The 144,179-nt window shown below is 35.2% G+C and overlaps 2 protein-coding genes and 1 long non-coding RNA gene across 3 annotated transcripts; 1 reads left to right on the forward strand and 2 right to left on the reverse strand.

The window, feature by feature from the left end:
- Positions 1–9,613: 9,613 nt before the first annotated feature.
- On the reverse strand, positions 9,614–78,838 carry LOC145660735 (uncharacterized). Its single transcript, XM_081726142.1, has 2 exons — positions 70,114–78,838; positions 9,614–12,577 (listed from the first exon to the last, which is right to left on the reverse strand). Exon 1 carries the CDS (start codon positions 76,671–76,673, stop codon positions 74,628–74,630), a length of 2,046 nt encoding a protein of 681 aa, XP_081582268.1. The 5' UTR covers positions 76,674–78,838; the 3' UTR covers positions 9,614–12,577; positions 70,114–74,627.
- Positions 78,839–89,705: 10,867 nt separating this feature from the next.
- Positions 89,706–100,396, reverse strand: LOC145661231 (uncharacterized). Its single transcript, XM_081726688.1, has 8 exons — positions 100,366–100,396; positions 99,963–100,069; positions 99,228–99,364; positions 98,214–98,280; positions 97,091–97,277; positions 96,141–96,331; positions 94,885–95,024; positions 89,706–92,020 (listed from the first exon to the last, which is right to left on the reverse strand). The coding sequence occupies exons 1-7, from the start codon at positions 100,394–100,396 to the stop codon at positions 95,010–95,012; spliced, it is 735 nt and encodes a 244-aa protein (XP_081582814.1). The 3' UTR covers positions 89,706–92,020; positions 94,885–95,009.
- Positions 100,397–124,117: 23,721 nt separating this feature from the next.
- On the forward strand, positions 124,118–139,270 carry LOC145660736 (uncharacterized). Its single transcript, XR_014126870.1, has 3 exons — positions 124,118–124,840; positions 132,011–132,122; positions 135,391–139,270. It is a non-coding gene; the product is annotated as an uncharacterized LOC145660736 (long non-coding RNA).
- The last annotated feature ends 4,909 nt before the right edge of the window (positions 139,271–144,179 follow it).

Here is a 144,179-nt window from a genome sequence, read left to right on the forward strand (position 1 = left end):
AACCGTGGTCTCGCGATTAACTTGTCTGCAGGTTAAAGCCAAACCTTGCCTAACTACTAGAGACAATTCCTCCCTTTACCTGCATACAAATCAATCACAAGCACACTTTGACGGGATAGTCGTTCCCCGATTCTTGTTTTGGCATGCAGAGTAAATTCACTGAAAAATAAAATCCCTTGTTTTTCCTCGTAGCGATTAGGCTTAAGTTTGGAACCAGGAAATACAGGTAAAACTCTCAAATTTCAACTTGGAACAATTTATTACAAACCAAATATATATCCAACAATAACAATAAATATCCAAAACCCGAAGTAATTCGATTAAATTTCCCAACTTCTTCAAAAACTTTTAAACAAGTAATAACTCGAAAGATTAACATTAATTTTCCAAATATTCAAGAAATCTCCAAAATAGTAAAACATTAATTTACCCGAAAAGATAAGATAAGATAAGATATGCTTTATTGTCATTAAACAACATTTGTTGTAATAGACATTGTCAAATATAACATATATATATATATTTACAAGTTTTATCACACTATCAGGCAAGTTTTATCTAGTTCTTGCTTTCAACTCTTGATAACAGATTTTTTCAAATTCAGAGATACTATATACAGAATTGCTTATAAGGAAGGATTTACAAAAGTTTTTGAAGTTGTCGTGAGGCATTGTGCGTACATTTTGTGGTAATACATTAAATAATTTCATACCTGTATACTTATAACTCTTTTGAGTAGTGGTTAACCTAACTTGTGACATATTAAGGTCGCCTTTATGCCTAGTATTGTAGGAATGAACATCACTTCGGTGATTAAAATTATCTAAATTTTCTTTTATATACATGAGACATCGATAAATAAATAAAGAAGGCACTGTCATAATTTGAATTTCCTTAAACACTTCCTTGCATGATGCTGTTTTAGGCAATCCCTTAATTATTCTTACTGCTTTCTTTTGCCATTTGAAGACATTTTGTGCACCAAAAGAATTACCCCAGAATATTATTCCATACTCCAAATGTGAATGAGAAAAGGCATTGTACGATGTTATAAGAGATTTCTCACTAATTACAGTTTTTAATTTACGCAATAAAAACAATACTCTGGATAACTTTCTACATAAATTTTCTGTATGTTCATTCCAATTTAACTTTGAATCGACGTACATTCCTAACAGTTTTACAGATTTACGTGTATCTGAATGACTCGTAGAATTACTAAGATTAATGTACATAGTTTCTGTTTTATCCTGATTTACTGTAAGTCCGTTACATTTAAACCATATAGAAGATAACTCTAACATTTCGCTATTCCTACTTTGAATATCAATTATATTTTTGTCTGAATTTACAACAGTAATATCGTAAGCATATAAAACACAACTATTGGGCAAAAAACTTGGAAAATCGTTTATATATACAAGAAAAAGAAAGGGGCCCAATACACTACCTTGTGGAACACCATTTGTTATACACATGAAACTTGACTTTTCATTTCCAATGCGAGCAGCTTGTTTTCTATCGCTAAGATACGATGCAATTAAAGATAATTGCAAGCCAGTAATACCATAATAGTGTAACTTCGCAATTAATATATTATGTGACACGGTATCGAATGCCTTACTCAAATCTAATAATGTAACCCCAACATGAAGATTGTTCTCCAAATTATCTAACACTTCTGATACTATATTTTCCACGGCTTTAGTCGTGGAACACCCAGGTCTAAATCCAAATTGCATATTATGAAATAATTTGTTTTCCTCAAAGTATCTTGACAATTGATTCTTAATACATTGCTCAAAAACCTTAGATATTATTGGTACCAAAGATATTGGCCGATAGTTATTAAGCTCCGTTTTATCATTTTTCTTGTAAATCGGAACTGTAACAGTGAATTTAAGGCACTCTGGAAATTCACCTTCGAGAAGTACGCAATTGAATAAATAGGTCAAAGGTTCAACTATTATGTCTATTATCTTCTTTAGCATGTTGTTAGAAAACCCATATATATCCTCACTATTCGAACCTTTTAATTTGTTGACCACTGACAGTACAGTTCTAATATTTATAGGGGTCCATAGAAAATGAGTACTATGTTGATTAATATTTGTCTGTGTCAATAAGCAAGCGAAATCTACTTGTGAACTAATGCCATTTTTGTGCCTACCAGTTAGTTTGTTAGCACTATTTACAAAATATTCATTGAATTTATTTGGGGATATCTTTATCGAGTCTTCAACAACCTGTTTCCCTAGCTCCCTGTTAATAATAGACCAGGCCGCAGAGCACTTATTTTTTGAATTATTTATGAAATTCTCATTCGCAGCAATTTTCGCCATTTTAATTTCTTTTCTGTACAATTTTCTTGATATTTTATATTTCTCTTTGTCACTGGCTGACCCTGTCGCATTTGCTGTTATAAAGAGCCATTACTTTATTCCGGAGCAGTTGAAGGCGAGGTTTAAACCATTTGGGATTTCCTCTGGTCAATTTGTTAACGCGCTTGTAGGAAGTAGTTCTTTCTTTTACAGGACAACATTCCTCTAGATATTTAGTCAAAGTCCACATGAAATTATGAAAGACTTCAGAAATATTTTTACCGTTTAAAACTATGTTTTCCCAGTTAGTTTCCCTTAGATTACTTCGTAATGTTTCTATGTTAGCTTCCCCCATTATTCTAAACTTTTTAGTTCTAGCATAGTTAGAATCCATGCATACTGTCACAGTAATCAGAAGCCACAAACCTTCATGATCAGATAGCAAAGGCTGTATGACACCACACGTCATTCTGGTCTTATCTTCGTTAGTAAGTACATTATCTAGGCATGCAGATTTTCTAGTTGGTTGATCATTAACGTAATAATAGTTGTGAGATCTGAGGATATCACAGAATAGACTTCGTACCGGTGAATTAGTTAGAACGTCAATGTTCACGTCACCAACAAAGAATATTTTGTAATTTTTGTATTTATTAAGATAAATATTTAACTCTTCCCAATTAGCAATGAAAATATTGATATCTGAGTTTGGGGTTCGGTATATGGAAACAATTATTACTTTTATGCTTTTTAGCAATAACCCAACTACTTCAAAACTCTGTTCAATACAAAAACATTCTAAATTCAAAACAGTGTATTCAATATTAAACGTATTTTTGAGATATATACCTACACCACCATGGAGTATTGAATCTCTACAGAATATAGCGGCTAACCTATATCCAGTTGGAACATACAAATGTATTTCTTCATTTGCAAGCCAGTGTTCATTAATGCATAAGATATCACAGGGAAATGTATCTAAGAAAATTTCAAGTTCAGTCAACTTGTTTCTTATCGATTGTAAATTTAAGTGGAGTATTAGTACATTCTGCAGAGCTGTGTTAGTACCATAGTTCTTAGAAAAGCTATTATTATTATTCCTTGCCTCTATTATGCCACTTATATTACTAAAATGAAGAGACGTCGTCAGACTTGAAGTTTTCACCCGGCCCCATGCAATTTTATTCATGGAGTCGGGTGAATTTGGTTTTCCTGTGCTACCCATGGCATCGCTATTGCTTCCTTACTTTCAAATTTATTGGCTACGTCCTTATCAACTATTTCGCAGATCTTGGTACTTAATTCATCCTTACCCTTTTGATTGAGATGCATACCGTGCTGAGTGTACATTTCTCTACCTAACTTACTGATATCCACCATTACAACATTCTTAAAGTGATTGCACATTGTTTTCAATTTTAAGTTAGTACTTTGTACAGCTTTATTAACACACGAGTCTTCAGTAAGATCATGGCGATAAGGGACATTTACCACAATTGTTTTACAGTTATTCAACATACAGAGTTGTTTTGCAATTCTACTAACAGCCTCATTACCTTCATTCTTGGCCACATCATTTGTTCCACTTAATATTACTACATAATTGCCATCCTTATTTACAATGTTGGGATTAATACCAGACAACACATCAACGCTTTTAGCTCCAGGCTTGATATTTCCTTGCACTGCCAACTTGTGTTTAGAATTACTACTCACTTTTTCGGACAGTCCACGACCGTGACTATCACCATATATATACACTTGCGCGTCTGTCTTAGGCTTTCTTCTTGTATTAGATTTATCGTTTGTAACTTACGGCACGTTTGGTTGCATAGTAGTTTTTCCCTTGTACATGGGTATCCTTGCACTATTTTTCGTTTGTGAGTTTCCTATCGGTTTTTCATTTGAATTCACGTCTTTTTCACTTCCGACGTTTTCCAACACACTGTATCTGTTTTCGCATACAATTGTTTTACCTGATACCACATTAGAATATTTGGGTCTGGGCCTACTGTAACTTATTTTTGTCCACTGGTTGGAGATGTTTTGAGTTTCAACAAACGATTCTACTGACTTCACTTTTTGTTGCAATACTTCACTTTCTGATTTTAGTGTCCTCATGTCCTCCTGTAACACATTTATTATTTGTAAAACGCTGTCAATGTTTTCATTAACATCACAATGGTTTATGCTTACCATGTTTGACTGCATGTTTCCCCCTTGCACTTGCACTTCACTGCTATTAATCACGTTGCCTTGTTGCTGTTGTTTAAGATCATCAACCATACTGCTTAGTGACTTCACATCACTAAACAAATTCTGTATGATTTCTTTTAGGGACGAAACTTCTTGTTCTGTCCGGATGCAGCTAGAACACTTTTCTTTTATTATTTCATCTTCCACTATGGCGAGGTCATTAACCATGATATTTTGTTTCCTTGTTTTGGATCTTGTAACATGTTCTGACGTATTTCTAACTCTCACAACACACGATTCACATAACTCGCGTATATTTTCATTGTTCTTACGACATTTTTTACATAAAGTTGTAGCTTTATTTACTATTTCCGCACTAACTGAAACACCGACACTACCGTGATCCGCCATCTTGACTACTGACTAGTCTACTACTGACTAGTCTACTAAAAGTATTATTACTTCCAAAGATCCAATTTTTTCCGTACACATTGACTTACTGATCCCAAATACTGAAATTAACCTCTTTACGGTACTCATTGACGAACTGTTTCCAAGTATTGAAAATTAACTTCTTTATGGTACTCATTGACGAACTGTTTCCAAATATTGAAAATTAACTTTTTTCTTTCCCAAAACTTACAATATTTCTCTGGTAGGTTAGGAATTACCAGTAATACGTCCACTCTTGTTTTAACTCAAATATTCATTTCTGTTAAATCCCAACAATATTAATGCGCTCTGAAAAAGGTTAAGCTCTACCATACTCAATGATTATTGGGATTCGAACCCACATGGGAAATCCGAACCAATATGATGTGATCCAAAGCAAGGAATTGGGGATCTTATGCACTATAATGGAAAATAATGAAAGGGCGAATAAATTTCAAATCTCCTTCCACTGCCAAAAGAGGTTAAATAATTCGTCCTCCCTTCATTCCCAACACAGTACCAAGTTCAAGCCCAATTCTTCAAAACGGTAGGATATAGCGCTCTACTTACCAAACGAGCATAAAAAAGATCACACATAATATATTCTTCAAAATATACGGTTAACACTATATTCAAAGCAACTAAATTCATATAACATTATGTCAATCATCAGATAATTCCAAAACGCGTTTTCCAAATAGAATTTCAATGTTAAACCCACGAAACAAAATTTAGATTAATTTCCATACTACTCTCTTATAATTATCCCTTACCCTTTCGAATCTTCAAGTGGCCGAGTCACCATCCGCTTCTACCTAGCAAGCTGCCGCTGGCTGCCATCTCTTGACATTCGAGGGAACTCCTCGTAACTAGCACTTATAACTGAAGTGGAAGGGCATCTAGCGAGTAGAAGCCGTATTACTTAACTCCTACCTTTACATTCAATATACAATATGTCAGTTCCATCATAAATCTTTTTTTTCTTCGACGAAAACGCTAATATACGTTACAATGTTAACTTTGGCAGTAATAAATCATTGTATGTACTTAGGATCGTCTATGCATAAAGTTCAAAAAGAAGGCATCAAACCGTAGAAAAGTTAAAGTTCGTGCTCCTGCTTCGGGAAAAATATTTGTGCTATCTCTGTGCTTTATCATTTCCATTGTGAACCCAGTAGTAAGGTTGCGGCTAGAGTCTGCGTTCGATAGTATCTCCAGTTGGAAATGGAGTGAAATATCGTTATCATTTATTGCTACAGAACACTCAATTAATATAATTTCAATGTTCAACACAGATGGCAAGAAGTGAGTAAGAGTGATCCCACGCTAGAAAAGTGTGCCAAATCAGGTGCTCCATACCGTACTCTGCGTTTAATGTGGTGATGTACAGAAGAATGCTGCTCAAAAGTGCAGTGAACAGAAAACCTCCTTTAAACTATACTACCAAAATATGCAAAGCATTAAAAACAATTTTACGGACTGTGCCGTAATTATGCCTGTTTAGTGGTGAGTGAAACATGTCTCAAAGTATCGGTAAGGAGCAGTGGAATGCCGTTTTCTCAACCAATTCTCTACATAGAAAAACGACCGCAAGACAATAGATGCGGATTGATTGTAGTATTAAAATAAATAGAGGAGCAGAGCACAGAATGATCTCGTACGTGACTGTGAAAGTATTTGAGCAGAGGTAAGTCTGTCCAAAAACAAGCTTCGTCGGATGTTTCTGCAGACCATATAAGAACATTCCTCAAAGTTTACTTGAAACGTGCCACAAATTATTTCCAGATGATGTCACAAGATGACAAAGTTGCTCATTTTGGTGACTATAACTTGGGCTTAGATATGGATCTACAGTAAACATGGGATAACATCAGACGCAAATGACATCCCTTTGTCGAATATTCTACTCAAGCACTCGATGTGGGATAGTACAATTTTAATAACTCGCGTAAAAATAATAGCTTAGATTATGTCATCTCTATTTTTCCGACAGAATGCGTCATCTCATATAAAGTTCCTTCTCCCAGACAGCGAGTTCACCGTTCCCTATCTTACTCCCAATCACAGAAGCAAGCAATGCAACTCAAAAAGAAAGTTTGTACCTGACTGAAGGAAAGCCGCCTTGGGTAAAATTTGTAAAATACAACAGGTGTTGCAATGGACACTTTTACTAGATGGAACAATAGACGAGGCACTGGATTCTTTCGCTCATGTTTTTAATGCAACAATAAATATTTTGTACTGTTCAAAAAAGAGAAACAATGAAATTTAAAACAAGTCGCCACACATTACGAAATAATAATAATAAAAAAAAAAGCTTTGTGAACTGTGGTGTGCATTTTCAAATGAATACATATCTTAAAAGAATTTCTGATGTAGGACTTAATATTAAAAAAGCTATTGAGATGCAGCAAATACCTAGACTAAATTTTAAAAAAAACTCAGACACCAGCATCAACAACACAAATTAATTTTACTATATTATCAGATCTAAGTGTAAAACTTTTAGCATACCTCTTGTAAAGTACAATGATGTATCAGGTGCACAAGTTGAGGAAAGAACAGAAAATTTTCATGAATTCTTTTGTAATAAATTATCACCAACATAATCAACGTACTTCCCTGTTCAATGCGTTTACTGGTCCACTATATCTCATTTATCTATTACTCTTCGAGAGGATGAGTTACTCTTACTTTCTCTCCGGCCTGAGAGCCTCTGGCCAGGACAAAATAAACTAGACCTTTCTGCGTTCGACATCATACATTATTTCTTTTCCACTTTCGCTCATTTTTAATAGATGTTTCACGAAAACCTGTTTTCCTTGTTCTTAGAAAACAGCCCGTTTATCTCCCGCTTCTAAATGTGGATTAGAAAGTTATGTGTCATTTTAGAGCAACATCTCGCTACTCTGAAACATATCAATCCTCTGCGAGAAAATTATCAAAGACATTACTTCCCGTTCAGTACAATCCCAAAGTTGGTAGTGTTGGGTGGAAGGCCAATCTGCCGATAGAGGAAGCCAAAACGTGATTTTTTTCTTGTTTCCCCTTTACATAAAAATGTAAATAAAAGCTTCATTATTTTTCAGCCGCTGTTTCGTTTTTAACTGCCCTAACATCAAAAATAATACAAGAAGATCATATGTGTCCGAGTTAGCATTAGAACTATTAAATGAAAACCTGAAAGCTCCTCCTAAAATATCAACTTTGCAAAAAAATTGCTAGTGTGCTTGGCACAATACACAAAACAAACTACCGATGATGAACCAGTCTAACCAATCTGAGGATATATATGCTACATCTGCGGGTAAAGAGAAAACAACAGAACTCGAATTCAATGTAATGATTGTGGAAAAAACGTGTTCAAAAAGCAGTCAACAATTACCACTACTTGCAATACATGCCAGCAATCTCGGAAAGAGGACAGTGACGTGGATGTTGATTAACTTTGAACCCACCTTGAGTCTACATATTGTGGAAAAACATATGCAAAAAGCACTCAATCATTACTGCCCTCTGCAATAAGTATCAGCATTATCACAAGCTCAGTGTCATGGATGTTGATTAGGTTAGATGCTGTTTTTTTGTGTTTTGTTCAGTGTGTTCACTCATACTTAGCAGTGTTGTAATTTAATTTAAACGTATACTTTTGGTCAACAATGATTTGTCTTTACTAAACCTAAATGCTTCAAAACATACAATTTGCATCATGCACAATGCTGAAAAATGTGAATAATCGATCACGGCCGAATTGCCGTCGTCGCGAGCGGAAACGTGAATTGGCAGTACGTGAGATTGATAGAAGATATTGAACGAATTATATCGCACTTTTGACAACTAAGATTTTTAGCATTTGTATATTTTATCACGTGTGTAACTTGAATATAACTTTTTATGTACAAACATGAATTTTCAGTAACTAGTTTCACATATCTTACAATGTCTTTCCACTAACAAAGTATTGACTTCATGTAAACGCTTTTCACAATTATGCACAGCCATCTTTTACCTGTATGAGATAGCATGTTTCCTCAAAATTGAACTTCGATTATACCTGTTGCGAAATATAAACTTTAATTAAGTCCTTTCTACACACTTAGAACGCTTTAGTTTGTTCCTTAGTATTTAATTATATTTTTTTCTCTTGTGTGTTTTAACATGTGCATTGCAAAACGTGAGCTCCATATAAATCTTCTTTTCACCTGTGTGTTTTCATATGTGTGAGAGTTTCATCTGTGTATTAAAATGTCCTGCCAAACTTGAACATAGACCAAATACTTTTCCACAATCGTCGTATGTGTGAAGTTTTCCACTTGTGTATATTAAAATTTGTCTTGCCAAGCTTGAAAGCGAATCAAATGACACACTAGAATCAGAAGTTGCTAACTCATTATTGCTAGATTTTACAGGATCGCGCTTTTAATTTTATAGAAGTGTTGAAATACCGATATATTAGTACAATTTTCTAAAATTTTGTATGTTGGTTCGTTTTCGACAGGTGTGACGTTTTCTTACAGTACCAGATACTTATAACGTAAACAGTAGGTTTTTGAATAAAACTTAAAACCTGATTTAACAACTTTTCTTATAAAACGAGTGAAAAGTTGGTAAGTCAGTATACTCAACAACTTCTGAGCACATAATAAAGAATAGGTAACGAATACGAAACATAAGTACGAACTTTATTTTTAACAACCCACATGCACATTCAATTTACATCATCATCCCGCGCTTCAGTAACGACTGTGAGCGAGAAGGAATAGAAGATAGTGTGTGACGAACTTTTGGTACACACCCTCTTTCCGAACATACAGCACGAATTCCGGTGAAGTCACTAACACTTTGGATAAGAGTGCCAGTAATGTCGCTTTGAAATCAAAGACGTCAACAACTGGAGCGCAATCATGTTCGCTATTATTAGTGAGTCATTTTTTGACACATACACCCTTAATACAATTTTTACCTAAAGTTTGTCTGACCAGTTTAACCGATTTGGAGGAGACGAGGACTTGATTTTTTGATCGGTTCTTATCTTCAATTTGTCCACAGTTCCTGTGAGTGAGCATGAAAGAATGTCCTGGAAACGGGTAATATAAATATATAAGATGAAAACAGAACTCCGCAACCATGTATCGGCCAGCAAGATGCAGCCAAAACGCAGATGGTCCAGAAAGTCCTAGTGTTGGAATAGACATGGAACATGTTTTCCGCTGGATATACACTTGTAGATCATGAGGAAGGTGCAACCTCATTCTCGATGTCCCTAACTCCCTTCCATAGAAATCTCAGGAAGGGGTATATTCGGAGATTTTATCTTTAGATAAACATTCACTTGTGAAATCGTCATTGGAATCTTCCTGGGCGTCAGCCATCTTTTCACTATGCAGCAAACCCTGTGGAGGAAAGCAGAAGCGCCGTTCGTAGGGTACATGCGGAACCAATTTCCCGTAACACCTGCCCCAAAAATACAAACTTAATAACTTGTCTTCCAAAACTCACATTCCATTACAAAGGGCAGGTAGGACATTTCAAGGAGTTAATGTAGTCTGATTCCTTTAACATTTAATTCTATTTTAGACGTCTTTAATAAGGGTATTTATAGTGCACTTAACATTCGTTCCAAAAGTTGACTTAACAAGTTGTGAGTGCGTCAAATTCTTTTGTATTTACTATGACTACTTACGTCTCTTACCAAAGCTGAATCGAAACTAAATCCTATTGAACACCCTACGCTTCTCTTTGGTTATTGAACTGTGCTTCAACATGCGATTTGCCAAATGTGAACTACCAGTAAATGTATTTGTACACTCTCCGCACGTGAGATTTTTGTCCTCTGTAGATTAGCATTTAATTTGCTATATGTGAACCTTGAGTAAATACCTTGCTACGCTCTTTGGTTTTTCACTTGTGTATTGAAATGCCTTGCAAGGTTTGAGCGTAGACTATATCTTTTCCACATCATTCACGTGTGAGATTTTGGTCCTGTGTGGATCAACACGTATAAACGTTGAATAAATTCCATTCCACGTTCTTTTCACGTGTGACATTTTCTCCTCTGGATGTATCGAGCCAAACTTGAACGACGATTAAACGCCTTACCGCACTCTTGGCATGTGCGGTTTTTTTCCTGCGTGGATTAACATGTGTGTAGCCAAAGTTGAACGTGGATTAAATGCCCTACGACACTCTTGGCAAATCAGAAGTTTTTGTTTTGTCGGGATTATCATGTGTCCAGCCGAATTAGAACGGTGATTAAATGCCTTACCACACTCTTGGCAAATGTGAGGTTTCTCCCCTGAGTGGATCAACATGTGAGTGGCCAAATTTGAACGTCGATTAAATGCTTTACCACACTCTTGGCATGTGTAACCTTTTTCTCCTGTGTGAATTAACATGTGTGTAGCCAAAATTGAACGTCGATTAAATGCCTTACCACACTCTTGGCAAGTGTGAGGTTTTTCTCCTGTGTGTATTAACATGTGTCGAGCCAAACTAGAACGGTGATTTAATGCCTTACCACACTCTTGGCAAGTGTGAGGTTTCTCCCCTGAGTGAATTAACATGTGTGCAGCCAAATTTGAACGTCGATTAAATGCTTTACCACACTCTTGGCAAGTGTGAGGTTTCTCTCCTGAGTGGATTAACATGTGTGTAGCCAAAGTTGAACGTTGGTTAAATGCCTCACCACACTCTTGGCAGGTGTAAGTTTTTCTCCTGTGTGGATTAGCATGTGTCGAGCCAAATTTGAACGGTGACTAAATGCCTTACCACACTCTTGGCAAGTGTGAGATTTCTCTCCTGAGTGGATTAACATGTGTGTAGCCAAAATTGAACGTTGATTAAATGCCCTACCACACTCTTGGCATGTGTAACCTTTTTCTCCTGTGTGGATTAACATGTGTGTATCCAAATGTGAACGTTGATTAAATGACCAACCACACTCTTGGTACGTGTGAGCTTTCTCTCCTGAGTGGATTAAGATGTGTTTAGCCAAATTTGAACGTTGATTAAATGCCTTACCACACTCGTGGCAAATGTGAGATTTCTCTCCTGTGTGGACTAACATGTGTCTAGCCAAATGTGAACGTTGATTAAATGCCTAACCACACTCTTGGCACGTGTGAGATTTCTCTCCTGAGTGGATTAAAATGTGTCTAGCCAAATTTGAACGTTGATTAAATGCCCTACCACACTCATGGCAAATGTGAGGTTTCTCTCCTGTGTGGATTATCATGTGTTTAGCCAAATTTGAATGTTGATTAAATGCCTTACCACACTCTTGGCATGAGTGTAGTTTTCCTCCTGTATGGATTAACATGTGCGTAGCCAATCTTGAAAATACACTAAATTCCATTCCACATACTCCGCAGATGTGGGATTTTTCAAATATATGCACTAACTTACCGCTTGACAAAGTTGAACTTTGACTAAAGCGTTTATCACTCTTTTGGTATGTATCACGCTTTTCACTTTCCTGTGGCAGCATATGTCTTGACAAACGTGATCGATGAAATCCTTTGCCAAACTGCATCGAAGTATGTGATTCCATATCTGAATGAGAAATTGTTTCCTTTAATGTAATAAACGTATCCTCTTCTCCGTGGAAAGCTAATACGTTAGAGTGCCTGTAACAAGTTCAACCAAAAAGGAAATGTGAATGGAGATTATGATTAAGTAGCAACAAAAAAATATAATCATTCGCTATATTTCATGATAAGATATACTTAATTTGTTTTATTACATAAAATATTGTAGAAATATGAAATGGAGTACCACAGAGAAGTCTCCATATCTCTCTATTCCCAAAATAACAGGCTGTAGTTTGTTTCATTATATCAAATTGAACCATCATTTATATCGTGCCGGTCATAAGTCTTTGACCAGGTAATGGCACCTGCTTTTAAACAATTGCGCAGTATGAGAAATAAATCTCTGTTATCTGTGTTTCACTTGGAGAAAATATAAACTTGCGATCCAAAGGTTTAAGAGCAAGTCAACTTACTAATATAAAGTACACCGAAGATATTTACTTATATCATCATAAGAGGAACATGAAAAGCTTTTTGAATCGAAGAAAAAAATAACATACAACATTCCAAGCTGAGACAGAGAAACTTAAAGTAAGCAGACTAAAGACGAAACATTTACAGCGTATTGATCATGGTTAAATGTACTAGGCGGTTGACAAGCAATCTGGAGAATCTTCGACCGAATACACCTCGAGCATTTTTTTTTTTTTTTTTTTTTACTTTAGGAATTTTGATGGCGATTGATCGGAGATAACACACGCTTTATTACATTGAAATATCTGTATACTTGTTTGTTTCAACACTTGAACTATCAAATTTTCAGGAATAATACTAGTAATAATAACAATTATCTCGAAGAATTAAAAACTTATTATCGCTCAGGTCATACCATTACAAGCAGAAACGTGATATTAGGCAAAATAGATTTCGGTTTAGTGTAATGTTGCCCACGAAAAGACGATTTTCTCATCTCGATTCTAAAACAAACAAAACAAAGTCGGGATGAGACGTAACATTTTAATGCTAGACGGGACAAGGTTAACTCACACTATCGACACGCTTTGGAGTTGAGAACCGAGACGTGACGAAAAGTATCGTAAACATTTCTCGTCTTATCTCGATTCTCGAAATTGTGCTTCTTTAAGCAAAAATTGCTATGTAGACTGAATCTTATATATTATTTTGTTACTTTGTATTTCAGAGCTCACTGAATTATGGTCTGTTTGTATATTTTTGTAGCAAAGCTTTTATAATTACATCTGCAAACTCCACAAGTTAGTTTATTACAAGCTTAAGTGTTCAATTATATTCAGTTATTTTTATTACAGTTAATTTCCTGAAAACGTACAGTAGAGTATTTTCTACACGAAATATTAGAGGAAAATTTTGTTTAAATTTGAGTAGCTGTAGAGGTGTCTCAGGAAGGTACAGAACCCATTCCACGAAGACCCTACGTTTAAGTAAGTTTTGACAAATTTTAGGGCAAATTAAAAACTTTTAATATCATTATTATTATTACTGAAGTGTTTTAAATTTAATGGTACAACATGTTCCACCCTACTCCCACCTAGTGGGCATTGTGCTGAAAAAATAACGTGTTCATAGTCTTTCTCAGTGTTGTGCCTCCTCCCACTTTTTTATTCCAATATTTCTTTCATTCTCATCATCGACGTCTTCTGTAGCTTAGCCGCCAATACCATTACTTAAAAACAAATTTTCTTAAGGCTTTTGTGAGTTCAGAATCCGTACTTTCTACACGAAATTTGCCTCGAAATGTTCAGTTATAACATTTAACTAGTTGTAGGGAAACTTTCAGTTATAGCATTTAGCTATTTGTAGGGAAACTTTCCGTTATAACATTTAGCTAGTTGTAGAAACGTATGGAGAGGGTATGTGCTTTTGGTCCTGACACTCCTCTCCAATTCCGATTATTTTGTAACTTCTGGCTTACGCTACGGGCGATTTTTCAGGCTTTAATACAATGTGTCCTCATACGGAATTTGTTATCTATATTATTATTATTATTATTATTATTATTATTGCTATTACTGAATATTTGAGACCTCAATATTACGTCCTACTGCAATGCAACAAACATACTGAAGTTACGAAAATGAAAATAAATTCTTTGGACCCTATATAAGGATGGATTGAGTTATGAGAGATACTTTGCAAAGAAAAGATAGGTTAAAGGTGTCAGCTACTCCATAATGTGAAAATCGAACCTTCGGATGCCTTAACAGAAGGTAAGTAGGATTTGTCTTCATCACAATACCCTTTCTTTGGGTAAAAGGCATTGGACTATGTATGCGTTATATTGATATATTCTCAAAATATAAAAAAAGAATAATTATTATTTATCATTTTTTCTTGAACGAATATATGGAACGTGTTGTAAATGCCGAACGAAAACACTATTATTATTTCTAGTAAGAGTGAAAGGACACTTAGCAACAATTACACAATGACGTTTCAGGCAAATTTATGGCTCATACTAGGCCTGAAGAATGACCCGTTCGTATTCATAAATTGTTTGCGAAACAAGCCAAGTTTTCAGGCAGTAGAAATCGAGATTGTAGACTGTGAAGTCATGTAATTACTTTTTGAAGGAAGTCGTTTCAACTCTAACTTCTAAGAACTAGAGAAATTGACATTTCTTCATTTTATTATACACCAGAAATAAGAGAATTCCAAAATATATTTTTTTCTGAATATACTCGGAGAATCGAACCGTGAACCCCTAACACACGAAGCGAATGCTCAAGCCACTACCCTAAGACCGCTCTTTTAAGTAAAAGTCAAGAATCACTCGTCTATATAGGAAATTGCAAAACGTTTACGATTCCAATATTTTATTAACCATGAATCACTGATTTTGGTCATGAAAAAATAGTGCAATCCAGAGAATTTAAGATTAAATTTTAAAAAGACGGAAAGTATATCTGTAACTTATCTCTATTAAATTTGGTTATTCTCGTTTTACAGGTAATTTAAATAACCTTGAACAACAGGGACACGAACAAAGATTCATCGAGGGCATTTTATATTTCAAAGGCTTTTCCATCGGGAATCGAAAGTGAGACCCCGCCTACTAAACAATCTGATGGGTGTGGTGCCTGGTTCGTTCAAAAGGCAATTAAGGTTGAGACGGACAACATAGTGCTCGTGGGTTTTCTCGGGACACTTCCAATTCCTCATTCCACCAATTCGTCCATCATAATTCACTTCCTTCTATCATAGTCTTCCTTAACCTAACAGGTTGGACATTAAGGGATTTCATTATCAAGCTGTTAACCCAAAATAATCCGAATCGAAAAACAGTTGTATATTCTATTGATCATTAACGTTTTCTCACAAAACAATATGTAGAAAAAGTCATGGCCAATCATAATTGCATTCAGGAATGAAACAGTACACTAGAAATACCTTAACCTAGAATGTAACCATTACATATCATTTGGTACTCTGTATGGATATTCTGAAAGGTGCCACAATTAGAATCAGTCATTGAGTTGGTGGGTCAGTCGATCGTAAGTCAACAGCACGCGACCCACTGCGACCCACCACCACCATGACCCACTACGACTCACCACTCACCATGACCCACTGCGATCATGACCCAGAAGTATGTATCTTCTGCACACGAATCTACATATATGACAGATTTAATTATCATACTCTGCATTTGTTTCAAAGCAGTCGCCATTAGCTGGTCAAAGACTTATGTCCGTCACGATAAATACGATATCAAAGTTAACTCAGGTACATACAAAAATACTTATATTGTGCTATGTGGAATAAACATTTCATTATTATAAATGAAAATAGAGACCCGTTGTCACTAACATTGTTTATATATCGTTACTTTTTGTGTCAGAAAATTTAAAAATCGGAAGAACATTTTGCAACTGCAGCTACAACAAACTGTTACTATGATTACAAAGAAACAAAGGGATGATACAACATCTTTTAAAATTTTGCAGAAGATACGTGATTTCATTAAGTATACCAATTACTAGTTGCGATTTTATATAGTATGATACCTTGAGATAGTAAAATTTACGTACATTGATATGCAGGAACCTAGTGACATTTGATACATTCTAATAAAATAATAACTTTTGAGAAGCATAGAGTTTTCAATTTCTTGTAATCTTTATGTACTTATTTGAAATACATGATATAATGATTCCAGAATTTCACGTTAAGGTAATATGAACAGCCATTAGCACCCTCGTTACTTTTAGATTATTACTAGTGCTTTTATATTTGTGCTCTCAAAATAAAATTTATCATAACCTACTGTAATGCTCTCCGCAAAAATCGAAATATATACTAGGTTTGGAATCCTGCTATTACAGGATTTTTGCAAACAATGCCCCGCGAGTGTTATTAGCATCGTGAAACACTCTAGACATTATTGTTCTTTTACGCTAAAAGTAAAAAAGGCGGAAGATAAATGCTACACTCTGCATACCGAAAAACTGTTATGCATCATCTGAAGAAATATGTTATGCATCACATTAGAAAATACAGGGAGCTGAACTGTTTGAAATATATAATTTAATATGTTGAGCGTGTTTAATTAAGGGGCATTTTATTACGTTACGTTCATTCAAATGGGTATCATAAAGACGGGAAGAGGATTAAAATTGTACGTCAAATATTATAATCTGAGTGCTCTCTTTTGTTAGAGAAAGGACAGCTGGAACACTAGCTTTTTTACTTTTAAAAAAGTCGCGTACAGCAGAGTTTTCGGAAATAAACATTCAAGGGAGAGAAGACGAACAATCTGCATACAATACCACAGTACAAAAAAATTTGACATCAACCTAATCTTGTATCAGCTACATAAATAGCTGAAACGATTGAAATTAAATTTTACCTGTCTGCAATTGGCCAGGCATGTATCTCATTTAGAAAACTTTTTATCTTTTATTACGTTACTGTCATTAAAATGAAGATCCTACGAGTAAGAGAACAGATTTAAATTTTACGCTAAAAGTTGTGAGTGGATTATCCTTAGCAGGTGTCTTTACGCTATACCAGTGAGCAAGTGATCTACGACTTACGAGATGAAAACGGGCATATTCCGCAGATTTCATAATACATAAATTTACCATATGATATAAAATTAATAGGCAATGTACAGAGCTTCATCACGCATTGCCTGATGCATTCAAGTGATCACAATTTTGCTAGCATAAAAAGAATTATAGAAAACTACGTTTACAAGGGGATATTGTAAAATTAAGCTGTAAACTTCAAATCAACTTATAGACTCTTTTAGATCTTTTATCAATAGCTACGTCAAAAACAGCAATAGGCTTGTAGTATACGACTTAAAAAATTATTTGCTGGGAAACAGTATTTTCATCATTTCTCTTTCAAACAACGCCATTATCCGTTCCGAACGTGCTTCTACTTATATGGAAAAATATATCTACGTACTTCTTGGGAAAAATATCGAAGAATCAGTTTTTCTTCCTCCGTAATTCACATTAATATTACCTGATTTATTCCCGCGATACTACAATACAATACGCACGGAAGAACACTTACGGACACTCTTCACGAAGTATATCTACGTACCTTTAACGGAGGAATAAAATCACGTAATACTATATATCTAATGTTGTAATGAACACTGGACACTTATAAACACTTACAACGTAAAAACTAGAAAATAATAATAATAATAATAATAATAATAATAATAATAATAATAATAATAATAATAATAATAATAATACACACTTAAAATAAATTTTGAAGAAAATCTTTTTTACGATTTTACCATCGAATTTCGAAGAAAGGATACATTTTATTTATACTATTTCTGACAAAGTGTATTTTCTTCGCATAGTTACGTCTTGAAACTAGTCCACATTTCATTAAAGTACGATCAAGATCCTGCACAAATTCTGAACCAGGGACAAGAAGCATAAGCTTCGTCCTGGTTGTATTTACTGTACCATCTGTGAAATTTAAAAGTTGAAGTTAAGCATTGGTTTTCTGCACAATCCTTTGCACAGGTAGCACCCTCGTATTCAGATGTTTGTTTCGCTGGTTACAAGGAAGTACAACATACTGAGCATACGTTCGGAAAATTGTAAATGAAGGCCGAAAATGTCAATTAATTGCAATTAACGTGACATTCATTTGAAGTTTTCATAGTAATTTTCACTGTGTAATTTTAGCAGCAAATATTAAAAGCTTAAAAACTAACATATATATACTTTACTTTAAACCTTAGAATACATTCAAGAATATACGAAACTCATTCACCCAGTGATTAACAAATCCCAAATCCGACACCTCATAAATTTAACTTCTCAACAAGATATCATCCTACGCTAAACCATGCCAACTTGGATTATTATAGCCCATTCTTAGAGTATTGTATTGTATAATATTATCTTATCGCTTTTGACACACCAACCTCTCACAAAAGTTTTACAGTTCACATGCATATTACTGACGCAAGCGACGTGAGCCGCCTATGGTAGACATATCGATGTCATTATTTGTGTAAAAATATGTGATGTCTTCCTAATGTAAATGCTAACTATATATATATATATATATATATATATATATATATATATATATATATATATATATATATATCGCACGTAAACTTTCTTTCGTTCATCTCACGCTAAGTAAGACATTCAAAATTTAACGTCTTTTTGCTGATTGTTAGGCATTTTTAACCTTTTCAGCACCCTTTCAGCCATGACTTAAAAAATTGTGCAGGTAGATAGAATCACCAATATATACAAAAAAGGCCGAACATGCACCTTTCTAAGTTGGCCACCTGCTTATCTTGGCCTAGTTCGTCTTGAACCTCCATTTTCCCACAAGACATTCGTTACTTACTACTCTGTAAGTTGGCCACCTGTCTATCTTGGAAGTTGGCCACACTGAAGCAATGTTTACCCTATGATGATAATGATAAATTTACCTGAGTATCTTGGCCACGCAAAATACAGTTTTATTTTTCTTAACTCTTTCGAATTCCCATATGAGAAACAGATGTTCTGTATTTGTGACTGGACACAAAGAAGCATAGGTTCGCACGATTTGTTCTTCGAGGTCATTGGCCAGAACACTGCCCTCATAAAGGGGTGGTGAAGGAAGGTGTGAATAAGAAAAAGCACGTACAGGAATTCAGGAAATGGTTGTACGTATTTGTTTACCCTGTCTCTTTTGGTAAAACCATTAGCTATATCAACTCCTCTCGTCAGTGGAGAGCTTTAGTAATTCCGGAAAATTCTCAAGGTTAAAACTAACCATCTCAATTGTCAACTATTGGCACCTGTCGGCTTGTCAAAAAAAGAGCGGAGTGTTTGAGATATCAATTCCCTGACGATTTTCTTAAAACATCTCTTGTTCCGAGGGAAACACTTCTAGCTCATTAGGAAAAGGTAGTTAACTACAATATTAGAAATGAAATGAAATCTTTGAGTGTTACGTCCCACGGTTATGCCGGTTAGGCTAAAGGAGACGCTGATGATGAATAATGAATGACATGGTGGAATGAAGAAAGTGGGAGGAAACGGGAGAACCCCGAGAAAACCCACGCACACGTACAATATTAGAATGTGCATATCTGCCAAAAAGAATAAAACAAATACGTCTAGAATGAACCACCATTCAGTAACTACTAAAAAGATGTCATAAATTGCATGTGAATTTCTCAATTTATAACTTAGCTCTTCTTGTTTTCAATCAGTGTGCTATATCAATTTCAATAAACTGCGTACATACGCTTCTATTTCATGGTTATTTGTGTTACTGTGTTTTCAATCCGAATAGTCCAATGTACCAGACTAGTTTTCAGGAAGAGAAAGGTATGCACATATATTAAACATACTATAGTAATATTTTCTAGTACTGTATATTTTTATGATTGCTCTATATACATTATTTATAAGTAGCTGTCGTGCCACTGCTTATTAAAATTTTACGATCAAAAATACTAGAAATCCTATTCTAAACATACACAAATCACACTTATTTTCTGTAAGTTGGCCACCTGTGTAAGTTGGCCACTTTTCGATGAAACCGAAGGTGGCCAATATAGACAGATTTCACTTATCCGTTACTCTTTCACTTCTATAGAGATCAATGTTGAAAAAATTGTTAATTTGAAGCATTTCTAATTTGAATAGAAAGTTAAGGAAGAAGGTGGAAGGTATCGTTGGGACGCTGATCCGATCGCAGAAGAGCTGCTCGACATCTTATACACTTTTTCTCTATGAAAATTAAATAGCAGGATTATTAATCACTTACTAAACAACAGCTGCTACATACCTGTTACCATTTTCGTTTTGTAGCGATAAATGTTGAAACCGGAGACGGATAATTTTAACCACGTGCAGCTTGAATTTAATTTCAACGGAAAAAATAAACATACTATTTGAATGCAGAATCGATTACAGGAAACTACAACGTGATAGATTTTAGCATTCTACCTCTACGAAAATAAGTATTGAAATTGGAAGTAATAGTAAATTTGAAGTACTTCCGTATTTGACGGTGTCCTGAATAGTCATTATATATTGTATACAGACGCTGAGTTGCGTGCAGAAAACTGATTCTGGTTAACCGCTTGTTCTATGGCAACGGAAGTTGAAAACTATATCGAATCGGATATAACAGTAAATTTGAAAACCGTTCGTTTTTGGGAGAGCTCTGTGGTAATCACGATATGTATAATTTAAAAATTGAAATGTATTCAGAAAGCCGCACTTCGCTGTCTGTTACCTTTTCAGTTCTGTAGGGATAAATGCTGAAATCAGAAATGGCTAATTTGAAACGCTCACGGTTTGAATAGAGGGTGGACGCAAGAGATGGACGTATTATTGAGAAGCTGAATCGATTGTACGAAACCGTATCTTGATATTTCTAATCGTCTTTACTCTACAGAAATCAGTATTGAAATTACCAGTTTAGAAAATTTCAGTAACTTCCGATTTCGTAACGTACTGTTGGTTATGATATGCCCCCTACATACCCTCAATCAGTTGCACAAACCATTTGTTAATGTCTACGGTTTTCATCCTACAATGACAAATATCAAGACCACAAATGGTTAATTTAAATCGCTCCGCCTTGAATAGGGCTTAGTGGAAAATGTGGAACCTTATCTTAGAACGCTCAGCTGATTGTAAAAACGCACCTCCATAACTCTTACCGCGATTTTCATATAGAAATAATTATTGAAACCAAAATTAATGTTGAATTTGAGCTATATCTTCTTTTGGTAGAGTGTTGTAGTCATTTTATGCTCAAAGCTCAATTGTTTTTTGAAAGACGTCTCCTTGCTATGTTTCCGTACTCTGGCGATAAAATCTAAAATTGGAAGTGGCTAGTATAACCTGGTTTGGTTTAATTAAGAATTCAACGCAGAAGATGGAACGTATGCTTGTGATGCATCATCCCATGCAAAAAGTCGCTTCCTGATAGCTTTTACAGTGTTCTTTCTACGGAAATCAATTTTGAAACCAGTAGTACTAGTAATATCCAGGATAATAGCGATATGTTGTTTTGAGACGCTGAATTCTTGGCAGCAAACCGCTTACACTTTCCTTTTACCGTCTTCGTTCTACAGCAATAAACGATGACACCGGTACTGAAACTGGCAGCAATACAGAATTTGGAAAATAGCCCATTTTGGCAGAGGGTCTACTCAGTCATTATGTGTTGTGTATAGACACAGGATCATTTGGAAGAATCACTTCTCGTTTTCGTTTACCGTTCCGTTCTACGGTTTCGTTAGCTAAGTATGAAACTAATGGCTAGTCTGAAGAAAATTCGGTTTGAGTATACGGTTAACCGAGGAAATTGAATCTACTCGAGGGACGCTGAAATATTTATAAGAAACTGCATCATGAAAGCATTTACCGTTTATTCTACACAAAAATTACTTTTGAAATTGGATGCAATAGTAAATTTGCACCATGTTCGTTCTCGAAAAGGTACATTGGATAGTAGTGAAATTGTGTTAAGACGCTGAATCGTTAGCAAACAAATTATTCTCGCTATATTGCAATATTCACTGTACAGCGATAAACGCTGAAATTCGAAATGGTTAACTTGAACCAATTCAGGTTTGAATAGAGAGTTAAATAAGAAGGAACCTATTCTTTGGAGGCTGAACCAATTGCAAGAAACGTTTCTCTATATTTTCTAACCATTTTGCTCTGATATTCGTTGACAGACGCATGGACGAGCAAATTCGTTCTAGAAGACTGCCGTCACACAGCATAGTTTCAGTCTAAAAACCTTTGTTTGTATTCATGTACATTATGAACAATAGCACACAACTGAGATTTATGTATATAGCTAAAAAATAGTCGTGATATTACGCCAGACTCGAAACCACTTTTGGAATGAATGTTCTAAAATGTAGTATAAAAATGTGTGCGTGTTCAAATAAAACCAATACAATTTTAACACATATACTTTATATTTTTTATCAGAATAATAATCTATGGGTCATTATTGAAGAAAAAGAACTATTTGACAATGCGTGTACGTCCGGAAAACTGATGCCACCGGCACTAACAGTGAGTGGAAGGCATAGCACACACTCGCAGTAACTTTCTGAATAAAGGAAAAATAACGCATAGCTGTGTAAAAAAAATGTGCTTTGGCATCGTTCTATATTTTCTGCAAACATATCCTTACCTAATCACCGCTAACCTATGAACACTAAAATTGAAATATATAAATAACTATTAACAAATGTGAACATATAGAAATCCATTTTGAAGAAAAGATAGAAAACTGTAAGTATATATAACGAAACCTGAACGCAAGACCTAAGATAACATACATGAAACGGAAGGAAAGAAATATTAATATTATATGTGAATACATGAAAACATATTTAGAATGAAAAATGTTAAAACTGCTCTGACTTGAACCCCCGACCAGTTATTCCAGAGATCAACGCGTTAACAATCTGACTACCGAATCAACCTTGGAAGTATTGGTTTGTCCGTTTTATTTACTGTGCAAAAATGCGAAATTACATCAAAATGTAAATTGTTTTGTACAAAATTTAAATACTATACACAGCATAACCCCTTAAGGACAACGTTTCGGCTATCACCGACATGAGGCTCGTTTTTTTTTTTTTTTTTTTTTTTGAATTTAAAAATAGGACAATTTTAATTTTAAACTTTATTAACCAAGCCTCGTATAGGGGAAGCAATCTTGAATCTTTTTCCAGCAGTTTGGTTTTTTGTATACACGACTCCAAAAGTGCATTACCACCTGCAATTCTCCGTTTCCTGCAATAGCAGGCGACCCAAAAAGCTCGGCGCTTCGGTTGGCTGCGAATTCGAAAGGCGTTGGACCAAACCTCAATTTTGTAACAATTATATCAGTGTAGCAAACTCCAAATAAGAGAATAAAACAAATTGTTAAAAATGACAAATTTATTATTGTGACGGAGTTGTATGACATCAAAAGTTACAAAATGATCTTACTTAAGCAGTTCGAAGAAGATGAACGACAAGAAACAGATATCAGAGGAAACCATTTCTCTCCTTCCATCCTGGAAGATGAATTTCATAAAAAAAGGAAAAAATACATAATGTAAAGGTTTAATATTAAAGCCAATCCCAAAATTTTCAAAGCTGACACCCGAAAGGCAAGAAAAACTGAACAAAAGTAAATGAAACTGTGCAGAGATATTGCAGACGTAAAATGAGGGAATCCGGGTTTCGAATTTTAACGGAGAAAACGGTTGGGTGGGGCACGGACTCCTCTAAACATTTCATCACGAAATATCAAACATGCGAGTAACAGTATGTAAGATGTGTGTAAAGAACATGAAGAATTGCAACGAAACTTTATGTATGGACAATACGCAAAAAATAAACGAATACGTTTTTTTATTTTCTCCGGAAAAACAGTTTTAGGGGCAAAAGGCCCAACCAAAATTTTGAAAGTTGACGCCCGAAAGGCGAATACAAGTGAATCGAAATCAATGAAATTGTGCACAGATATTGTCGACGTAAAATGAGGCAATACGGGTTTCGAATATTCCTGAAAAAACCGTTGGGTGGGGAAAGGACCCGTCCAAAACTTTGATAACGAAATATCAAAAGTGCTAGTAACAGTATATGAGATGCGTGAACAGAACATAAAGATTGCAACATGACTTTGTGTATGGACAATACGCAAAAAATAAAAGAAAACGGGTTTCTTATGTTTTGCGGAGGCACGGTTTTAGGGGGCAAAAGCCCCAACCCAAAGTTTTGAAAGTTGACGCTCGAAAGGCAAGAAGTGAACCGAAGTAATGAAATTGTGCACAGATATTTTAGACATAAAATGAGGATACAGGTTTCGTATTTTCCTGAAAAAAGGGTTGGGTGGGGCAGGGACCCCTCCAAACCTTTGATCAAGGAATATCAAAAGTGCTAGTAACATTATGTCATATGTGTGTAAAGGACATGAAGAGTTGCAACATAGCTTTGTGTATGAACAAGACGCCAAAAAAATAAACGAATACTGGTTTTTTATGTTCTGCGGAAAAACTGTTTTAGATGGCAAAATCCCACTCCCAAAAATTTTGAAAATTGGTGACCGAAATGCAAAAGGAAATGACCCGAAGTGAGTGAAATTGTGCACAGATACTGTAGACAAAAAGGAAGGAATGCGGGTTTCTTATTTTAATGAAAAAACAGTTAGGTGGTCCACCGACCCCTCAAAACCTTTGATTACGAAAAATCAAAAGTGCTGGTAACATTATGTCACATGTGAGTAAAGGACATGAAGAATTGCAACGAAACTTTGTGTATGGGCAATGCGCAAAAAATTAACAAATACGGTTTTTTTATTTTCTGCGGAAAAAACGGTTTAGGAGCAAAAGCTCCTATCCAAAATTTTGAAAAATGACGCCCGAAAGGCAAAATGAAGTGAACCGAAGTGAATAAATTTCAGCGCAGATATTGTAGAGATAAAATGAGGGATTAAGGGTTTCGTATTTTCCTGAAAAAAAAATGGTTGGGTGGGCCTCGGACCTCTCCAAACCTTTGATCACGAAAAATCAAACGGGCCAGTAACAGTATTTCAGATGTGTGTAAAGCACATGAAGAATTGCAACATAACTTTGTGTATGGACAACACGCAAAAAATAAAAGAATACGGGATTTTTGTTCTACGGAGAAACGGTTTTAGGGGGGAAAAGGCCCACACCCGAAATTTTGAATGTTGACGTCCGAAAGGCAAGAAGTGAACCGGAGTGAATGAAAGTATGCACAGATATTGACGGCGTAGAAGGAGGATACGGGTTTCCTATGTTTTCGGAAAAACGGTTCGGTGGGGCACGGACCCCTCCAAACATTTGATCACGAAAAACCTAAAGTGCTAGTAACAGTATGTCAGATGCGTGTAAAGGGCATGATGAATTGCAACATAACTTTGCGTATGGACAATACGAAAAGATATAAACAAATACGGGTTTTTTATGTTCTGCATAAGAACGGTTTTAGGTTTCAAAAGCCCCCACCCAAAATTTTGAAATTTGACGCCCGAAAGGCAAGAAGAAATGAACCCAAGTGGATGAAATTGTCTACAGATACTGCAGACGTAAAATGAGGATTCCGGTTTCATGTTTTCCTGGAGAAAACGGCTGGGTGAGGCACCGACCTCTCCAAACCTTTGATCACGAAAAATTAAAAGTGCTAGTAACAGTATGTCAGATGTGTGTAAAGGACATGTAGAATTGCAACATAACTTTGTGTATTAACAATAGGCAAAAAAACGAATAGGCGTTTTTTATTCTCGGGGGGAAAACGCTTTTTAGGGAAAAAGCCCCCGTCCAAAATATTGGAATTTGACCCCGAAAGGCAAAATGAAGTGGACCGAAGTGGATGAAATGTGCACAAATATTGTAGAGGTAAGATGAGGGAATACGTGTTTCGTATTTTCCTCAAAGAAAAAAAAACTTGAGTGGACAGAGGCGTTGAGTGGTTGAGAAGTAAACCGAAGCGAATGAAGTTGTATGTAGATATTGGATGTCATATGAACATTGGGTGAATGGGGCTTTGTTTGGACACTAGAGGCGTCTGAAATGTCGCCTTCCGAGGCGGCAATTTGCAATATCACAAGAAATTCAATAGAGAAAAATACGAATGTCAGGTCAAAAGATATCAAAGGAAACCCTATCCAAAGAATCCAATTATGCACAAATGATAGCGAAAGAGTGGCGGCGCTAGAGGGGGCACAAAGAAAGTGAATGTAACATGGAGAAAAGTGAACAATTTACACTGAAAAATTGTAGGAGGGAATGTTACTTGAAACATGCAGCAACAAATGTTAGTGAACAAAGGCAACAATTTCTACGCTGTAGGGACACTATGGGAGGCGGAATGTAGGAATAAAGTATCTTTGTAACGGAGAGAAATAAGAATGTCGGGTCAAAAGATATCAAAGGAAACCCCATCCGAAGAATCCAATTATGCGCACGTACTGCAGAACAGTACTACAAAGAAACTGTTAAACACTCTTAGTGTTGATACGTGCAAATCGTACAAAACTCGTACGGAAGATGAGGCCCAGTGTACTGTAAAAACAAGAGGTATTGTACTTACCGTGGTCAACATAATGCTGTCTTAAAGAAGGTGTTCAATATGTCCTCCTTGTTCTTCGAGACAGACAGTTACACGATTGCGTAAGGATTCTCTGACTTTTGGCAATAACGCTGGAGTTTTCCGTAATGTAGCAAATGCAGTTCATACGCGCTAGCAAAGATTTTCAATGCCAAGCACGAGCCATGTATACACAAGACTCTTCATGTAACCCCACAGGAAAAAAGTCTAGGGTAATCAGGTCGGGTGAACGTGGGGGTCATACTCCTTTGCTTCCACGATCTACCTACCTGCGTTGAATTTTTTCGTTCAGATATGCACGAATAGTGGGACATGAATGGAAAGAACGCCATCATGCATAAACTACATATACTGCCCTGTCCTCAGTGGCACATCTTTAACTAGAATAGTTAGGCCATAGGTTAAAAACTGGATACACGATATTGCACGCGTTCAATCGCTGTGGTAAGAAGTGTTGTTTCACAACGTCGTCATCAATAATACCAACCAAAACACGGAATTGGAAACGCTGATGATGCTTCGTTTCTGCAATTGCATGCGGGTTGTTGGATGTCCATCGATGGTCATGGCGGACATTTGTGATGCCACCCCATATGAATGCCTCATTCGAGAACATCTGTGGTAGAACTTTTCTCAGCGTTTCATTCACTTTCTTTGTGCTCCTTGGGCCACCACTGCTTTGCCATTACTTATGCATAATTGGATTCTTCGGATAGGTATTCCTTTGTAATCTTCTTACCCGACATTCCTATTTCTCTCCGTTGTACAGATACTGCATTCCTACATTCCGCCTCCCATAGTGTCCCTACAGCGTACCATTGTTGCCTTTGTTCACTAACATTTGTTGCTGCATGTTCCACCTAATATCCCCTCCTACAGTTTGTCAGTGTAAATTGTTCAGTTTTCTCCGCGTTGCATTCACTTCGTTTGTGCCCCCTGGCGCCGCCACTGTTCCGCCATAACTTACGCATAACTGAATTGTTTGAACTGGGTTTCCTTTGCCAACTTTTGACCCGACATTCCTATTTCTTTCCGTTACAAAGATACTGTATTTCTACATTCTGCCTCCCATAGTGTCCCTACAGCGTAGCCATTGTTGCCCTCGTTCATTAACATTTGTTGTTGCATGTTGCAAGTAACATCCCCTCCTACAATTTGTCAGTGTAAATTGTGCACATTTCTCCATGTTACATTCACTTTCTTTGTGCCCCGTCTAACGCCGCCACTCTTTCGCCATCACTTATGCATAATTGGATTCATCGGATGGGTTTCCTTTGATATCTTTTGACTCGACATTCGTATTTCTTTCCGTTCTTGTGATATTGCAAATTGCCGCCTTGGAAGGTGACATTTCAGACGCCTCTAGCGTCCAAACGAAGCCGCATTTACCCAATGTTCATATGACATTTTTTGCTTGCTTTTCCCTGTAGATTCATCTCCCGAATTTTCCGTCATTGATGCACGACCACCCTGCATAATATCTACACAAAATCATTTCCTTCGGTCCACTCCTTCCTTCGCTATTACGGTATTATTAATTCTTTTTTCGGATGGGGCTAGACCCCAACATTGTTTTTCCGCAAAAATTAAAACATGATTCATTTATTGTTTTGCAAATAGTCCCAATACGAAGTTTCGTTGCAATTTTCCATATTGTTTAGGGACTTCTGACGTATGCGTATTTTTATCCTCGTCACCAAAAGTACCGTTACATCGCCGTGACGGGTATATTACCTCGCGGTACTACAAGGAAGGGATAGTTGTATAAGAATTTGTGATTAATTATGAAGAGTTTTTATTTTGACTAGTGAATTACCATAGGTATAGGGAGTAAAGACACAAATTTGAAGCATCAGTGCACTGTCATCTCTGTAAAGATTCGTATTCCCAGCTTTTCTATTTATTGTTTTATATGATAAGTTAAACACCACAACATGTATCACTGATATCGTAGATCGTATTGTTTTTTTTTTTTTTTTTTTTGTAAATCGTGTCTGTAACGTGTTGTCAAAACTTTTATCTCCAGACATGATGTAGAGAGAAGAGAAAGAGATACATCTGCAATATATGTATATGTGACTTATTAAATAAGTGTAGGAATTACGTAGTTAAAGGACACGTAAGACAGCGAAAAGGAGATATAGAAGTCTGAACTTTTCGAAACGTTCTAGATAGGTGAAAATATTGTTAACAATTGCAAAAGATATCACGTAATTTATCTTTCTTTTCTTATATTCTAGTATCTTTTTTCACATCCAAATATCTCTGTCCAGAATTACGGGATAAAAGTGAATAGAGAAACATTTCCATCTGAAGGATTAAATCAGAAAAAAATCCTTTCACTCGGAATAGTTTCGAACTCACAACCCTTGAATATATGAGTCAGCGCTCTAGCGATTGAGCTAACAACTGTTGTAAAAGACTCATTTCTACAACTACCCGTTGATGAATGGTGTGTATTAACGAAATTGACCGAAATGAAATCTTTGAGTTTTACGTCCCGCGAATATGCCGGTTAGGCTAAAGGAGACGGAGATGATGATGAGTAATGAATGAAATGGTGGAATGAAGAAAGTAGAAGGAAACGGGAGAACCCCGAGAAAACCCACGCACACGGTGTTTGTCCACCACAAAGTTCACTTGGCGGGATTGGGATCGAAGCCGGGACCCCAAGCACCAGAAGTGAACGCTCTACCACTCAGCCACCGCGGCCAAACCAAGTTGGCCGAGATAATTGCTTCATATAGCTATTGCTATAATAATTATAATAATAATAATAATAATAAGAAGAAGAAGAAGAAGTACAGAATTTTAAAAGGCGCATTTGTTAAAAGTTTGTATTGCGGAGTAAGTCCTAATATGAGATTTTAATAAATATAAATGTAAGTGTGGTTTATCCGTGCGTATTGCTCAAACTGCGCAACTCACTACCATAGTCCCATAAGGGTTGTGCGCGTATGATACAGCAGCCTTGCATATTCCTCCATTTGGAGGGAAAAGTATTGCTATCTGAGAGCATCACTTAGAGAAACAACCACGAGATAAATCTGGAGAAATTTCATTCATGTTAAGTTCTAAGAGAGAAATTAATGCAAAGAAAACGAAAATAATAATACGCATCATGCAGAGACCGAAAAAGTATACAAAGCTAAACAAAATTGGAAAAAAGGAAAGAAGGAAAAGAAAGAGAAAAAGACATGGGAATAAATTAAATTTTAACACACAGTCTGCGTCTTTCCCCCTGCCCCTGGACCTGTCTTGGGTTTTCTTCCTTCATAGGATAAATCTCTTTCAGCACCGAACGCGAACATCATTTATAGTGTTTGATTCCCTGAAAGAAAATGTAATTCAGTCTAGGGTGCGACTCGAACACAGAATTTTTACAACAACTGTTACACACGCTACCCACTTATCAACAGGTATACACGCTATATCAACTCCGTATAAATCAGCTATTACACGCGCTGTTATCAAACGTGTTAAATCAGTCATTGTCAGTGAGTTGGTGGGGTATGGCACACGCTTCTTCTCCACCACAAAGTTCACTTCAAGGGGGCTGGGATCGAACCAGGGACCCCAAGCACCAGAGGTGAACGCTCTACCACTGAACCACCGCGGCTCAAGCTGTATTTAGAGGCTAACGCCTTTGAAAGAATCACCATTGATTTCAGCGATCGTGAAAACTAGGGATTTGACACGAATATAGGTCATTTTGGATTATTTTTACGTGTTCCGAGACAACGAGTCAGTTTTTGACGTGGAGCCGTTTCATAAATGGCTCGCTCGTTCCGCTCGTTTTAGAAAGACTTCCAGATTTTTACACAGCATAGGTTGGAAGGTCATTTCTATATCAACTTCATGAATTAAAGGGAACTTGTGTTCCTCGAAAGGCATTTGTTTTGTCCTTCAAGGTCAATAAAAGAATGAAAACGCTGACACTAGGAGTATTTTAAAATGCGACTCCCTACAACGATCTAACAGAATGCTGCCTCCGGCTGTTAATAAAAGGCTAACTAGCTGGAACTCGCTAGTATAGTAGCAACGTTCTATGCCAAACAACCATGTGTTGTGTAAGAAATGCTAGGGGTTGTTCTGTCCATGCGAGCCGACTACGTGGAGCTCTCTGGCTCCAGCACTCACACAAATAATCTTGTCTGGGCGCTGCAGGCAAGGTTTTTAGGTTCATAGAAACATAATAAAATAAATATTTCTCACTTGCCACTATCAAAAAATAAACAATTAGAACATCCAGATGGAAGTTAAAATTTCTAACCTCTAAAGCATAATTGTTTGTTTCAAGTTTGTTTCTGCAAAGGCGACCAAGAAACACATTAAATTAGTCACTTTATACTTTATGTCCGCAACAAAATCCTTGCAATTTCTTTCTGCAATAACAATAAAAGTTTTTTCTTTTATGATGATTTTTTCATTTTAATTTGTATGAACGTAGTATTTTCTTTTAGTAACGTATTGATAATATCACTGCTTCTTGCACTTATTGTGCATCATGTAAGTTGTTGAAAATATACACTAAATATCACGATTGTATATGCTAGGAATATGCATTACAGTAATTAAACTTGATCACGGGTTTAAACCTGTTTCTTTACGTTTAAGTCAGCTGTGTTACCGACTGAGGTAGGACAGCCCCAACCTATATTACCGGTATATTATACTTTATCACAGCACAGCCCTTTATGACAGCGTTCATAAAAGATTTTAACTGAAAAGAACTCAATCAAATATATATATATATATATCGAGACTCCCCTAAAAACATATAACACGCCCCGCCATTGATATGCACCTACATACATTTTGGAAAGTTGGCACCGTTGGTTCTATCTGTTGTGTTTGAAATCAGTGTTTCTTTCAGAAACTATGTTCCCTAAAAACACTTCTGGAAGAAAACTGTTTGAAATACAATTAATCTAATATAAATAAAATAAAAAGTTTGTTTATGTATCTGTCTGTCTGCCTGTATGTATCTAGGCATGAGCACGAGACAAGATTTGTGGCTGTCTGGTCTCGAAAATGTGCTGTAAAAGTGATGTCTCCACTCGAAAAATATATATTTCACTATTGGAAGAGCCGTGTCTCGACTCGAATTTTGTCAGGAAAATCCTGTCTCGACTCGTCTCGTGAGCATCCCTATATGTATCTGTGTGCTGCCTGGAGACCAGACGAGAGGACCGAGAGTTACCAAATTTTGATGTCGGGTACCTTCATCAAGGCCCCAGATCAAGATGAAGCGTTCTTTAAAAAAAAAAATCGAACCAAGGGGTTTCAAGAGACATTTACAGCGACATGTAAAAGTAGTAGAAAATGAGCGATATTACTGTAAAATTCATAGTTTTGGCGGTCTCTGAGATCAATGGTGAAACTCCGATTGCATTAACTTCCAAATTCACAGCATTTGGTTGCGGGTCGGGATACCGGAGGCGATACCCACACTTGTAAAAGTAATCCAAATTGACCAATATTAATGTCAAATCCATAGTTTTCGCACTCGCTGAAATCAACGGTGATACTACTACAGGCGTTGACTTCCAAATACAGCCACCATGCGAATAATGGGTTTTTCAGATAGTTATTAATATATGCAAGAAATAAATTATTAATAATAAATGGGAATAGATAGGAATACATTTTGAAAGAAAGAAACGAAAGTGTAAATATATATAACCATATCTGACTTTAGATAGTCTATCCTAAACAATAATCACTAATCTAATAAGAAGAAAGTAGACTTTGGTAAATTAACTTCGGTGTCATTTTTCGCGGGGTAGTATTGCACATTTAAAATATGAATATTTAGAGATGCGCACGAGTCGACATGTCTCGAATCTCCACTGGAATTCGAGTTGACACATTTCGAACCCCTTAAATCTTCCACTGATTACGGTTCAAATGATAAATTTGGACAAAAGGAATCACCAAATCAAATCAATTCACGAGGATCACTTTTCCTGTCCGTGAGTTGGCACTTTTGTGGGACATATGCTAAACTATTAGAATGTGGTTCCTGAGTCGGTACCAGAAAATACATAATTTTCTTTACAAATATCGATAATTCAAACTAAGTACTGATACCGGTACCATCATTCTAATATCAATATTAATAAAATGAATGCAGTTCTGTGTAGAAAGTAAAATGTTTAAATACTGAAGGGAAAACATTGCACAGAAACGTATATTCAACATACTTTTTTGTATATTGTCCAAAGTAACCCCACCATTGAAACATAACAATTTCAACAATTACATCAAAGTCCCATTATGCACACTAGTAGTCTACGAAACTGACTTAACATTGACGGAAATTCTTTTAAAATTTAGCGGTCTTTACAGTGACTGCTTTCCATACCAGTTCAACAACAAACCCTCCCGGTAATTAGAACTGATGCTGAAACCCAACATTAACGCCAAAACACAGTTACAGGTTCTATCTTACGGGGTAGTTGAAACTTCATGTTTACAGTTCATGGTTTTACCGACAGAGGACTGTGAAACTCTTTTCATATTTTGTAGGTAGTAATGCCCAATGTGCAAAGTAACCCCTTGTCACGGTAGCTAGTAACAACTAGTGATGGGTAAATTCCCGGGAAGATATTTTTAGAGAATATTCCCGAGAAGATTCCCAAAATGGGAATTTATCCGAGAATTTATGTACAATCAGAAAGAAAATTGTATTCTATTACTATAGGCTATATTATGATTTCAAAGTTGAATTAATTTTTATATCACAGCATATTATGACTGTTGTCCACAGAGGATTCTTTAAAATATATATTCTGAACGGTACTATGTTACTTTATTAACAGTTTATTATATTTAGAGAGTAGGCATAAATGCATATTTATTTACAATGTGTTCTATCAATTAAATATGTGTGAAAAAATTATATAGTAAATTATATAGTAATAATTTAAATTTATATGTAAGTGGATTTGCTCAACTTGACTCTATTACTGATATTATAACACTTTAAATTTATAAATGTTATAAACCAATTAGGTTGGGTAAATGCCAGAAGATACATGTCTCACCAATTTACCAACATTTGCGCATACATATTTATGTTTACAAAATTTGCAAGATACTTACTTATCTTTATATTTTAACACGTCATTGCCTTACACGACCTTTGATTCTACCTATTTCTCGAAATTCCATACGTTAATTCACATGTAAAAGAAGTCCGAGTACCTCATCAGAAATTCGAGTCAGAGAGAGAAGACAGACCGACGTCTATTACTAATGGTGGTTCAGGGTTTATTAATAGTACTTCATCTCTATTTCTACATAATTCTAATTACTTTAGAAAGATGGTTCCTTTCCATCATTTGTAAATAGGTACTTTGCTAATTTTGGCTGTTCTTTAGCATTAGGGGCCAGCTTTTGCACCTACTTTTTTGCGATACTCTATTCCGAAGCGGTTGTTTTATGGTTTCATACGTTAAATTACGTTACCAACATTAAATTCAGACATCATTGCAGAGCGAGCGTTAGCGAATGAAGGCGGGTTAGAGTCCCGCATGGCACGTTGTTTTCTGTCTTCGTTATCAACAATTCACTTTCTTTTCTCTCACAAATCACTTTCACTTACCTTTCCGTTTTGTATAAATTCCCTACTGCCCTAAAAAAATGCGTTTGATGTCTCTTGACTACTTGAACATCACTATCAACTCATTTCTTCCGTAAATCATCCTACATTTTGCTAGTTTTGGCGCCCCAATACTAAACAATTACCTTACATTTTGGTGGAAATGGAAATGGAACTTAAAAATCATATTATTAGTTATATAAGGTACCGTCAAATAATTTTAAATTTTTTTAACCTCCATATTCTTTAAAACCTAGAAGTAAATCATAATATATTAAAATGAAGTAATTAGTCATATGGTTCTTATAATTTGGAAGAGAAAGTAAAGAAATGGAAATAAATTCCTTCCCGGGAATTTGTAGGCCAGGGAAAAAACCCGGGAATATTCCCATTTTTAAATTCCTTCCCACCGGGAATATTCCCACTGCCCATCACTAGTTGTTGCATATTCCATGATTTATCGAAAGAAATATAACTCGACCGATGATGCTATTTGAAAGTTTGAAGTTGGCCCCTGGGACCCTATGATGGGGGACTTGGGGGCACTCGCGTCTCACAGAAGTTTCTCGCCCGCTAACATGGGTACATTCCTGCACAACTGGATGTGTCACATTTTTTTTTGCTTTGAAACTATTTCAGTCGCAGAGTTAGATGGGACACTCTGGATACATCATATAGGCGGTGATAGTACTGCAGGCAGCAACACACAGCAGATCAAGCCTTTGATTATGTTTGCTTTCTACTGGTGTGGATATGTGATAGAAAGACCACCAAAGGTTCCGACACCTCTAGAGTACTGTTTCGAGACATTCACAGGCGATCGTTGTACCATGTATGACGGATTGGTAGTATTCCGCTGTGCTCACTGCAAATGTATCTTCTGTTTGGACCATTGTCTCATCGAACAATTCAACGTACAATGTGGACGAGCATGTACAAGTGATGCGAAGGCTAATGCCTCTTGCCGGAATTTTCTTTTTGTGAAGCGAGTGGCCTAACTATATTAGAATTGTCTGGATTTTCATGGCCAGTGCTGCGAACTTTGGAACTAGTTCTTCTTTTCGACTTTAGGTTCGTCGGTTTCCTGCATAGTTGGTGCTTCTTGTTTTGTTCATTCTAATATGCACAGCTCGTGATCAAATGTGGCGCATTATGGCCAACTTCGTCTTTTCCGTATTTTTCGTACTACTGTTTTTTTTCTATTCTCTTTTGTTAGATTGTACCACTGATTATACACGCCATATCTTATATTCTACATGACACTGAATATTGCACTCACTACATATAGTGCTCTTTGCAAAACATATACTTTTCATTGCAGTTGGCAACACTGTTAACTCCACTGGTGGCCTTCATTTGTTCCCTATTGTGGCAAGTCTCTTTCTATACATCACTTGCCAGCATTGTATTTTGCCGTGCCCCCCCTTTTTTTTTTGCGGAATTGGCACTTTTCCCCCTTGTCCAACCTTGCTGTTTCCCGAACTTCCACCCCTTATATTTCTTGAACCTATTGCTATGGGCAGCTAATTTTTTGGGAATGCTCATCTCTGTTACGGCTTTTTCAATTGGCATAGGCCATATCTTTCACTGCAACTATCATTTTCGGAAGGTTCCCTTGTTAGCAGCAAATTTTGAAACTTCCAAAAGTAATTAAATTCCAATTGTATATACTAGATTTATGTCAGTTGATGTAGTTTTATGTATAGTTAAGATGGCAAATACAAATATACAGTAATTAAATTAATAATTAAGTTCATATATATTTATTTATTTATTATTGTTATATAGGTTGTAGAATAGGTTTAGCTTATATCTATTTTCACAAGTTGTTGAACACAAGAGCATTGTATTTGTTTTAAATATTGTATCGAAATTTTGTTCTGACGAGTTCTATACCATTTTGTACAAATGTACATGTAGCATGGTCCAGAGAATGATTAATAAATCTAATCTAATATAATATAATATAAGGTGATAAGTGTTAATAAACATTTGTTAATAGAACCCCAAGTAACGTATGATAATGTTGTTAATAATAGCTTTTTAAGGTATGCATATTATAAAAGAGATCAATATGATCGGGTAGCGAACTTTAGTGAGAGAGATACTGTAAGATTTCATAGGCCGGATGATATTGATATTTCCTCCTGTATCGCTGACAAAAGAATGGTGTATAATCGGAAACGGAGAAAAGGGATAGAGAAACCCTACAGAATACTGAGTATGAATTTTAAGCTAAGGTAAATCAAGAATATTTATGTAGTTAGTAGGAACTTGCTCAAGTCAGGGAAGGCAGCATATGCTAATAGAGAAATACTGTTGGAAATAGATTGAAGCGCTTTACCGCCGTAGACAGGCGAAAGTATCACCGCCTGTACCAGCTCCTCCTATAATTGAAATTCTAAGCCTGAAATTTGTTTGCTTCTTCTTCTTGCGGTTATATTAGTTTATTAAGTTGTGTTTTATTATGTTATGTAAATAGTGCCGGATGTGAGTGACTAGGTTTACAAACGAAATTTATACATTTCTTTTCTGGTGGCCTTATGTAAACTAAAACTTTTGGGTTAAAGAAGCAGATAAATATCTTTTTTCTTTCTTTCGTTCTTTTCTTTCTCGTAATAAGTAAATGAACAATATATAAAATGTATTTGATCCAACTGGCTTAAAAAGCACGTTACAAAATTGACGATCAAAGCCTGGATACATTTCCATGAAAATGAGACTAAGTATGAAATTCGATTATTAAATCTCAAAGCTACAATAAGTATGTATCAAATTGGCGTCTCCAACCATGATGAGATTATTAAATTTTATTTAACAATTGAAAATTAGTATGTTTCAACATGTTTGATCAAATTAATATAATTATTTTCAAAAAAACCTTAAAGTGGGTACTAACCATCCTCCAAAAGTTATTTTAAACGGGTCAGCCATTTTCCCAACTCCAAAAACTGATTCCACAGAAACGTAATTTTTGATATTTTATTTTTTACCTCCTCCACCCTCTGCCGATAGGAATGCACTTGGACTTAAAAGGCGTTGAAACTGTCACCATGCTTTTCAGCTACCCCGGAAAATATGGATGGCACATTATTATCAGTCGTTTTGGATTAGCTTTACATGTAACCCCTTCCAACTCCCTTTGGGATTTCTGACTCTTTTTTTTAAAAAAAAAGAAAAAAAGAAGATTGAAAGTCATATGTCTACCAAGTTCGGTTAAAATTCTCTAGACATTCGAAGCTATGCAGGAATATACATTCATACACATCTTCAAATATATATAGATATGCAAATAACGCATTTGGCGTTGCTCCACTAAATTTCCAATCCAGCTAACATGCCCGTCCATGCCGAAACTTCTAATTAAATGTTATCGCAATTCTAATCTAATAGTTTGATGAACCCAAATTTTGGATTCGAGAATAATCTCAATCGTTTCAGACGTCTTATTTTTCACTCCTTACCCCCCCCTGCCTATATGGATTGAACTTGGATTTTAAGGCTTTCCGGAGTGTAATTATTAAACTCAGCGGTATCGGAAACAATGAATTCGACACTAATATCGGTCGTATTAGGTTATTTTTACGTATCAACCTGTTCCCACTCCTAGGGTGCTAGAGGGAGTTAAACGTAAACTTAAATGGTATATGGGGTGTCACCAATCAAGTCAGGGACCTCGAAAACTACTAATATCGGCCGTTCTTGATTATATTTTATTATTTTTTTCATATCACATTCCCCCTTCCAATCGTAGTCATTGGAGCTGAGCTTAGATTTAAACACACATTCATACGTATATATATATATTAAAGATTATTTAATATGGAAGTACATATGTTAATGCAATACGGTTAAATTACATCCAGAGTAAAAATGTGGTTTCGACAGGTGAGTTAAAGTGCTGTTCAATGAGTGAAATATTGAAGTGAGCTCCATCCATATTACTAGTTTGTGATCTTAAGCCATCATCCACGATCACATTGTAGGGTAAGGTATTAATGGTAGAAAACAAAACATACGCATTATGCTTACGTCTATTAGAAGATTTAGATTTTTTAATTCCAAATAATAGCAGATTCACAAGGAAAAAATATTCTGTCGTATATAAATATAGAGTATACTCAGAGGTGATCTCAATGAGCATTATGAAAAAGCGAATCAATGTAATAACCAGGTTTTCTTATACGAGAAACTTTTCGTGGCAAAAGAGTGATATATTGAAACAGAATGAATAAGAGCCGCTTGAGCAGTGTGTTTAACATGCAGATTACTTGTCTTCTTGTTTAATACTCGTTTCAATAGTTATCTAGAATTCTTGGACATGATATGATTCATAGATTTAAGTGCAAAAGTATGGTTATAATATTACAGTGATCTAAATTACTAAGATAGCTACTACGTTATCACCAAGACTTTATACTGCACAGAAACTTACACATAATTGCAGTTCGGGTGAGATCGATACAGTTTCTTATGCATGAAATAGTGTAAACAGTGTAAATAGAATTAGTATTTAAGTGTTAAAGTGGTTTATCTCTTGTGAGATTTTTAGCGTATCTTTTGGGTTTAAATTTTGCAATAATTACATTCTTTATGGAGATGGGGGAAAGCCTTCACCTTAGCAACCAAACTATAGAAATAAATAACATACAAATAGGAAAGGATACAAATCAAACAAATGAGATGGACATCAAACAGATAAAAACATAGGAGATAATATGTCCAAGGTATCAGACACCAACATAAATGAACAAATAGAAACAAATCCGTCATTAGAAAATCGCTTTACTGAATTACATAAGGCACCATATTTTGTGTTTTTAAAATCAAACAAAGAAGAACAAGACACAAAACATTCGATGTCCGTAAATCGAAAATTATATTTAGCAGACATAGCAGGAATTAGCAATTTTAAAACAATCGGTAAAATATTTATAAAATTTTATTTCAATACTGGCAAAGCAGCAAACGTTTTCTTAAGCCATCCAATTCTTAAGGATCAAAACTGGACTGCCCTTATTCCCTACTTTGCCATCTATACACCTGGAATTTTTAAAAATGATAACCCAGATAGAACTGTAGAAGAATTAATGCAAGAAATAGATACTGATGTCCCAATCGTATCAATCTAAAGGATATTTGGGTTCAACGAAGGGAAGAAAATACCTACTTCTACTATTATCGTAACATTTAGTGTCCAACATTTACCGGTACATGTCAATTTTTTTTATTTAACATTACCGGTATAAACACACATTCCCGCTATAACGCAATGCAATTTATGCCTACGATATGGTCACATCTCGCACTTGTAAAATTAAAACATCTGTTCGCAAAAAATGCGCAATATCGCATCCCAGTTCCTCATGCTCTGAAAATATTAAATGCTTTAATTGTGGCATGGGCCATAAGGCAGATTTTCGAGGGTGTCCCGAAAGAGCTCGGCAAAGAAAAATCATGGCTATTATGGCAAAAGATCACATACCCTTTAATGAAGCGAATATGCAAGTGGGCAAATTACAAAATTCAAATAATAAATGGGAAGTATTTAATAGTAATACAACAATAGAAGATAACAACCTTCCTAAGACACAAAGCAAGACAACACCTGCATTACATACATTTACATTATCTGAGCCTACTCCAAATGTAAATTCCAGGGAAAAAAAAACGATCCAAAGATTCACTTTCTTGGAAAAGAAGGCGTAATACAGAAAGTACTCACTTTAACTCATGGAAAAATAAAAATTCGAACAGTAATAGATTTAATCTTAACTTTCCTAGTAGGCCTACTAGTTTCCAAAACTCTCCAATTCGAAACACAAATCCAGTAATGTTACTAGAGAAAAATGTGAAATATAATAATTTCAATACAGTTTCTTCAAACAATACATTACTTTCTTCTCAGGAAAGAAAAAAGCATACTTATTTAAAAAACAAAATCAACAAAAAGGTGCAGCGATAGATAATTATACCACCGTTTCAAAAAATCCTGAAATAGATACTAATAATACTGAAAGTAAAATACTAACATCCCCATCCAGAACTAAGTTTGCAATCAAACAATTACTAGGTAGTATTTTATCATCTTTAAATTGCAGCATTTCAACTCAACATAGGAACAGCTCTCCAAACAATTCTATATCCTATTCACTTCCACATATTTTATCCATCATTAAAATAACATAAATCAATATAGAATTTATTTTATTTTATTGCTTATTTCATGATGGATAAAAAGATTAGTTTAAAAATTATGCAGTGGAACTGCCAAAGCTGGTATACAAAAAAATATGCTATTTTACATTTAATTAACATTTATTCAGCAGATGTCATTTTTATTACAAGAAGCGTGGGGTAGAGCCAAAATACCGTTAAAGTTAAAAAACTATAGCATTACATAACATTTAAGAGAGAATGGATATGGAAGGTTAGCTACTTATATTTAAAAAATATATATCTTACCGACTATTGAATATAAATATTACTCATAATTATAAAGATATTCAACTTTCCAGTTTCAAAATCAATAATATCAAATTTGTTAATATAGGGGAGAGGGGGGGTACATTGATACACGGGGAACATATGTACAAGGACAACAGTTTGTTGTTGGCAACATTGGTCACAAACGAACACCGTGAGACAGTTGATGAGTGAACGCAGAGTTATTTTCTCCGTGCAGAAATAAAACATGATTTCTTGGAGCAAAAGTCAGTTTTCACTTATATCTTCGTAAGCTTATATTTGTAATGTGCACTGGATTTTTGAAAACTATTGTATGTTGCTTGGAAATGTAATTCTTTACAAATAATTTCATTTATGTTCAATTGCCCTGCGTGGAGTAATTTTTCACTTATAAGAATTAATGATCCTGAAGTTCGGTTGGGGCACATCAGTACACATGCATGTGGCGCAGATTGGTACGGACCTATGTGCCCCCACTGCTCTGTAACAATCTACCCTTTCCGTTTGTAATTATAAAGGCAGACTACTCTTTGTGCATTTCCCATGTATCACAGTTTTCATTATGATTAACATCAAGTAGAAAAAGTTACTAATAAATAGGCTACCTCTTGTGCGATCGCTTGATTTCCGTAATCAAAGCATAAAAATAAACTAACCAAAATAATATGAAAAATTTTCTTTTATTACACTATATTTCCGATTTTCCGGAACTATAAGTATAGTCGATAGGTACACATAAACTTTCGAATGTAAAATGGTTTAACCGTTTAGGAGCCAAGACAGCAAAAATGGGAAGATTCTTCCTCCAGGTCGTAACCTCGTAACATGCGAGTGATTGCAATAGGCACAATGTCTAACAAAATTAATCTCAAATATATATTTGTACATAGACGCTAAAACCTAGCGTATAGTTAACGTCATATTTATTGGACTTTCAGCAACCTATCTGAAAATTATTCAGCTAAGTTCTTGAAACTTTAATATTATAAAGGTAACCAAGAATGTTCTGTAGCGTTTTGTGTAGGTCTGTGTTCAATTGGCCCTCACACCATGATTTGATTGGAGATAGAGATAAGGCAAAGGTCAGTTGTTGGTGTGGGTATATCCAAAATACTGTCTAGTTGTGGCAGTTCAGTTACACAGTGAACTTGCGTAAGGACAGAGTGAACCTGGGACCTCCACAGAGCGTCATAAGGGCGTGTATGCTGTACGAGTTCAAACTGAAGTCAAACGCCGTTGCAACGAGGCAGAAGATATGCCAGGCCTTTAGTGAGGGTGTCATGACTACGAGGACAGTGCAACCGCAGTTTAACAAGTTTAAAGTCGGTGACAAAAAACTGGAAGATGCACCAATTGTCGGAAGACCAACACATGTCAAAATGAAGATATTCAGTTAGCAATTGAGGCGAACAGTGATGAAACATGTTTTTATTTTGCATTTTTGCTGCTATAGGTCCTTAAATGTATTGTTAAATTACTTGAGTTCGTGGAAATTTAGTAAAATTTTATATCTCAAAACACTTCATGGAAAAATAGAACAAAAAAGTACTTTATTATCAAAAAGTCTGTGTGATATTTCACTTTGCTTGTACGAATCTGCCCCAAGCCAGTAACAATCTGCTCCTACATGGAGAAGATTGGTACAGATTGCTGACCTTTCGTAAAATGTAATTTACTCCAAGTAGGACATTAGTAGAAACAATATTGTACATTGTAAATGTAGCTGAAGGATCAATGTTTAAGTGGGAAGTAAATCATGTTTCTCAAGCTGACGATATGTTCTAAAATCTCGGATAAGTAAAAACCGTACCAATGTCCTCCTCTCTCCTATATGTTCCGCCTAATATTGTGCCAGACAGAAATCTTTGGTCTAAATTAATAGCAATGAACGATATAGGCCTATACTATATTATGGGCGATTGCAATACCAAGTCTGTAGCCTGGTTGAACCGCTATAATTATACGGCTGGTAATATCCTAAATCAAGTATTAATAGTTTCATCTTATTTAACATTGAATGAGGGAATGGCTACTAGAGTAACATCAAACGGCAATAGTGCACTTGATATCACACTATGTAAAATACAACATTTCATTGAAGCGGATTGGACAGTTTGTTTCGACCCATTTGGCAGTGACCATAGATCTATTTTAATTACAATGCATCCTATTAAATTTAAGGAATCTTTACAACATATTAAATTATCACAAGAATTCTCATCTAGAACAACAAAACTCTGTTATAATCTAAATTGACACGATTATCAAAATTAAATTTCGAAACATACCTATATGTTAACAACTAGTTTGATAACTTTTCAAAATTCAAGTAAAACATAAAAGGCAACAGAACTGTTACCTTTCATTTTAAACAAATTTTCAAATAAATTCACTTTAATAAAATAAATCCCTGTTCATATTAATAGCTTTTTTAAAACATAAATGTTTATTTCTTCTTATGATGAATAAAAAATAATTTTCTCGGAGCTGGTGTAGTTTTAACACACAGTTTGGAAGATTTACAGGTAAAATGGAACATTTTGCATAGAAAGACATGGAAAGAAATATTTTTAAGGAACAAATTTCTGCAAGCAACAAAATTTGCAATACATAGTCAGTTTAAACCTGTGACAAAAAAGAAGTATTTGCAATACATTTACGATTTTTTGCAAAACATCCTTTAAATTATAGTTACATAAGATACTATAAATAGTTTGAAGTATGAGTTCATTTACTGTGTTAAGCCGCAAACTTATCTGACTTCCCTCGTACATAGAGAAGATAGAAAAGTCTTCAGTAATATCAGCTTCAACGACCGCCCTCAGAATGACACGATGATGATAAAAGCACGTTTCCTATTAAAATTTAAAAAGTACGTTCTGGAGCATTCTCAAATTGTTAATTTTTGTGTTACTATAACGTTTTTAGTTTGTAATATTAAATAATAAGTTTCGTTTTACTAGTAGATTTGATGTTTGTAATAACGTGACTTAATGCTGTTAAAAAAAAATAGAACTCAATGTTGGGTTGGCAACATTTTTCTGTTAGTGGTATCGCAAAGTATGTCAAACAGTATCTTACTGTCGATATTTGAATAAGTATACGAAACTGTCAAACAGTATACGAAACTCCAATGCTTTTTATTGATTAGTTTAAAAGGTATAAGGAGATATAAAGATAAATAATGCACCCATATATAAATAAAGACGAGGCTTTCTATCAAAATGTGTGTTGTTAAAAGTTGCCAGTGCACCAGAACAGATGTTGGAGAAACAAACACGTCCGTTTATAGTTGTAACAATGAGCCGCTGGCCCATCCACCATATTTATTTGACATCACCTACCTACTTCCATCTATTTGCATCAAAACTCAAAGGAACGTTTACAGGAAACATTTCCGCAATCATAGTAAGCTCATTACTAAATTGAAAAACTTATTTTCCGTCAAATCATCAAATTCGTATGCGCTCGATATTCACGGATTTTTCCATAGATGTGACAATCTGTTGCTTAGATGTGAGAGAAGAGACGGATCCTTAGCACATCCTGATTATAATTGGGGAAAGAAGGATATACTAAGATTCTCTAGTATATAGTCGTGGGCTTGCTGCCTCAATAACTGATTAGAAATTCGTGTTTGTGTGTGAGCACCTAATTTATTATGATGGTGTAAAAAATATATTGAGAATTACTTGTTTTCAATTTTCCAAAATAATGTATTTTACGGTTGCTTTGTTAATAAATTGTTTTTCCTTTCAGGTCGTGTGTATCAGGGATGAATGTTGTTAAGAGGATAGGCTTAGTTGAAACTGATATTAATGACAAACCAGTTGATGACGTCAAAATAACAAGAGGGTATACGCGACCTTATTAATCATTTATATCAAGGTAACGGAAGAATGGGCAACAATATAATAATTGAGAATCTACTTTTGTACATAGACATTTTGTTTTTACGGAAAAATAAAAGAATCGATTATAGTTGTGTTTTTGTTACTAATTGACTTTAATTATTTGGAATGTGTTCAATTATTTCATATGAATTGTATTTTAAACCTTTACCGTGTAAAGTAGAAGAGGAGGTAGTAGTACTAGTAGTACATTATGATTATTATTATTATTATTATTATTATTATTATTATTATTATTATTATTATTATTTCTATTATTATTTTTATTGTAATGTCTGGTTCGGTGTTGATGATTTATAATCAAGGTTAATCATTGGCTGCTAATATTATCATAATTTGTCAATCTGCGTTCGATGATAGCGAACCAGACAACCAGCTAAATAACTACACTTAACGTATGTCATTAAATAGTTTATTCTTTATTCTTATAACAGTTAAATTAATAATGGCTTAGGGCTTTGCATGGGCAGTGTGGCTACTAGTTATTTTCCTATTTCTTTCATAAAGGTTTAAATTTACAGTTTGAACTCAAGTTAATTTAATTGGTTTTAGTTGAAGCTAATGATCGTTTGGTTTTGTTAATAATCGCTTAACTTAGATATCTCAAGAGAAAATACTAACCTGGTTGCTGTTGATGTACTCCAGTCCTGGTATGGAAGTGTTGAGATTACAATCACTAGAAATATAAACTTAGAGGCCGAATCGCGGGATCTTTCCGAAACGAGAGTTCAATTGGGACTGCTCTCCTTGAGTTCTAGATGCGGGTCGAAAACTACCCTCCGTGTTTCTTGCAATATTTTAAATTCCTACCGTTACAATTACCTCGTAGGCGACACAATTGTCTTCCTTGTAGCAAGACTTTTTTTTATACCTGACTCTGGATTTTTACCAATTGTTTCTACATATTTCCTGATTGTGAAGTCTATGGAGTAATGTGCATATATAGATTTCTTTACACGGAAGTCTGGCTTTAAACAATGCAAGGAATTCTTAAGTTAATTTCCGTATACTCTTATACTGTCTGACCTGGCAATTATTAATACATCCACCACATTTTTATTATTGGGTTAAATTCCAAAGTTGGGCGCCCGTTTCCAGCAAAATTTTTAAAATTTACAGGAAAGATATGGATAATTTGATCGTTTGTGTGCTTGATAATGTATAAGAGTCTCGAAAAATCTGTTTATTTGTTATATATAAGCGGTTATAAACATAGTACTAGACAACGGTGAGCGGAGGGAACTACTTGGCGCAAGGTAACCGAACAGTTGCATTGTGGGAAAGAAACGAGCATTTAGGTTATCAACATGGCGAATGTGCAAGGGCAATGAACTAACAGTTTTTAACATTTGTGAAGCAATACGTTGATAACGAGCAAAATCTTTTAAAAGTTTGTAAAGAGCACGGATTAATGAACCTAATAACAAATTGCAGAAAATGTGGAAAGGAGATAACAGTGAAAAAACTTGACGAAAGCGGACGCCCAACTTCGGAATAAATGCCTTGAAATAGTACGTAAGATAAAAATGGGTGAAAAATACAAAATACGGTGTGCGATTAAGAAAACGAGTTAAAAACGAGCAAAAGTTGCAATTCAGTCTTGAATTAATCGAATATAAACAATACCCTCAAACGTTTTCGAACACTGCGGATTTTTAAAATTATTTACTGTGATCCTATTATTTTGGCACGAGAACTTTACCGCCTTGCTTCAGATATACTCCTGCCTTAAGCATAGAATTTGACGACAGTTGAATTGAGGTGTGAGAGTTACTGCAGCTATGTCAATTTATAATTCTTAAAATTGAAACCAAAAAAGACAATGTGAGTTTCAAAATAACACCGACAACGTTTGTGAGGTGATTCCTCACAAAAAGATAAGACAAAAGGGTGTACAAATGCTTCCTTTCGGAATTATAGACTGCCGAAAAAATGAACTTTAAAGGTTCATAGCTCCAAAACTACGGGACGCATCATAGTCGGGTCAAGACTTCACTTAGGAACTAATTTGTGTGCTATCCAAAGATACATGTTTCAGAATCCTGTGGTACTCACTCAACAATTTTTATAGAGGGAGTTTGGCTACGGGCATATAATTTCAAGTACTCACAACTACCTCTATAAAACTTGTTGCGAAAGTACCGCAGGATTCTGAAACTTGTATATTTGGATAGGAATATACTAGTTTATAAGTCAAGTCTTGACCTGACTACGGTAGGTCCCATAGTATTGAGTATGGGACCTTTAAAGTTCATGCTTTCGGTAGCATATAACTCCGAAAGGAAGCATTTGTGCACCCAGGTTGGTCTACACTTTTTGCTTTTTCTTGGTGTCAGAAGTTTTAATATAAACAACAGTGCGGAAGATGAGGCAAGATATTAGTTTTGTTTGGAAAGTGTGGGCGTAGGGGTCAATGCAGTGACAAAATTTCAAAGAAAAAGTAGTTTTGTAAATTTTGTAGTTATCTATACCTTATAGATATGCTGGGTTTAAAAAACTGAAAACGCCATTCTTTGAAAAATGTTTACGACGGTCAATATACATCCTTCTCTGTTGAATTGTCGCTCAGTAAAAGTGTATATGTAATACTCGTCGCTACTCTTTCAACGAGCAACGATGGAGCATACGAAACCATCGTAAGCACTTTTCAAATGTGGTATTTTTGGTATTTTAAACGTTAGCATATCAACAACCTATAAAGACCTGCAAAATTTGGAAAGCTCTTTCTCTTTGAATTTTTTGTCACTACATAGACCCTCTATGTCTATACTTTTCAAACACAACTAACTTTTTGAAAACCATGACTTGAGAGGTCCTTGTAAAATTATACAAACATTGATAATCTGCGAATAAATTTTAACTCAACTTTTAGTCTCAAACGGAACTGCCCCAACATGCCGAATTGCACTTTGGGTTCATTGATCCATGACATCAATCAAAGATCACCTGTACTCGTTGGGCGAAAAACATTAAAAAATCAGAGAAACTAAAAATACAGATGAAATCTCCAGCCGACGCGGTCATAGCGTCAGGACTATTTATGCATTAAAATTAACTTTTTAAAAAAAAACAACATATATTAGTATGATGACAATCCAAGTATAGAAGGGTACCCCACTGCTGTTATATTACAGAACACACAACGAACTGAATAATGAAACGATCGTGGATTTTCGACGTGTTATGACTTAAGAATCAATTAATTCAACAAATAATACTTGGCATGTAAATGCACGGCAACAGTAATAGAAAACCAGATTTTTTTTTATTTATTTATTTATTTATTTATTGAACAAATTCCCAGATACAGCATAACTTTGCCATTTTACACAGGGACATTCTAACAAAAGAAAGAAAAAAACAACAAGATAACAATAACAACAACATAGAAAGAAGAGTGTAAGAGTAAAACTAATCCGTCAAAGCTCGCTTAATTGCTCTTTCAAACACTGAGTAGCTCGAAAATATGTCCACATCAGTTGTTACTTGATTATAACAGTTTGGTATTCTATAAAAAAGAGACCTCTGTATAACAGCCAACCTAGGACGGGCAAGATGGAATAGGTGGGTATTCCGGGTGATGCGGGAAGGGACACGTAAGGATAGTTCCTGAAGTAATATTTCCGATCTTAAGTTTCCATTAACTATTTTATGTAGATATTTCAGGTCAGAGATAGTTCTGCGTACTTCAGGAGTCTGAATATTAAGATGTCGCAAGAGTTCCTTCTTAGATAATATTCGAAGTGCAGGAACACGAAAACGGACTATAGCGATGAAGAAATTGAGAACAGAATCAAGTCTGGAGAGATGTGTAGGTGCTGCCATGGCCCATATGGGAGAGCAGTATTCGATCTTGGGCGCTATTAATGTCTTATAAAAAGTTGCTAGTGAAGAAACAGTGCGTAGTTCGGTGAATCGATAAAGAAGTCCCAACATGCGCATTGAATTCTTTAGTATTGAGGAGATGTGGTCACAGAATGTGAGTTTTGAATCAAAGATGACACCAAGATCATTATGACTAGCAGAATGTGTGATAGGGGAATCGTTGATATGGTATGTGGAGGGAACAGGAGACTTTTTCAAAGTAATAGTAATACTGTCACACTTCTTACTGTTGAGTTTCAAGTGCCACATTTCACACCAGCCTGTAAGGTAATTTATGTCTTCCTGTAGAGCAGTTGTGTCATGGAGACACGATATTTCTCTGTATAACTTACAATCGTCAGCAAAAAGCAGAAGGCCACTAGGTTGAGCTGATAAGTGCGTGTAGAGATCATCCATATACAGGACAAACAGCAGAGGCCCAAGTACACTCCCCTGAGGCACCCCTGAGATCACGGGTTGGGGGTTAGAAGTCGCCCCTGAAAGAACAACTCTCTGTTTACGGTCCTTCAAGTAGCTTGTGATTAGAGAGAGAAATTTGCCATGTACATTAAATCTATTGGAGAGTTTATGAAGAAGATGAATGTGACTGACAGAATCAAAGGCCTTCGAGAGATCAAAATAGATAACATCTAATTGAGTATTGTTATTCATACATTTGACTGCACAGGAAAGAAGAGTACTTAAGTTTGAGAGACTTGAGCTTTTCGGTAGAAAGCCGTGCTGAGAACTATGGATGTAAGGTGAGGTGAATTTAAGTAGCCTGTCTTTGATTATTTTTTCGCAGATAATTGATATTACAGAAAGAAGAGATATTGGCCTATAGGAGGATACATGATCTTTAAGTCCTGATTTATATATTGGGGTCACGTGAGCTAGTTTCCAACTGGTGGGATAATACCCTTCCTTGAAGCATCTATTGAATAAGATAGATAGAGGAACCGTAATAACTGAAGCAGTTTTGTTGAGAAAGAGAGGACTAATTTTATCAGGTCCAAGTGATCTGTGTGGAGATAACGATAGCAAGAGAGCCAGAACTTCGCCCGGGGTGGTAGAGAGATTGGATAAGGTGTCCGAACAGATGGAGCGGAGAGGGGGAAGATGGGTTGTAGAGGGAAGGGAAGTAAATGTTTTGCAGAAGTAGTTATTGAAGAGGTCGGGTCTTTGATCATCACTCGCTTCAGTATTTTCATCTTGAACTGTTGCCGGTATGCCCGGAGATTTTGTTCTAGATTTAATTACAGACCAAAAGACTTTAGGGTTACTAACAGTAAAATTACCAATTGAGTCCATGTATTCAAAGTATTTACGCCGCTGTACCTTCTTGGCAAGACTTCTAATTCTAGCAAAGTTTTTGTATGTGTAGTCACTCGGATGTGATTTCCATAGAGTCCAGGCAAGCTTTTTGTTTTTAAAAAGTTCACGAAGTTCATTGTCGTACCAGACCGGAAACCTGTTCGATTTTGATGCTTTCACCGGTACAAAGTCCTTTATGGCTGAGTGGACAACAGATGTAAATAAGTCCACAGCGTCGTCAACAGTTCCTACCTCTAACAAACACCAAGGAAACAGTTCAATAGCCCGGCAGATGTCACCCCAGGGGGCTTTCTTCCAAAGAAGTTGTGACCTACTTTTGAGGGGCTGGTTTGTAGTAGTGGAGGGGAGGAAATCGAAAGAAACATCCAAGGAATCGTGATCCGAAGGAAAAAGATTTCTGCATGGGATAACACAACGAGGTTCTAGGTTAGAGAGAATATAGTCAAGATTGCTATTATTGCGGGTATTATGCATATTATGTTGACCTAGACCAAGTCCATGAATAAAATTGTCCATGAAATAACTGTCGTTTCCATCTTTAGTGACGCCATGCTTGCTGTCCTGCCACGTGATGGAAAGATTGAAATCACCCAATAGGATGACGTCACCGTGTGACAACGCATGTAACAGTGAGTCATGGCAAGCTTCTAAGATGTGCTGGGGGGTGTTCTTGTGCGGCCTATAGAAGCACCCAATAAACACAGAACGACGCTTTGGAATAAATACTTCCACCCAAATGAGTTCACAATCCCGTTCGAGATCCAGTCTTCTCTTGCTCTTCCACTTATTATTTACACAAATCATCACTCCACCTCCACGAGTTATGCGGTCTTTACGATAAATGGTGAAATTATTTGAAAAGCTCATTTCACTGTCGTTCACTGATTCATTCAGCCACGATTCGGTCACTGCGAAACAATCCAGTTCCCTTATCTCACCTAGGTTCAATGAGCACTCAAGTAATTTGTTTTTAATACTACGAACATTTTGATAATATATATTGAAAGCACTGGGGTAATATGGACAGGGTGGGCCAGGGTTTACGTGAATATCACTACAAAGGAGGAGAAAACAAACGAGAATGAGGCACTGTTTTTTTGCTTTTGACTCATACCTTGGCACAAAATCACTGGTAGTTCCTCCGTCACTGTTAGCAGTACCAGAGAGAGCACATGGCGGTCCTCTTGGTATGAAGGCAGCAGCAATAAAATGAAATGATCTTCCACTACACTTCAGTCCATGTTTCATTGGCAATGCTTCACTTGGGAAAGTCACAGCACCGATACTACATGAAGACAGTAGAGCATGCACATAAACACTACACACAACCACGAAAAAAAGGTAAACAATAAGAGCACCACTTTGCATCGACTTCGAGCTTGACGCCATCTTGGTCATATATGGCGTTTACAGATTTATAACAATTGATAGATAACTAACAACGAAACATTTACTCCCAAATATTATTACATCGCAAAAATGACTGACTAATCCTTTACATGCATGAAAATATAAACGTTTTATGCATGTGAATGACAGCTTACTGATTTGTATATTTCCATTTATGTGGCTTTGCTTTTAAAGTAAAAATATTTATCGTAGAGATAGGGTCGGGCTTAAGCCGATCGGGCAGCGCGCTAGTGCTGACTACTCTACTCTCTACTGCTCCACGGCAGATGCATTTAACAGCATTATAAGCCCTAGATAAACAATTGTGTTGTTACTATACCTAACTTTTGAGGACGACTTGGGCAGTGGGGACCAGTTGTCGAGAGGGACGAGATGGGTATCATTCGATTCGTATTAACAAGTAGATCAATAACATGTATGCTATTTTCCCGAAAATTAAATTTTAACTAGAGAATTAATTAAAATTCGGGATTTTGTGCAATGGTGACCAGTTGTCGACAGGGATGAGATGGGTATCATTCGAATCGTATTAACAAGTAGGCCTAGATCAATGTATGCCGTTTTCCCGAAAATTAAATTTTAACCAGGGAAATTTAAAAAAATCGGGATTTTGTGCAATGGCGACCAGTTGTCGACAGGGACGAGATGGGTATCATTCGATACGTATTAACAAGTAGATAAATAATATGTATGCCATTTTCTCGAAAATTCTACTTTAACCCGGGAAATTAAAAAAATCGGGATTTTGTGCAATGGCGACCAGTTCTCGAAAGAGACTAGATGCGTATCATTCGATTCGCATTAACAAGTAATTCAATAATTAGTATGCCATTTTGCCGAAAATTCAATTTTAACCCGGGAAATTAATAAAAATTCGGGATTATGAGCAATGGCGACCAGTTGTGGACAGGGGCGAGATGAACATCATTCGATTCGAATTAACAAGTAGATCAATAATATGTATGCCATTTTGCCGAAAATTCTATTTTAACCCGGGAAATTAATAAAAATTCGGGATTTTGTGCAATGGTGACCAGTTCTCGAAAGACACGAGATGGATATCATTCGTTTCGTATTAACAAGTAATTCAATAATTAGTATGACATTTCCGCGAAAATTCCATTTTAACCCGGGAAATTAATAAAAATTCGGGATTATGTGCAATGGCGACCAGTTGTGGACAGGGACGAGATGGGTATCATTCGATTCGTATTAATAAGTAGATCAATAATATGTATGCCATTTTCCCGAAAGCTCATTTCTAACCTGGGGAAATAAATAAAAATTCATGATTTTGTGCAATGGCAACCAGTTGTCGACAGGGACGAGAAAGGTGTCTTTCGATTCGTATTAACAAGTAGATCAATAATATGTATGCTGTTTTCCCGAAAATTTAATTTTAACCCGGGAAATTAATTAAAATTCGGGAGTTTATGCAATGGCGACCAGTTGTTGACAGGGACTGGGATGGGTGTCATTCGATTCGTATTAACAAGTAGATCAATAATATGTATGCCATTTTCCCGAAAATGCAATTATAACCCGGGGAAATAAATAAAAATTCATGATTTTGTGCAATGGCATAAAGTTGTCGACTGGGACGAAATGGCTGTCATTTAATTCGTATTAACAAGTAGATCAATAATATGTATGCCATTTTCCCGAAAATTCAATTTTAACCCGAGAACAATACAAATTCGGGGTTTATGCGCAATGGGGACCAGCTGTCGACGGGATCGAGATGAATATCTTTCGATTCGTTTAACTAGTAATTCAAAAATTAATATGCAAGTTACCCGGAGATTCAATTTTAACTCGGGAAATTAATAAAAATTCGGGATTTTGTGCAATGGCGACCAGTTGTCGACAAAGACGAGTTGGGTATCATTCGATTCGTTTTAATAAGTACATCAATAATTAGTATGCCAATTTCCTGAAAATTCAATTTTAACCCTGGAACAATAAAAATTCGGGGTTTTTGCGCAATGGGGACCAGCTGTGGAGAGGATCGGGATGGGTATCTTTCGATTCGTTTAACGAGTAATTCAAAAATCCCATTTTATGCCATTTACCCGGAGATTCAATTTTAACTCGGGAAATTAATAAAAATTCGGAATTCCGGGCAATTGGTACCAGTTGTCGACAGGGTATATGTGGGTATCATTCGATTCGTATTAACAAGTATGTCAATAATATGTATACAATTTACTCGGAAATTCAATTTTAACCCAGCAAATTAATAAAAATTTGGGATCTCGCGCAATGTAGACTTGTTGTGGACAGCGAAGGGGAGGATATCACTCGATCCGTATTAACAGTTAGATCAATAATTAGTATACCATTTTCTTGGAAATTGAATTTTAAGCCGGAAATTATAAATATTCGGGATTTTGGGCAATTGGTACTAGTTGTCGACAGAGACGAGATGGGTATCATTCGATTCGTATTAACAAGTAATTCAATAATTAGTATTCCTTTTTCCCAGAAATTCAATTTAAGCCTCGGATTTTAATAAATATTCAGGATTTTGGGCAATGGGGACCAGTTGTTGACAGGGACGAGATGGGTATCATTCGATTCGTATTAACAAGTAGATCAATAATATGTATGCTATTTTCCAGAAAATTCAATTTTAACCCGGGAAATCAATAAAAATTCGGGATTTTCTGCAATGGTGACCAGTTATCGACAGGTAAGAGATGGGTATCATTCAATTCGTATTAACAAGTAGATCAATAATATATATATGTCATTTTCCCGAAAATTCAATTTTAACCCTGGAACAATAAAAATTCGGGGTTTTTGCGCAATGGGGACCAGCTGTGGAGAGGATCGGGATGGGTATCTTTCGATTCGTTTAACTAGTAATTCAAAAATCCCATTTTATGCCATTTACCCGGAGATTCAATTTTAACTCGGGAAATTAATAAAAATTCGGAATTCCGGGGAATAGGGACCACTTGTCGACAGTGTATAGGTGGGTATCATTTGATTCGTATTAACAAGTCTGTCAATAATATGTATGCAATTTACTCGGAAATTCAATTTTAACCCAGTAAATTAATAAAAATTTGGGATTTCGGGCAATGTAGACTTGTTGTGGACAGGGAACGGGAGGATATCATTTGATTCGTATTAACAAGTAGATAAATAATTAGTATACCATTTTCTTGGAAATTTAATTTTAATCCGGAAAATTAATAAATATTCGGGATTCGGGCAATTGGTACTAGTTGTCGACAGAGACGAGATGGGTATCGTTCGATTCGTATTAACAAGTAATTCAATAATTAGTATCCCTTTTTCCCAGAAGTTTAATTTAAGCCCCGGATTTTAGTAAATATTCAGGTTTTTTGGCAATAAGAACCAGTTGTCGACAGGGACGAGATGGGTATCATTCGATTGATACTAGCAAGTAGATCAATAATATGTATGACATTTTTCTGAAAATTCAACTTTCACCCTGGAAATTAACAAACATTCGGGATTATGTGCAATGGGGACCTGTTGTCGCCAAGGACGAGATGGGTATTATCTGATTCGCATTAAAAAGTAGATCAATAATTAGTATGCCAATTTTTCTAAAATTGAATTTTAACCCGGGAAATTAATAAAAATTCGGGATTTTCTGCAATGGCGACCAGTTGTCGACAGTTAAGAGATGGGTATTATTCGATTCGTATTAACAGGTAGATCAATAATATATATGTCATTTTCTCGAAAATTCTACTTTAACCCGGGAAATTAAAAAAATCGGGATTTTGTGCAATGGCGACCAGTTCTCGAAAGAGACTAGATGCGTATCATTCGATTCGCATTAACAAGTAATTCAATAATTAGTATGCCATTTTGCCGAAAATTCAATTTTAACCCGGGAAATTAATAAAAATTCGGGATTATGAGCAATGGCGACCAGTTGTGGACAGGGGCGAGATGAACATCATTCGATTCGAATTAACAAGTAGATCAATAATATGTATGCCATTTTGCCGAAAATTCTATTTTAACCCGGGAAATTAATAAAAATTCGGGATTTTGTGCAATGGTGACCAGTTCTCGAAAGACACGAGATGGATATCATTCGATTCGTATTAACAAGTAATTCAATAATTAGTATGACATTTCCGCGAAAATTCCATTTTAACCCGGGAAATTAATAAAAATTCGGGATTATGTGCAATGGCGACCAGTTGTGGACAGGGACGAGATGGGTATCATTCGATTCGTATTAATAAGTAGATCAATAATATGTATGCCATTTTCCCGAAAGCTCATTTCTAACCTGGGGAAATAAATAAAAATTCATGATTTTGTGCAATGGCAACCAGTTGTCGACAGGGACGAGAAAGGTGTCATTCGATTCGTATTAACAAGTAGATCAATAATATGTATGCTGTTTTCCCGAAAATTTAATTTTAACCCGGGAAATTAATTAAAATTCGGGATTTTATGCAATGGCGACCAGTTGTTGACAGGGACTGGGATGGGTGTCATTCGATTCGTATTAACAAGTAGATCAATAATATGTATGCCATTTTCCCGAAAATGCAATTATAACCCGGGGAAATAAATAAAAATTCATGATTTTGTGCAATGGCATAAAGTTGTCGACTGGGACGAAATGGCTGTCATTTAATTCGTATTAACAAGTAGATCAATAATATGTATGCCATTTTCCCGAAAATTCAATTTTAACCCGAGAACAATACAAATTCGGGGTTTATGCGCAATGGGGACCAGCTGTCGACGGGATCGAGATGAATATCTTTCGATTCGTTTAACTAGTAATTCAAAAATTAATATGCAAGTTACCCGGAGATTCAATTTTAACTCGGGAAATTAATAAAAATTCGGGATTTTGTGCAATGGCGACCAGTTGTCGACAAAGACGAGTTGGGTATCATTCGATTCGTTTTAATAAGTACATCAATAATTAGTATGCCAATTTCCTGAAAATTCAATTTTAACCCTGGAACAATAAAAATTCGGGGTTTTTGCGCAATGGGGACCAGCTGTGGAGAGGATCGGGATGGGTATCTTTCGATTCGTTTAACGAGTAATTCAAAAATCCCATTTTATGCCATTTACCCGGAGATTCAATTTTAACTCGGGAAATTAATAAAAATTCGGAATTCCGGGCAATTGGTACCAGTTGTCGACAGGGTATATGTGGGTATCATTCGATTCGTATTAACAAGTATGTCAATAATATGTATACAATTTACTCGGAAATTCAATTTTAACCCAGCAAATTAATAAAAATTTGGGATCTCGCGCAATGTAGACTTGTTGTGGACAGCGAAGGGGAGGATATCACTCGATCCGTATTAACAGTTAGATCAATAATTAGTATACCATTTTCTTGGAAATTGAATTTTAAGCCGGAAATTATAAATATTCGGGATTTTGGGCAATTGGTACTAGTTGTCGACAGAGACGAGATGGGTATCATTCGATTCGTATTAACAAGTAATTCAATAATTAGTATTCCTTTTTCCCAGAAATTCAATTTAAGCCTCGGATTTTAATAAATATTCAGGATTTTGGGCAATGGGGACCAGTTGTTGACAGGGACGAGATGGGTATCATTCGATTCGTATTAACAAGTAGATCAATAATATGTATGCTATTTTCCAGAAAATTCAATTTTAACCCGGGAAATCAATAAAAATTCGGGATTTTCTGCAATGGTGACCAGTTATCGACAGGTAAGAGATGGGTATCATTCAATTCGTATTAACAAGTAGATCAATAATATATATATGTCATTTTCCCGAAAATTCAATTTTAACCCTGGAACAATAAAAATTCGGGGTTTTTGCGCAATGGGGACCAGCTGTGGAGAGGATCGGGATGGGTATCTTTCGATTCGTTTAACTAGTAATTCAAAAATCCCATTTTATGCCATTTACCCGGAGATTCAATTTTAACTCGGGAAATTAATAAATATTCGGAATTCCGGGGAATAGGGACCACTTGTCGACAGTGTATAGGTGGGTATCATTTGATTCGTATTAACAAGTCTGTCAATAATATGTATGCAATTTACTCGGAAATTCAATTTTAACCCAGTAAATTAATAAAAATTTGGGATTTCGGGCAATGTAGACTTGTTGTGGACAGGGAACGGGAGGATATCATTTGATTCGTATTAACAAGTAGATAAATAATTAGTATACCATTTTCTTGGAAATTTAATTTTAATCCGGAAAATTAATAAATATTCGGGATTCGGGCAATTGGTACTAGTTGTCGACAGAGACGAGATGGGTATCGTTCGATTCGTATTAACAAGTAATTCAATAATTAGTATCCCTTTTTCCCAGAAGTTTAATTTAAGCCCCGGATTTTAGTAAATATTCAGGTTTTTTGGCAATAAGAACCAGTTGTCGACAGGGACGAGATGGGTATCATTCGATTGATACTAGCAAGTAGATCAATAATATGTATGACATTTTTCTGAAAATTCAACTTTCACCCTGGAAATTAACAAACATTCGGGATTATGTGCAATGGGGACCTGTTGTCGCCAAGGACGAGATGGGTATTATCTGATTCGCATTAAAAAGTAGATCAATAATTAGTATGCCAATTTTTCTAAAATTGAATTTTAACCCGGGAAATTAATAAAAATTCGGGATTTTCTGCAATGGCGACCAGTTGTCGACAGTTAAGAGATGGGTATTATTTGATTCGTATTAACAGGTAGATCAATAATATATATGTCATTTTCCCGAAAAATCAACTTTAACCCGGGAAATTAATAAAAATTCGGGATTTTGTGCAATGGCGACCAGTTGTCGACAAAGACCAGTTGGGTATCATTCGATTCGTTTTAATAAATGCATCAATGATTAGTATGCCAATTTCCTGAAAATTCAATTTTAACCCGGGAGCTTAATAAAAATTCAGGGTTTTTGCGCAATGGGGACCAGCTGTCGACAGGATCGAGATGGGTATCATTCGATTCGTATTAACTAGTAAATCAAAAATTAGTATGCCATTTACCCGGAGATTCAATTTTAACTCGGGAAATTAATAAAAATTCGGAATTCCGGGCAATTGGGACCAGTTGTCGACAGGGTATAGGTGGGTATCATTTGATTCGTGTTAACAAGTATGTCAATAATATGTATGCAATTTACCCGAAAATTCAATTTTAACCCAGTAAATTAATAAAAATTTGGGATTTCGGGCAATGTAGACTTGTTGTGGACATGGAAGGGGAGGATATCATTCGATTCGTATTAACAAGTAGATCAATAATTAGTATACCATTTTCTTGGAAATTTAATTTTAACCCGGAAAATTAATAAATATTCGGGATTTTGGGAAATTGGTACTAGTTGTCGACAAAGACGAGATGGGTATCATTCGATTCGTATTAACAAGTAATTCAAGTAATTCCTTTTTCCCAGAAATTCAATTTAAGCCCAGGATTGTGCAAAATATTCAGGATATTTTGGGAAATGGGATCCAGTTGTGGACAGGATCGAGATGGGTATCATTCGATTCGTATTAACTAGCAAGTCAAAAATTAGTATGCCATTTACCCGGAGATTCAACTTTAACTCGGGAAATTAACAAAAAGTGGGAATTCCGGGCAATAGGGACCAGTTGTCGACAGGGTATAGGTGGGTATTATTTGTTCCGTATTAACAAGTATGCCAATAATATGTACGCAATTTATCCGGAAATTCAATTTTAACCCAGAAAATTAATACAAATTTCCCACAGAGCACATCACTGCCAGTGGACGTACATATTAGATCCAGAACGTCCAGTTTTAGTACATTGACTTATGCGTAACATCCATTGGTTGTCCATATTACGTTCGGCAATGGATATCCACATTCTGAACTTGTGTGGATGGTCCATTGGATGTCCATATTACGTTCAGAAGTGAATATCCATTTTCTGGACTTCAGTGGATTGTCCATTGGATGTCAATATTTAATCCACGAATGAAACGTCCTCGGACATACATTATCTGGATAAAAAAGGGACGTACGGAAAACAACATTCAATTGTTAGTGACGGCACATGCGCAGATCCTTGCACAGTGCATTCTTAGCCAGTTTGAATTGAGTGGTTGCACAGAAAAAATATGTTATTGTTGATGTCTTGTTATTTTTTCTGTGGTGGTTGATTAGAAGCGTAGAAGCTTGGAGTGAAGAAGAGAGAGAGAATAGGAACTGCGAGAAAGGTAAGATATGATGAGTGATTTGTTTATATAGATTTATTCAGGTGCACCATTTATTATACAACTGAAAGTTTCTGTGTATGTGGACAAAAGTAAGTCATTATCAATTATAAACCAATTCTTAATTAAGAAGGAACAATTCAGGACCTGGATAACTTCACTATTACGTCGACATGCCATTTCAAATCTTATACAGTGAAACCTGTCAACTTGGCCACCTCTCTAAGTTGGCTACCTGCTTATCTTGGCCTAGTTCGTCTTGAACCTGCATTTTGCCATAAGACATTCGTTACTTACTACTCTATAAGTTGGCCACCTGTCTATCTTGGAAGTTGGCCACACTGAAGCAATGTTTACCCTATGATGATAATGATAAATTTACCTGTGTATCTTGGCCACGCAGAATACAGTTTTGTGATTTTTCTTAACTCTTTCGAATTCCCATATGAGAGGCAGATGTTCTGTATTTGTGACTGGATACAAAGGAGCATAGATTCGCACGATTTGTTCTTGGAGGTCAATGGCCAGAACATGTTCTAATGAAAATATAACTATAGGCTTTCTATTAATCAATTTCTTGTTGACTTCACATATAGTCAATATCAGAAATTATTAACCTCGCATGCCAAGTATCCAACTTTTCACATTGATTTTGTTATCAGAAGCCAACAAAACAGGAAACCCCACTCAGCAGTCCGCATACGTTAAAATGAAAAACGACCGAAAAATCATACCTCACATAATTAGCTCTGGCTCTCAAATTTTTCTCTTCAGTCAAAATATAAAATCGGTTTCAGTATCAAGGAGAATCAATCAAGTGGAAAAGCAAAGAAAAACACATTTATTATTACACACATTTATTCAATTTAATTTTAAATTTAAATATTCCTATTTTTAATCATGTTCTAATGAAAATATAACTATAGGCTTTCTATTAATCAATTTCTTGTTGACTTCACATATAGTCAATATCAGACATTATTAACCTCGCATGCCAAGTATCCACCTTTTCACATTGATTTTATTATCAGAAGCCAACAAAACAGGAAACCCCACTCAGCAGTCCGCATACGTTAAAATGGAAAACGAAAAGAAAATCATACCTCACATAATTAGCTCTGGCTCTCAAATTTTGCTCTTCAGTCAAAATATAATATCATTTTCGGTATCAAGGAGAATCAATCAAGCGGAAAAGCAATGAAACACACATTTATTGTTACACATATTTATTCAATTTAATTTAAAATTTAAATATTCCAATTTTTAATCATGCTCTAATGAAAATATAACTACAGGCTTTCTAGTAATCCATTTCTTGTTGACTTCACATATAGTCAATATCAGACATTATTAACCTCGCATGCTAAGTATCCAGCTTTTCACATTGCTTTTGTTATCAGAAGCCAACAAAACAGGAAACCATACTTAGCAGTCCGCATACGTTAAAATGGAAAACGACCGAAAAATCATAGCTCACATAATTAGCTCTGGCTCTCAAATTTTTCTCTTCAGTCAAAATATAAAATCAGTTTCAGTATCAAGGAGAATCAATCAAGTGGAAAAGCAAAGAAAAACACATTTATTATTACACACATTTATTCAATTTAATTTCAAATTTAAATATTCCTATTTTTAATCATGTTCTAATGAAAATATAACTATAGGCTTTCTATTAATCAATTTCTTGTTGACTTCACATATAGTCAATATCAGACATTATTAACCTCACATGCCAGGTATCCAGCTTTTCACATTGATTTTGTTATCAGAAGCCAACAAAACAGGAAACCACATTCAGCAGTCCGCATACGTTAAAACGGAAAACGGAAAGAAAATCATACCTCACATAATTAGCTCTGGCTCTCAAATTTTGCTCTTCAGTCAAAATATAATAACATTTTAGGTATCAAGGAGAATCAATCAAGCGGAAAAGCAATGAAAAAAACATTTATTATTACACATATTTATTCAATTTAATTTCAAATTTAAATATTCCAATTTTTAATCATGCTGTAATGATAATATAACTACAGGCTTTCTATTAATCCATTTCTTGTTGACTTGATAGTTGATCATGAGATAATACTTGATATCATCTGTACCTTAGTGAAAATATCTGCTAAGGAGATGCGCCACAACATTTCCTTTCCAGGTCTATTAATTTAACATGGCACAATTCATTGTGAGTTTCACCTGTTACAAGATCAAAATTCCACGTTAAAGAAGAACTCATAGAACACAATAAATAAAAAAAACACAATGCATTGAAACATTAATCTAAATGAAATTTTAACAATGTAATACGTTTTACCCAGTGTCGAATCCGAATTCTCTTCCCCTACAGTCTCCAAATCAAATAATCTTTAATCCTCGTCTTCTTTCTGCATATCCAACATTTTCTGGATTCTGCTTTTCTTCTGGTTTCTGTCTTTAGATATGTCGTCATATACTCCTTACTTTTTAATCGATATTTGCACTTCACTTTATCTGTCTGCTTTGACGTCTTCTTTTTTCAATTTTTGTGACTTCTTGCTTTCATTTTCATTCCTTTCCCTTTAGGCTTTCTTCTTTGGTTATCGTAATTAATTTATTCACCGTTTCTCTATTAGCCATTGCTATATCATTTTTCCAGGGACTAAGCACCTTTCCCTTTCGTGTGTGGCGAGAAAGAAGAAAAGGTGCTATGGTCCTAGAAACTATAAATATTAATATGTCCAGTGTTGAAGTTGGAAAAGACTTTTTTAAGTGTTGCGGGGAAGTAGTCCCGACGATAAAGAAAGGAGGCAAGAAGAAACTCAATGTACGAGATAAAGTAATTACCTGTGTTAAATGCACAAAATTGTTCCATCAGCGATGTATGGGAATCATGGAAAATCCAGAAGAACAAGGTACTGAATATTTTACGGATTGGATCTGTCGAGACTGCCAATCGAAAGGAAGTGAGAATTTAACAAGACAGATAGTGAGGATGATTTTGAAGATATTGCTACAGAAGACAGAGAAAAACTAAAGGAGCCGGAGCATGGTTCAGGAACGTGTTGCCAAATCTTCATACCTACCAGGATGTTGTCAATAGCTTCAAACGACAGTATTTGTCCCAGTGACGACGCCAGCTTTAAGTTCTTAGGGGGGCAAAGGAGGGGCAGATATATTTTCGGGGGGGCGACTATTTGCCATACCAAAAATTACATTTATTACGTTTGACTTATTTTACATTACATTGTGTAATTTCGTTGCTGTTTTCATATTAGACCTATATGATTGTAAATTAAACTTATTTCAAGTAAAATTTGTAACTAACAAATAAGTAACGTCTGCACATGAAATATTTTTCAATGAAACTTTTGAAGCCTAAACATAAATTGAATTACTTTCGCGTATGCTACAAGTAACACATTAGTCTAGTACCGTACTATATGCTAGAATTTACTAGAATTTACGAGAAGCTGCTGAAATGTCGTAGCTCAATCCAGAAGGAGTGTAAGTATTAGGTAGAAAAATGAAACCGTAATCTAGAAAAACATATCTCTGTATGTACAAATACAAATTTTCTTATTAATAATGAAATTCTTATTGTTTCTCAGGCCTCTGAAGTGATTATGTGTGTCCAAACACATAATTTCACGAACATCCAGATCCTAACTGTTATAACATTTTTATTCCACCAAGGAAAGTCACCGAAGTAAATTAATTAGGAAATCAGTGAAACACCACGGGATTCTCCTCCGTTATATACAGTGGTGAAGAAGTAAGTGGCTTAGTAACTATAAACGTGGCGATTTCTCAACAAATTATGCTTTACATCCAGGATGATTAAAAGCAATGACTCTTCCCGAAATCATGGATGCAATTTGCTACATTATTCTTGAAAATTGCAGCATTTCAGCCAATGGTGGATATAGCCCGGGGCCGGAGGGCCAAGGTCACCCCAATTTTTGAGTGACAAAAATAATTTAAGCTATTATTTATATAGTTTTTAAAGTGTACAGTAAACTCACGATATATTTATTATAGTTTGAGGTCTGGTTGCAGCCCGCTTTCTCAGTTTTAACCTTCTTAGCAAAACTTGTGTCAGAGATTCTGGGCATTTCTTTGGAACTCGTCGGTAGCATAATTCAGAATGGCTTGAGTATGCGCAAGTTCTCCGCATAATGGGTTCCCAAAAAATATGTCAGGAGAATAAAAGAGTGACGGCATTGAGAGTAGTCATCTTCCAGTTTGACCGTAATGCTGATCAATTTCGCTCACGAATAGTAACTATAGGTGAAATATGGTTGTACCACTATGATCCTAAAACGAAACAACAGTCAATGGAGTAGTAGCACTCATTTCTCCCTCGTCCCAAGAAGTTCAAGACACAGAAGTAGGTTGAGAAACTGTTTGCAACATTTTTCTGGGATAAGTATGGAGTCGTACTCATAGACTACCTTCGCAATGGTCAGATATTTAATCCAGAGTTTCTACATTACTTACAAAACTGAAAGAAAATTTCGAAGTTCAACGCCGCGGAAAATGAAAAGAAAGGAATTCTGTTCCTTCAGAAGAATACACCTGTCCATCAAGCCCCTGCGAACACAGCTGACATTGCATAATCTAGGATTTCAATGTCTAGATCATCATTCTTATTTCACAGATTTAGCCCCGTCGAACTATTACGTGTACTTATTTCCCAAATAACACTTGAAAGGACGCCATTTTAGATCTGATAGGGGTAGTGCTACGAACAGTGGTGCGAGGAAATCTTCAGATTTTTAAACTTTTCTGCAAAAACTGGAGCATTGCACAAGGTAGTATATTGACTCTCGGGGAAGTGTAGAAGAAGTAAAACTTCACCATTCCACGTGCACTCCTTCTGGGTTGGGCTTCGAATTTTTTTAAGAGTTCCTAGTCAATATGGTAGACGTCACGTCAGTACTTTGAAACAAAATAAGTGAGAGAGCACTAGTATAAGCAAATTACTAACTAAAGATCATCACTCTGACAATACGTTTTATTGGGAATCACTTTAATTCCATAAATTTATTATTATCATTTGCAGGAAGGGAAAACACAACTCTCTTTATCCCCTTCAAAAAATTAAGCCCTGGTAGTTGCAAACTAAACTGTTATAAGCACGTTTTCTGAATATTGAAAGCCGAGAATAATGTTTAAGAAAAAAGAAGTATAGAACTTTTAAATAAAACAAAATATGAAACTGAAAACTTCAAACCTGGATAAATACAAACAAGTTACGTAACTAGTTTTACCTTTCTTTTGTTTCCAATCGAAGTTGATCCAATGAGAAGAAAACAAGTCGACAAAATCTAGTATTGTTCGCTAGGCACAATAATTAAAAATCATAAGAAAGAAGTATAACTAAAATTTACCTCAAAAGGCGCTAAATTAGAAAACAGAAATATGCGTGCATACCCAGACGCTCAAAGAAAGCTTGAGGACTAATCTGCCACATGGTAAATGCATGGAAAGTAGACTACGATTTGACAATGAGATTGGTTATGATACTGATTTAAAATACTACATGCAGAATGTTTAAAAGATTGTAAATGTCTGGGGGGCAGTCTAGGTGGCAGTTAGGGGGGCAGAAGTAGCTACTAGGGGGGCGCTCGCCCCCTTTGCCCCCCCTCTGGCGTCGTCACTGATTTGTCCCCAAGACTAGAGAAAGTACAAAAGCGGAGATTGCAAAATATGAGACATGAACGCAACCAATATCCTTCTTTGACGGACTTCGTATGGGCAATAGTTGAACGATATCATGCTATAATAACGGATGGGAATGAAAAGGAACTAATGGAAAAAATTTTAGACAACATACCGCCAGAAGATGCAAAATTGTTCGAGCTAACCCTAGTCGAAATGAGGATGATCTGGTACTAAAGATAGCTGATATGGAAGATTACGGTGATCCGTGGAATTATAATGAGTCGATGAAACCTAGATATTTAGGGAATACTAAACCATATATGCGAACCCCACAAATAAGATATGCGAAAAGGATGAAGATGGATTCTGCATCACAAACAGAGAACTTGGTAAGCCATCGTTTGCTAACGAATCACCCTCCGAAAACAATAACAAGAACAAATGGAGATATAACTACGGACCAGCTTATCCAGATATGAGAAGAAATAATCGAGGATGGTATATGAATCCGTATGGTCCTCCACCGCCTTGGTGGAATAGAAGACGAAATTTCCGAACAGGTAGAAACCACAATGGGAACTCCAATGATACAAGAGTTAATGATTCTGAATTGGAGAAAATTAATGTGTCATCTTCTACTACTGATGCGCTACATCCGATTCAGAATCCGCAATCGGGAAACTAACGCCGCAGCCTACGGAAACAGGGGTAGGAGGCTGCGATGGAAATGTATCCCCTGATATATCTACCAATGATGAGATCGCACGTAACCCAAAACAACTGGGTAAAGATATTCACCAATTATATGGTAATTTTATATTTAAAGAAGATCCTGATTTGTATGATCCTGAGGAAATGAGGAGGAAGCAATCGCAAGACGATTATTGCAATTCACTGAAGAATAAAATAAAAGCAGAATCATCTGAATATATTAAATTATTTAGATCCTTGCTGTTCGTTAAGAACGTGAAACGTGGAAGTTGGCTTCTGGTAGTGCCCCAAACTATGTCTAAGGACATTGTTCGTCGAATCCATCAGAAGGGTCATTTTATTCAAAAGAAGTGTTTAGCTTTTTGTAAATCAATTTTCTATTGGAAAACTTTGAAAAAAAGACATAATACACTGTATCCAAGACTGTTTATAGTGTGCTAATACTAAACCAGCGAATCGGAAAATCCAATGTGAAACATATCATCTGGACGCAAATTATGTACACAATAAAATTTGTTTAGATTTAGAAGGTAAACTTCCTAAGAGTCATGGTTTTCAATATATTTTATCCATTGTCGATGTATACTCACGCTTCGTTTGTTTCTATCCACTACGTAAAGCTAACACCTCGGAAATAATTCGAACGTTAGAAAAATACTACTTTTATGTATTCCCTTACCCATCTTCCATTGTAACCGATGAAGGACCACAATTTACCTCGGCGCAGTGGGAAAAGTTTTGCCAGGAACGTAAAATTAAGCATTGCCTAACATCTCCGTATAATCCTAGAGGAAATGGTATAATAGAAAGAAAACATCGAGATCTTAACCGAATTATAAGACTGTATTGTGCTGAAGAACAAAGTAAATGGAGCAAGATGTTGAAATCAATACAAGATCTTTTAAATAATTCCGTGAATACCATGACACAACAAATTCCTGCCGAAATCTTTCTCGGACATTCATCTGTCGAGAGATTTAAGAAAGCGTATAACTGGCCGGAGGAATTATATCCTTTGAATATACACGATAGGATCATAACCTTACGAAACCCTGTTCTGCCGAAATCATCTACAAATGCTACGAGTGAGAAAGATATTGTGCCGAAACCTGGAGATTTAGTAATGAAAAAGACACACTATTTATCATCTGCGTTCAAAAGTGAATCGGCAAAATATTTGAACTGCTATGTGGGACCTTATTTAGTAACTAAAGTGTTACGTAATTGTGCAGTGCTGGATACTCTAGACAATAAATCGATTGGAACTCATAACTTCCGAAACTTGAAACTTTTCAAATGTTCACCTGAGGAGAAAATTAAACTAATGGAAAAATATACTATAAAGGCGACTTAAAAAAATATCACTGATAAATTTTTTCTTGAAGGAGGGGGAAAAGTGTTATGCCTCACAATTGTTCTTGTTTGTATCTTTTGCTTTTCTTGTTTCTATTCGTGTTTGTCTATTATGTAGATTTTATTTGTTATATGTCAACCTACTTCTTTGTCGGTATCCGAAATTAATTTTTTTGAAAACTAATTTAATTTATTAAATATCAGAGGAAGAAGAAATTTTTAAAAGAAAAGAAGAATTGTAATTGTGAATCAGTTAATTCTTTCAACTGCAAATTTAACGAAAATAATAATTTTAGAACTTATTAATGTGTGCAAATTGTTATCTGGTAAAAGTTATATATTAATCCGTAATTATATAAGTTTTGAACGTACTGAGAATATTTCTAAGCGTGGCAGTAAAGCAATAAACATGAATAATTAAATACTTTCTTCTGGGGCTTAAGCCCTTATTCTTCCATACCGCCACTTCACCTTAAACATATTCTGATGAAAATTACTGTGTAATCAGTAACCGTATGATCAAAATTCTAGTAATTTGGCTTGTAAAATAGAATATCTTCGGGAACAAATAGCATTTGAGATGAGTTATTGCATTGGCATGATTTTATAGTAATCATAACGTTCACTATGTCACTGACCAGATAATTATATAACTGATGCCTGTAATATGAATCAGCGCAGCCTATGCCATGGGATAAAACAAGAGATAGTCAATAAAGTTAGTCATTGAAACATGAAGTTAAACATTGTATAGTTACAGCAATGCCAAAACAATTATGCTATATACAAAGGCTATATTTAAAGAGATAAGAGATATAATTATAAAGGAATATTAAAGTGTAACGCTCTTTTCCAGGGATGAGAAAAGATTTTGAAAAAAAGGAAAGAAAAAAGACATACCAGTTTCATATCGGTCTAAACCGAAAATATTAGAATGGTCAAACCACATAAATACTACAAACTACGGTTGTATTTATAAAACTATTTTCGTGGTTTATATTCAACGCATTCTGACTCGTCTTCCAGAGTCCTTCTAGGATAGTACCCGCACGTTAGAACTTATAAAGCATTATTTGTTTACTTACGCTCAACTACCATGATTATTTGATTTAGCTTGTTTATAAGGCTAAATTATGTAGTCCCACTTTATATCAGCGATCTCGTTTATTATTTTTCAGGTAACGACATACAGGAGAGAAAAAAAAGTAATTTTGACATTATTAGCAATATAGCTTACATCAAATGTCATCTGATTTTTTAAAAAAATGTATATATATATATATATATATATATATATATATATATATATATATATATATATATATATATATATATATATGTCCAACAACATAATTACAAGATTTCAAAAAAAAATTAAATCTGTATTCTTTTGACAGTAAAATAAAATTATACAGTTCATGTTATCTGTTTCCGTAAGTACCTCATTGTAGTATCACATGAAACGAACTTTGATGTTATTTTAGACTGATCTACAATCATCTAAACATAAGCTAAATATGGCACATTGCTATGTGAAATAAAGTATGATACATTGTAATTCCCCTTCTTCAACAAGATCCTTATCTCATGACTCCTCATGAACATGCGATTAACAATTAAGCTGTTTTTATCAAAAATATGGGTTCATATGAGCGATTATTTATCCTCTATTGTGTTCCACAATTTATATTCTCCCTCAAACTCATTATAGAAGAATGTAGTGGCAGAAATGAGGCATCACTCTATATATGGCCATAAAATTGAATTTCTCAACTCAGCCTCAAAACCCAAAATGATGACATAATGGAAAATATGAACTATGTACAAATGAAACATGTATGTACTACAAAAAAAAATCTACCAGACAGCACCTTAAAGTTAATTAGTGACACATATCTTTTGTTGGGAGAATTACAAAACAAAGTTTCAACCTACATGCAGTGCCAAGAAAAAAAATCAACTCAACATAACAGATCAGTCTATCATAAATAAATAAGTGCAACAAGCTGATGCCGTAAGTACATCTACAAGCGAGGTAATTATTTCGTCGTCAGATGTCATCAACCTGATCTTAATAGAATACAGGACAAAATTTATGATTAAGTTTCGTACTTGGATTTTCTTTCTGTATTTTATTTGCTTACCTCTACGGTTCAGACTATTTAAATAGTAAGAAATCTAACATTTGATATTATGCATCGTTACCATAGCAACAGAAATTATTTGTGATCGCTATCATGATTCTTGAGAATTCTGAGAGGCTACATTAGTGGAGAGACAATTGCGGAATGTTTAAGATGTGTGAAGCCGCACACAGATTAACTTGACATTGTTATATTCGCCATTACTAACACACACAAATATTAGAACACTGTTATTCAAAAGTTACTTTGATAGGAAATTATTATTATGATGGTAGCGTGAAAGTCGCCATCTTGGTTTTTACTAATAGCTGCGAGTTCCTGACTGTCTGTAAATTTAAAGAAAATTCGGGTTACCTGAATTCCACAAAGTTAACCGTCGTTAGCAATCTCCTGACACCACCAAACTCCACTCCTCTTTACGGGGTGACTTCTGGCCGCATCATGACGCTGCTCCCGACAATACAGGTTCACCATCCAGTTCCATGATTAACAAGGCGAACATTCAAAAGTGACAACTAATATCCACGTGAGGTTGAATCTAATTTAGAATTGGAGCTTATCCTTTTATCTAAACACACCAGGTTAGTCCAAGAATGCCTAATTTCTTTTCACAGGTTAGCCAACAGATTGTGCAATTTCGCATAATAAATTTCTAAAGATAAAAGCTGCAAGTTGTCACATTTTTTTTTAAATAGCTGAATTCTTCTCTTCTTCTTAAACAAAAACGCAGCGTAATACTTGTAGTAATGTAAACAAATGAAAAGCAAATGAAAAGAAGTGAATTACATAATATGTAACGTAGAGAAGAACTTCGTTTTCATATAAATTTCATTTAAGGTAGGCCTAAAATATTTATACATATGTATTTACATTTCCATATAATGGCAAAATTTGTTCGTGAAGCTGCAGTTATTATTATAGGTTATATTTGCAAGTAAAAGGGCCATACACAATTTTTATTGCAATGAGCAGTGATGTTAAAATTTCAACTTCAATGTAATAATTACTTAATAAGATTTCTCTCCACTAACGAAGTCCTGCAGATATATTATACGCGGGTCAATAATATTTACCGAACATGAAACATATGTTACGTATTAATACTGAATTAATTTAAGTCGATGCCTAACTAGTTTCTAAATATAACCACATAGCCTACCGCGCAGGTAGAGAATACACATACCCAGGCTATGGTGCAGATCAAAATTACTTAGGCCACGTATGGTATCAATATAAAATAATAACTATAATGAACGAATCATGGATAATAACAGACTAAACACAACTTAGTACTTTTAGGAATAAAGTATAACCTAACACAACCTGAAATAAAGAAAATTCAAACACTCGGCAACAACAAGAAAAATAGAATGTAACGTTACCAGTGTACGTTACATTTTTCCCAGAGCCTCCGAAAAAAAATATATATATATTTTTTTATTCGAACCCTTTGAGTAATTCGTTCCGTTTCTCGATAGAACAATCAAATAATTTTACATTTGATAAATTTTGTTTCGATACCTCTCTCCCCTTGAGATCCTTCAAATAAACCATATTATTAACCACTTTTGTCACGAGGTAAGGCCCTGTATAGGTAGGCATATACTTGTGTGTAATTTTCTTGAATGCATCTGATAGGAAGTGAGTTCGGACCATCACAATATTGCCTTCTTTGATTTCTATAGAACGATTCGATCTATTATCTTGTTTTCTTTTTCTTTTTGTTGACCATCGAGATTCTACCTGTATGTGTCGCCTCGAGTCCTCCATATCCTGTAACTCCAAAGGCCATGGGAATTGTTCCCTGAATCTATCCGATGCCGAAAAAGATATAAAAAGTTCCGCAGGGGTACAGCAATGGTACTGTTATATGAATAATTTAACAAATCCTGAACGAACTTCACTACGTTTTTCCACTTTGTATGATTTTTACTACACATCAGTCGAATAATACGGTTCAATTCTCGATGGGAACGCTCCACTATCCCATTTCCTTTTGGGTTGTAGGGAGTCACAAGGACATGATGGATCCGATGCTTCATACAAAACTTTTTCCAGCTCTGAGATAAGAACTGTGGGCCTTGATCCGATACTATATAATTTTTATAAGGACATATAAAAAATGTTCTTTTTCTAGAATTCGGATAATTTCCGCAACAGTCGAGGTCTTTAAAGGCAAGTAGCAAACAAATCGAGTATAAACATCTACTATAGATAATATATAATAACAACCATAACTACAAGGAAGTTTTCCGACCAAATCCACACATATCTTGTGATGGGGTTTATCAGCCCGAATGTGGAGGTCTTCCCGTGCAATAACTCGGTTTGAAAATTTTGTCCGAGCACAGAGCTCACAGTTCCTTATATAATTTTTAAAGGTTTGTTTTTGATTCTTCCAAAAAATAATTCTTTAGCTAATTTCACACACTTAGTTACTCCGAAATGTCCAGTTTCATGAATTTGTTTCACTATGTTCTCAACTAAAGCTGTGGGAATTACTAAAAGCCAATTATTTAATTTTTGATTTCGAACATATAATAGGTTATCAATAACTTTAACTCGATCAGATACTGTTGCAGTATTTACCTTATTTCTCAACTCACAGCAATACTTATCTGATGATTGTAAGTTTGTCAATTCACTCATTTGAAACCAGGTATCAGAATTATAATTTACAAAATTTATTTGGTAGTTACTAGGTTCGGTATTACATTCGGGAGTATTACGACTTAGTTTATCTGCTATTTTATTGTCGGTTCCTTTAATGTGTTCGAACCGGAGGTCGAACCGCTGTAACTTTAATAAAATTTTTGTTGTCCTCGTATCTAAATTTTGTAATGTGAACGCATAGGTCACAGCATTATTATCACAATGAACTGTGACTTGTCTGCCCAGGATATAATAGGAGAAGCGTTCACACAAGAACAGGACCGCTAAAAGTTCCAACTGAAAAATAGAGTAGGAGATTTCCGATAATTTTAACTTACGGCTTGCGTACTCGATAACTAACAGTTCTCCGGTTTCGTCGTACTGTCCAAGATAACCGGCTAAATTTTCCAATGACGCATCCGAGAACAACTGGAAAGGTTTTGAGAAATCGGGTTGACTGAGTGCAGGAGGCTCACTCAGTAACGTCCTCAACTGGTAGAACCGTTCTAATAATTCAGGAGTAAGTTGGTACTTTTTATCTTTCTTTAATAGGTCGAAGAAAGGCGCAGTTAATGCAGCAAATTGGGGAATAAATTTTCTTCTCCATGAAAGGATTCCTAGGAAAGATCGTAACTTTTTCTTAGTTTTAGGAATCGGGAAACACTTAATTGCCTCATTTTGCTTCGGATTCGATTTCACTTCAGATCCATTAACTACATGTCCTAAAAACAAAATTTCCGTTTGCACGAATTGACATTTTTTGAAATTTAAGGCAAAGTTTCCAAATTCGAGAATTTTGAATAGTTTCTCTAAATAGTTAAAATGTTCCAGTATGTTTGGACTATAACAAAGTAAATCATCCAGGTATACCACTACAAAATGCCGAGTATCTAATCCGAAATAAGAATTCATAACGTTTTGAAATATACTAGGGCTCGACTTGAGTCCCATAGGCAAGACACAGAGTACGTATTGCCGGCCTAAGTAGATAAAACTAGTACACTGAAATGAATCAGGATGCAATCTGACGCCATAGTAACCCATGGTCGCATCCATTGAACTAAAGACTTTTGCTCCCGAAATTCGTGAGAGGATTTCGTTTATGGGTTCGACCTGAATTTTCGGACTTATGACTTTATTGTTCAACAAGCGAAGATCAATCACTGGTCTCACACCCCCCGAAGCTTTTCTTACACAATGTATCGGGTTCCGATAGCTACTAGGATGTTCTTTCGCAATTCCCAGTCTAACCCATTTATTTAGCTCGTCTTCAAATTCTTTTTGCATGGCCTGAGGAACGGGATAAATTTTTCCGACGACAGGATCCTGATCACTTAGTTCAATTTTATAGGGTTCACATTTTATCGGTTTTGGATATTCACAAAATAGATGTTTATACTTAAATAACAATGTCCGCAGCTTAACTTTAACATCGGCATCTAAATCTTCACGCTTATTAATGTATTCATTGATTTCAGTTTCGGAAATTTCTCCGAAATCCGTATCACATTTACTCGGAGAAGAGGGTACATTACACTCATCAGGCACATTATTATCAAGATGTACTAATAAGATTTTTGGATAAGATAGATCTAAAATTACTTTTTTGGAATTATTGTTGTTCAAAATAAGTTTACGGTTTTCACTGTCCAAAACCACTTGAAATTTTGCAAAGAAAGGTTATCCCAGTAACAGTCCAGCCTTCATATCTTTAACAATAAAGAACGGGACATCAAATAAATTTCCTTGAATATTAAGGGTTAACTCTAATAAACCCTTAACTGAGAAGTCATCTTTCCCAGCAAAAGCATTCAAATGGATTCTGGGTGTAGGTTTTAACTTCGCCGACCGAAAAGAATTTTGTAATCTCGTCCAAATGTTATAATTTAATAAATTTAACTCAGCTCCCGTATCCAATATACATTTTATTTGCATCCCCCAACTTCACAGTTCACCGAAGGGGAAGGAAAAATCTCATAGTCATGGTGAGTAGTATCCTCTTCTTCTTCCTTTAAAACAAAATAAGTTACTAACTTAAAAGGAGTTATTTCTAAATTTTCTCGAAGACTGGTAAGCGAATAATCTGTATCGCAAGTTTTATCGAAATTTTCATGTGGGGAGAGAAGTTTCGTTGAGCAGTCATCGTCTCCCCTTAAAGGTGACTGCTCAACCTGTTTTCCGAGGCCTGAAAATTATTAGTCGAAACGGAAGGATTACTAGTGTTCATCGCTCCAACAGTCAGAGGGATAAGGCGGATGTAAAGAAGAAGTGACTGACGTCATCACTGGAATATGAGAAGGGAAAGGAGAACTCACGACTGGTACAGGAGGACCTTGTACAAATGGCGATTTTATATTATACATCCCTGGTATGATGTACGGCAGCGGTATATTTCCATACATCATAGGTGAGTTTTGAATTTCCGAAACAGGGTGATTTTTCTTAATTTCGTTTCCTCCCCAACTTCTCTTAAATTTTCGATTACTCTTCCAGTTCCGACGTTGTACATTTCCAGCTCCATTTCTAAATTGTTGATTGTTTAAAAGAGTTTCTTTTACAGAACTTTCGACATTCATCGGATTTGTTTGCACCGCATTATCTATACTAGCTCTGTTTCTTTGATTAACAAAGGTTTGCCTCACATTCGGTTGTTTCTTGATTTGGAATTTTTGACCACTGTGACTATCAAGCTGGCTGTTAGGACTACATTCTAGTTCGGCTATCCTAAGTATCAAATCTTGCACATTACTAACCGACCCTAACTTCAAAATTTTTGATTCCTCCGTAGGCAAACATTCTAAAATCAGATCTTTTAGTTCTTGATCCATTGGCACCGTCACAGTCGAATTATATGTTTCTACAATATAACGGACAAAGTCCAGCAGTGAAGAATATTTTGTGCGATCATATCTCAACGAATAGAGACGACGCTTCTGTGCCCTCTCCATCCGTTCAGATATATATTGCAGCTTGAAGAACTTAACAAAATCTTGAAAGGTTTTTATTTGGTTCGCGACACTTCGATACCAAATCTTTGCAGATTTTTCCAAACACCTCGCTATTATATATATTCGGTCTTGCTCGGTAAGAACATACATGTTCATCGTTTGGATTAAGTCATCCAAGAAAATTTGCGCAGTTCCTTGTGTCATTTTCCCATCAAATTTTGGAAAATGATGTAATTCCTTTAAATAAGAACCAGCACATCGCTTTTGTGACGGGCTATTTCCCCAATGTACATTTCCTGCGGGTAACTCCGAAAGGGGTTCGCAATTTACAGTGCTGCAATTTAAAACAGGAGGTTCACTTCGGTAATTTCTATTTCTATGACGTTTTCGTTTATCGTTCCGGTGACCATTCCCTTCTTCCTCCGAATCGGTGGAAGAAAATCTCCTACGCGAAGATGTACCATCGATCCGCGCTCCATCTAAATTGTATAAATTAGTTTCGTTATTGTCGCCCTCCGAAACATCAATTTCGAATCTACTTTTCTGAAATATTTTATCCCGACTACTATCATTATTAGCGGAAGAATCTTCCTGTCCACCTAACTTCTCGCGGAGAAGAGCTTCGCATTTATCTTGGGCTTCGGAGATTTGGTTTTGTACGGATTCCTTCAAATTTTCCATATTCTGCCTGCACTGGTCCCGGTTATGTCTATAAGCCTCAATTACATCTCGTTCGAGCACCTTTACCATATTAACGGTGGCCTCGTTGAGTTCGCGCAATTTTCGGCTGTCGTCAGCTTGTTGCTCTTTTACAACTTTAACTTCTTTTTGACAGTCAATATTTACTTTAGTTATTTTTACCCTTAAATCAGACATTTCTTTCACTACAGATTCAATTTTAACATCTATGTTTTCATTAGTCTCCGTTAATCCTAATTTTATATTGTCTATATCTGTTTTAACAGCATTAACATCAGTTACAATGTCACTTAATTCTTTGGAAAAATTAGTTTGAAGCTCACTTATACTTTCCATACATTGAGTTTTCGTATCGCTAATTTCTAATCTAACCTGTCCTAAATCATGAGTTAATTCAGTTTTCATATCGCTCAAAGATTCCTTAAGTGAAGACATATCATTAGACATTTTTAGCATTTCGGATTTCAACTCACACATATGAGCGGATAATTTAGTATCAATTTTTGTCTCTAATCCGGTGATCACTGCCATCTTAGTGTCAATTTTTGTCTCTAATCCGGTGATTACTGCCATTTTAGTGTCAATTTTTGTCTCTAATCCGGTGATTACTGCCATTTTAGTGTCAATTCTAGTTTCCAATCCGGTAATTAGGGTTTTTAGAGTTTCCAGAAGTGGACCCCCACTAATTTCGATTGTCGGTACACTTTTTACTCCTCTATCCTCCTTATTAGCAACGCTTGCACCTTCACTAACTTCATCATTTAAACTTATTTCTCTTTGTGCTTGACAGTTTAAACAATACCAGCTACCATGGGCGGCGATTAGGGGGGGCAAAGGGGGGCAGTTGCCCCCTCACTTTTTTTAAGTAACCAATTAATGTGTATAGTTTCATTTGGAAATGTAACGATTTTGTATGTGTTACTGATTATTAGGAAAAAATGCTGCCATATAATATTTGCTGTTGCGTGAATACGTATTGGTTGTCTTCCCGTGGAGTAAAGAAAGCTACAGTAATTGCGTTTTAATCGCCACAGAAAATAACCCCAAAAAATAACCTATTGGAGCACAATTTCAGCATACTTTCATTTCTTCTTACAAGGGCTCGATATGTTAGTGAGCCGCTTTGAAGCTAATCGAAAGAACATTATGCAAAAAAGTAGGGCCTATTTCACAAGTTATTCTTTAATTGCACAAAAATTGACAGTTCCTAAAATGTCTTTTCTTCTTTCTAAAGTAAGGAATATCGATTAAAAAGAGCGTGATAAGAAACAACTTCTACCTTTTCCATTGTTTTGTAGTGTAATATACGAGTGAAGTGTTGTGTTTAAGGATGTACGAGTATATATACAATAAAATTTAGTAAATTAAACATAATTCTAGGCTTTAAGTTTATTTTGTATAAGTGAAGTGTGGATTGTAAGTATTGTTGTGTTTTGATGTGTTCCAAGAAAGTGAAATCTGCACCTAATGGCAACGAACATATTTCAAGAAGTTGCAAAAGCAAATATTTCTTTAAATGTCGTAGCATATGCTTCTAGTATTTACTGTCTTTCATTTTCTAAGAGTAATAACATACATTTAATATCATGTGTGGAATTAAATATTAAGTTTTTCATTAATCCTCAGTTTCAATATAACTTTTGCAAAACAAGCATCATTATTCATTACTATGATTAATATTATCCTTTCTATTTATTTGTTTTGCAAATTTATTAAATAATCTGATCACACAATTTTCCAGACAGAATTTGAAAATGTTCATGAGCAAGGAATCAAATCTCTTCTTACACTTTCGTTGTTTAAGAGTACAAAGGGCTAGTATCTACTTGCGTTGTTCTTCTCAATTTACTTAATAAACTATTATATACGATGTACGGTATTTTAACTGAAAATATAGTATCCTATTAGTTATACAACCTTTCGTCAAACAAAATGTTAGAAACAACCAGGAAAACTAACATTTATATACAAATATTCAAATCATGTCTTGCCCCCTCACTTTTAACGTCCAACCGCCGCCACTGCCAGCTACCATCATTTTCTTTCAATATTTCAAGTTCTTCTGACGATAGTTGCACACAATTTGTATGGAACCAATTTCCACAACTTTCACAGTTTATTGATATATTATTAGCAGAATCACCTGTACTTTCACAACAACTATGTTTCTCAGGTGCATGTCGATCTACACTCGACTTACTAAGACTCATATTTTTTTTCATATCATATCGGCTACACATCTCAAACATTCCCCAACAAAATTTCCACCAATGAGTAATTAACAAGACCTCATTTGAGAAAGCAACAGCTTTATAAATTCTAAGAACGGCAGTACATATCTTAGTTATAACTATAAATATTATACAAATCCTAAAGCTGAAGGTCGCCAATTTTGTAACGCTCTTTTCCAGGGATGAGAAAAGATTTTGAAAAAAAAGGAAAGAAAAAAACATACCAGTTTCATATCGGTCTAAACCGAAAATATTAGAATGGTCAAACCACATAAATACTACAAACTACGGTTGTATTTATAAAACTATTTTCGTGGTTTATATTCAACGCATTCTGACTCGTCTTCCAGAGTCCTTCTAGGATAGTACCCGCACGTTAGAACTTATAAAGCATTATTTGTTTACTTACGCTCAACTACCATGATTATTTGATTTAACTTGTTTATAAGGCTAAATTATGTAGTCCTACTTTATATCAGCGATCTCGTTTATTATTTTTCAGGTAACGACATACAGGAGAAAAAAAAAATTTTGACATTATTAGCAATATAGCTTACATCAAATGTCATCTGATTTTTTAAAAAAATGTATATATATATATATATATATATATATATATATATATATATATATATATATATATATATATATATATATGTCCAACAACATAATTACAAGATTTCAAAAAAAAATTAAATCTGTATTCTTTTGACAGTAAAATAAAATTATACAGTTCATGTTATCTGTTTCCGTAAGTACCTCATTGTAGTATCACATGAAACGAACTTTGATGTTATTTTAGACTGATCTACAATCATCTAAACATAAGCTAAATATGGCACATTGCTATGTGAAATAAAGTATGATACATTGTAATTCCCCTTCTTCAACAAGATCCTTATCTCATGACTCCTCATGAACATGCGATTAACAATTAAGCTGTTTTTATCAAAAATTTGGGTTCATATGAGCGATTATTTATCCTCTATTGTGTTCCACAATTTATATTCTCCCTCAAACTCATTATAGAAGAATGTAGTGGCAGAAATGAGGCATCACTCTATATATGGCCATAAAATTGAATTTCTCAACTCAGCCTCAAAACCCAAAATGATGACATAATGGAAAATATGAACTATATACAAATGAAACATGTATGTACTACAAAAAAAATCTACCAGACAGCACCTTAAAGTTAATTAGTGACACATATCTTTTGTTGGGAGAATTACAAAACAAAGTTTCAACCTACATGCAGTGCCAAGAAAAAAAATCAACTCAACATAACAGATCAGTCTATCATAAATAAATAAGTGCAACAAGCTGATGCCGTAAGTACATCTACAAGCGAGGTAATTATTTCGTCGTCAGATGTCATCAACCTGATCTTAATAGAATACAGGACAAAATTTATGATTAAGTTTCGTACTTGGATTTTCTTTCTGTATTTTATTTGCTTACCTCTACGGTTCAGACTATTTAAATAGTAAGAAATCTAACATTTGATATTATGCATCGTTACCATAGCAACAGAAATTATTTGTGATCGCTATCATGATTCTTGAGAATTCTGAGAGGCTACATTAGTGGAGAGACAATTGCGGAATGTTTAAGATGTGTGAAGCCGCACACAGATTAACTTGACATTGTTATATTCGCCATTACTAACACACACAAATATTAGAACACTGTTATTCAAAAGTTACTTTGATAGGAAATTATTATTATGATGGTAGCGTGAAAGTCGCCATCTTGGTTTTTACTAATAGCTGCGAGTTCCTGACTGTCTGTAAATTTAAAGAAAATTCGGGTTACCTGAATTCCACAAAGTTAACCGTCGTTAGCAATCTCCTGACACCACCAAACTCCACTCCTCTTTACGGGGTGACTTCTGGCCGCATCATGACGCTGCTCCCGACAATACAGGTTCACCATCCAGTTCCATGATTAACAAGGCGAACATTCAAAAGTGACAACTAATATCCACGTGAGGTTGAATCTAATTTAGAATTGGAGCTTGTCCTTTTATCTAAACACACCAGGTTAGTCCAAGAATGCCTAATTTCTTTTCACAGGTTAGCCAACAGATTGTGCAATTTCGCATAATAAATTTCTAAAGATAAAAGCTGCAAGTTGTCACATTTTTTTTAAATAGCTGAATTCTTCTCTTCTTCTTAAACAAAAACGCAGCGTAATACTTGTAGTAATGTAAACAAATGAAAAGCAAATGAAAAGAAGTGAATTACATAATATGTAACGTAGAGAAGAACTTCGTTTTCATATAAATTTCATTTAAGGTAGGCCTAAAATATTTATACATATGTATTTACATTTCCATATAATGGCAAAATTTGTTCGTGAAGCTGCAGTTATTATTATAGGTTATATTTGCAAGTAAAAGGGCCATACACAATTTTTATTGCAATGAGCAGTGATGTTAAAATTTCAACTTCAATGTAATAATTACTTAATAAGATTTCTCTCCACTAACGAAGTCCTGCAGATATATTATACGCGGGTCAATAATATTTACCGAACATGAAACATATGTTACGTATTAATACTGAATTAATTTAAGTCGATGCCTAACTAGTTTCTAAATATAACCACATAGCCTACCGCGCAGGTAGAGAATACACATACCCAGGCTATGGTGCAGATCAAAATTACTTAGGCCACGTATGGTATCAATATAAAATAATAACTATAATGAACGAATCATGGATAATAACAGACTAAACACAACTTAGTACTTTTAGGAATAAAGTATAACCTAACACAACCTGAAATAAAGAAAATTCAAACACTCGGCAACAACAAGAAAAATAGAATGTAACGTTACCAGTGTACGTTACAAAAGAAGATAAATGTATTTACGGAAATTTTAAATAATGTGTTTAGTATATGGTAGAATTTATATTTAATTTATGTTTGCCTTTGTGGAATTTATGAGTTCTGAATAATGCTGACTGTATAAAGAATAAATTCAGTGTTGTAATAAGATAAACTCCGACCATGGGTAATGCTTACGCGAAAATTCTATAGCTCATTAATTTCAGTGACAGGAACCAAACCATTTTAAAGTGGTCTTGATGAAGAAAGTTTTCATGAGTGTCATGCCCAATATTAATTACTTGAACTCCTATTTATAATCTGTTCCTTATGAAGATAAATATAATCTCATGCATATCAATCTGATTCAATATAGTGTAATCCGAAAATAGAAACACTTATATACACATGTAAATTCCTTAATTTATGTACAACTATATCAATGTGGAGTCAACCTCTGTATTATTATGTGTACTGGTTAATTTGCAGATATTCTATAAACAAGCTACTTCAGAACAGTATTATTATTTGTTTGTCTTCAAATTATTTGTTATCTATTTAAATTATGTTATGGAAAATCCGAAATTTACTTGAAGAGATTTCATACATTCATTCAGTGAGTCACGGTTTCTTTTTTATCTCGCACCGTGCAGTGTGAGCAAATAAATCTTCATGGTTTCACTTACTTCCGAAATCAAGAATTTGGATCTAAATCTGATTTTCCACGTTTTGCATAAACGTGGTGGCGACTCAGTAATTTTAGGGCTAAACATAATTCAGTGGGCTGAAGTTACCAATAGGTTGACGACGAAGGCAACTGTGTAATAATATACATAAAAAGTCAGATATGCCAAAATATGGAGCGGTGCAGAGCATAACAACTTTAGAAGGTTGAAGAAAAAGCTCTGAACATTGAGATTGGAAACCTAAAAATTGCCATTTTGGAATGTAAATTCTGAAACGAAATAAATTAGACTAACCTTCATTTTCTTTCTTTCTTTCTTTCTTTCTTTTTTGTGTACATAGAGACTCGATAATAGACAACGTCCCAAACAAGATTCAGATATCAGAACCATATAGTTGACTTCTCAGGAATTTTTAATCATTGCGAATTTTAAAAAATGGTGTATTTTCACTATCAAATATTTTAGGAAGGACGCAAGTGAAAAATCACCAATTTTCATAAAATAGACTATAGTTTTGCACTAACAAGCGAGTAAAATTGCATTTCTGAGACTTGTGTAGTTTCTGATTTTTTCTTCTCTGTGACAATATCATGATGCGTCATAAGACTTGGATGTAAACTTTGTAGCGAAAGTCAAAATATCACGACATTAATGTTAAATGGGCAAAGTGTGCACAATTTATGAATCATATCTTGTACAAAAGTAAAAAAAAAAAATAATAATAAAAACGGAACGCGTCTGTTATTTATTTTTGCCTATAGCGCTGCTGTTAAGACATCAGTGAGGTAAACAGTTTACTAACTTGTGTACATATTTTGGCACTGATATTGAGACTACGACCTGTCTCTGTGGGTGCGAGTTTAGTGAAAGGCACCCACACCTTGTCATTCGTAGCTAGTTTAAAAGAGGTTTTTTTACATGGAGATGGAAAAAGTGAACAAAAAGATCGTTATTTTCCTGACTGATGTCTTCAATTCTCCGAATCCATCATTTCTCGGCGTAAATACAGGCTACGGTACCATTAGGTGCAAATGACCACATGCTGTGTTCTGGAAGTACTTAAGTACTGCAATCAGTAAATTCATCTGGTTGTGAGTATTCATAACATCTGATTTTTTTTTTGTGTCAGAGGTACAAATCTATGATATGATCTGGTATTGATAATTATTTTACAAGTATCAAATCTAGAATTTCTTGCTGTTTGACTGCACTTCCGCTAAAGAAACGTTGATAAATTGTATGCCTCAGGCACTATTAACTCAAAACCTGAACATCTCTTCTGCTGTTAAAATGGCAAATTTCACGTAAACACAAACACAAACGATTTTACTTGACCGTACATTATATACATTAAGTTTTCGAACTATCGGTCCAATATTTTGTTGTTGTTTTACAATATCTACACGTACATTAATTGTATTGGGAATATTATAATCTAAATTACATGGAAATGTACCGCGGGTTAATATTAAATCAATATTTCTAATTTTTGTGTATACTACACTTTTAGTATCGTGTGTATTTTCATTAATAAATCCAAAAATATGTTGTAATCCCGGTGTAATACTAATCATAGATTGATGTTCTAATTTTAAAGAATGTTTAATCACAATTTGATTTTTATTTTGTAAATAATGTAACATACGAACATTTTCAGGAAGTAACTGAAGAATAGATTCAATAGAAGAATAATATCCCGGTGTTACTCAAACATGACGACGTTCAACTTTATTATCCATAACACTAGTAATTAATATTTCTTAATTTTCACCAACATTATAAAAACTCCACGGAATATTAATTTGTGTTAATGCAACACCCCATTCCCCATCACTTAAATCAATAGGTTGTGCTAATTTAACGCGAAATGATGCTGTATTATTATTATCAAAAAGTTTACTACTGGCATTTGAAGGAAGATTAACGTAAAATCCATGTGCAAAGTTTGAATTCACCTTGCAGACTGAATAGAATATGATCTAATCCATGAATTCATACTTGACGGATATCCCAACCCTTTTACATACATCCAACCATTTTTACGTTTTAATACTTTTTCAATTAGATATGTTTTCTTTGAATTTATAATTACTTTTTGTAGTTCTTGTGCATAAAATATTCCTTTAATTTCTTCCCCATTCCAATCTTTTAATTTATAAGTCACAGGATTAGATTTAGTACATTTATCTACATTAAATATTTTTTGTGACCATTTAGGTAAATATCCTTTTTCCAATATATGTTTATACTTACTAACACGAACATAATCACCAGGACTAAATTTACAACTTGTATTGTTTTTATTTACTGTATTTCCGTATAATGTTTCCTACACTTGACTCACATTAGAATCATTTACTTGTGCAGGTGCCATTTTAATACTTGAATGATATGAATGATTATAATTATTGACAATCTGATCTAAGACATTATTATAACGATAAGTATTATCTCTGGCGGGGGTTTGCCATGACGTTTGAGCGTCAACACTGAAAAAAATGTATAGTTGGGAGAACCAGAATATGGTTGCTTGAACCATAAAATATAGTCAATATAGGAACAACTATACGTATAGTTGCGAAAAGCGTAAAATAAAGTTGTTTTTTTATAGTTGCATGAACCATATTTATTGTTATAGCTACCATAAATTTGACCATAATTTGTATTGTATATGCAACTATATTTATTTATTTGCCATCAACACAACAGGCATAAGCCCAATTATAGTGTTGGTGTATTACATAATACATTTACAATAGTTTTCTTAAACCTAGAGTTCATATTGCAGATGTCAATTTCTTTGTGTTCGATACATATTTTGTTGTAAGTAGAACACATTCTCCAAATTGGTGATTTCAATAATACGTTGGTCCTTGCTTTTTTGCAATAAAACAGACCAGAGTTATAAGCACGAGTTTTAAGTGTCGGGACATGAAAATTTAATGTTGATATGAGATCCGTACAATTAAATTCGTTATGGACTATTTTATGGAGAAAAATCAAATCTGTCACATTTCGCCTTTGCTCAAGTGTAGGGATACAAAAGTTGTCTATTAATGTTACATAATTTTCATAATATGGATAGGTTCCAGTTGTCTTGTACATCAAGTATTTGATAAATTTAGATTGGACCTTTTCCACTTGGTGTCTGTATTGCTGTTGTGATGGGTTCCAAATCACAGCAGCATATTCCAGTTTTGATCGCACATAGGCATAATACATTTTTGTTAGTGTAGTACTATTGTTGAATTCCTTTCCAGTTCTAATTATGAACCCTAACATCTTGAGAGATACGTTAACTATGTTCTCTACATGGTTATTAAATGTCAGTTTCGTATCAAATATAACTCCAAGATCTTTGACTGAATTTAATCTATTTAGTAAGATCTGATTCATTGAGTAATCAAACTCTATTTGACTTTTGTTTCTGGTAAACGATAAAATGTTACATTTGTTTATGTTTACATTAAGTTTGTTAAGAGAACACCAATTAGTAATATTTCCCATGTCACGTTGTAAATCGAGACAGTCATGGATGGTCTTTATCCTACCGTATATTTTGAGGTCATCAGCAAAAAGCAATTTCTTACTTAATAATATATGATCAGGGAGATCGTTAATGAATAAAAGGAACAATAACGGACCTAGATTAGAAGCCTGGGGAATTCCAGAATATGCAATATAATCAGATGATTTATACTCCTTGTAGATAACAGTTTGTTTACGATTATTTAAATATGATGAAAAGAACTTGATCAAGGGAGAAGAGAAATTATATTCGCCTAGCTTATGTAATAATACCTTGTGATTGACTCTGTCAAATGCTTTTTCAAAATCTATATATATTACATCAACCTGACATCCTACATCTAACGAATTTGCTATAAAGTCTGTGATAAGTGCAAGGTTTGTTGTTGTTGATTTGTGTGGGATAAAGCCATGTTGATAAGGTGAGATTACGGGTTGGATGTGGTCAATTATCCGTCGGTATAAGATTTGTTCAAATATCTTTGCAAAAGTAGGTAAAATTGATATAGGCCGGTAGTTACTTATTACGTGTTTATCATTGGTTTTTGGTATTGGGCAAACTATAGATGATTTCCATTTATCCGGAAAAACGCATGTTTTTAAAGCGAGATTGAATGCAATCCTTAGCGGATATGTAAACGCATCTATACAACCCTTTATGATATATGGAGGTATTCCATCAGGACCAACAGCAGTTCTGGGCTTTAATTTTTTGATTGCCATTACTACTTCAGATTGAGTGATTTCCTCAATGGTAAGTGACTCTAGTTTGTTACTTACATAAGTTAATAAATTGTTCGTAGGATTGTCAGTGAAACCTGTATCTGGCACATATACTGACGAGAAATACTGTGCAAAAGCATTGGCTATTTCATCATTATGATAAAGGTCGCGTCCCTCATAATTTAATTTCCCCCCAAGAAGATGCTTAGTCTTATTTTTTATAAAATTCCACAATTCATTAGCATTGTTATTAATGTTATTTTCAGAATCTTGTATGAACGCTCTGTATGTCAGCTTAATTTCTTTCTTTATTTCCCTACGCAATTCATTGAATTTATTGAGATAATTCACTTCTTTATTACATTTGTATTTTTTATGATACCTTGCTTTAGTTTTGATTTTTTTGATAATTTCATGTGTAAACCAGCACGGATAAGCTGTTCTTGAGTTGTTTTTAAGTGGCACGTACTTGTCAAATACACTATAAATAATATAATAGAGTTTATCAACTAGGTCATTGGCGTTTTCATATTTCTTTAGGCAGTTCCAGTCAATAGATGAGAATTCAAGATACAACTCTAAGAAATTAGCTTTCCTAAAATTATATTTTGATATATTAGTTTTCTTTTTAATCTTCGCGGTCCCCTGCTGCATCACGTTTATTACTAAGGATGGATGGTGTACATCTTCTGGAATTAGTGGACAATATTCCCTACTGACTTCTATATTCGTTATATTAGAGAGAACCAGATCTAATGTACGATTATTTTCGTTCGTCACATTATTTAATGATTGCAAATTATAATAGGACATAAATTCATATAAATTCTTACATTTAGAAGAGCTTGTTTCAAAATTAAATTCCGTACCGTTTATTTCCGATAAATTGAAATCACCAATCAGGAGAACAGGACAACCTTGAGGACAATTAATTTCAAGTCGAGTAAATAAATCATTATACAATTCAATATTAGATCCCGGTGAGAAATACACAAATATATATTGTTTTCCCCTCACTGTTTATTTTGGCAATCAAGCAGTCATAATTATCATCACACCTGTCCAATAAGAACATGCAATGTTTACTTAGGGCTGCAATAAGAACACCCCCACCCCTTGTTTTACAGGTTTTGACAGAGTTTCTGTCTTGCCTCAACACAGTATATCTGTTATCGAATAACTCAGCATCATAATGAGATTCGTTAATCCATGTCTCAGTGATTGCAATTAGATCGTAATTGTTAGTTAATACACCACAAAAGAAATCACATGTTCGACCACGTAAGCTACGAGCATTTTGATAGAATATTTTTAGAGAGTCTTTATCTATACTTACACTTTCTTGGTCTTCTACCGGAGCCTTGTCACAGTTATTTCATTGTTTCCGTACGAGATATTCCGTACGGGAAGGGGGAGGAGTTTTGAGAGGGGGATAGTCCTTCTGTTCATAGAGTTCTTGTGTACTCGCTTGATGGGTGGATGACCTTAGAGCTGGAGGGGGTGGAAATGCGTTTTCGCTCACTGCCGTTGCATTCGAGATGGAGGTTGAACATTTCTTTTCCTCTTTTTGTCCATTATTTAGGTCTGCCTTCGCCGCGGGGATTGAGGCTTCTGGTGGTGTTTCTCTTCTCTCTCTGGGGACCGCTGCATCTCGCGTGTTTGGTTCAAGGTCGTACAGACTATAACGCTTGCCATCGATGTAGAGATAGCGATATTGAAGATAGGCAAAGCTGCCGTTCCTTCTTGCCTTAATCATGTGCTGATTTAGTTTTTTGCGCTCCTCGCGAACTCTGTAAGAGAAGTCTTGTTCAATATATATATTTGTGCCTCGAAGTTTGTTCCTGTTTCTTAGGAAAGTCTCTTTCTTTTTGTCCGAGAAGAATTTGCAGACAATTGGGCGCGCATTGCCATTTCTCTTCCTTCCGGTACGGTGCACACGTTGTAAGTCATCATCACTTAATGAGATTTTCAATCGATCATTTATTGTGTCCCTGACTTTTTTCTCAGTTTCCTCCCAAGTTTCACCATCTTTTTCCGGAATGCCAAAAAGTACTAAGTTCTGTCGTCGCGATCGACCCTCAAGATCATCAAGTTTATCTTCTAGGTACCTTGCGTGATCTTGAAGATACCTTAGTTCTCGGTTCACAACTTCGAGATCACTTTCAACACTACTCACTCTGTTCACTAGTGAGTTCATTGTAGCACTAATTTGCTTCACTTCTTTCACCAGTACCTCATTAGAGGTGACGAGGTTGTTCAAAATTTCTTTTATCTCGGCAATTTCACTTTTTCCACTTTTTTGTGATTGCGGGGGGCCGGGGTGGGGTTCGACCCCTCCTATGATTAATAGTGCGAGAATCACTAAACCATAAGATAAGAACGCCCGTGATGCTTTCATTTTCGGAAAGTTTGAGATCGGAAGTTTTCTCGCGGCACTACAAAACAGGCCAATTCTAGCTCTCCACTGCTCGGTTGAGATTCCCATTGCGGAGGTCACTGAACTTACGAGCTTCACGAAAACACGTCCGCGCTCACATAAATCAATTATAACTGCTATATATATGGATATTATAGTCACCTGTACGATAAGACGCACTTCTACAATACTGATATGGTTTCACCTACCATACAAAATGATTCATGCAACAATACTCTATAGTCAGGTGAGTCATAGTACCATACTGTATAGTTACGTGGACCATACGGTATTGTTGAAGAAAACATACTCTCTCAGTGCATTGTTCAGAAGAACATACTGTATTGTTATAGAGATCATACCTGATAGTTACGTGCACCATACTGTATTGTTGTAGAAACCATACTCTCTCAGTGCATTTTTGTGAGGAACATACTGTATTGTTATAGAAATCATACGTGATAGTTACGTGGACCATACTGTGTTGTTGTGGAAACCATACTGCATTATTATAGAAGCCATACTGTATAGTCCCATTTACCACACATACATTGTTATGAGTACTATATAGTTAGCAGGAAGTTTTTGTAAACCTGAAAACCGTCTTCCTGTGTTCCTCACATACAAATAAGAAAAGTTCATTTACAACTTTCCTAAATGAACTTTTATCTTATTTGGATATGAGGAACACAGGAAGACGGTTTTCAAATTTTTCCTAAACATCCAGCTAGCCATATAGTACACAGAACAATATAGTGGTACATGGGACTATACAGTAGTCCATAGAGAGTGGATGTAGCCAACATAAAAATGGAAACTGGAATTCACTCGCTCAACTTTTCCACGTCTGCATCTACAAAATCAAGTATATATGTGGAAAATACTAAATAAAATTTCATCTTGATCTTACGTGAACAACACTAGAAGCTCATGTGACTCGAATCCCACATTAAGCAGCAGGTTCACGTCTCATACAGCCTCGCTGTTAAAAGGGATACTAAAACTCAAAAATCAATCAATCAATCATGTGAACACTGTGCGAGAGACTTTTAGCGGTTTTGCATGAGAGAATATCTTGTATTGTATTTGTATCTTCTGTAAAATACATATATATAAAAAAAACTTGAGGTGTTTGAAAACAAGCTCCTCATATTATATATATATACCGGCATAGACGTTTAAAAGAAAGACAATTTCTTAATCAAGAATTTATATACTTCAATAATATACTATATACAAGCTATACAATGTAGCATTGTGTGACCAAGTATATCAAATAACATTATTGTATAATATACAAATAGGAGTTACATACACTGTAAAATATTACACCACTCATTCATTATTCATTACCGAAACATATTAGTCTTTATTTGTAAATAATGCTTGACTCCTAAGAATATCATTGTACAGACCCTTAAAAAAATTCAGAAATGCTTAATTTTGAAGAGATGTTTAAAGGCTGGTCGAGGTCCGCCATGTCGGTCTTGTATCTCCCAAAATATTTGCAGAGTAATGGTACTCACACTGGAATTTGTTTCAGCATTGTGAAGATGCTAAGGAATGCAATTTGTTGTCATAAAACACAATAAACGAAATATTTAATGCGGTTTAAACGTGAAGATAGCTCTAAGCAAATGTTTTCTCTTAAGCGACTTCGGAGAATGTATTTAGGAACATCTCATAAGACATAAAATTGCTTTTCTTACCTTCTATGCAATATTGAAAGAACGTTCTAGTGTAATTTTCGTTTTACCGTACATTTTCTTCAAATGTAACACCAAAATTAAGTGTCTCCACAAACTTTAAGGCGCTTCTATCTCTGAAATTAATATTTCCGTACCTATGTTTATTAGGACTTGTTTTGATGTATTTTTAAGTGTCAGGCATTTACTTACAGCCAGTACATGATACACGTATTATCACAAAGAAATGCCAAACTTTTTATTCAAGTAAACAGCTATAGAACATGTAGTTACATATTTTATAACAAAAATGTATTAGTATACAATTTACTTTACTAATTGTAGCACTGTACGAAAAAAAATCATTTCACAACGAGAAAATTAACTTTACTATTCGTAAATTTTGAAAACTGTCACATTAAATAATATAAAAGTAAATATTTTATACAGTTTACATTATGATTCTTTGCTCGTGTCACAAATAAACAATGTTGAATTGTTTACAATGGATAGTTATACAGGGTTAGTCAAAAATATCGGTACAGGCCAGTAATAACGAAATGGGTGGACAGAGGAAGACCAAATGTTGCAAGTCCGTATTGCTTCAAAAACTGCATTGAAACGAGCTAGTTTTCATCATAGCAGTCATTTTGGATTCCACCATATTGGATATGACATAATATTTTTCAAATGGAAAATGGTATGTGTGACAAATTAGAATAGAATTGTCGCAAAAATAAGAATTTCAACATATTTTTGACCTATCGTCTTTCGCCTACGAGTTGCGTTGTTCTAGGTTTAATACTTGAATCTATTAGATTGAATGCTAAACGAATCTCAATAGGGAAAAATTGTTCAGATTTTTGTTTTGGGGACAATTCTAGCCTTATTTGATGTCACACACACCACTTTTCATTTAAAAAATATTATGTGATATCCAATATGGCGGAACCCTTTTCAATGCAGTTTTTGTGGCAATACGCACTTCCAACATTTTGTTTCCCCTCTGTCCACCCGTTTTGTTATTACTGGCCTGCACCGTTACTTTTGACTAACCCTGTGTAAAACATATCTATCATGGAATTACACTTAATACCTATGTTCTTAAGTGAAGGAAGTGTTAGGTGTAAGTCATACTGGAATTGCTACGTACAGATTACCGTTGCCCATTGACTTGCAGCAAGTTGGCTGCCCTGTACAAAACCTATTAACTCTCATACACTTCCACTTAGATGTCAAACCAACGTGATACGCACAGAAATGATCGTCATAAGAGTAAGTAGTGAAAGAGCTACAGATTACCATAACTTGTGAGTTTTCATCCATCACAATCTTATATACTTTGTAGAATAGTGGACCAGTGGGAGTAACTTCATACAGAACATGATTGTTCTAAGAAATTTATGAACAAATCTTAAATGTAGCAGTAACGCTTTACATGTCTTGAGGTCACATTTACAAACAAAACACCTAGCCATGTTCGTCACATGGACGAACCTGTCACGTCACCTTAGACAAGTACTTAGTTCTCTAAGGTGTTTAACGTGGAAATGAGGCTACTTACAGCTGTGAACCTCTTATCCCACACTGTTTCTATTCCGTACATATGATGTATAAAGGTCCACGCCTGCTCGCTCTCCTGTGGGTACTTTCCATTCAAGACGTGAAATGATTTGAAGCATATATCTACCGCCTTGAGTGCACTTTCCACTTTGTAAATATTTCCTTCTATGCTCACATAAAAATGTTCTGGTTCCAACACATTAGGCGCAACTACAATTGGTAAGGGCTGCACAGTACCTCCCAATCTTTTCATTTTCAAATGGTGTCTCTCAAGATCTGAAAGGAGATCCGAACCTTCCTGAAATTATAAATATATGAATGTTATTAGTAATCAGCGTGAAATTGCAGATAGTAATTATGTATCTTAATGCACATAATCTGTCAGTTTAGTTATAGATTAAAAAAAAGGTGTATTAATAATTATTTTACTTAAAACATATTACATCAGTTTAAATATTTTCGCATTGTTCTTGCAGGTCACTATACATTCATAAGCATTTCAAATCATCCGCATGTTCCTCTTACTTACTTCATATAAATTAAATAACTTTACATATACTGTACTTCAAAGCTATATAATTAAATATCATTAAGCCAATATTGAGTAATTTCATGTCACAATGATGAACACAAGGAAAAGAGTTGTATTGCCCATACTCTCTATAAGAATGTAAGTAATATTTTCACGGAGTAAAATCCCATTATTGGCTTTTAAAAAGTCTGAAAAAGGTGAAATAACTGAAAATCATATGAGAAAGGATAAAAAGGGATAAAAAATTCCTTTTTATCCTTTCAACCTCCCGCATGATTTTTACCGTTATTTCACATTTTTCATACTTTTCAAGCTAATATTGGTGCAGTTGTTCCCTGAAAATGTTACTTCATAGAGTGTGCGGTGAGTACTAAGCTATATCTTGTGTTTGTCATTGTGATTATCATAATTGATTGCAATTTGTACCTATATAATTTTATGTAAGTCCAATCAATGTCCTAAGCCTGACTATCCCAAGACCGTATAAACATTTCTGTTAGTATAAATTTGTACGCTTATTTCAAAACTGCAAATTGTCTCACAATCGGTCCACTGAATCTCGAGTTACAAATTTTGACAGTTTGGCTACATTTGCGTAAACAGTTGTGATTGCTATTTTTGAGTTCGAGATCATTCGGAATCACGTCTATTAACTTCCTTTGTAATTGAGATAGAGTGTTTATTTTTTCCCTCGTAATCAAATTTGCTTTCAAATAAGAGAGAAATTGTGCCATTTAATCCCCCTCCAAAAAAAAAGTTTAAGGAAAAGCTAACATTATTAAGCACATTATCCTTTGTAGCTTTTTAGCCGATGCTTGGAGAATGATGAGAATTTTTTTTTTTTTTTATTCCTAAGTTTATAAACACGAATATGATTGAAATACTTTTGAGCATCTTTTCCCTATACTCCGACTTGCTTTTATCACAAACACAGTTGTTTTCATTCCAGGAAATGCAGTAAACATATTAAAAAGACATGTCGTTACCGTTCCACAATGGGATATGTTTAAGAAGAAAAGATATCTTGGATTTAAGAGTAATTACTTTTTGAGAATTGAAATTAATTGCTCCAATGTCCGTTTCTGCACACACACACACACACACACACACACACAAACACACATACACACACATATATATATATATATATATATATATATATATATATATATATATATATAAAACAATGAATGCAAAATATGTTTCCGAAAAGTTTAACTCATTACATCTGCTGCTTTCTTTCATAAAACACAACAATCTGTAATTTGTTCTCATATCAGTGAAAAAACATACTCATAAAGTAGGAAACATAATTCATAGGGTCAGGTAGGGTTATGTAGAGACGCTATACAGAGTGTACAGTCGTACAGAATTCAAACTATGTACGAAGGATACCTCTAAAAATTATTTCATTAAGTGATCTATTGAATCGATGTATGGAAAACATTCTTGCACACAAGCTAACGGTAAAAAAAATTCTTCTTTTCAAATCCTTCCATTTCTGTAACAAAAAAGAAAAAAAAACTTTTCTTTTCTGCCAGGAACTCTAAAACTTTCGTTAAAGCTATTGAACTATAATGGTAATCCAAAATTCAAAAAAGTAGCCGGTAGTAGACTTTATGGAGTAACAGAATCACCACAAAATTGAACGTATCAAGCAGTGTGTGGAGAAGCAGGAGCTGTAAAATGCATGGGACTATTATGGGACAATATCTAGGGCTACTGTAAAACAGCTTTTACAACCCTTGAAATACACTGCTTTCCTCTGTATGTATATGTAACACATTAATTCTACTTTCATGCTTTTACGAAATGGTTCGCAACAGAACCTATTTTTTTTTTTTTTTTTTTTATCACACAGCAAAAATTATGTATCACATATGCTAAACGAAGTATACTGTTTACCTTGTTCAAATGCTGAGAAAATAATTATTCAAGTTAAATGTTTTACTTTTATTATTTAGAATCATAAGTGCATCATTTTTAGATAAATAAGACCATAATATAACAAATTGATTTACGTGTCGTCAATAATATGTAGCAAATCCTGTAAAGCTTTGAGTGCTTATTAGCCTAATTTTCATTTTTAAATTTAGAAACTTGGCAACAACAAAGAAAACACTAAGATAAATTCGTAGTGAAACAGAACGTCATACTTTAAAAAAGTTTCAAAATCTGGATGTAATTAAAAGTTTCCATTATTTTCTGAACTGTCGTAGTACTGATTTTGAATAAATACTGTAAATAAAAACTATCCATCACAGAGTCACCAATCTTGATTTCTTAAAGAAAATGTTCGCGACTTTCTTACAGGAGCCCACACAGGTTCGTATGATCACCTGGGCCAGAGTAATAAACATGCCCCGTTATAGCCCCATCACTGTCTCATAATAGCCCCCGGGGCTATGATACACTATTTTTATCTTTTAATGCAAAACCTTCAGAATTAGAACATTAAAATGGTGGAATCCAATAGAGTTCTCAGTTCGATTATATTCTGACGTTTGTTTGTCTTCCTAGCATTAATACAGGAGTGGCAACAGATTTTTGTATCTCAAAATAGCCCTACCTGACCCTATTTATTATTATCAGTGAAAGTGGTCTTCCGATTTATTCATACTTATAAATACCTTTACATGGAAAATGAAGGACTGCTGTGACTCTATCTTCGACGGTTTCCACACGCCAATTTTGTCTCTTCGCTTCATAGACGTCAGAACAGGTGGAAAATATCTGCCCAGTAGCATAAGTAATACTAGTGTTTTGGATCCTGTAAAAGATACAAACATACTATATTAAAATATATTTCAGACGTTCTAATGACACGCGCAGGAGTTCTAATCATATTACTACTTACTCTTCCATGCAACTCCCGAAGATTTCTTACCAAGCTTTCGACTCTCCTCTGAGGTCTTGCTCACGAAGGTTAAAAACATTAGTAAGAAAAATAAAAATTAAAAAAAATCCAGGAAATAAAAGGAATTGAATTAATAGAGTGGGGAGCCCTGCTGTAGACACGTTGTCAAGATCGTACGCTGACATTTCTTAATTAAGGGTCTTCAACATCTGCGAGGTTACTGCCAATTTTACAGTTTTTCTGTAAGATCTTCAAAACAAATAAAATTAATCGACAGGCAAAAACACAGTGCACTACACAATATTATTTTGCACGTAGTACCGTTAGCACGACTCGTCTATCTGCTTTCACTTTGTAGCTGTTTATAGATTTTGCATTTATTTGCGGGTTTATAAATACCCGCAGAGCGAAAGCAGATAGATGAGTCGTGATAACGTTATCACGTACACAATAATATTCTCTAGTGCTCTGTGTCTTTGCCTTTCAGTTACTTTTATTCCTGTTGAAAATATTCCAGAATAACTAAAATTGGCTGTAGTTAAATTTGCTAGTGTTGAAGACCCTTAATTGCATTCTTTCATGTCTATGATCGATGTCCATGTATGTGGCCCGTTGTAGCCCGTGACGCCTTCATCCATCAATTCTTGGTGCACTCTAGACACGGCTGCACGTGAAAATCAAATTCCTGTACCACTTCCGAAATCCGATGCTTCATACGTCGGGCACTCAGCACTGGACTCCGTCCAAAATGTCATCAACTCACGACGACGTCGCATTTCAGATGAATCACTCTCACAGTCACTTCCAACGTCTCACACAAAACTGCAGCCATCGCGGAGCACTGCAGTGGGCGTGGAACACAGTAGTGTCCGCCCGCGAATCAGTTACCTGCTATCCTACGAATTTTATTTACTGAGTATACAATTCATTGCATTCCCTCACAAAACGAACATTATATATAAAAGACACCAAATATAAGTAATGTGAAATACAAATTACATAGGAATGGAAATGTAAATTACAACTTACAAGCATGTATCCAAGTGGTTGCTTTAGAATCGGATACTGACTGAAGTATTCAGCAATGGATGTATCACTGTTCACGAATTCTCTCTGGCGAAGCGGAGATGTTCTTTTCCAATATTCCAAAACTTTCTTCCAGAGTTCTAAGTTGTTTCGAAGCCGCAATAAGTATTCATTGTTGTTTTCTTCAGTTAAACCTATAAAATGCATATTGCAAAAGTAGCACCAAATGTTGAAGTGCACTCTTTCGAATACGATAATTAGTATTGGTAATAATGTAATATCACACACACACACCAAACTATACATACACTATTAACACCATATTATATATATATATATATATATATATATATATATATATAGACAGATAGATAGATATAGGGTGTTAATGAACTAGACCGACATACTGAAACAGGTAATTCCTCACATCAAAATAAGAAAAAAGTCCATATGGGTCTGTGGTCAAAAGTGCATAATTTCGGAGTCATGGGCTGCCGAATACGAGGAAGAGTGAAATATCAAGGTCCTTAGCTCCACTGTTATAGGAACTATTGTAGTCGGGTCAAGACATCACTTACAAAGTAAGATATGCGCTATGCAAATATCTACGTTTCACAATCGTCTAGTACATTTTAAACACGTTTTAGAGAGGCAATCGATGAGTACTCAGAAAATATGAAGCACACTTAAACTGCTTCTCAAAAATTGTCGGGCAAGCACCAGAAGATTGTGAAAGATGGATGTTATGAACAAAAAAGTACTCTTCGATAAAAAGAATTAAAGTCGGTTAAGTGCAACGTCCGGGACGGCTAAAATAAAGTTATATAAAAATTACAATTTAAAAAATGCTCCTTTATATATGATATAAACAAGAAATGTATTCGACAAGCAACAATTAAAATCCTGAGAAACAGTGAGAATAATAGAAACATTTAAAGTGAATACTAACTTACCTTGAACTATTGGAATATCGTCTGAACTTAATTGATTGCTACAATTTCCTTGACTGCTTCGCCTTTTTCGACTCAGAATACCGCTTTCACGGAGTGATCTTTTCCTGTTGTTATATTTATCCCATAGTTTCCCCTTTGCTAAAATTTTCCTCCCTTGGGCCAAAGAGTAGGGAATGTAATATGTATGCTGTAAAACACAAATGAAAATAGGAACTTCATTTCAGTCATTTATTTTAATACTGAATGATACATGTAGTTAACATATAAGCATTTACCAGAAACATGCAGAAATACATCTTTCTGTGATGACAGAAACCACATATACATATTATTATTAAATATATGATAACTATTCCTACCATCATTTAACGAAATAAAAGAAATTAGTTTTATCTGAAATTCGAACAGCTGATACTCTAAAGAAAAAGAATTCAGTTAAAAACACAAGCAAATAAAGTAAGAAAAGTGAAGGAAGGACATATGAAATGAAACAAATTTGACACACCCTTTTCTCTTACTTTTCTGGCATTTTCTGTGAGCTATTTCCTGAGTTCGTCACACCTGAGACAAATGACTGCGGAAAGAAGTCACATCATGGCCATATATGTTACGATAAAAATCTCTTACTTGCCTTCTATGACTAAGGAAAATCCCCCCTCCCCCCCAAAAAAACTATTTAAAAGCATAACGCATTAAACATTCCCACTGAAAATGAAAGCCAGTACCGCCTGCAACGAAGGTTACATCATTAATTCTTATACTGCGCGGAGCCCGTCAAGGAATACACAAACATAAAAGATAATGCCTGGCATTGCCCTGCTTGATGAATATATGCCTCTTTCACATTTAATCTTTCAGTATTACTGTACCACTATTGTAATATGAGAAATTACAGTAGAAAGCGTGAACTTGTTTATCGATTTGTACTATATTGTAAGAAGAATTGTTTCATCACTGAGATCAGGCAGTTTTCAATGCTGCAATATATACAGAAGAATTGGCGGAGAGAGAGGAAGGATAATGCTTACTTATTGAAAATACGCATTTGTAACAGTACAAACAACTGACTTATGCCTTGCACGTAAGATTACTTTTTTTTTTTTTTTTTTTTTTTTTTACAAACCTTATTTTCTGTTGGAAAAAGGTCAACAATAGCTTCACTTATTCTGGTGAAAGTTTCACTCGTAATCCTGTGAAGTAAGAAATTATAAATTAATATTAATAAAATTACACTTCATGCCCCCAAAGAAAGAAGAATTGAAAAATACAAGAGCAGTAACCAAATATTCGATTAAATGAGAGACCTTTTATAACAATTATAACGAAATAACATTATCATCACACAGTGGCTGCACAGTGTAAACTTTTACTTGTGTTTTATGGTGTGCCCTTTGATAAGGGACAATAATGATACCGAATACAATATCAACAGTAAAATTTAAAATTTATAATAAGCAGAACTCTTCCCAGAAAAAAATATGTACTTGTCGTAATAAGAAAAAAACTCTTTATATTGTGTTTATTTGATACGGAATGACGCCTTACTGTCACTCCTTTAAAAGAATCAAATTAGTCCCGGGGAAAGAAGTAGCCTAAAACCTATAACTTACATATCATCTTGGAGTTCAAGTGCTTTCTCTACAAACACAGGATGGATAATCGTAAGTACAGTGTGAGTACAGCAACAGTAATTCTAACAAATGAACCTCTAAACAACTACTTTTATGTACACAAGTTTATGAATGTTTACATGTGTTCCACCAGTAAATTGTATCCCTGTAAATGAAAAGAACTTCAGTTGATTAATTACAAAGGTAAATAATTGAAACATATTTCATTAAGAGTTTTCTATTCAAGAGAGTGCTTTCACAGTACAGGACCTGAAAATTCAGTTGAGTTGATTTTGAGTTTAACGTCTCTTTCAGCAACGAGGGTTTATGAGACGGGACCTACTGATTAACGTAGAATCCGAACCACACGAGTTCCAGCCGGAAATCGAACCCGGGTGTGCCACGCCAAAGGCGCGTACGCTAACCGTTTAGCCACGAAGGAGCTCAGGACCTGAAAATTGTCAGAGGTACACAACTGGAAGTTATATATATATATATACCGAAAGAGGCAAGAGAAATGAATATACCTTGTATTCGGACCAACGTGGCGAATTATAACATCAGTGAGTAACTGTCGTGTTCTTTGATTTAAACATCCTTTTGTCTTGTATATATTCAATACTTCTCTTCCTTCTAGGTAAGAGTTCAATATGCAGGACAAGTTCTGTAAGAAATAAATGTAGTGTTTACCAAAACAGCATTACACCTGGTAAGGAATACAGTTCGCATATAACATTGTACAATTCCCTGTAGGATGAAGAGATGGGCAGAGTGAAATCCCCCAAAAAATTACATCTATCTTATATAAGAAACATTAAAACACTCAAAGTGCTCATGTTATGGAATATGTACACGAAATCGAACAAAAACAATAAAGTGTCGGACACACATGTTAGTTCTCCGAATGTTTTGAAGTCGAACATATCAAGTATGATGTTTCTCTGAAACAGGAGCATGCTTTATGACAGTCTGTCAATCTGAAAATATTATGCTAATCCTAAAGATGCAGAAAAATAAAACACAAGTGAAAAGTAATCATTTATAGCAATAATATATCAAACTTTACAACCTACACATCTAAAAACGTTTCGAAGACTGCGATCGGAATTTAGAAAAATTAAAGCACGGTGTCATTATTCGCTTACACATGTACATCTTGTACATGTGCGAGAAGTAGGCAAACAGAAGTGACAAAACGTATCATACATTTTTCGTTAACCGTATTTTCAAATAAAGTAATACATTCGAAAAATCATACTTACGAAGTCCTCTACGAAGTTCGTTTTCACTTCCTTACTGCGTACTTCATCACATGTTTCTTGTGATATCCCTTGTACTACTACATCATCATAATCCAACCAAGTGAACACTGAGACGCAAACTTTTTCCTATTATTTGCAAGAATATTTGTCGAGTTTCTGTTATTTATTATTATTATTATTATTATTATTATTATTATTATTATTATTATCAACGATTCTTCCATGGATCAGCTATCTGTATAAGGTTAAGCAACCACAAGTATCACATTGAGGGAATGAGTATAATTATTTACTCTAATAGTAATAGAAAAGTCTATTTGCTTGTATATTCTACCGGGAATAACTGCATCCGTCTAGAAAGCTAGGACTAACAACAAAGGGATCCGATGTTCTGACCACGTACGGCCCCAAAGTCGTGAGTGCCAGAAGTTCATGGCGGATAACATGGCGGATGTGTGTGGTCTAAGTGAAACCTCGAGTGTACAGTTTTCCTCGTTTTTATGCAGAGAATGCAAAAGAAACAAGGTATGTTTGAGTACAGCGTGTAAACCATGCCAAATTAAAATTGCAAATACAAATTAAATTATAACAAGAGCGAAATCCAAAATGCAAGCCATAGTTACTAGTGTTCCTATTGAAAATGACAGTGAATTAATACTTTGTACAAATTGTCAAGCAACAAAGGAAGAACTGTCTTCATTACAAGAAGTAATCAAGGTACTCAGTAGTGATATTGAATCTTTAAAACAACAACTAAATCAATTTCAAATCAACGCACAAACAGAAGACAATGCAGTGCAAGGTCAAAATTCGTGGTCAAGTGTAGTGAGGGGTAAATCTAAAAAATCGCCACAAGCACGTAATACTGTTTCCACAAAATCCGATATTGTTCTAACGAATGGTTTTTCAGTGTTGGATGAATTAGTTTATTCTTATACTTCACCGAATAGAAACAATAGTAGTAGCAGAATGGAAGAGACAACAAAGTGTCAAACTCCCTCTCCAGTACAAGGGTCAAATGTGAATGGCAAAGATGCATCGAAACTCCATACTACACACGTCAACACAACTAATATTGCTGTAAATAATGACTTAGTGTATCCTTGTACGTTACCAAACACATACATCCACAGAAGCAGACTTACCGAAACAAACAATGAACGAATATGTCCCCCTGTACATGATCCACACAAAAATTGCAGTGCTATTTCAAACACATATGCGTCTAAAGCATGTTTAGTGAATGATTATGAAGAAACGCCTAAAAGAATGTCGAAACAAATGTGTGAATCATCAAAAGTGGATAAAGTACCGGTGACTACAAGGGCTGATTTATTAATTCCTAGTACACATTCTCTAAAATTCAATGATAGGTCTAAAACAGCTGACAGAAAACCGACCATATTAATCTTAAGCGACAGTCAGGGAAAAAATTGTGCATCTACACTCCAAAACCTCAGTAACAATATATCGGTAAGTTCCATTGTAAAGCCAAATGCCAAACTTGAACAAGTGTGTGAAGATATAAACAAACTATCTGCAAATTTAACCGATCATGATTTCGTCGTTCTCCTTGCTGGTACAAATAATTTTCCACAACCCCCCACAAATAATCCCCCACAAACAGAAACACTGTGTGCCCTCGAATCTACTTTAGCATGTCTGAATAAGAAAAAAATAAACTCGGTTGTGGTCACCGTTCCCTATAGATACGATTTTCCACATCGTCCAAATGGAACCTTGAATAGGCAAATTTTTGAATTCAATAACAAGGCTGAAAGCATAGGTAAAAATTTCAAAAATGTGGAATTTATAAACACCAGTCGTTTTCCAAGGTATCATTTTACACACCATGGATTACATTTAAATAACGCAGGTAAAAATGTACTTTGTCGAATGATACTACATACTGTACAATCAAAGAGGCTTCAAAAAAACTGAATGGTATCGAAATTGAAATTCAGGAATGCAATATTTTTACTTTAGCTGACGGCAAAAATAAAAGTCATTATTTCAATACGAAATTGGCCTCTACAAATGATACTATGATTGCGGACAAGGGTATTAATAACCTCACCGGCACTCAAGAAAGGTCAAAAAATCCAAAAACTATTATTCGCGTTGCTAATCCTGAATTCCAATTTCCTAAACAAAAGAATAATAATACTGTCACTCCTTCATATGAGACTCATGTTTCCTCTATAGCACATTATAATGATCCCGATCATTCTTTTATGGCGAAACAAAAGTCCAATAGTGTCTTAACCGCTACTCAACATAGTCAACTAGAGATTTTTCATCAAAATGTACAAGGGCTTAGCTCAACAAAGAAAATTATGCTGGAAATTTTATTTAAAAATATGCAGGAACCTAGTCTAATTTGCTTAACAGAACATTGGAGAAAACAAAATGAACTTGGTATTATTAATATTCCTAATTATAACCTATCTGCAAGTTACTGTAGAACAAATATGAAACAGGGAGGGTCCTGTATATTTTCACGATCAGATGTATTAATTAAAAAGGTAACGAAATTTGAAAACCTAAACATAGATAAACATTTTGAGGCATCCATTGTTGAATTATTATCTTATAAGGTAGTAGTTATATGTATATATAGAACCCCAGAGAGTGATGTAAATATTTTTATCAGAAATTTAGAAAATATTCTTTCATATTATGAAACAAAGACGAAGGATGTAGTTGTAGTGGGTGATATAAATATTGATTTTTTAGACCATAATTCTATTGATGGTCAATTGAAAATATTACTACTTAGCCATAATCTAGAAGCAATAGTTAATGAACCAACGCGAATAACGGAAAATTCACAAACTGCCATCGATCAGGTGATTATAAACAAAAGGAAATTCTATTGCTTCGTTAATGTTTTCAATAGCGGATTTTCTGATCATAGGGCACAAATAGCCACTGTGAACTCTTACAATGCAAATGTGTTAGTTAATCCACAAAACAAAAAAACTGGCTGTTCAAAAATAATAAAAATGAGAAAAAGAAATTTCAGTGAAGACAATATTTTACAATTTAATAAGTATCTTGAATCCGAGGACTGGTCAAGTGTAATGTCAAAATCATCTCATTCGGTGAACGATAAGTTTAGTATATTTTTCAGTAAATTTAAGCTGATATTTGATCAGTGTTTCCCATACGCAACGTTTACAATCAAGAACAATAAACAAAAGAAATGGGTGACGCAAGGTATAATAGTGAGTAGTAAAAAGATGAAGTCACTAAATCATCTTAGCAAAACTACTAAGGATAATAGTATTAAGATTTACTGTAAAAATTATAAAAACATATATAAAAAGGTAATAAAACAAGCCAAAAAGTCCTATTATAATAATATAATTTCTAATGCAGAAAACAAGACCAAAATGGCCTGGAAAATAATTAAAGAAGAAACAAATCAAAAACCACAGCATGTTCCAAATATTGAAATAAAACTCGCGAACGGCAAAAACTGTAAAGACCCTCATGTTATTGTTGAGCTTTTCAACTCTTACTTCAGCAATATAGTTACTAACCTACTTAAATCGCAAACACCATCGAATGATATTAAGAATAACCCTAATCGAATTAATCAAACAAGTAGTTCTTTATTTATAATTCCAACAAATTCTTCTGAAATAATATCAGTAGTAAGGAATTTTAAATACGGATCATCAAGGGGTCCAGATGACATCCCGGAATTTATAATCAAAAGATGTATCCACGCAATTGCACAGCCTCTGTCTCACATAATTAATGACTCATTCTTACAAGGTATATTCCCAGACAGCCTGAAATGGGCCCTTATAAAACCATTACACAAAAAGGGTGACAAAAAGAAATGCGAAAATTACAGACCAATAGCTCTCTCCTCTAAATTTTCGAAAATTATAGAATCCATAATGAAAAATAGATTAATTACGCATTTGGAACGTAACAATGTTTTATCTGACTCGCAACATGGTTTTCTTAAAAATAGATCCACATCTACAGCTGCCCTTCATTTCTTGCAAGAAGTAGTAGACTCAATAGAAAGTAAATCATACCCACTATCTATATTTTGTGACTTAAGTAAAGCTTTCGACTGTGTCAACCATTCGTTACTCTTAAGTAAATTAAATGCATATGGAATAAGGGGTGTTACTAACATATGGTTTCAAACTTACCTTACAAATAGACAACAATTTGTAGAGATAAATTTCATTAATGAAGACAACTTGTATATCGAAACTCACAGATCAACACCTTCTATGGTTAACATAGGAGTTCCTCAAGGATCAGTCTTAGGACCAATATTATTTCTTTTATATGTTAATGATCTACCACTTTATATCACTCATGGTAAGTTATTTCTGTATGCAGATGACACAAATATACTTGTAAAAGGAAGTAATTTAACTGAGCTGCAAAATAATGTAAATATAACAGCAAGAGAGCTCGAAACTTGGTTACACCACAATAACTTAATTATTAACACCGATAAAACCAAATGTTTATATTTTTTCCCAACTAATTCATCACCAATTAAACCTTCGTTTACAATTAATAATAATAATGTGGAATGTGCTTCAAATATTAAATTCTTAGGATTAAACCTAGACGACAAACTTAAATGGAAACATCATATAAACAATTTATGCCAAAATTTATCTTCTATTGTTTATATGGCTTATACACTTTCCTCTGTTCTTAACCTAGACACTTTAATTTCATTATATTATGCGTCATTTTATTCCCGAGTACAGTATGGTATTGCCTTCTGGGGTGTCACTAATGATTTGTTTACAATATTTAGATTACAAAAGAAAATAATCCGTATCATTACACATTCCCATTTTCGTAGTAGTTGTAGAAGTAAATTTCGTGAACTCAGATTGCTTACGATACCGAGTTTGTATATATATGAGGTATTAAAATTAGTGAGAAAAAACATAGATAACTACTTAACGCATGCCGACGTACATGAATATAGAACTAGAAACTGTGATAAATTTGTAATACCGTCACACAGAACAAGTATGTTTGAAAAAACTACATTTTATAGAGGTGCGGTGCTATATAATAAATTACCAAGAGAATTGAAATACATAAAAGATGATATAAAGTTTTTGAGACAGGTTAAAAATATGCTAATTTGTAAATCTTATTATTCTGTAGATGAGTATATAGGTGAATAATTCTTTATTATTTCTGAAGGCAATAAAACTTAGTACGTAGATATATTTTAACCATTAGATTAAATAACAAATCTTTATTTTTTCCTTCTTTTATTGTAAAAAAAAATAGTTTTATATTCGTATGCTTATAGTTTATTTGTATGTTTATTAACTCTGTATTTAACCAATGTATTATTGTGAAATGACATGTTCTATACCATATGTACAAATTTGTGTACTCTGTATGGTCAAATGAACGCAAATAAATCAAATCAAAATCAAATCAAATCACCTGCAAATAGTTCCTAGTGAAAGTATATGCATACAATACTTATTTCACTTATGTAATATACTTTAATAATTAACATTTTAGCAGCTGAGACTTGAATAATATAGACATATAAGAAGACAAACACTCATAACCTTAGAGTTGGCCCTACTCAAGAAAAAGGTCGTTGTGTGTTTCGAAACGAAATATTTTCTTCTAGGTTACAAATTCTTGATCACACTATAGTAGAATTGTAAAAACCCGTTTGAAATAGAAAAGAAAATCACCCAGTCGGAGATCTGGGATTCGAATCAAGTTCAAAATCATTAAAAAATAATAAAAGGGAAGACAACTGAAGAAATTAGTTTCACTAAATATTAAACTTCGCAGAAGCCTCTATTATCCATTATTATTTTCAAATTTTCATGTTCGAAGAGAAACTGTTTATAAACTACAACTCTATCTTAAAAGCACAACCACAAGTTTTCTGTTTTGTTCAAGCACCATTTTCGATCTGAAAATAATGTAACATTGAGTACCAAATAGGGATTGAATATTTCAAACATCGAAGTGTGAGCAGTGTTTAGAATGTTTGGTTACTTTTTCCTCTGAAAGCTATGTTACCAACTTGTACTTTTTAACGGACTTACAAATATTCAAACTTTGGAGGCGTGAACATAAGCTACTTGTTTAATTCTTTTGAACGCCTTACAAACTACATCGGAAGATAAACGTTCAGTTTGAGTACTCAAGTAACCAACTTATTACATCCTAACGTGGGGGCGCGGTGGCTCAGTGGTAGAGTGTTCACCTCCGATGCTTGGGGTCCCCTGGTTCGGTCCCAGCTTGCGCTGTATGGACTTTGTGGTGGACAAACACCGTGCTCGTGAGTTTTATCGGAGTTCTCCAGTTTCCTCCATTTTCATTCTACCATTTCATTCATTTCTCATCATCATCGTCTCCTTCAGCCTAACCGGCATGTGTGGGTCATTAAACTAAATATTTCGTTTCATTTCATTTTACATCCTAATGAAATCATATTCAACATTAAAAAAAAACTTCACTTCTACAATAATGCTGAAAAAAGTAGAAAATAATTCTTACATGATTCTGCCACAACGTTAGAAATGTTAGTGTTTTTACTGGTTAAGCTGCTACTACTACTGGCTGTTAAGTTGTCTATTAAAGTATCCGGCTCAAAGATTATAATTTCACTCATTACAACCTAAAAGTAAAAAGTATAAGATCGTGAGAGAAGTTTACAGTCATATTGTAAGCGTTCAATATGTGTTATTAATCTCTCTATTTAAAAAAAAAAAAAAAAAACTATTACACACAAAAGTAAAGAAGATATTGGTGGCGTATGCCATCATATTCATATTCATATTCATATTTATTTGCCTGTTCATAGCTTACAAATGAGGACAATCCTCAATTAAGCATTACAGTTGTCAGATATGGTTTACATTCTCTATATATTATCAGTAAGATAAGTTTCAACAGAGTAATAGCTTTTTTCTAACAATAATTCTAACAGAGTGTTTCTGAATATCCGTTTTTCGTTAATGTCCTTATACTTTGTTGGTAATTTGTTATATAATTTTATACAATTATGTAACCTTCGATGTGAAATTCCATGTATTTAAGGAACTATTGGACCACCTACCGTTGTATGACATTGCATGAATGAACGGGAAAAATAATGGCTTTATAGCTTAGATAAAGTATATTTTGCTAAAGTTTTTTTTAAAACCGTTCACTTACAAGTTTTTTTTTTTAGTTCTTACGATTAAAATACATTTAGAAGTAAACAGAGCATGATTTCGATCACAATATCGGACGCTATCACTCAAAAAGCAAAGTGAGAAGGGACTGGAGATCCTAAAAAAACTGTATCTTACCTCAGGTGAATTAATGTTACAACTTGCTACAGACGATGTAGGTGATGAGAACGTTGGAGAGAACTCTCTGTCCTGCTGTTCCTTATATTCTTGGTATTTTTTAAAAAATTTCACTCTAGGGCCAATTTTTGGTATAATCTCCTTGACAATGTCGTCAGTTAAATATGCAAATGATTCACCATCTATTTCTTCCTCTGATAAGAAAGGAAAAGGGAACATTGTTCACATAAGCGAACTAAAATACCATCCATTAAAAAATCTGTATTGAACTTCACTTATATTGTGATATTCAGGGTGCTCCATTTCTCTTCTTAGGCCCTTGTAACTTTTAAACTAATAGACAAAAACCGCTGAACTTTTTCACCATTCAAACATTGGCAGGGGAATATCGTTTGGCATACTAGCTAGTACCACCAGAATAACAGTGTTGCCAACCACACATAATCTTAAGATTTTTCAAGTAACACAACGTCAGGTTGTTACAAATTTCAAACTAAGGATGTTACACTTTCACAAAATCCAAATACGAACCAATTTTGGAGGTCTCTACAACAGCAACAACGCAAGTCAGGCGGATAGGGCAATGCACATAGAAAGTGCCTTAGTGTAGAATACTTCGGTCAGGATATAACGTATTTCTAATAAACACAAACAAAGTTACAATGAATTCAAAATTTGGATTTTTTTCAAAAGGCTTTATTTCGAAAAAGTGTTGAGGTAGGTATCACATCTAATTAAGTAGATTTTTTTCCAAAAGATATAAAGATCATAATGCCGTTTGTAATAACCACTTAAGGTTACTGTGCCCACCCCCTTGTCCGAGCACTTCGCCTTTTCGCCACCAGATGCTCACTTTTTCATTTAGCAATAACTGCTGGAACCTCTACTGGGAAGAACTGAAAGATCGTACCGCTCAGTTTGAATGTGTCCAGGATATCCACACTTGAAGTGGGCGGGGAGAGGAATCCAACAGTTTTTTTTTCCTTCGTGCAACTGCAATCAGTCAGCAAGCCGTGTTGTTCCTTACGCTACTGAGAGGTAAGGTAAAATAATAACACCAATATATACATATATATAAACTCCTGGCGCAACAGTCCCTTGTGATCTGAGTCTGCAGCGGGCTTATGTTAGTGGTCAGCACAACTACACCCAACGTAGCCGGCTGTCTAGATTGAAGTCCGCTATCTTTTAGTTTCCCAACTTTTCTCTCGATGTTTGGTCAACACAGCAATGTTTGAGTGCCACACCGGGAATTAAACCCTGGACGACGCACACCGTATCACTTTCGCTAATCTTTTGGTAAAATTCAGGTTAGGGTGGTACTGAATTATTTTCGGAATATGCCATTTCTCATAAGGTAAAGTTCAAAAGTATTGTGACATAATTAAAAAGCTCATTATCAACCACGTATTCTTGCCTCTAATATCACTAAAAGTTTTCGAGATATGTGTCAAAAATGGTTGAAACACTTGAAGTTAGTTTAGTAACTTGAAGAAGATAGTGGCCTTATACATACACAATTGCTCCAATTTTTATTTTTATTCTTCTCTCTCGTAAAGAAATACAAAATCATAATTTCAACCATTTTGGTACATTTTTCATAATTTGAAGGGCGAACAGCCGGTTTCTTTCCTTACGTTTTGAACTTGGGATTTATATTCTTCTTGTCACTTATCGTGAAAGTCATATAATGACATAGGTCCCAAAGCTAGAATATATTATGCGACAGAGGTAATGACAATTTCATCTCTAAGATCTATTAAATTTGACATTTATTGAACGATAGCGGTTTTATAATACGAATAAATTTTTCGCAATAAGGTGCATATAGTGGTCGTAAGAAATGACAAAAGCTACCATTGACCTTTATAGTTTGACTGATGCTTTTTCGATCATGGTCTTCCCCTTAAATTTTGTAAAGGACAGTATCATTTTAATTATCTTGGCCTAATTTCCTAAAGCCTCTCATTCGTACGCTAAAAGAAAGATTTCTATTTTTTATGTATAAGAATTCAGGGAATGCAAATTTATTCAAAATTCGTTTACAATTAAAGTCGGCTAAACAGATATTCCTTTGAGATTTCTGTATTTTGAAAACAAATTCACGATTTCAGTTCTTTGTCTTTACTTGTTTCCATGTTTTTTTTTTATATCAATACTGTATGATCAATTCCAAGAATTATTTTAGTTCCCCAGTAAATCCATTTATAACAAGCTCCAAATACTGCTACAATTTTAATGTGGTTTCAGGAGAATCTGCATATCTCATCCTTTTGTTACTCTGAAAGAAAGAGGCTGAGAGCTAACACATGCTCCGTGAGGAACGTTGTCATTCCTTTTACTGACATATCTAGAGAGTCTAGTGTTGCCACGAGACAAGACGAGATTTCTGGCTGTGTCGTCTCGTCTCATATCGAATGGTTCTGTCTCGTCTCGTGGCAACACGAGAAAGGCTGAAGCCCACAAAAAGAGCTGTTATACCAAGTGGTTAAAATTACAACTTTTAACCATTTTTTTTGGTAGCACAACACACAACACGACTGCAATCTTCCAGCAACGGCTGCTTAGATTCGACTGAACCAGTAATTACTTCGATAGGAACATTTGTCAATACCGTCAGTACAGTCGGAAGGCAAGATTTCCCCATTTATTCTGATATCCTTTTTTCAGAACCCCTGGCGCCACTTCAACAAATAAGGAGGCCTATGTAACTTTCCCATTTAAAAAATGGTTTAGCTTCGAATAACATCATAAAACAATAAAAAAGATAAATTTTGTTGTCAAATCAGCATCTTTTCAAAACTCAGTATCGAGAAAGGCTGACACGTTTCTGTCTTGGTTCGGAACGAGAAAGACAATGAAACAATAGTTAGTTACTGATAAAATTGCCACTTCTACTTGTACTTCTATAACAGGATTTTTATACGTAGATATCTCCACCAGCCCCCGGAATAAAATCTTCTGAAACACTGATCTCAATGAACGCTTTACATTTGTATTTGAATCTGGAGCACTATCACAAAATAATTAAACTTGAATCGATTGAAAAATGGAAGTGAAAGCTGTTTGTAAGAATCATTTTTTAAAAATTCTTTAGGTATTCCCTGTTCTTTGTAGGATTTGAAACATTGAATCATTTGGATCATTTGAAATAATAAAAGATGGTATACATTTCGAAGGCAAATAATTTATTCCGAGTTAATAAATTTTTAAGCAAATTCAGAAACTGTGTTTGTATTTTTCGAGACACGAGACGAGACATTTCACAAAAAGTTTCGTATTGTATCGTGTCTCGCTTCAAAGAGTCGAGTCCCGTCTCGTTGGAACACTAAGAGAGTCTTACGCATTCTCTTTCCAAGAAAGTGAAACTTGAAAAGCACACTCAGTCAATTGTTATCATAGAATATACTATGGGCATAGCCACTGATGTGTAGAAGGTGACACAGGCGGATATTTGTTCTTATGGAGCCCTTGGCGAGTTGGAGCCGTGGGGCTCTATTATTTGGATTGGAAACATTGGTTCAAAAATATTTTACATTTAGCATACATATATACACACATATATATATACATACACACACACACACACACACACACGTACATGTGTGTTACATATACTTTAATTAATGTATGGACCTGCGGACAAGGTATAGTTCGCCCGCCCAAAAAAACGCCTCTGGGGGGTGGGTTCGAAGCGCACTCCTGAAACATAGAATTATGCTAATCGTAATTTTCTGAGATAGACTACCCCCCGGGGAAAAAGTAAATAAATAAATAAATAAAAATAATTTCGTAATGTTTATCTTCCGTATACGAGTAATTGAAAAATTTTAGTGTCTCAACAATGAGAGCTGTATACAGGTGATTCTGGCCCAAAATTTCGGCTCTCTCCCCCACGGTTGTTTTAAGAATTTTTATCTATTATCTACTCCCTTGGAGTAACTGTTGCTCTGTATTTTCATGGGCTTGCAACCGTCAGAATGAATATCCTGGCTGCTTTCCCAGCTACCCATTCAGCATGCAATAGATACATGCAATAACAATCAAATCCCACACAAACTACTCTACCCATCAAATATTTTAACATGGAAAATTCTTTTTCGCAACACATTTCGTTTGTTTAAAATGGAATAGACCTAAATACAACTTTTTTTTAATGTTCTTCTGGAAATTCGATAGCGAGATCGCTCACATCAAAAAATGAGATAATTAGTGCTCTGACAATCTGGTAGAAATACAACATGCCATATATACACATTACTGTGATTACATTGCTATTTATTCAATGATTATTTTGCTTAGAGCTTTCTTACTCTCCAGGGTACTCTTCAAGGGTATATAATTACTCTTCACTTATGTCGCGAAAAAATATTCAGCTTGCAAATTTATTTCGAGAACTTCTCATTCCCTAATACATGTTTATTCTCTGAATTTGTACGTACAGCCGACAAACTTACATAGAATCTCAACAGAGTTCAAATGTGAGGTGTCTGCTGGGAAGCGCAGGTCAGTTGTATGGGAGGGGCTTTTAGAGTGCAATTCTAGGAACACTGTGGGCTTTTAGAGTGTAATTCTAGGAACGCTGTAGGGGGCCATCCCGCTCCACCTGAGACAAAAAAAATCTGGAGGCACACAACTAGTTCACACTGGCTATAAACAAGTTCTGGCGCAACAAAGTTCTGAATGAAATATATATTTACTATTCCATTTTCCGAACAATAACAATTAGCAATGACCTGTTAGCCCCTCCACCACAGCCACCATGAAAACAAATTCAATCGGAATTTGTCCAGCTCGTTTGATCACGAATAATTATCGTTTGATCCCAACGCATACTGATGTATTACACACAATTTGGCTAGAGCTTGTTAGCCCTTGATAATCGACATGTATCATTCCATAGATATTTCAATGGTAAATAGGTAAGCAAAGTTTGCTTAGTTTCTGGTAGCAAGTATGGAAAATAGTTTACTGTTTAGAGGCCTCCAACAATGAAACTAACAACAATATGAGAAATCGACATGTACCACTCTAGATATCTGAATTGTAAATATGACAAGTTTGGTCAGCTTCTGGTAAAAAGTATGGAAAATAAAGTGAATCGTTTATTTAACAATGGTAGTCTCCAACAACGTAACTAAAACAATATGTGAAATCGACATGAACCATAGGATAGATATTTCAATCTTACATAGGTACGCAAAGTTTGGTCAGTTTCTGGTAGAAAGTATGACAGATAAAGTTTATTGTTTATTTAACAATGGTGGTCTCTAACAATGCAACTAACAACAACAAGTGAAATCGACAAGTACCATTTCATAGATATCTAAATCGTAAAGGAGTGTGCTAAGTTTGGTTAATCTGTGGTAAAAAGTATGGCAGATAAAGTTGATTGTTTATTTAACAATGGAGAAATCCAACAATTATTTATTGAACAATTGTGGCCTTAAACGATAAAACTAACAATAATATGTGAAATCGACAAGTACCATTCCCTAGATATCTCAGTGGTAATCCGATTGGTGTGCCAAGTTTGGTCAGTTTCTGGTACAAAATATAGCAAATAAAGTTGATTATTTAACAATGGTGGCCTCCAACAATGAAACTAAGAACAATATGTGAAATCAACACATATCTTTCCCTAGATATTTCAATCTTAAATGAGTGTGTAAGATTTGGTCAATTTCTGCTAGAAAGTATAGCATATAAAGTTGATTCTTTATTTAATAATGGTGGCCTCTAACAATGAAATTAACAACAATAAGTGAAATCGACACGTACTGTTCCATAGATGTCTCAATTGTAAATGAGTGCGCCAAATTTGGTTAGTTGTGGTAGAAAGAGTGTAAGATAAAGTTGATTGTTTAGGTAACAATTTAGAAATTCAACGATTGTTTATTTAACAATGGTGGCCTTCAACAATGAAAGAACAACAATATGTGAAATCGACACATACCATTCCATAGATATCTCAATCGTTCATGATTGTGCAAAGTTTGCTTAGTTTGTGGTAGAAAGTATGGCAGATAAAGTTGATCGTTTATTTAACAATGGAGAAATCCAACGAATGTTTATTTAACAATGGTGATCTTTACAATGAAACTAACAACAATATGAGAAATCGACACATATGTTTCCCTAGATATTTCAATCTTAAATGTGTGTGCAAGGTTTGGCCAATTTCTGGTAGAAAGTATGGCACATATAGTTGATTGTTCATTTAACAAACCTGGCCTCTAACAATGAAACTAACAACAATAAGTGAAATCGAACCTACCATTCCATAGATATCTCAATCCTAAATGAGTGTGCCAAGTTTGGTTAGTTTGTGGTTGAAAGTGTGGCAGATAAAGTTGATTGTTTATTTAACCATGGGGAAATCCAACGATTGTTTATTTAATATTGGTGGCCTCGAACAATGAAACTAAAAACAATATGTGAAATCGACTAGTAGATATCTCTGTGCAAATCCGATGGGTGTGCCAAATTTGGTCAGTTTGTTTTAGAAAGTATGGCAGATAAAGTTGATTGTTTATTTAAGAATAGTGGCCTTCAACAATGAAACTAACAACAATATGTTGAATCCACACGTACCATTCCCTAGATACTGCAAAGTTTCTTCATTTTCTCGTAGAAAGTACGAAAGATAAAGTTGATTGTTTACTTAACAACGGTGGCCTTCAACAATGAAACTAACAACAATATGTGAAATCGGCACGAACCATTCCATTGGTATCTCAATCGTAAATGAGTGTGCCACGTTTGGTTAGTTTCTGGTAGAAAATATGGCAGACAAAAGTTGACTGTATACTTAACACTGGAGAAATCCAACGATTCTGTATTTAAAAATGGTGGTCATCAATAATGAAACTAACAACAACATGTGAAATCGACACATAGCATTCCGTAGATATTTCAACTTTCAAGGGGTATGCAAAATTTGGTCAGTTTCTGGTAGAAAGTATGGCAGATATAGTTGATTGTTTATTTAAAAATGGCGGTCTCTAACAATAAAACTAACAACAATAAATGAAATCGACACGTACCATTCCATAGATATCTCAATCGTAAATAAGTATGCCACGTTTGGTTAGTTTGTAGTATGAAGTATGGCAGATAAAGTTGATAGTTTATTTAATAATGGAGAAATCCAACGATTGTTTTAAAATGGTGGCCTCGAACAGTGAAACTAACAACATGTGAAATCGATTGGTACCATTCAGTAGATATCTCTGTGGTAATCCGATGGGTGTGCCAAGTTTGATCAGTTTGTGTTAGAAAGTGTGTTAGATAAAGTTGACTGTTTACTTAACAATGTAGGCCTTCAGTAATGAAACTAACAAGAATATGTGGAATCGACACGTACTATTCTTTAGATATCTCAATCTTAAATGGATGTATAAAGTTTGGTCAGTTTGTGGTAGAAAGTACGGCAGAAAAAGTTGATTCTTTACTTAAAATTGTGTCCTCTAACAATGAAACTACCCATACCATTCCATAGATATCTCAATCGTAAATGATTGTGCAAGTTTGGTTAGTTTGTGGAAGAAAGTGTGGCAGAAAAACTTGATTGTTTATTTAACAATGGTGGCATCTAACAATGAAACAACAATATGTGAAATCGACACGTACCATTCCCTAAATATTTCAATCTTAAATGCGTGTGCAAAGTTTGGATAGTTTCTGGTAGAACGTGTGGCAGACAAAGTTGATTGTTTTTTTTAAAAATGGTGGCCTCTAAGAATGAAAGTAACAACAATAAGTGAAATCGGCACGTAGCGTTCCATCGACATCTCAATCGTAAATGATTGTGCAAGTTTGGTCAGTTTGTGGTAGAAAATATGGCAGATAAAGTTGATTGTTGTTTAATAATGAAGAAATCCAACGATTATGTATTTAACAATAGTGTCTTACAACAATGAAACTAACAACAATATGTGAAATCGACACATAGCATTCCGTAGATATTTCAACTTTAAATGGGTGTGCAAAGTTTGGTCAGTTTCTGGTAGAACGTATGGCCATTAATGTTGATTGTTTGTTTAACAATGGTGGCCTCTAACAATGAAATAAACAACAATATGTGAAATCGACCCATACCATTCCATGGATATCTTAATCTTAAATGATTCTGCAAATTTTGGTTAGTTTGTGGTAGAAAGTGTGGCAGATAAAGTTGATTGTTTTTTTAAAAATGGTGGCCTCTAAGAATGAAACTAACAACAATAAGTGAAATCGGCACGTACCGTTCCATCGACATCTCAATCGTAAATGATTGTGCAAGTTTGGTCAGTTTGTGGTAGAAAGTATGGCAGATAAAGTTGATTGTTTATTTAATAATGGAGAAATCCAACGATTGTTTAACAATGGTGGCCTCGAAGAATGAAGCTAACAACAATATGAGAAATTGATTGGTACCATTCAGTATATATCTCTGTGGTAATCCGATGGGTGCGCCAAGTTTGGTCAGTTTGTGTAGAAAGTATGGCAGATAAAGATGATCGTTTATTTAACAATGTAGAAATCCAACGCTTGTGTATTTAACAATGATGGTCTTGAACAATGAAACTAACAACAATATGAGAAACCGACACATATCTTTCCCTAGATATTTCAATCTTAAATGAGTGTGCAAGGTTTTGTCAGTTTCTGGTAGAAAGTGTGGCAGATAAAGTTGATTCTTTATTTAACAATGATGTCCTCTAACAATGAAACTAACAACAACAAGTGAAATAGAAACGTACGGTTCCATAGATGTCTCAATTGTAAATGAGTATGCCAAGTTTGGTTAGTTTGTAGTATAAAGTATGGCAGATAAAGTTAATTGTTTATTTAACAATGGAAAAATCCAGCAATTGTTTGTTTAACAATGGTTTACTCGAACAATGAAACTAACTACAATAAGTGAAATAGACACGTACGGTTCCATAGATGTCTCAATTGTAAATGAGTATGCCAAGTTTGGTTAGTTTGTAGAATAAAGTATGGCAGATAAAGTTAATTGTTTATTTAACAATGGAAAAATCCAGCAATTGTTTGTTTAACAATGGTTTCCTCGAGCAATGAAACCTGTCGAACATTCGACAGGTACCATTCGCTAGATGTATCTGTGCTAATCGGATGGGTGTGCCAAGTTTGGTCAGTTTGTTTTAGAAAGTGTGGCACATAAAGTTGATTGTTTATTTAACAATGGTGGTCTTCAATAATGAAACTAACAACAATATGTGAAATCGACACGTACCATTCCCTAGATATTTCAATCTTAAATGGGTGTGTAAAGTTTGGTCAGTTTCTGGTAAAAAGTACGGCAGATAAAGTTGATTGTTTACTTAACAATGGTGGCCTCTAACAATGAAACTAATAACAATAAGTGAAATCGACACGTACTATTCCCTAGATTTTGTAACGTCCATTAACCAGATTATATCCGTTTTTGCTTAATTTTTGAATTGTTCATTTTATTTTTGATTGTTTTAATTTTATTAGTTGCATATGTTAACATTGGTGACGGTGGCGCCATCTACCGTTTTAGACACAAACTATTTGGACGTAATGAATAACCTTAAATGTTAATAATGACTGTTATACTGGTGGTATTAGATATATGTCAAAGAATACCCCTCTGCCGATATTTCAAGAGTGCAAAATCAGCTGTTTCTGTCTATTAATTTCAAAGTTGCAAGGGCGTAAGAAGACAAATAGAGCATCCTGTATATCGGCTAATCTAACAGATATTCGTTACAGAAAGTAACAATTTTTCTCCCACTCTCGTTCTTTGTGAACAGTATTAAATAATACAATCGTTCATCTTAACAGGCAGAACCCAGTCTAGTGCTAAAGTATGGTATTTATTCCTTGCCAACATTCGCATGTGATTCACTTCATCCAGTGTCCATGGAGACCACTATGTAAAACCGACAATTTCTTTAACAATTAAATGAATGGATTATGTTTCTGAAACTCGGGTTATGCCGTTTCTTATTTTGATATACTTCATTCTAACAACCGCAGGGCTTGGTCGCTTGGTCTAGTAGTTAGCACGCTTCCTTTTTGGGCACGTGATCCTGAATTCGATTCCCGATGGGATGCAGTTGAACGGTAAAAGTTGTTTGCATTCTACTATTATCAGTAGGACTACGTCTGCTGTGGCCGCCAAGGTATAAGCATGCGACGTTAAACCGCAACAATCCAATCCAACAACCGCATAAAACACTCCTTTTTAAAATACAAAATATACATTTTATTATTACAGGTATCACTATTGCGTTTTAGGAAATGTATGGGAAGGAATGTATGTGCATAACAATTGGATTGGTGCACACTTGGACGGAAGTGGTTCTTGCAGCAGTGGAAGAAGACAAACCCCTGAAATCAATCAAAATTTAAAAAAAAAATATTTAGTACGATTATGATTATTTAATGCTGATTCCACAGGAATACTTATGAACCTAAAAGCAAAATAGACACATATAATAAAACCAAAAACGAATTGCAAGTCAAAAAATAAAGAGCTAAAAAAGTTGTGTCAAGCCAATTACATAATGCATCCTGCTTCCATTTCCACTCATGAACTTCGAGAAATACACTCAAACATTATATTGTTAATATTATAACCAATACATTCCACGAGGTCGTAGTGACTCACGCTTCCAATTCTACTTCCTTCGTTTCAACATCTCATTCGTTACTCATCATTACCATCTCCCTTAACTTCGGTAAAACAAAAAGTGAATTGTTACACTAGAAATTTCATTTCATTTGATAAATTTCCACGTTAAAATTTATATTTAATACAATCGACACATTCATTTAAAAAAACGTTCCTTTATCATTAATGTCAAGCAACACACATCTGAAACAATAAAAAAACGCCATCAAACGTGAAGTAAAAAAAAAAAACGTTACAAAAATCAAGAGGCGTAATAACGCGAAAACATAAACAATAGTGCATTCAGCGAGGTACGTGAACAACCGCATTCTAAATCTTACCAACACGTTGAGTAAATAGCAATACAACCCTATTACTTCACTCTGTTTAACCGCTGAAAGTTATCCGGAAGCTAGAGATCTATATCATTTTCGACATGGGGGAAAGAAAAGCCCCTGGGAAGGTTCTAGAACGGGAAGCCTCCACATATAGTTAGTAGCTAAGTTTGTCCGTTTTTGTACCACAGCTCAATGTTTAATTCTACAGTATTGCCGAGCAGGCAACAGCGAGTGAAGGTGGTTAAATAGCCCCTCAGGACATGTTGTTTTCTAGCTTTATAACAAGTCAATAGGAAAAAGGATCAACGTTCTAGAACCGTGCCGGCACGCTATTATCTATATTCATTACAACTCAATGGAGATGGGGGCCAAGGACCCTGCGAAAACTTGCATACCACGGAAGAACTTTCGTAGGTATGCCTTGTATGGAAGAATACTTTTTTTTTTAACCTCAGAATTAACTAATGAGATGTTAAGTTCCAAAGTTGGTCGTCCGTTCCTAGCAAAATTTTGAAAGTTTACCGGGAAGAAATCAATAATATGCTAATTTGTGTGCTTGATAATGTATAAGGAGAGGGAGAGTTGTATTTATTTTCTTATATAAACGGTTATAAACATGGAACTATTTAACAAGCAGAGAGAACTACTTGGCGCAAGGTTACTTCATGGTAGCATTATGCGAATGTAATCAGCATTTGTATTGAAAACATGGCCGGCGATAATCAGAAAAAATTATCAAAAGTAAGTAAAAGTCATGGCTTAATAAATCTAAAATAAAATGTAGAAAATGCGGTAAGCAAATAACTGTAAAGAAATTTGGAGGAAGTTATACTTTTCAATGTAACGGTAACATAAGGAACATGGCAGCAAGGTTCTAGAACACATGTCCCCCTTCCCATTTAGCTATAATAAAGACAGAAAACAACGAGCCCTGCGGGGCTCTAACCCGCTTTAATGCGGTATAATCTATAATTACGCTTTTAGCCAATAACTAGGCGGCCGACCAATTTCGGAATAAATGCTCTAACGTGGCTCAGGCAACTACACTTGGCATTTATTTCGAAGTTGGTCGTCCTCTGGGTTTTCGGGGGCTCTAACCCACCTTCACACCCTAACGTTCACTCGGCAATACTAGATGGAATAAAAATTAACTTTGGTACACAAAGAAACCAATTAGGGCTCACTCGAGCAGACGGTTCTACCAAATAGAAAATGTATAGTAAAAGTACGATGCAAAACATTTTTCGTGAAGAAATGAGAATCTGAATACAAGTAATTACTATCAGCACACAGCATATTGAAATGGATTTTGAGTGATTGTGAAAGTATTGTATGTGTAAGTGTACTCTTCCACTGTCCCAGCTTATGTGTGTACCTCCTGTCGCTGACACGCCTGCTTACTCGGATGAACCACCTCGCTACCTCTCGGCCCCCCTGCCCTGACTCGCTTAGATACAATTCATGCTTTTGTGTTTTACGCACTGTAGTTTTTATGCCATACTTCCTCACTGTATTTATACTGAGCACTCCTGAAGTGAACCTGCAAATAGTAATGGAGCTCCTCATTTAGTGCATGCTCTGCTAAAGTAAATAGAATGCTCTAATCTGACATGAAAATGTAAGAAATAGGTCAAAATTTGGTAGGACCGTCTGCTCGAGTGCAATTAATTGTTAGGCTTCTAGCCAAAACCTAGGCGGACGACCGCCTAATTAATTCACTTATAGTTAATTATTAATAAAATAATTAACTATATTTTATGTTTTTCACAACTATCTCGTTCTGATTATGGTTACAATGCAAAATTCAGTATACGCTAATAGTTACAACAAAAAAATATGATTCTTTATTCTTGTTCTTATTACAATCCAATTTTCAACTATATTTTTATTGTACGTGCAACCCAACCTGTTTTTTCAGTGAAGGTGTTCGATTCCATATTTACCTGTGTCATATATGGTCGTAAAAATCAACACAAAGGAACAGACGTACAGTTAAGCGGTCGACGAGATGAAAGCGATGGTGGAAGGTGTAACCATGAATTCTAAGGCGTAAAACAGCAACTTCGTTAAGCTGTACCGGGGCTGGAGAGATACCTACTACAGTGGTTTGAATTTGATAACGCTTGGCTGACTTGAGGACAAGACGTTTATCAATGATAGAGATAGATGACGCGCTATTTATTACACTATGAACGTCATTTCTACCAAATTGTAGTGGGCATAACCTCATCATTTGCTATAAGTGGTATGTGAAGGGTTTGAGCAAAGGGTTTGCGTCCGAATCGACCACGTGGATTTCTATTTTCAGAACAAGTGGTATTGGTTCGATTCCCTTGAGGGGCATGTGGTGTACCTTGTACACCTGTGGACCGTTGTTCGAAGGTGGAAGGGGAGGGGAGCTCGGGGTAAGACTGCCCCCAACTGTCTTACCCGTAGTTAGTTTAAAGCCGGCGAGTAAGTCAAAGGTGGGTGGGGGTAGAAACCCTGAGCATCGGGATTGAATTGTCCACTACCACTTGGTTGTGTGGTGGGTTGCATCGTCATAGGTTGGGATGATGATCCCATACCCATAGATTGCGGAAGATAAGGCATCTACGGATAGGGGTAATAACCTGGAAGGAAAGTGGTGATGGGATAAGAAGGATGATACTCTTTGTCTCCTCTACCTTTACCAAATTTCCTAGGTTTATCTCTAAATTGAACTTCCTGTCCTGCATTTTTCACAGAAGGTGTAGTTTTATTGGAAGTTGTGGTTGAGGCTACTGACAGAGTTAAGACCTCGAAGTCTTTCTGCAATTCATCAATTTTGGCCGTTAGGTCCTCCGTTTTTCCCTGATTGGAGGGTGGTGCGTGCTGTGAAGCGTTTGAAGATGGAATAACATGGGTAGCTTGCCTTTGTATTTAAATTTATTTTTACGATTGTTCTTGTTTAGTGGAGGATTAGTTGTATTGGTGGATGTGGGGTTCGTGTCTACAAAAGTCTCAATAGACTCCGTAAAAGAGTTTGTTTTTAAGGATGCAAGTTCCTTTTGCACTGCCGCTTTGGCTTTATCTTCTACTGTTTTGGCCTGTCTGCGTTCTAGACGATTTTTGTCTAGTTCAATTTGTGTGAGAACCACCAAAAGCTTGTCTGGGTCGTCAAAGGCATGAAAACCAGTCCTGTCCAAATAGTAAGGCAAAAGGCCGTTTTCAATGAATGAACACTGTTCTTCATCAGATAAATTATCGCATTTATCCAAAAGAATCATTTTCTCGTAAACATAGTTACGGACTGATTCTGTTTCACCTTGTACTCTATCATGTAGTTGTTCAAAGATTGAAAGATTGTCCTTAGCGCGTTTGAAAGCTTCTATGACAGCATCTTTGAATTCAGTATAAGTAGGGTTTTCCAAGTAATTGCGCTTAAGGAGAACGCGAAGTTGACGTCTACCTTTACCTGTAAAACATGATACTACATGTTTTGCCTGGTTCGGGGTAATGTTATTGAGTAAAATAACAACGTCCATTTCTTTAAAAAAAATCCTGAATATCATCTTTATCCGCATCAAAAGTCGGATAGCGAAAAGCTGCATTGTGAACATGTACGACCGCTGGGGGTGAAGGTGGGTTTGGAGGGGTTTGTTGATTATTTGGGGGAACTACATTCTGGTTCAACACGTTCCCAGTATTTACACCATTATTTTGGACTGCCATGTCGGATGACGATGAGGAAGAAAAAGGCTGCCTACAAATTGTTTTAGTGCGCAAACGAAGAGCAAATGCCTCTCTGAGCTCCTTGGCGTTTTTCTTTAGTTGCTTACGATTTCTTATCGCTAGCAAATGGATATCATCCAGTAAACCACCGAAGGATTGCTTGGAGTCTGCCGACATGCAGACAATGACCCATCAAGAGACTGGCATACGATGTTTATCTTCGTAGTCGTGTCATCAATAACAACAAGGAAGTAAGTAGGCCGATTACAGTGTATGAGGCGAGTAGGTCAGTAAGATCTCTTCCTATAATCCAGTGGCGGCTCGTGGAATTTTAATGTGGTGGGGCACATCCAAAATATCTACATACTAGGGCGTCATATATATATATAATTAATAATCTACTATAGTAAAATACTAATTAAAAATTTTAAAAATGTCGGTGGATAGTCTTGCCTCCCGCCCCCCTTCCATAAGCTGAAATAATCTACTGCTACACACTAGGATAACATTAAAAGCCAAAGCTTCAAAATAGTTCAAACTAGTTTTTAGTCTTCTGAACTATTTTTTTTTTATCCATTTCTCGAGCAAAATCTGAACGTCAGACAATTTAAATGTTTTATTTTCTGAAGCAACATGCCCCTTAACTTTACTCCACACAAGTTCAATAGGAGAGAGTTCACAATGATAAGGGGGCAGACGAAGTACTTCATGTCCGGCTTCCTTTGCAATACGGTCTATTCTATAGGAGACTTCTATATTAGAAGCAACCTTATTTAACATTTCTATTACTTCGAATTTGTTCCAGTTTGAATCACATTGAACACCTTTAGTTTTTAACCACTCCACAATTTCTTTTTTTACCACATGATTTCGTTGGGATGTTTTCGTCCTTTACTGAGTGTGTGGGAGCATTGTCAATTACAATCACGGAATTTGGTGGTACATTCGCAAGTTTTTCTTGGAAATATTGTTCATATTTTGCTGAATAATTCTCCGTGATAATCACCTGTTTTTGTGCCGCGAAAAACGAAGTCAGTTTCAGGAATTAACCTACTCTCAGTCATTGCATGAATAACTATTACCCTCCCGCTCCCCCCGTTTCCAGAAGGTGCTTTGACGCCTGAGGACAAACCTTCTCTCCAAGTTTGGTTAGCTGTTTTGATAGTAGTATCATGCCATGCCTTTGACTTTGTGTGACCAGCGTTGACCCAGGTTTCATCAGTATAAACAATGCACTTACCTTCTTGCCTCCGTTGCTTAATATTCTTCAAATATCGATGCCTCCATGCGATAATGTCCTCTCTCTCAATCAACAGAGATCGGCGCTTACGAGACATAAAGCTGAATCCCATGTCAAGTAGAAGGTGATGCAACGTCGATAATGATAAAGTAGGCAGGTCGTCGTCGTCTGCAATAATACGATGAATTTTCCGCAAAGAAGGAAGCTCATTGTCCCTATACATTTTATGAATTTTGCGGCGTATTGCTGCTTGGGTAAAAGAGTCATATTTCTCCAGCCTTGTATTTTTATTGTCGCTTGGTCTTTTCTTGCGTGGAGTAGAAACTTTTCCTTTAGTGCGATGGAATTCCTGACGTACTTTCGATATAGTTGTGATTCCCACTAATGTTGCTTCAGAGGTCTTCCTCATTGCTTCTGAAACAGTTTCAATATCCCCCTTCACTGCCTGGTTTCGAAAATATGAATACACGTTTAATAACATTGTTTTCTCACCAGTAGAAAGAGGTTTCCCTTTCTTTCTTTGTTTCTTATAACAATATGAGGAATTTTCAGTCATTCTCTCAAAAATCAACACTATAAAAGTTAAACACAAAATTAACTAATAACAACACTAATTATAAAATAGATAACACAGGAAGTAACTATAACAAGTAAAATATACAAAATAAAACAAAACAGAAGATACCCGCACCAAAAATACACTGAACTAGCACAGATCAAACTGAATGAAAACTGTCATGCGTAGCGCTTTCGACGACCAACGACGTGGCAACAACTGAGCTCATATTGCCAAACTTACCCTATCGTACGAAGTTTAACTGATAAAGAATGAGTTTGCATACCTCTATTGTTATTCTAACAATCAGTCTTACTTTCTTTGTTTATCTGCTGCAAAAGTTTCTACATTTTAAAAAGTTTTTCGATACTCTGATATTTAAGTGAGAGTAAATTTGACAATCTTACTTGCGTCATGCTTTTTATTTTGTCATCGGCTACAGTTAGGGTTGCAAGTACTTATATTATTGTGCTAGCTGAACGTACTAGCTACGCTGGACACTCGAACAATTTATAAACTGCCACGCGAGTCAACTCTACAGTTTAATTTGTTTTTACCACAATCTTGGAAAACATTTTAAATTCTGTCACTAACTGAATTCGCCAAAACCATTTTTGGTTTTAAACTGGCTCGTTTTTCTAATAACAAATCAACGAACCTAACACTTTTAATAAACATACGATACCAGGGCCGTAACTTGTAAAGGGGGCAGGAGGGGCAACTGCCCTCCCAGAGAAGCTCCCCGTCGTTTGAAGGGGGTCCATTTTAAGACAAAATTCTCTTACTAGATATACGATATGAACATAAAGGTAGCGACTGCATCCCCACCCAGGTACGATATTATTGTTTAAACTAGGTCGAGGTTTTTGCATTTCTAGCCAATAGCTACTCATACATCAGTTTTAGTGACGTCAAAAGGGAGAACGTCATAAACAATTTGTAACATGGTTTCTTATTGGGTAAGGAGATTAAGTAGTGACCGTCTGCTATGTTTTGAAATCTAAATTAGCGCACGAAAGAAACTGACGACGTGTTTGTGCGTTTGAGTATGAGTCGGTTGAATTTCATGGTAAGCAAGTAAAATTCGAAGTTCCGTTTAGTAGTAGTAGTAGTAGTTTCTTTTTTTTTAAATCTAGGTGAATTTATTATTTCCGGTATGTTATTTAATAACAGAATAATATTTTCTTGTAGTAGTGAAGTAGTGATTTTCTTAAACATTATGGTATGTTATGTGATATAATGATTTACTATTTAATTTCATTGTGGTATGTTATGTGATATACTGATATACTACTTAATTTCATTATGGTATGTTATGTGATATACTGATTTACTACTTAATTTAGATAACAACGAGATTAGGTGCAGAATATAAATTCCGATTATTTTTGGAGTATGTTAAGCAGAAGAGGTCCAGAAGCATGTAAAAGACAGAATTTACAGGAGAAATGAATGACGCAAGTATTTAGACGTAACGTAACCAAATCTATTCTAACCTAACCTAAACTAATCTAGGGTAGTGTTTAGCTTTGGGGGGATAGGTTTTTACCGACTTTTTTTTGGAATATTCTATTCACATTGGTTTGGCTTAGATTAACAACATTTAATTCAGACAGTATTGCCGAGCAAGCGTCAGAGAGTGAAGGCGGGTTAGACACCCGCAGGGCACATTCTCTTCTGTCTTCTTTGGTGTTGGCCCCCAATTACTCAACAATTACCGTAATCTACTAGCAGAAATAAGCGAATTTCTATCACTTTTTTGGAAAATTATGCTGGATCCCTAAACTAACATAATATAACGTAAACTAATCTAAACTAAGCTAATGTGAACAGAAATCACCAGAATTGTACGTTTTTTTTTTAATAAAGGAAAAAGAGCTGGACCCCTTCTGCTTAAAGTGAGCTTTATTTTTTTACCTTCACGGGAAGCAGTTTGTTTATATTTCGTGGCATCGACTTGTGGTACCTTTGAAACCTGTCTAGTTTGTGTTAACTAAGAATAAGGTTACTATCATACGTTACGGACAATATAGGTACTGATTAAGAATAGTCCGTCATAGAAATTGTAATTATAGATTAAAATGAGTCTATGCATGTAAAAAGGAATGTAGGTATAGGATATTAAATTGCACAGTTGAACGAATTTTACACAACATGCAGGAAATCATATTTCATGTATACAAGTGTGATACTGTAAGTATGGGACGATTACAGGATCTATACTACGTTTAAAATGAATCAGTGCGTATTAAATACGTGTGTATAACATACTGGTTGGCATTAATGCTGTGCCCCCGGATCGAAAATCGAAAAAAACTATCAAAATGTACTGCATTCTGTTATATTTGATTGGATTAGATTAAATTGCATTAGGTTAGGGGCATACAAACTAGTGTAAAAATCTGAACAACCTGTGCTAGGTGGCTACTAAAAGGCAGGAATACACTTGCAGTCAGTAGGGTCTAGCTGATGGTTCCGCACGGGGTGCGTCCGAAAATTGCATGCGCGTCAGCGACGGTGGGTATACGCATATGCAAGGGTAGTGAAAACGTGGGTTTTGATAGTCATACAAATTTCAATAGCACTTGTGACAGAGTTTGAAAAAGCCCAAGTTTTTCTGAAAAAAAAACAACCTACCTGGGCCCATATGGGTTTTTTCGTTTGTTTTTTTTTTCGAAATATTTCAATTCCTTTGAGGCAAACGTGTTAAAATGTGACTTACGTTTTTAAGATTGTCAATGTCACAACTTGCAAACAATTTTTTACTTACTGCTGTTTTGAAAACTGGCCATCAAATTGAAATTTTTCATTGGATTGCCGAGAAAATCTATATAGCTAATTTAGTGTCTCGTGCTTCTACTCTGAAAATTTCAACTTAAAAGACCGAAAATTTCGCTTTGTAGCGTGGATGCCCGCTATTTTGAAAAATAATAATAAAAATTATGGCCGCCGTTTTGAAATTTTACGTTGGTATTCCGCCAAAATCTATTCAGGAAATTTAGCGTATCTCGTGCCTTGTAGCCTGAAAATTTAAACTTAGAGGACCGAAAGTTTTACCCTGTAGTGTGTGGTACAGGCAGATACCACACAAGTGGAGACATGTAGATCGTGTCGAGAAAAAGCCTCAGTGACGTTCGCCAAATGTGAATACCAAATATATTAAATTAAAACTAACATCTCTTAATATAAAATGACTATAACCCCCTTAGTATAAATATTACATTGCCTTTTCGGGAACCATGGAAGATATCTTTCATGTTTTAAAATGTCGAATATGAAATAAATATTTCCCAGCGTAAAATAAATGATTTTATTGTTGAAGTTGACTTCCGATACTTTGTGCGTTCAATTACGGGGATTTCCCGAGCACTTGTTGCAAGACAGTTCTTTCCCGAAAATTAATTTTAAAAAACAAACGTATAATTCATATTTTATGAAGTTATCAAAATGTTTTAAATCAAATTATATATCTTCCAGCGTAAAATAAATAGTTTTATTGTTGAAGTATTCACTTCAGATGCTTTGTGCGTTCGTTTATGGGGATCAATCTTCCACTAGTATGGAAGTATGAATTCAGCACTTGAAATAGTAAGCGTTGCGTAGTCGTCAGAGCTCCAAGCATTAAGCTTCTTAATTTGGCAAGAATTTTTACACTATTGCTGGTGTTGATTCTACAGAATGCATATTTTAAGAGTAGCAACAAATGAACTGAACTAAGCTGCTGCTGTTGGAAAACCAAATTTTACTGAAGAATAATGATTACTTGTATGTCTATAATTATAATTACTTGTGTTTACCATCAAAGGTAAGAAGTCATTCTGATAGTTTTACTAATGTATTTACATATTTCCTGGTAGTACCGGCACCTATGCAGTGACGTAACTAGGGAAACAAACGTGGCTTGTTCTCCGGGTGCCTGATTGGATAAATATTTGGGGGGCGCTAAGTCGAGTTCTTGCCCTGAGCAACAACTAGCGCATTTACATCGCTGCACCTATGCCCTTAAATCCGTAAAACCTCGATGTTACCAAGTTGGGAAGGACACTATTCACGGAAAGTATTTTCTATTTTACTTCAAACAGGCTGTAAGCATAATCCATACATTAATTTGCTCCACAATTATCCCAAGCTAAGTTTTTTTTTCTTTCTTTTTATAATTCATTCATTGCATTCAGAAATTTATGAAGGTCTTATGTTGAATGTTAGTGTGTACCTTCACGTGAAAGCATCTACTTCGCCCAAGAAAAGTCCAAAATCTGGGGAAAAAAATTTTTTCAATGTGATCACCTTAGTTGTACCAATAATATACTAACAAAAAGCCAGGTGGGTTTTTTAGATGGGTCCAATCCGAAAAAAACCCACCGGGTTTTTTCGGGCTAGGCCGCTTGGACAAACCATGACTTGTCATGATTTCATACTAGTAACGTTTCACTTGTAAAGATAAAATATAGCTTCTGTACACTGTGCAGACGTACATTGCCTTTGAGTTAGAAGTCGCTTACCTTCAAAACTGAGGCTTGTAAACTTTTGCAATTTTAAGAAGAAAATGAATCCCACGTACCCTTTTCCCACGCTGAAAATATGTTCATTTTCTTTTCGGTATTTTCAATTCATTTCCCATTTACCACACACTGTTCGCCTGTTTTACATACCGTGTCTTTCGTAAAATTTCAACAACTGTCGCTCGTTATTTTTCAATAGTTCTATATAACTCACACATGTCACAGCCTTAACATACGCGCGCCATTTCCACGCTCCTTTCGCGCCATTATCTCCGCGAAATAGTCCATCCACCTCCACATACATTGCCGCTTAGAACTTACAAACTCAACCATTTTCTTAGCTTTTACTACTCCCGTTACCTGACTTTCATTCATTCTTCCTCACAAACTTAAATTCTCCAACTGACCCGCCAAATTTCCTAAGATTGGTCCGGCGATATAGCACTTAGCCCTACTAATTTCCGCCGGCGCAGTATTTCTGCACCATGTACGACATCTTTTATGTTTACATGCACTGTCGTTGTCAATATGCACCTCTGTCGCTAACGCGCCTGTTCCCTTGGCGCGGGCACCCTTGCTACGCTTTTGGCCTGATTCACTTAGATAGCATTTTCGCTTTTAACTGCTCCTAACACAAGTTGATGTGTGTATATATATATATTTTACAGTCGTTTATATGACACGCCCGGACGCGTATTTGTGTCTGGCACCCATAAATTTTACTCCTACCCTTAGAAACGATTTCTAAGGCACTTTGAGTGAATTTCATGGTAATAGCATAGCACGTAGTTATTTCCTGGGTACATCAGTTTGCATGCTTATTGTCAACCTATGCACAATAATTTGGGCATGTGCCAGGTTAATAAGGACCTAGAATCTTAGGGAATCATTTAAGGCAAAAAAAGTGAAAGGGAAATGTTTTTATTATTCTTAGTCAGCACCTTAAATTACTTCACAAAGGAAGACTGCTTGATTTGGAACTTAATATAACAACAATCATGCAGGTTAAGAATCTGAGATCATACCTTATGTTACGATGCATTTCATTCTTTTATGATGAAATATACTCTTACGACCTTGAAACATTTCTTGCGGGACGAGTTTCATTCCTGTGTACTGATTGATTTTTTGAAGGCTTAACTCATGCCCCTCGTTATGACATATGCTATAAAGACTGTCAAGCAAAAAACTACTAACCGTCCTGTGCCAGATGACCACTAGTAAGCAAGTAGTATCTCTAACCAAAGCTGGAGTCCGGTGGTGCGTCCGTAGAGAGCATGTGCATCGTCAATGGAAAGAACTGTATAAACAAAATTAGTGGGAAAAACATTTTTATGGTACAGAACCCCATGCCCACTTCTTTGAAACACTTTTACGACCACACGTTTCCTTACCACAGTGCTATTACAGGCCTATTTTATTATAGTTTCCTTATAGAGTATCACACCGTAAAGACCAGACAGCTTGCTTTACGGCTTCCTCATTATAACTCATGTTAGAGGTAATGTACTCATGTATGCATCTTTTTTTTTTTTTTTTTTTATTTGTTTATTTACTGGTCTTGGTCTTTTGGAATAATATTAAGTACTTGCACTTTTTTTCAATATACCTCAAGTTGAATCAAAGTGATAAAAATAACATAATAAAATCATCTTTACCATATACTCCTTCACAGGGGTATCGTACACAGTATAATGTACAGAAGCCGCGATGGCTCAGTGGTCACCTCTGGTGCTGGGGGTCCCTCGTTCGATCCCAGCTCGCGCCAAGTGAACTTTGTGGTGGACAGACCCCGTGTGCGTGGGTTTATTCGTGGTTCTCCCACTTCCTTCATATCACCATTTCTCATTACCACCGTCTCGCTTACCTTAGCCGGCATAATCTCGGGACGTTAAACGATTTATTTAATTAATACTTCGCTAAACTTATGATCCTTGCATGTGGACATTTGCTACTTATTGTTTTCGCTTTTATCCTTTTGCAGAACTGAGATTGACAGCACTGTACCGCGAACTGCTCCGCTGTTTGAATCTCAAGAGTTGGCAGTTTACTAATTACAAAATCATTCAAGACCAAGGAGATCAAAATCATTAGATCTCCTTGTGGTCTCCTTAACAAGACCACGCTATCAAATCTTTGCTCGTAAATAAGCAGAATGTGAGGAACTCTGTGTTAGGTAATGATATTAAGATGTCAATATTAAGATACAATGTTCTGATAAAGCTGATTGTTTATTTCATTCTTTATTTTATTTTATTGTATTTTTGAACTTACATCAGTATTTGTATGTAGCAAGGAAATACCTTATCGACACCCATTCACTGTTTTTTCTCCACAATCAAACACTCCGATATAGGACATCCTTCGTCCTTCATACAAAACATATTTGTAGGTATTCTTCATTATACAGTCTCACTTTCAAATTAAAGGAAGAATCACATAGTGCTGCCATTGAGTGTTACTTACACAGAACAGGGGAAATCAGCTTCCCGATCATCGCATAGTTAATGCGTTGAACGAAAGGAATGAAATTAGTTTTATCAAATGTGGGCATATTAGAGAAAGCTAATTTTATGAGCGCATTGAGGCTCCTTTTGAGAATAATTTAGTTTTCTGAACTTCAGTTTTACTGTTTCTGTACAGTGCTTAAACATTGTTTCTAACGAATTACAAACATGGTCAGTTGAGTCAAGAGTGGAAATTGTTTTGCTTGCTTGTTCTTTCTTAAATGACACTGCCGAAGAAACAAAGAAAGAAAAAGAATACAAAACACTACTTTTCTAGTTGAAGTATCAATATTTCAAACGTTTAGTTCCGAATTGAGATCAAGAGTATCTACAATTCTGATTCTTCTTAGTGTAAAATTATTATGTAAACCTCGAAAACTGCTAGATGGTTTTCGTAGAATAGTTGTACCTTTTGGTATACAGTATAAATCCGGTTTTATACTTTTCAAGGGACTTAACAGAAAAAGAGAAAATGGTGGAAAGCTTTTCAAGCTATATATAATTAACAGTATATAGATTTACAGAGATTATTTGCGATTAGTCTAAATATCTAGCAGTAAAGAACAACATTAAAGTAAACAATTTTCAGAATACATTTTGTACATCTAACTGTTAGTTATTTCTGTCTGGCTATGTATTATTCAATTTGCATAGCATTGGAAGGTATTTATGTAATACTATTAGTACTTTTGAAGTTCAATATACAGTTAACTTTTTCCTGTATCCCAAGTTCTTTTTTAAATTTAATTAACCATTTCTCCTCTACATTCGCTGGTTTACAAGATGTGAATGACGGAAAATTCAAATTTTCCTTAACGTAAAAGCGGGAAGTGGAATATATTGTGATCGTAGAGAAACTGAAAAGACCGAGAAAAATGGTGAGAAAACGTGAATTCTGAAAACGGGTATGTATCTTAATAATTACTAGGATAAATATTAGATACCTACTTGCAGATTATTGTATTAATTAATAAATAAACAGAATCGATCATATTCAAAATTACTTTAACCTGCTACCATAAATCATGATTTTAACCATGGCCATCTTGAGTATGTGACACGTTTGGTGTGGTCTTCCAAATGTAGCAACACTATTCTGCGTACGAGTTGCAGGGGGAAAAGATCCTTATGTAGCACTTAGAAGTAGCATATTTATATGTTTATTTATTTATTATTTATTTGTGTATATATATATAGATATAGATATATAAAATTGTTTTTCGATTACAGGGTGTAAGTTAAGTACGTGTCATCGCTAAGATGAATAGGATGTGTAGCTTCCAGTTTCCCCAAATACAGTAATTGAAGAATTCAATGGATGATGCTTAACGTGTGACTCACCGTAAGTTTGCAACAATAATTGCATCTTGCTTAAGTAAGAGTAGAATGCAAGGCCTAAATACGAATATAGAGAGGTTGATGTAAACTCAGAGCAGTAATGTAGAATTTGTACGTGAAAGTGATTGTATTTTGTCTTACTGTACATAAAGACATATAGCTGAATGAAGAAATGAAGAAGTGTGTTTACATTCGATCAGCAAATTAACATTTCAAGAAATTTATTGTTTGCCAATATTATATCTAAATTTACTCTGAATATTAAAACATAGTAACAAAATGAAAACCCATGAATATTTATCTTAATAGTGCTGTTCAAATACATATTTTTAATATCTTCTTTTTTAAGGTTCCCTTGTATTCAAAGTTTCATACTTCTAATGAATAAGGTGTCAAAAATTTTATTTTCATATTTTAAAATTTAAGTATTTCCGTATTTTTCGAAATATACGAGACGTGGTCAAGAGATACGGTGAATAATTTTACCATATTAGAAATAAAGTAATAAGCTTACATGGAATTTGATTTAATCTCCTTCAAAGTACTGACCTTGGCTAGCAATGCACTTATCCCAACGTTGAATCCATGACTGGAAGCATTCCTGGAAGGCTTTTGGAAGGGCGTTCAGCTGCTCTGTCGTAACCCTCTTGATGTCGGGAATGGTGTCAAAACATTTTCCTTTAAGCACAGTTTTAATTTTGGGGAAGAGGCAGAACTAGCATGGTACTATATCCGGAGAGTACCTGTGGATGTGGACAAACACCAATATTTTTATCGGTCAAAAACTTGTTCGTCAGTCGAAAGTCGGAGAACAAATTTCGCACCCACTCTCCTCATTGGCAAATCGGCGGTTAAAATGCTAAAATTGTGAGATGCTAAGTTCTTCGGTAAGCTCTTAAATAGTTATTCGCCTGTTTGAACGAACAAATTTTTCCACCTTATGCACTTTTTTTTTTTTTTTTTTCGTGGTTAATCGACGTCCCGAAGATAGCTTGTCCTCTACCGATTCATTTCCGCTTTTAAATCGTTTATACCACTTGTAAACAGTCTTCAAAGTTACAGCATTATCAGCATACACCAATTAATATTTCGTTAGTTTCTTGGCACTTATCTGCAACTTGAAACAGAACTTAATATTCCGCGTTGTTCGAAATCCATGATGCGCGAAAGACACGGTAAACACGACCTCCCTCTAGCGGCTCTGGACGCGGAGTGACAAGTCAGAACGTGTTTCATCTTGACGTTGGCTGTCTCAACAGATCAGCTATCGAACAAATTACATCAAATGAGAGTAGCGTCAGCAGTTGCTGCTTAAAAGGGGAAAAAAATCGTATTTTTGATCACACATTGTACCTGAGAGCAGTTTTGATCCCTGCATTCAAAATTCAAAACTGTGAGATTGTAGATGTTCGTTTTCATTGGATTTTATTTGTTTGTTGCGCACTGAATAACCTTTTTTTTATTGACGTATTTTCAGTAATAATTCTATTTTATTTTATGTATTTATTATCTACACTGAACTAATAGTTTACAGTTCTACGTTAATTGAGGGTCCATTATCTAGTGTTAGTGGTTTGGTCTATGATATTCAGTTAATCGTGAATTACCTTTAACAGGCTTCGAGCCGTATGCTTGAGCTTGAATTAATGAGGGATGTGTTCAGGGAAGATCATTGGACTATATCTGTGTTCCACGTTCTGAGTAGTGAATGGAATGAGGAAATACATTGTCCGCTGTTATATGCACTACAGAACAAGCCCATTTCTTTCATCTTAAGGTAGTTCACAATGTATTTTTACAATTCAGGCACTAAAGAAAACTAAACATAATAGATTTATTTTATTTTTACCCGATAATTTGTCATAGATTTTTTTCATTTATTTATTTACTTCATTGTTATTTACTTAGGAAGTATCGTAGTAGAATTGAGGAGTTTGATGTAATAAGGGCGTAAGCCCTACGCTTAAAAGGTTACGCCCTTTTTGCATCATATACATGAGTGGTTTTTATCATGCTTGTTAAGCCTCCTGTCACAATTTCGACTCGATATCGGAATAAAATGCTAAATATTACATTGTTTTATGTAAGAAAAAAACTCCACTTAAATTTTCAACATCGTTTTCTCCAAATGCATATTTCAGACCTACGCCCTTATTGCATCAAACTCCCAATTAGTATTTAACTATTTTCGAGGTTTATTTTTAAAAATTGGTAAATTGAAGTATTAGGTTCACCATGCTTAAAACAAGCCGTTTATGCAAGATGTGCATCACTAAGAATTAAAGGACTAAGGAGGGAGTAATTAAAAGTTATAACGGAGAACTTTCGAGGAAAAAAAAAAACAATTAAACTACTGTACAGTTAACGAAAGTTGGCTTCTGACAGGTTGACAGAACACGTAGTATATTGGAAGCACTCTTATCAAAGGCTCTGCAACTAACTTAGAATGTTTAACTCATAATTTTATAATTGTAATAATACGAAAGGAACATCTGATTTCCAAATAATAACCATAATAAAACTTGGAATATTAATATTCTACAAGAAGATTAAAGAAGAGTTAACACAATTTTCTAAACGTATGCAGCTTCAATATTTCTCTTCATCTAATGCAGAGTCTTCACAATCTTCTAATACTGAATCGAAGTTGGATTCAAACACTGTGTTAAAAAGAAGGTACTTTTTAACCTATTAAAATATACTTTAATTGAACTTCTGCCTTTATAACTTAACAAGGGTATTTCTCAAACACATCTACAAATTATAGTAAGTTACTGCTTCTGTGTACTTCGAATACAAATTCTCGTGAAACAGGCAAGTAAAAGACTTTTTCTCTGAGTGTAATTGGAAAATGCATGCAGAACAGAAAATTAAAACTGCAAATGATTTACTAAACTTTGTTTCGTGCTAACTTAAAACTAATTCTTTTATTTAAACAGCAATAAACAGAATACGTGAGTTAAATAAACTGTAAAAATATTTGTGAAGCCGAAGCTGTCTTTGACTGTCTAGAAATCGAAGGCAACATAATTGGTTCCCGAAATAACACTAGGAATATAATAATACCATTGTGATTCCCAAGACACACACTATATAAGTATTAATTATTCTTAATATAATTGCTGTATGATCGTTGAGTGATAACTATTTGTTTTGCCTAACCCGTGTATAAGTTTCTATTTTTTTTTTCTTGTGATATTTTTGCATACTAGAATGTTAGTTTCTCTATATTTTAGAAATGGTTTTCATTGTTTCCAAAACTTTTTTTGTAGGCGAGTTGCAGTACAAAAATTGTCACATTCCTTGTAAGGAGCAGAGAATGAAGAAATTTATTGTTATGCATGATGTGCACAAGCCTGGAAGAGAGAATGGAGTCAGTTGGATATCAATCTGTGGTGCTTTTGATCAGTTGTGAGCATCCACTTTGATATCTTGGTGTTGTTCATTGAAATCAACGAACTTACACAAGCTGGAAGTGTGAACGAGTACGCAAGTGCGACCAAATAGAACATTCACGAAATTGAGAACATGATAAAAATTCTATTTTTGAAACAAAATATACTAATTGGTAAATTTAAATTTACTTAACATGTATGATAGACAAAGCACTTCATATTTACTTAAATCAGTACTTATGGCATTTCCACGTATTGTTAACGTTTATTCAGGCTCACATGAAACTTGTCAGATATAATGTAAGCCTGCCATTTGGTCAGTAGAAATCAAAACACATATTTATTGAAAAAAAAAAATCGTCGGAACTCTTGCAATACCAGTTATTTTTTCTTTCTTTTATAGAGGCTTCATTTGAACAACTTGTTGAATTTATTGCCCGTTTGTTGCAATACGTTCATGGTGTTCTTTCGTTTGCAATACGTTCTTTTTATGAATGATCATTAAAATTGAGAAAAACAGGTTTATAATTATTAGAAAGTATCTGGGTATGTTCTAAGTTAAGAGCTAAGCTGTAAGTTCCATATTAGCGGTACAAATCTGAGATGACATACATCATTCTCTGTAGTGAATATAAACTTGTTAAACTGCATTTAGGTAAGTGTAATAATAAGTAGTTTATTATCGAAAATTAGGTTTTTATTCCTGCCTATAAAGGTAATCAAGATAGTTCCGTAGCTTTTTCACGCACCACCTTCGAACATCGATGCGTCACCTAAGACGTACCTGGACGATCAAAAATAGTTCCCATTAGCATCAACAACCCTCTGCCAACGTTCTGGAAGTTCATGGATTCCATCGTAATAGAACTTGGTGGGCCGTAAACCAAATGAGGTATCAAGTGCATTTTGCACCTGTACTAGGAATTTGAACTGGCGTCCTCTAAGGTGATTGTCCAAGGAATGGAACAGGTGATAATCGAATAGTGTAATGTCCGGGGAGTATGCTGGATGCAATAGTGTTTCCCATCCAAGGTGTAGAATGGTGTCCCGGGTCATCCTAGCCAAGTGGGGCTTAGCCTTGTCCTGTAACAGGAAGTCCCCTTTGCGATTCAGAAGTGCTGACTCCAAAGTTTTAAATTTTTCTTCAACACGGCTCAACCGCTGACAGTACACAGTTGCATTGATGCTCTGACCAGGTGGTAGCAGTTCCAGATGCACGATGCCGCGAGCAGTCCACCAAACACACAAGGAAGACCTTCTAGTGCTGTGCTGGTTTCGGCTATTTTGAAACCAGTTAATGGGATAGGAACGAATAATAACGGCGCCGTGGAGCTTCGTACAAGACCCACTTTTCATCACATATCAACACCGTGTTCAGAAATGGCTCCTTGCTCAGACGAGACAGCAAAGAAACGCAGGTATCTGCTCGCGTTGCATTCTGGCTCGGAGTCAAATTATGTGGGACCTATCGACTCAGTTTGTAATGGTTTCTCCATTCATACTGAATTGTAGTCCCAGTTCCTCACATATCTGGCCACTGTTTGCCTGAATTGCTGCTTGAAGATCTTCATTTTGTACATGTGGTGGTCTTCCCGCACGTTGTGCGTCTTCGAGTGTTTCGTCACCGTCCTTAAACTTGTTAAACCACCACTGCGCTTTCTACGTAGTCAGGATACCCTCACCAAAGACGTGGCATATTTTCCGCCGCGCTCAGCGGCATTTGACCCCAGTTTGAACTCGTAGAGCATTGACGCCCTTGTGACATTCTGTCCCATGTTCACTCTGTCCTTACGCAAGTTCACGGTGTAACTGAACTGCCACCATCACATAGTAGGTTGGATATACCCATACCAAGAACTGACCTTCGCCTTATCTCCATTCGCATTCAACTTACGGTGTTTGGGCCAATTGACCGCAGACCTCACAAAAAGTGACAGAACTTTGTTGGTTACCTTTATAATATTAGTGAATACATTTACGTTTAGGTGTGTATGTTACACTTTGGATTTGGTTAGTACTTCTAATATGTTTTGATTGGGAATAGCTTCAAACGTCACCATATTCCTTGATACCAATGAGTCATGCCGAACAGCTCTTTTCCAGAATTCAATATATTACCAAAATCTATTGAATGTTTAGAAATGTATGTATAATTTGCACACCCTTTGAAGAAAGAATGGAGCTAGTTGAAAATCAATTCGTAGTGCTTTTAACCAATTATTAGCATCTGTTTTGATATCTTACTGTAGTCCATTGATATCGTCGACCTTAGACAAGCTTGTTTGGAAGTGTATTATATGATTCATGTAATATTTTCTTCTTTCTGGTTAGATCATTGGTTCATATCAGACAGGACATCACCATCAGTGAAAAGTTATTTACATTTTTTAACGTACGTTGTAGTATAGCGAATCCTTTACGTATAGAGTCGTCAAAGGGCTGATCATATACAAGTAATGAGAACAATGTTATAAGTCCTATCTGGTTTTATGCATAAAACATCTGTTACATTCCCTGAATTTAATTGCCTCCCATCTCTGTATTTTTTTTTACCACACGTGTGGAAGGCGTCATAACCGTCAGCACGTCAGTCTTTGTCAATGTACCGCAGCGATCACCATGTTGTATGTGTGATGTCTTTCCTTGTGTTGTGGTGCTTTCCGCGAATTGGTCACTTTTGGCGAAGAGGTCGCCATGAAGTCCCTGAAAACATTGTTGTGAACTGCACCCACTTGCCACTTCAATCTCGATCCACGCACGTCGTTTTTCCGAAACATATTGTTATGGCGCATCAAATTGCCTTCTCTAGAACATTGCTTTGTTTTGACTGAATAACACATAGTCGTTATCTCTCGCCGTACTTCATCGTCTCACATTCCCTTGTCACCTGTGGAACTCCTGTAGTGCTGAGACACATCCTTCTGCCGTGTGAACAGTGTTGCCATTATTTTTCTATCTAAGCTCTCTATTTGGGAAAGTATATACCTTTTTTTTAATTTTATCTTTTTCATCAAGTAAATATGAAATTGTGCATTTTTCATACACTATAAATTTCTTCACAGACAAGGATTAGAGAAACGAACATTTAAAATACGAATCATTTAATATAAATTTAATTTAAGAGTATTAGAAGAAAGATGTACAGTATATTGAAATGATCACTTCCTTCGAGGTTAAGATGATATAGTGTTGTTTTTCTGATATTGCTTAGTTTTGGTGTGTATCAATGAAAATTTCAGTTGTGAAACTACAATCACCTTAAATACAAATTATTTTAACGCGTGATAACTGAAATCAATTGTAAATGTAATTGAATTAATTCATAAATTAAAGGAAATGTTTGTATTATGGGTAAGTTTATTAGATATTGTAGTATCTACATCTTTATTCCTTATTACATAAGTTGCATGCTTTTGGTGTTGGTAACTTTGAACAGCGATCACCATGTTATCAATAATATACGCAACAGTATGAACAATATTGCGTACAATTGTTTGCTTAGATTGAAGAAAAGAATTATGACACCATAAATTTATCTGTGAAATAGGGTATATTTACCATACATGTTTTATAAGGACTTCCGATTTTTTTATTTATTTTTTTTTCACTTTAAAATACATGGCTCAATCTCTGATTGACAAAGGAATATTTAGGGCTCGCATACTCATTTTTGGTGAGGTGTCGTATTGTAATTTCAGTATTTTTGATTTTTATGTGTTTTGTAGAATTGAAGAATAGGATGGTAATAAACAAAATATTGTAGTACTTGTTGTTTAGTTTCATTACTTTTTTTCTTCCATCCTCTGTCTTAAGTTCCAGAATAGAAAACAAGCTTTTCAGTAAAATCCCTATAACCTTGTACACAGGTATGTAAGAATTCTGAATATGTAAGATTTTCTTAGGAAACCCCCTTTTTTCCCTCTTTCTTTCTTTCTTTCTTGGAATATTGAGCTATAACACATGGCAAAATAAAATTCCCCTATATCTGGTTTTCTGGCTCCTTCCTTCTTACGATAGATATTTTGCTCACGTTCCTTTTTTTTTTCTTTTGTTCAAAGATAACATACAGTATCTGCAAATTACTAAACATATAAGGTGTTTCAAGGGAAAAGGGCAATACTTTGAGAAACGGTAGTATGACTAATTCTAAACAGATAACTTCATATGAGCATTGGTCGTATACTAAACGATTTGAGAGGTATTGGTTGTGAATCACTTTTTACCTTAGGCTGCTTATTTCTCAGTCTGTCGTCACTCTACAGCGGTGAGAAATAACGCACTTAAAATTTGATGGGATGACTTTTCCAACGGTATGCAACTTGTAGCAGGTGGTGTCTTTGAGAGGGAAGTTGTAGAGTACATGTAACATTAATTTAAGATTTATTTAAGGGAACTGTATGGTAACGTTGATTTCCAATTTCCTTCAATAACTTCCCTTCCAAGATTAACTACAGAGCGAGCAATAAGCAACATAAGGTCAGAAATAGTTCACATCTGTAACTCTGAAACCATTGAGAATAGGGCTCATATTCAATTAACTTTTTTGCTTAGAATCACCCATGTTGATATTTTCCAAAGTATTCCTCTTTCTCCCTGAAACACCATATATACAAGCTGCTTTTTCACGTATTTTACCGCTTTGTTGAAATTCGTATTTTACCAATATCGAAATGTTATTTTTGTTCATTCTGTACGTGATCAGAAAGACTAAATCATACCTATTCTACGTTTCTTCGTCATAATTTAAGTGCTTTATTAGTGTTTCATAAATATTTAGAAAGTATTTATTTTACGTCGCTTATGCTTAAATATTACCAATATGACTGATTTATTTTAGTTTTTAATTTTAACTGGATCTTAAGTTCTTTATTGTAATCCTTGTACAAGAGTTCATAATCAATTGGAACATTTCATCATTTCCTCAAGCTGAGTATATTTGGAGGATGTTATTAAAAATTTGCGAAGGAAAAATATAATCTGTATCATTTACTAATTTACTCTAAGTTTATTGTCTATACTATATCAGATATTTAGCGAAAACCCTCTAGTTGCCAATGAAGTATTCTCAAAAGCATTCGACGAAAGAAAGCATTGAATTACGATAAATTTAAATAAGAAAATAAATTTAGGTCAAGATAAGAAAATCAGAGTCGTATTAAATTGTTTGCCATTTAAAAGTTTCATCTACAATATTAGTGTTCAGTTTTGGTGGTAGTAATTGCCTTTTCACGTACATATCTTAGTAGTACCTCAAGTGCTTCTTCTTTGCACGAGTAGGACAATGTTTATGCAAAGACTTGAAAATAAAGAAATCAATGAGATAAATAGCGAAAGCCAAAGTCAGCTGCCATGCACGGGAACAATAAGATTTATGCAATTTGAAAATAAAGAAATAAGTGAAATAACTAAGTGCAACGTCAAAGAAGTTGTCCCTGTCAATTTCAGGGCCAGCTGATATGCCCCTTCTTGCGTAAGCTTAGGTTTAAGTGTAGTTAAGGAAGACCAATACCTGGGCCGATGCCGCCTGTGTCCATTTATGTTTCTCACCCAGTCTCACTACCTCTTCCCCTAACGGGGCTTGAACTTACCAGTAACGGTATCATCGGTGTCACTAGAATCACAACGACACCGAAAACTATGGATTTAACACTTATATTGGTCTTTTTTATTTTTTATGTCGCTCCTCTTTATTTATTTATTTATTTTTTTAGAGCTGGTCTGGGTGTCTTACCGTCACAGTACTTTTCCCCTCAGATTTTAAGTCACACGTGTATGAAGTTCGGGTTAAATTCAGAATTATGCACATCGACTTATATATATATAGAATAGAGTAACATTCATAAGATTTAACCAGCATATATCCTACGAGGGACGTTTCATATTGATTTACACTTTATTTTTTATTTTATTTTTATTTATTTTTTATTTTATTTTTATTTTTTTTTAACATAAGAACCTTCATGCCTCAGCAGATACATTCGCTCTCAACATAGTCTCCATTAAGAACCGTCGTGGCAACTTCTCTATGTCCTTTGCGAACCACTTTTTCGGAGTCTGTTGCACCCACGTCCGGACAGCGTCTTGCAGTTTCTGGAAGTCGGCGAAATGATGTCCACGCACCGGTTTCTTCAATCCCTCGAAGGGTGTAATCAGAAGGGACCAAGTCAGGAGAATAAGGTCGGTGTGGCATCACCTAGAACCCCATCTCATTAGTGGCAGTTATGGTTGTCCGACTCGTGTGGGAACGAGCGTTATCGTGTTGCAGGAGCACACCTTTCGCCCATTTTCCTGGTCGTTTCCTCTGAATTGCACGGCATAAACTCCGCAGCGTTGTCACGTATGACTAGCTGTTAATGGTGGTCCCGGGTTCCAGCCAGTCAATGAGGATAATTCCATCCTTGTCCCAGAAGACAGTGGCGATGTGTTTGCCTACTGAGGGCTGCGTGGGGAACTTCTTTGGCGTGGGGCTGCCTTTATGCTTCCACTGCATTGATTGGGCTTTGGTCTCTGGCTCATGGTAGTGTAGCCAAGTCTTTTCGCCAGTAATGAGTTTGGACATAAAGCCTTCTGGATCCTGGCTGTAGTGCTCCATAAGATAACTTCTCACGTCCTTGCGTTGTTGTCTTTGTGCTGCATGCAGGGATTTGGGCCACCTGGCAGACACCTTACCCATCTTAAGGTGTTCGTGTACTATGCGGTGCAAAGTGATTCTGGCAGTGCAAAGTGACTGTGGCTGCCTCAGTTCCGTGCACGTGATGCACCTGTTGTCCTGAGCAAGCCGCTCCACTCTTGAAGTATTCACTAGTGTTGTCACAGACACTTTTCTTCCGGAAGTGGTTCCCTTCTCCGTTGATGTGTGGCACTTTTCCAGCCGTCCACCCAATTGTATACGGTTTTACGTGACGGTGTGCACTCTTCACACACTGCCACCATCGCCTGTGAATTTCCGCAGTCTGTACCTCCTCTTTCCACAGAAACCATTCTTCAGCTCTGTGTTTGTTTATCACCTTCCATGTTGTCCGCTCACTTGCTTACAGCTGTTGGTGTAAGTGCTGTAGTTTTCCAGGGAGTACACTTCTCTGTATTGTTCTTCCACCTGAAGGCATACCTAAATACTACTTCCTTTCAAGTGTAATGACGAGCTTAATGGAGGAGCCTGAAAGAAGGAAAAATGAAAGTGTAAATCAATATGGAACGCCCCTCGTAAAAATGCGGGCACAAACCCTAAATTTTACAACTTCTGCAGTTTATGTGTTGTACCGTTTAGGGCTTATGGACTTGTGCCTATTCCATTCACTTGTTTTGGTTCTGAAATTTGCCACGACCAAACAGAACTGCGACAATGCAGTTGTTGCCATGATGCTACGTATTATGAACGTAGTTAATTTTAACGCTAACAGTTGCATTATAATAATACTGAAAATATTATTCTGCAGTTATATATAAATATATCTAAAATAACTTACTTCATTAAGAGATTTTTTCTTTTTTTACAGGTTATTTTAAAATATAAATTAACTCAAAAAATAAAAACTGCCTTTATAAAGAGGTATACAGAGCCTCATTAGGACGGAATATATTATTTTAAGTTCGACTTATTTGTCAGTGGGCTGTGCCATCAGAAGTATGCTGCAAGCCAGGGACGTCCATCTTTTATCCCCTCAGGATGGATACTTGTAAAAATCTTTCCATATTTCTTACCCACATAGCACACGGACGTCCACAGGACATCTGAGATTGATCCGCAATGGACAACGGGACATCCCAAGATCATCCAAATTTGCTCCCGGGACATCCATAGGACCTCCGCGAGATATCTAGATGTCTGCTAATATCCCGGATATCGGGATATTCAACGGGATCTTAAATGGATTTTTACTGGTAAGTTGTGGGATAATGTGGCCCTAGATATATCTGGCGTGGGATTTCCCTGGAATCTCCTGTCGCGTTTGGGGTGTCCCGTGGACAACCTACGTGAAAATCCTTTAGGACATTTCATGCAGGACTTCCATGGAATGTCTACTCATTATCCCGATAACCAGGGAACTATGAAGGATAATTGGGACAAAAATGGGACGTCCTAGGTTCGTCGTGTGTTATGTGGGTTACCTTCGTGACAAAAGGAGTACTATCTTCAAATTTCACGTTAATACCTATAGTAGTATGGGCTGGTCGATGATGAATCACACACTTCCACTTTTATATAATAGTATAAATTGACTTATCTGAATTAAAATGTTACATAATTCTGATAGTCTATTTTTTCGTTGTAATATTCCATTCTATTTATTAATTTAATACTGAAATGTTATTTCTCATATATAGTATCAACTTGAAGCGAATAGAATGTCCGCCATGGTGTCCAGTGGGGAACTTATCTTACAAGGGACATCACCCAATTGTCCGGCTCCGATTTCAATAAAATTTTTATTGCTGATAGAGGACATGTATTCATTACTTGTGATGACAGGAATTTTTGCCATGGTGCATGTTTTCTATTTTTTAATAATTTTTAAAGGTTGTGATGTGGTTAATAGAGATTACTGCAGAAGTCCCTTACTACCCTTTGTAAACGGAGTGTTAATGAAAGAACAACCATGTAGATACGTATAGGGCCTAGGGGGAAGTCGTATGGTACGTATGACCTTGACGGCAGCCATCTTGAA

The sequence above is a fragment of the Thermobia domestica genome, chromosome 9, assembly GCF_964235325.1.
Source record: "Thermobia domestica chromosome 9, izTheDome1.hap1.1, whole genome shotgun sequence".
In the NCBI taxonomy this organism is placed as follows: domain Eukaryota; kingdom Metazoa; phylum Arthropoda; class Insecta; order Zygentoma; family Lepismatidae; genus Thermobia; species Thermobia domestica.

What these genes read in the sequence shown, in the direction of transcription:
- LOC145660735 (XM_081726142.1), bottom strand. Translation starts at nt 76,673, where the DNA reads ATGGCAGTAATCACCGGATTAGAGACAAAAATTGACACTAAAATGGCA.
- LOC145661231 (XM_081726688.1), bottom strand. Translation starts at nt 100,396, where the DNA reads ATGAACTTCTGGCACTCACGACTTTGGGGCC. An exon ending in CGAACTTCGTAGAGGACTTC is followed by an intron (nt 99,365 to 99,962) that starts GTAAGTATGATT and finishes TATTTCTTACAG; the next exon opens with AACTTGTCCTGCATATTGAA. An exon ending in TTTTTCCAACAGAAAATAAG is followed by an intron (nt 97,278 to 98,213) that starts GTTTGTAAAAAA and finishes TGTGTTTTACAG; the next exon opens with CATACATATTACATTCCCTA.